The sequence below is a fragment of the Vipera ursinii genome, assembly GCF_947247035.1.
Source record: "Vipera ursinii genome assembly, chromosome: 1".
NCBI lineage: Eukaryota > Metazoa > Chordata > Lepidosauria > Squamata > Viperidae > Vipera > Vipera ursinii.
In genome coordinates, this window is record NC_139512.1 from 60936152 (window position 1) to 61080330 (window position 144179).

Sequence of the window (144179 nt, forward strand, 5' to 3'; positions counted from 1 at the left end):
TTAAAGTATTTTGATCCATTCTGGGTTAGTAAGTCAAGTTTAAATGTTCTTCTTTAATAGTAATCTTTAGTTCCTCTTGGTTCTTTCTAGTGTCCACTGTTCCAATTTACACCCTATCGTGTTTTAAGAATTCAAAACTACTGCATTTTCTCATGGAAAGTATTCTGATTATTAATTCCAAAAACTCATTTCAAATCCATCTAGCTCAGGGGTGTCAAACTCAATTTCATTGAGGGCCGCATCAGCATTGTGGTTGCCCTCGGGGGGCCAGGTGGGTATGGCCAGGGTGGGTGTGGCCTACTGGGTGGGCGTGGCTAGAGTGCGTATGGCCTACTGGGTGGGTGTGGCCAGCTCTACATCGTTCGCATCAAGGGTGCCTATGGGGGCCTGGGCAGGAGTGGGACAGATCTGAGGGTCTTTGTCAGAAGGAGGGTCTCTGGGCCAGGGCCAAGCCAGTGGGGGCCATTCCCTCACTGTTTCCAGGATGGCTTTGCGGGCCACGTGAAACCACTTCGCGGGCCGGATCCGGCCCCCGGGCCTTGTGTTTGACATGTCTGATCTAGAACTTTAGTCCATTTATAATTTCCAAAATAAACATTTTAATCACCCTTTTGCTGTTTATTAAGAAAAGGTATTTTAATGTTCTTAAATTTATGTTTAAAATTTATTTCCCTAAAGATTAAAGGTAACTCACTTGGTGAATTTTATAAAAAAAATATTGATCAAAAGATTCTTAATGGTTGAAAAGCAGTTAAAAAGCAATTTCCAGAAGTGATTGAGAAACAAAGTTCAGCAGAACTTTGTATCTATAAGGGTACATTACGTCTGTGAGCTTGGTGGAACCCCTCAACTCCCAGTTGTTCAAAACCGCAGAAATCTCAGTTCCTGCAGTTTACTCACAAGGAGCAGCTGTCTGGAATGCAAGTGGGTGATCTCATGATCTCTCCTTTATTGGAGAGACTTGGCCAGCCATAAATCACCTTCCTGCTACCCTCTCTGCTGCTTTGGAGACATTTAGTTAGCTAACAATCTTTACCAGAACCACTAATTATATATTTGATGCTTGCCAAAAGTTTGTGGTTGGAGCAGAAACTGTTCGTTGTCCAGTTTCACCACTTTAAAAGAAAATAAAGCAACAAGACGAAAATAAGATTATTAGGTCTGAAGTAAACTAATACCAAAATGGCACTGGAAAATCTGCAGCCCAGTGTGATCCATTCTTCTTTGTAACCCTGTGTGTATGGTAGTGCTTTCACAAAGATGCTATTTGAAGGGCAAACAAGGAGCTAAAATGGAATGAATAGGAGAGTTCAGGTTAAAGGCACAGAAGCTCAAGGACCTTAAAGAGGTAGAACTTCTTATATATATAAAAAGCCAACTTTTCTTTTTCTGGCACAGTAAAAAGTATGGAAATCAAATAAAATAGAGGTATCTGTATATTTAATTCAATGATTATTTGATGACTGTTTGATCACATCTCTAAATAAATCATACGCCCAAACTGAATCACTAAATCACTTTAAATTATCAATCTGATTCAGATGCTTCTGGATTTATTTAGACTATCCAGATGACTTCTTATCAAATAATCATCTTGGAGGTAACTAATCATTGAAATGCTAGAAATCAACACATTCTTTATTCACACAGGGTAACAAAGAAGGTAGTCCCTTTTGGGATTAAATGTTCAAGATTAAGATACTGTTTGTATTTAGGAGGGTATACTATCAAAATGGTTCCAGATTCTGAAAAAACTATTTGTTTCCTTTCTCCTGTCTCCAAACCAACTATTTAAGACAGTGGCCCCAGCTTTGTTAGATAGAAACACTTTCCATCTGGGTTTAAATGAGAAAGTATAATGCTTGTGAGAAGAAATTCAGAGATATATTAAATGTGAAAAAGCTGCCCAAGGTTGCCTTTTCAGTGAGAGAGGTGGCATATAAATTTAATAAATAACATAAAAAAAAATTTTTTTAAATCAGATACAATGCTCATCACTTTTGTCTTTATTCAAATACTGAATCTTGTACACATTGCAGGCAATTTTGGCTTCAATTGAGGGCTGTTTATATATTTAGTTCCATAAGTCTTGGGCATTCCTGATGTCCTCTCCTCTCTCTTTTCATTACCCTCCAAAAGGTTTTCACATTATAATAAATCATAACTTGTGAAGCAGCGCACTGAAATTACTAGAGCTGTACTGTGATTGATTTGAAGTGAATCACTGGGAAAAAGAAATGGGGGGACCCAAGAATTTGAGATGTTTATATTTTTATTTCTAAATCTGTTGTTCATGGCCCCTGGGAATGGAATTCTGCCATTCAATTATAAAGGAACAGAAGAAATATAATATTAACCCACACACAACTAAAGCATCAGAATCGAATGTTTTTCTAAAAAGACCAGTAGGGAATTGTGTTATATTTGAATCAAGCATTACAACATACTAGTATTGCACATCTTTCACGATCCCAGTCTATCTAATAGGCATATGCTAGAATTAGCAAGATGCATGCAGAATTTGTGCAAATCCCGATTCTTTTTTTAATCAACTACAGTGTGTGTATATAGTTATTTACTTCACTTATGTATCACTGGTTCATGGTGGTTTACAACACAGTAGACGTAACTGCAAAAGGGATGCGGTGGCTCAGTGGATTAGGATGCTGAGCTTGTCAATCAGAAGGTCAGCAGTTTGGCAGGTCAAATCCCGAGTGCCGCATAACAGAGTGAGCACCTGTTACTCGTCCCAGCTTCTGCCAACCTAGCAGTTCGAAAGCACGTAAAAATGCAAGTAGAAAAATAGGGACCACTACAGTGGGAAGGTAACAGCATACCGTGCGCCTTTGGCATCTAGTCATGCCGGTCACATGACCACGGAGATGTCCTTGGACAAGTGCTGGCTCTTCGGCTTTGAAACAGAGATGAGTACTGGCCCCTAGAGTCGGAAACAACTAGCACGCATGTGCGGGGGAACCTTTACCTTTACCTTAGATGTAACTGCATAAAACTCTATAACATAAAATTACAATTGAAAGACAAAGACAATACAATAAAAACATACACAAATAAGATCCATAAAACCATATTGGAACCAACATCTAACCAAGCTGAGACTAATATTAAAAGTACCCATGAAATAATTCCATCTTGGCAGTTTTCTTCAGCAATGGTAAAAAAAGGGGGGGACCTTCAGGGAAAGTTTCTGCTTGATGGGGGCTGCCTTGGATTAAAATGAAGAGTCATTAAAATGAAGAGATTATATTTTAGTATGCTGAGCATGATCACTTTACTAAAATTTCCAAATGAATATTTACGGTAACTTTGCTGTTTGTATTTACGTAGAATTTTACAAGAAATCCTCGTATTGGAATTTAGGTTTTCCTTCTTTCATAAAAGGTTTCATGAGACTGTAGAATTCTTTAAATAAATACATGTGATAGGAAATCAATCAGCATACAGCTATGCAGACAGTATCATATAGGTAAAAGAAAAATGATAGTCAGCAAGAGGCTGTTGTCACATGGAGAGACTTGTTCAGAGCAAACTCAATAAAATGAGCAGTCTCCTTATAAGGGGCAGTACAATTTCAAGGCACTGCAGATTTTTCCCCTTCCTTACAAAATTGCTCATAGCAATAACTGCTTCTACAGAAGCCCCCTTGTAGCAGTTCTCTTTGTTTTTTATTTCATGACCTCTTCCATTCTCAATTTTTCCCCCCAACTAACCAGTTGGAATCCAGTTCACTTCCCATTTCCTCTTTTGAGTTTCAACAATCCTGCCCCCACCTGATCCACTGGGAAATCTGCTCACTGATGCAACTGCCAACCTCTCTCTATCTGCATTGGCCACCCTGCCAGCCAAAATCTTGAATTATGGGAGTTGAAGTCCATGCATCCTAAACTTGCTGAGGCTGAGAATACTGACTTAGAGCTATGCCACATATTCACTTTATTTCTTCAGGCTGTCCTTTTCTAAAATAAAACTCTTCTTCTTCTCGTAGCCAAGCCTCCAACTTCAACAATTCCTTTTTTATTATTTATTTAGTAATATTTTTATTAATTTTCCAATTTTACATTTAAGGATTTAAAAAGCAACGTGTGGCTGGGTTAATCAATAGTTCAGTAACATACAAAAATCTTTAGTACAAATCTCAAACTACAACCTCAAATATTTCCTCTCTTTTCCCCTTAATATCTACTATCTCATATTTAAGTTAATACAGTTCCTATAATGTCAACTAAATAAAAACATCATTATTACATTTATGAATATTTTTTTAGTTTATACATATCTTAATTACTTTTACATTCAATCTTTACATTCAATCATTGTCCTGTTATTAGTTTTTCCCAATTTTTAGTTTCCCATCAATATTCAAATTTAACATTTGATATTTATAATTTCCAGGTTTTAGGTAACCAAAGTTTCCTTTATCTCAATTCATAACAGAATCTAATATTCAAAATATACATCTTATTTATTTGGGTATAATCTTGTTCTATTTCCTAAAAGTTATCTATTTCCCCCATCTTACATCATCTAATTAATAATACAGCATCCCCTTTAATAAATCAAAGCCCATTATATATATTGTCTGGGTTAATCAATAAATCAAACTTATTCATAATATTTTGGGGGGGTCTAGTTTTTAAGTATTAAACAAATAGCATCCTTATTTTCAACTAATTTACAAATGTTTTTTTTTAAATTTAATGACCAAAATTTCCCTTATCTCAACTTCTCCTTTTTGACCCTCTAATTAGTAATATGAAATCCCCTCTGATAAATCAAAACCCCAATTTTCTTCAGCCTTATTCTGGCTTTCTTTCTTTGCCAACCAACCTTCCTTGTCAACGCTTTTAAATCATCAAATAGATCTCCCTCTATTATTATATATATTGTATGGAATAAGGGAGACCATTTAGTTGCCATTTTTTTGGAAGGGCTCCTCCATTTGTATTCCTTAAATCGTCTCCAAATCCCCATAATTGTCCTGGTATGTTTATCTTCCACTCAGTCTGTTCTTCTTCTTGCTCCTAAAATTTCTTCTGATTTATATAGAAAGTCTTTTCCATTTTCAGTGTTGTCAGTCCCTTTTCTGGATATTCCATTGACTGTATTTGTTGGTCAATTTGTTGGTCAACAGTCCTCTGTTTTATTATTTGATTGTTCCACTTCTTCTGTTACCTTCTGTGTTGTTAGTTCTTTAGCTGTAGTCAGAATTTGGTTTTTTATATCTAAGATGACATCTTGTTCTTATCTGTAACATTTTGTCACAAGCTGAAAGGATGGTTTCATGTATTGCTTTCAACATGGAAAGAATCTTCCTGGTCTTCATCCATCTTCTCTTAATGGTGTGTTAAGTAGAGGACTTTGAAATCAGACAATGAAAATAATTTTGTAGCTGAGTATGGGACCTCTATTTCACGTGTATGTAGATAGTCTTTATAGTAAAAGTCATTTGTCAAGTAAGGTTTTATAATCCAAGGTATTTCATTATCTTAAATAATAACCAAAATTCCTCAGATAAAAAAGTAGGAAGGAAATTCCCCACATACAGCTCTAAAAATCAATAAAGGTTTACATTTGTAATTCAAGGAGGCCAGCCATGCCACCCAGAAGTTCTCTTTACAACTGAACTTCTCACAGGTGGTGTTTATCAAAGTTTAAAAAGTCTTATCTGTAGTTTGGGCTTCAAGCAAAGTCTCCTTTAGGCAATAACAAGTTGTAACACCAAGCTTTGCCACAAGATGTCACTGATGTCACTTAAGGTTTTTTAAGTCCAAAATTTTTATCGTTTTTTTCCCCAATTTTATTTCTTTTTTATAGATAAAAACAAAAGTCTTTGGTAAAAATAAGAAAACTTTTGGTCTCCAAGTTTCAGAAACATATAAATCCAATTAGATTAAAGTTATTCTTTTAGTGCTTTAACTCCCCTGGGTAGTCAGTCGCTGCTATTCTTAGAGGGTGGGATAGAAATTCCCTTCCCTCTCTCATCACAGGGGGAAAGATAGTTTGGGCAGATTTTACAGGAAGAAAAATACTTAGGATCTTAGAGAGAAGATCGGATCTCACCCAGTTTCATCCATGTTGCTTTAAAAGTGCCTGGTGGTAAGTTTGACTTCAGCTGTCAGCAGCCTAGTGACAAGTCTTTCCTCTACTGGTTTGGAGGGCTGCTGCCCTCCTGTGATCAAGCAGAGGTCTCCTCCTTCCTTGTCGCCCCCACAGGGTGACTTTCAACCCTTTCCAGGGTCCCCCAGCGGAACAAAACCAAACGCGGAAGATGGAGCTCACCTTCTAGCATCTGCGGCAGCCGTGATGGCAAACCAGAAGTCCAAGTTCAACAATTCCTGTTTTTCTCCCCTGTGCTTGTATTTGGACGCATCTGGCTTTGCACTCCCAGCTCAGTAGCTTTTTATATCTTTCCTGGTTCTTCTGAGTGGGTCATTTCTTGACTATTGTATTGACTCCAGTCTGTCTCCCAGCAACTTCTTAGTGCCTCCCCTAATCTCTCTTTAAATTAACATTGCCAGGATTGTATATCTTCTGTTTTTTACTTCTACCAATTGCAGACCTGTGAAACCTGATCCATGCCACCCAAATAAGCTTCTTTATCCTCCTGGCAAGCTCTTGCCACTCTGCACCAGACTTTAAGTCCTTTACATATTTCTACATCATTATCTTCTACAAGCATACCAAGACAGATACATGTCTTGGAATCATTCTCGTAGCAACAGAGGCCAGAGGGCAAATATGAACTCAAATGAGATGAGAATGTCAACCTTTATGAAGAAAGTGGGAAAGGCTAAGACCAATTAGCTGCTTTCTTCTTCCAAATAAATTATGTTTTTGACATGAGATGGGTAGCAAATAAAATTCATAATAATAATAATGAAAAGGTCTTCTGTCACCAATTATCTGATTTAAAATTGAGTCATTTACCACTGTTTTAAGATAGGGGGCAAATAAAGCACTGTTGTTTTTGTGATAGGTCGTTTAATGACTGCTTTTATAAGTCTAGGAGAATATAATTTGGCCAAAATTAAAGGGTGTTTAGGATGGGCGTGATATTTGTATTGCAAGTCCTTAAGATTGAATCAGGGCAAATGTCTCCCCCAGATTCAACCATTCATGCTCTTTGCTTTTTTAAAATAGCGTTATAAACCACTTAAATACTTGCTTTTTTCCAAAAATGTTCATTCATTTTTTAGGGTGACACCTATGAGAATCAGTGATCAAGTTAAAAGAGAAAACTATTTTCAGATCATATCTGTGAAGAGCAGTTGACAACAGTCTAATTTTAAGAAAGCTACATTGTATTTACTACATGCTTTTAGTAACTTTGAAGCCTTTTCCTTTAAGGCAAGAAAAGTTAAAGGACAATTTGTCACAACGCTGAAAGTTACACTGCTTTATTGCAAAATAATCCATATATCTCTTCTATAGATTCCTTAGAGGCTGAATTTATTTACATATTTCCAATGCAAATGTGTCCTCATTTTTTTTAGCTGACTGTCAAGTTCCATAGTTTCAGTACAGAAATGTCTTTTTAGATGGCTTTCAGCCCTTCCACACCTTTCTTTATATAAAAAAAATCTAGTTATTTACCTATGAGGAAAACAGCTGAACTCTGCAAGAATGAAAATATTGTAACCTCAGGTTTTTCTACAGTTGAGATAATAAAAAACATCTTAATGTTTCTTATAGATTGTAACCAGGATAGACTAATATGACTGCCCCATTGTTTTTTTTCCATAAGTATCTATGTCTTTGTGATTTGTCAGAGGGAAGCAAAATGTCTGGAATAGGATTTCTCCAATTTAATATCTTTCAAATTGCTTTATTAGAATTTGCAAAATTCTTCATACTCATGGTCACATGGATTTTGTTGGGGGAAGGGAGAGGAGCAGAAGAACAAATGACCATCCATGCATCATGACAACATCTGTTACTGTACAACTAAAGAAAGTCCTCATTTAACAAACACTCGCTCAACAACCATTCAAGGCTACAGTGGTACTAAAGGAGGAGAGATATGACCTGTCCTTATAATTGTGATTGTTGCAGTATCCCATGGACATGAGATCACCATTTGTGACCTTCACTGTGACATCTGACAACTAATGTCAATGAAGAAGCTGGCAGGAGATTGCAAATGGTGAATATATGACATCATACTTAATGACCATCTGGCAGGCATGTCAAACTGCTGGCCCACAGGCCGGATGCATCATACTGAAACCGCAGCCACCCCATTGCCGGCAATGGGGGAAAAGTCACAATACACAATACACCAAGTTTGACATGCCTGCCATATGGGATTCTCTTTAACTGAGAACCAGAACTGTCACAACTGCTGATGTAAGTTAGCATGATCATGTGAAGCTATGGTTAAGAACATAACTGCTGGGCCCAATTGCCATTATTAAGCAAGGATTACCTGTATATCATTTGCATGATGCATTTGACATTTTGAATTTCTCAAAATAGCTTGATACAAACAATGCAATGTGACCATTGGAATGCTACATTTGAATTCTGGGAATTATAATTTTGACATACCTGGAGTTAGAGAAGGCTGGCATATCAGATTTTCAAAATGAAGGCACATAAGTGGGCAGCAGCAGAAAAACGGTCAGTTCAGAGTTCATCTTCGCTTACATCAGAATGAGGTTAAGTAGCTTCTTTTATGGGTGGAAGAAGTCACTTACTGAGTTTCCAAGCAAAGTTGGGTTTGATGATGCCTGAGCTTGATTGTTTTCCAACTGATATTCATTAGCAGCCTAAGTAACAACATCGATGCAAATGGAAGCTCATGACCTTTCTTAGCCTGGTAATGAAACATCTACTGAAAATAACCAAGCTCAAACACCAAAACCCAACATAGATTCTCTCCTATTGGAACACCAAGTGAAGTGTTTATTTATACCATTTTGCATTACTGTTCATATAAACTCTGTGGACCATATGGATTTGGACAATGTAGGCAACCAACCAAGGTCTTTCCCATTTACTCCCTAACATGTTTTTTTTAAAGGAACAAACCTCCAGCTCCTGATCTTTTCTCAAGTTTATTTGTGATGAAAGACCAAATTTGCCAAATAGCAAGGGCTGAATTATGTTATTTATCCCTTGTAAAGAAGTACCTTTCTGCTTGAGTTAAAATTAGATTAGCTATTTTTATCTTTATCACATTCTCTTGTTTGCCTCTGCATCGCAGCAAACTGAATAGCACCACCAGAATGCAAGGGCTACACATACTATTCAGAGGCCATGATTACTGAAATGGTAGGAAGTAAATTTCATTGAGCAAAGACTTCCATGTGAATAGGTGCAGCAGAAAGGTTAAAATATCTTCTAGTTGGCTTCAGCTCTTGGTAGAAACGTCCTCTGCTGCATATGTTGAGTGACGTCTGCTTAGCTTCAAGTTGAGAACAAGCTGGAAGCATTGTTACCAGATAGGAAACATGGTGTGATAGGCATCCTATCAAAGACATCCACTTTCCTGCATTTTTGCCCTACATGTACCTTTTGGTAACCTTTCCCTTTTTCTTAGCAATGAACCAAATCCCAAAGACTGTTCTGAACCCACTGGAACTGAATAAAATTAGTATTTCATGAGGGATCTATCTGAGGAAAGCCTGAAGAATTCAGTATTTTTCTACTTTTAATAATCAGCAGCACAGGATTATTCCCTGTAGCTATTCCAGAATCAATTAAATGAGAACTTGAGTAGTTTGCCACTGTGAAGTGGGAAGGGAGGGAGAAGAGGGAATGATAGTATCATAGGTGTACTATCACGCAGGTGATTGTGTGAACATTAATAGGTAAGTAATTGGATAGCTGGTTGCTGGCTCACACTTGTGTCTAAAAAAAGTGGTTAAGTCTTGTAATTTATTTACAATCCAATATAATTGAGTAAACCATGGTTAAGGGACCATGAGTAAATACTGTATGTCATGCAAATGCATCTCAGGACAGATAACTAGAATACAATATTTTACCGTCTTCATTCTAATGAAAAGTGCTTGAACATTAAAGCTTACACACTTATGCCTGAACTTGAACCAACCTAAAAAAAGATGGGCGTTTTCTTTAAAAATACTGGTTTCCTTTAGTTCAACATGCCTAGTTTTGTTGGTTGTGTGAACTGCAAATTCCTGGATTTAACTACATAATAGTATGAAGTTACACTAAGCCAAAAAAAAAAAAGAATTTCTCACCGTCTAATCTGGACAGATTAATCTGAAATTTCATCTTTCCACTATTTACTATCAAATAGTTAAAAAAATACTGTCAGTTGGCTTGATGTAACTTGGGGAGAGATACACCAAAAAAGGTCATAGAACACAAGGGGGCTAGATGGTATCACTGATGCTCCAAATATCATCAACATCATCATCCTAGCTATTGTTTATCCACTGCAGGATGAAGGCCTCTTCTGTATGTTTCCAACCAATACGGTCTTGAGCTTTCCTTTGTCAGTTGGGCCCACAATACTTTATTTTTATTTTATTTTAATTCCATTTATATCCCGCCCTTCTCCGAAGACTCAGGGCGGCTTACAAGCTTAGCAGTAGCCTTCATTCTATGTATATGCCTGCTTATTAGGGCTTTCACACACACCCAAGCGGCATTATTACACAGTCAGCTTAATTGCCCCCAACAATCTGGGTCCTCATTTTACCTACCTCGGAAGGATGGAAGGCTGAGTCAACCTTGAGCCTGGTGGGATGCGAACCTGCACTAATTGCAGGCAGCTGGTGTTACTTAAGGAGGCATTAGCCCACTGCTCCACCAAGGCTCTAAACAACTTGCTGTTGTCGTTGCTCCATCTTGTTTTAGGTCTCTTTTGTGGATGCTTTTGATCAAGTGGGATCCATTCTATGACTGTCTTAGTTCACCTGCCACCAGTTCTTCTTGCTATGTGACTGGCCCATTTCCATTTCAATTCTTTTACTCTTTCGATGGCATCATATATTTTCATTTGTTCTCCAATCCATGTGCAGGTCTTTCTTAAAACGCCAAGCATGTATCTTTCCATGGCTCTTTGCGCCACTCGTAGCTTTTTATTGATTGTGAGGTTAGTCCATGTTTTGCTGGCATATGTTAGAACAGGTAGCACACACTGATCAAAAACGTTTCCCTTTATGCATAGGGGGACGTTGTTCTTAGCTTGCCAAATGCCTGCCAACCACATTTAACACACCATTTCAATTTCCTTTTTTGTATCACCTTCCTTTGAGATCCATTGGCCAAGATATATGTAGTGGTCTACTATGTCTAGTTCTTCTCCAGGTATATTTTTTTTCTTTCTTTGGTGAATTTATTAAACATAACCTGGCTCTTTTTCAGGTTTATTTTTAAGCCAAATGGTTGTCCTGCTTTGTGCAGCTCTTGTATGTGTCTTTGTAGCTTTTCTGAGTCTTGTGAAAAGAGAACAATATTATCTGCAAATGTTAAGTGGTTTAAATAGGCTCCATTGATTTTTATTCCATCTTTTGCCTCGTTTAGTTTGCGAAATACTTCTTCAAGGCAGGTTGAGAAAAGGATAGGTTTTTGTTTTCTTGGATAGCTCCAAATATAAACTTGCAAAAACTCATAGAACAGACCGTTTTCCTACAAATCTATGTATTTGATGGGACTGGTTTCAAAAAATCTTGTGTGTGAAGTTATACATGCAAATACAAAAAGATGCTTTTCAATATCAACAATAGAACTAAGATATAAATCTCCAGTCTACCACTGGACGGTAACAGAGGTTAGCTGAAATTGGTTTAAAAGTTTGACAAATAAATACAGTGCATGAGAGGAGACAATGTATAAAAGGAATGGAGATCTGTGATTTTTAAGGATTGTGTTCATGGAACATTCTTAATTTTATTGCTAATTTAACTGATTTTATGAATTTGCAGCCTTTTTAAATTCTAGTGATTTAACAAAAAAGTAATGTTCATTTCGATACCATCGACCATGGTATCTTGCTGCGGCGTCTCAGGGGATTGGGAGTGGGAGGCACGGTTCTTCAGTGGTTCTCCTCCTATCTCCTGGGATGTTCGCAGTCGGTGTTGACGGGGGGGCAGAGGTCGACCGCGAGGCCTCTCGCTTGTGGAGTCCCTCAGGGGTCGGTCCTCTCGCCCCTTCTGTTCAACATCTACATGAAGCCGCTGGGTGAGATCATTCGTGGTTTTGGAGTTGGGTATCATCAGTATGCTGATGATACCCAACTTTTCATTTCGACCCCAAACCACCCCAGTGATGCCCTCGACGTGATGTCCCGGTGCCTGGAGGCGGTCCGGGTCTGGATGGGGAGGAACAGGCTTCGTCTCAACCCCGACAAGACGGAGTGGCTGTGCGTACCGGCATCCCGGGATATTCAGGATATCCCACCCCTCATTATGGGGGGTGAGTCATTACCTCCTGTAGATAGGGCTCGCAACTTGGGAGTCCTCCTAGATTCACAGCTCTCTTTAGAAGACCATATTGTAGCTGTAACTAGGGGGGCGTTCGCCCAGGTTCGCCTGGTGCGCCAGTTGCGGCCCTATCTAGACCGGGATGCCTTGCGCACGGTCACTCATGCGCTCGTGACCTCTCGTCTTGATTACTGCAACGCTCTCTACATGGGGCTACCCTTGAAGACCACTCGGAGGCTCCAGCTGGCACAGAATGCAGCCGCGAGAGTTGTGTCGGGGGTCTCCCGATACTCCCGTGTTACACCTTTGCTCCGCGAGCTGCATTGGTTGCCAGTTGTCTTCCGGGTGAGGTTCAAGGTGTTGGTAATGACCTACAAAGCCCTCCATGGCATGGGTCCAGAATACCTTGGGGAACACCTGCAGCCGGCGTCAACTTCCCTCCGCCCAGTACGCTCCCACAGAGAGGGCCTCCTCAGGGTGCCGCCGGTCAAAGAATGCCGACTGGTGGCCCCCAGGGGGAGAGCGTTCTCTGTGGGTGCACCGGACTTATGGAACCATCTTCCGGTAGAGCTCCGGATGGCGCCCGACCTCCGCTCCTTCCGGCGCGACCTTAAAACCCATCTCTTTAAGGAAGCGGGCCTGGCCTGATGGGATGGGGTGGGTTTGTTATTATGACTTTAATTTTAAATTTGTACTATTTGTACTATGGGCATTGTTTAATCATGTTTTAATAATTTTAACTTTTGTATTTGTCTTTTACATATTGCCCTGTTAACCGCCCTGAGTCTCTTGAGAGAAGGGCGGTATATAAATTAAATAAATAAATAAATAAATAAATAAATAAATTCCTGTCTACGTATTTTATTTACATTAATACTACTATTTTTAAAAAATATGCTATCATCAGGTTTATTTTTTTAAAAAAATAAATCAGACTATATAACATATTTAGGTTGCAAATCCCAGATCTTGTTTATTTATAAAGCAATAAATATTCAAAGAAGCATAATAAATTGCACGGGCATGTGTAAACAAACTGTACATTATAACTGAACCTAGTTCAGCAAGGATTACTGGAAAAAAATACTTCAAGGAGCACATCATCCTGAGTGGGTAATTTGTGGCAATGGGTATGGGAAGATGCTTAGAAACACTTGCGATGGACAATAGATGGACCAGCCTCATCATACTCCTGTTTGCTGATCCACATCTGCTGGAAGGTTGAAAGAGATGCCAAGATGGAGCCTCCAATCCAGACAGAGTACTTCCGCTCAGGGGGGGCAATGATCTAAGTGGAGAAAATAAACAAGATTTCAGAAGGAGCTACATCAATCTGGGTTTCTCAGCAACATAACTTTGTGGAATTTGTTTCCAATAACAATGACTTCTTAACAGTGAGACATCAGTGCACAAATTGTACTAAACTTCTACATCTGAATTCTGACTTGGGTAGAAGAATTATGAAAATCTTGGTGAAGAAAAAGTATGTCTTGCTTACTTGAGCTGCAAAGCAATATAGGGGGTACATTGTTAGTTATTGTTGTTTATTATAAAATGGACGGTTAGGACTTTTTTTTAGGAAGTGGAAAGAGAAAAATCTTCCTTTCCAATTAATACATTCTTTAAACTTGAAAGTTTCTCCATTCTAAGGCCGTGGAGAAGAGCATTGTTCAATAAAACAGTTCTAACCCTTGAGAAGCACTGGCTGTAGATTTTATTGAACCTTTAGTTAGGACTCTTACAAAGTTACATTAATCTCTTCAAGAGCACAATTTCCAGGGACTTGGAAGTTTGGTATATGAAACAAATTCTCACACCTTAATTTTCATTGTGCTGGGAGCCAAAGCAGTGATTTCTTTCTGCATTCGATCAGCAATGCCAGGGTACATGGTAGTACCACCGGAGAGTACATTGTTGGCATACAGATCTTTACGGATGTCAATATCACACTTCATTATGCTGTTATAGGTAGTTTCATGAATGCCAGCAGATTCCATACCTTGGAAAGAAATGAATATTGATAGGCTATTGACCAATGAAGTATACAGGAGTCACAACATTTGAGCATTATTAATAGCAGAAGGCTATACAAAAAAAATGTAAAAATAAAAAAGCATTTATCAAATAATTTTCTATAAAAATAGAAGGCAGAATTAATACATTAGACATGAGCAAGCCACACACATATAGCCATACGGAATTCTTGGACTCAGTGGTTATAGATGCCCCTTTTTTTGCAGTTGCAGAAAAGTGACTGCATATTTTTACCCCTTGAAAGCTGGGTGCACATGTAAGTCCTAAGAAGGCATGGCACTATTAAGAGACAAAAATCTTTCCCAAAGTCCCCTTAAAAACCCAGCTTTGTCTGCATATGTTGCAAGGCATCATCTACTTTGCAGCCCTCACTCTTCCACAAAATGTATTATGCAACCTTTGAATCCAAAAAGGTTGGGAATTAACTCTTTTTCCTAAATCACACTTGATCTAAGTCCAAGTAAATTTGGAAGGAAGGATTTTGTTTTGCTTTTGTTGTGACAAAAAATGTAGATCAGAGATTTTCACATAGTTATTGTTTTTCCCCTCCTCCTGCAGCAATTTATACAAGATAATTTTTGCTACCTGTTTTTCTATTTCATGTATTGCATCATTTGATGCAGCTATCTCTGCTGTATGGACAAAAAAGTCAAGATTGTATTTAGGAAGGCAAAAAAAAAATGAAGCTAAGAACAGAAGCTTAGCAGTGAGCATAAGAAAAACTTACACCAGAAATACAAATTCAAGGGTTACATTCCAATGTATTAGTGGACAGGTGGCATCTTAAAGTGAACTGAAATTAGATCTATAACAAGGCAACAGCTGATGAACAACTGCTCCTAAATCCATAAGGCTTGTATTAGAAAGATTGGATGCATCATCAGTTGCAAAGAATATGAATCTACACTTGCTTTTTTAAAAAAAAAAACTCAGGGCCATTAAGTGATCACAGGATACAAGTCTTAGGCATTGCTCCAATATAGTTTTTTTCCATTTTAGCTGATTTTATATAAATTGACCTTCTAAAATGTACTACAATTAAGCAAGATGGCCACGCTGAAATCAAAATAAACCAAAAATGAAAAAATACACATATCCAAGCCATAATGCCATGTTAATAAACCCATCTTTTTTTAAGGATATTCAGCTTCACTTTGACATTAGCAAGATAATGATCTGACACAGTCAAGACTGCCATTCTAAATTCAACACTGTGGAGGGATAAAAAGATTTAGCCCTTTAAGCACATTTATGCCAGGCTACAATTCTTCTCTTGAATATAGTCGTTAAACTACTAAACCAAACTGTATTTCAAAGGTATTTTGTGCTTTTTAAATATATATTCCTTTATACCCAAAGCAGTATGATCATGCATGAAGTCATTTGTACCACAAAAGGAAAGGAATTTGTGCCTTTGGCAGACCTTCCTGCCTTATGGATTAATTTATGATAATAGTCACATTGTATGTTGAAGTAGAGAGACAACCAGAGATGAAGATGTGCCCAAGAATTAAACATTTTTTTAAATTTTGCTGTTGAAGAGAATTCTCAAATCGTTGAATGAGTAATTTCAGTGTAAGTAATTAAGATCAAAATGAGAGTTGCTATGCTTCTGACAAACTTATTTATTGGCATTGCTGCAATAATTCCACATAGGAGGCAAATGCATTCCAAAAATAGTAACTGAATGCAGGATTTTTAAAAATTGTTTGGCTACATGGAATGGGAGCTCTCCAGCAACAGCTGCTGGTAGCCAGTTTCACTGTTATATTGGTTTATGTTTCTTTGTTTTAAAAATTAGAAATGTCAGTCACATTTGCAAGGTAGTTTTAAAATATTACAGTGATAAAATGATGCCACCTGTGTCCAGGACAGATGTCTCTATTGCAGGTACAGAGATTCCAGGTGAGTCCTGGAATCAGGGAATTGCCCTGAATTAATTGTAGTCAACAACAGTACTCAAACATTCCTCCAACAGTGTGTATAATATAGGTAGATTGGTACACAAGACAAGATTCCTAATCAGCTGTACACTAACTCATGGATTTCTTTTCTTAGAAAGATTATCTTTTACTTTCTCATCCTTTTGTATACAAATGTATAGCCTGAGGCTGCAAAGCCACTTGTGGTTCTTCCCAGTGTGTTGAGTCCAACACCCATAGTTCCTCCAAAAGTTATTTCAAAATATGTCTTAATGTTGCTGTAGGAGAAAGTGGTTTAAATACATGTGGAGTATTTCTATTTATTTATTTTTATTTTAATTCCATTTATATCCCGCCCTTCTCCGAAGACTCAGGGCAGCTTTACAAGCTTAGCAGTGAGTTGTATTTGTTTCAATTTAATTTAATTTCTGATTTATTGCAGTACGGCAGCCAATAATAGTTTAATATGGTCAGCCAGCCAGCCAAGACCAAAGTAACTTCAAGCTAAAACTTCCATGTAAAAGAATTCCTTACCAATAAATGATGGCTGGAAGAGGGTTTCCGGACAGCGGAAACGCTCATTCCCAATTGTGATGACCTGTCCATCAGGCAACTCATAACTTTTCTCTAGCGAAGAAGAGGAGGCTGCTGTAGCCATTTCATTCTCAAAGTCCAGAGCAACATAGCATAATTTCTCCTTAATGTCACGGACAATTTCACGTTCAGCTGTAAAGACAAAACCAAAAATGCTTAGAAAGAAGGAAAAGACAAAGGCAAGCAAAACTGAAGTTAAAAATCCTCTCCCCATAGTTCATTTTGATCATTACTCTTTCAATATGTCCTCAGGGTAATTTTTTCCCCCAAGATGCTTAGAAGTTGGATCAGATACAGGGGTTTCACCATAACTGATGATGAGGGGGAAAAATTATGGACAAATAGAGATTATGCAGAAGCAAATAGAAAGTATAAGAACAGAATTTAAGAGGAGAAAAGTACAGTGTGGTGGCTCCAGTTATAGAAAACATTTAAATAATTCCAAGTATTTATTGATATGACTTAATTTAATGATTAATCTTATGGGGCATTGTTAAGCATCAAATAATGAAATGCGCCAATAAAGAATGTAAAGGGAGTTTTTTTAAAAAAAAATCAAGCAGGATCATATTTGTATGGACACACACAAAAATATATTTGAGTTGTAAGTTATATGTTAGACTATATTTAATTAAAATAGATACAATTAAATCAATGAGATTAGAACCAATAGTGTATGGTAGGATAACATTAAACTTTACGTAGATTTTAAAAACCATAATGTTAGAAGTGCCTTAATAAGAATATGCAAAAGTTATAAAATTAGGCTGTGCCCTAAAATATCTTTAATGGTTTCTTTTATAAAAAAAAAGAAACAGCAGACAGAGACAAATGGTAAATGTAGGAAAACAGAAAAGTTAAAAGAAAACAATGGACTGCAGAAGAATTTATTTTTAATGTTTTCATATGCATTAATAAAAATATTTAATATAGATAGGAGGGTAACTGGAATTGAACAACGTAAGACAGAATTTGAAAATGAATTGTGTAAAAATAAAGAATTTGAGATTACTAAAATGTATAAACTTTTGTTGAGTTTGAAATGGAAGAAGTAGAAGTTAAAGATTGAAATATCAAAAGACTTAAGAATTTTGGTTATAATATAGAGATAAATAAATGGGGGAAATGTGGTTAAAAGGATTAAAATTCAGACTGTGGTATAACTTAAGAGAGAATTTCTACTCGTGTAAAATATCCAATAAAAATATTTTTTTAAAAAATGAGGCTGGAATCAGTCATGTTGAACTAAAACCCCTTTAGTTTCAAGAGTTATGCTTTAAATATGACTGAATCTAGATCCCACACAACTTTTTAATTTGATACGACACTGAAAATTCTACTGCTGAGCCTATGTGTATACTCAACTATATAAATATATATTAACAGTAACTTTCTGAATTCCTTTTTCAGATGCAAAAACATTAGTCAAAGTACATTTGAACTGTAATTACCTGTTGTTACAAAGGAATAGCCACGTTCTGTCAGAATCTTCATGAGGTAGTCAGTCAGGTCCCTGCCAGCCAAATCCAGACGCATAATAGCATGTGGAAGAGCATAACCTTCATAGATAGGGACATTGTGCGTGACTCCATCCCCTGAATCAAGGACAATACCTGTAAAACAGAAATGCCCAAGTTGTTATAATATCAGCATTTTTAAAAAAATGTTCTTGCACATGTCATGCAACCTCTCCAGATGCAGGTTAGGTGAACAGTTTAGAAAAAAATCAATACGCAATGAGAATGTGCAATTAAAGTCTGATGTGACAGATGAGCATGAAACATAACCTTCCTCAGTAATTCTCAGTGTCTTACAAGTTGAAATGCCAAAGGGAATATTTTCTTAACTTCAGCCAGCTGTAGACCTTAATTCTTCCTTGAACCAATTTTGAATTAAAATGGCTTCAATGGATTATAGTCTTCCTTTCATTTTTATGTCATCCCATAGTAGTTTGATGATGTTGCATTTTAATAAACAAATAACTTAGCAGAACACTGTGTTTGTGTCATTCAGCTGAATCTGAACTAGTTATTTCTAATACGGGGATACACTCTTAAATTTGTCTATTATAGATGACAATTCTTCTTAAGTTCCCATGTTTTATGCACACAGGTCCTTGAGATATATTCAGCAGTGGTACTTTTTTCATGGTCTCACCACATCAGTCCTCAGGGAAAGGGCGGTATATAAATGCAATAAAATAAAATAAAATAAATCATCCTTTTTTATCTTAATGTCTAGTATCACAAAAGTGGAAGCAACTGCCTGAATCCCTCCTACTAGGGCAGGGGTAGGCAACCTTGGCTCTTTTATGACTCGTGGACTTCAACTCCCAGAATTCCTGAGCACAGCTGGCTCAGGAATTCTGGGAGTTGAAGTCCACGAGTCATAAAAGAGCCAAGGTTGCCTACCCCTGTACTAGGGCATTCACTTTGATCTCAGCTAAATCTATTAGACTATTTAACTAACATATATGGTAAGAAGATGGGACGATGGCAGTCACAGGAGATCATCAAGGGCACGTGAGTACATTTATTGGCAGCATCTGTTAAATTTGGTTTATCCCTTAAAGCTAAGCAGGATCAGACTGGTTAGTGCATAGCTGGGAGACCACCATAAAGTTCTAACATTATAGACTATGCTGGGAAGTAAAATCATCATCATCATCATCAGAAATGAAGCAATAGCAAATAATGTCCATGCTATTGTTACCAAGAACACAGATTGTCCATATCCATCAAAAGCTAAGCTCAGTTTGAGGAAAACTTTGCCTTTTGACTGAGCTCAACAATGGTTCGACTATAAAATTTTCAAAGAGATTCCTAGCACTAATTGGCCCAACATATTGGCAGTCTCCAATATGTTATAAGGCAGAAGTCCCCAACCTTTTGGGGACCAGGGACCAGTTATGTGGAGAGAGGTTTTTCCATGGACCGGAGAGTGTGTGGTTTTGTGTGCTGCCTATATCCCATGGATGGGGCTTTCCTTGTTTGTGCGGCCCGGTTGCTGGCATTCCGCGGCTCGGTACCGGTCCACAGACCGGGGGTTGGGGAACCCTGTTATAAGGCACCCTTCCTTAACCTGATTTAAAGTTGAGAGCACTTAAGTTCTCAGAATTCTCCAGCCACCATAGCTTTTTGGTGAGAATTCTGAATTCACACATCTACCAGGAACCTAGGCGGGAAGAGCTGCTATGAGATCCAAATAACGTGAGATCATATAGGATCAATAACTACTTCAGATGCTGCTACCTTAATATATGAAGGAGAGTAATTAATATGGGTGTTTGAAATATGGTAAACCAGTGGTTTTTCCATCTTTTCAAGATGAGGAGGGATAAGGGTGTGATATTCTTTATTTTAGATGCTGAGCACAGAAATAGGAAATACTATTTTTCAAAACTGTAGAAAAGTAGCATAGAAGTGGGCTTGTATCTATTATAGCTTTATATGAAAATACCTGCTATGTGCAATAATTGCCCATGTTATACATAGCATAACTGCACTTCTGGTTCAGTGAAGTGGACCACATTGCCATTCCTTTCATGTGTAAATTACAATTTCTACTTAATGCTGTTCTCAATGGTAAGCAAGCAGTGTTCATTAAAGGATTATGTCTCTCCTCTTAAGATAATTTTTAAATATGAATATATTTGAGCTGCCACTGTTGTAGTATTCAGACATCAGTTTCTCAAAAGTGAAGGATGGGGGCATTCTCTCTAAATCAATATGATATTAAGTCACTGTAATCATTATAATGTCCAAGGGAATTTGCAGGAAATGAAGAAATGCTAATTATTCGAGGCAATTAAACTTTCAAGAGTTGTGTCATTTCATTGGTTGGTACTATTTTTAAAAAATTAAATACTACCACCATTCATAATCAGCTGCAAGAATGCTGAAATCTGAGGTTTTACATTTTTGTTTTGAATTTAATTCTGCATTATACAAGTGTCATCTGCAACGCTGACCCCCCACAGGCATTTTTCTAATCCACCCACTAAATGAAGAAATATGGTTTCCTTCATGAAATGAATTGAAATTCTGTCCATTAGGGAAAGCTGCATCATAATGAAATGAACTGGTTTTGCAACTCAGAGACAGTGCTACTTAAGGGCTACAATTGAGCCCAAAATTTATGTTGCTAGGTGAGACATTTAAATGAGTTTTGCCTCATTTTACAATCTTTCTTGCCATAGCTGTTAAGGAAATCCCTTTTTTTAAAGTTAGTAACATGATTGTTACGTAACTCTGGCTTCACCATTGACAATGCTTGTCAGAAGGTCACAAAAGATGATCGCATGACCCTTGGACATCGCAACGGTCATAAATATGAGTCAGTTGCCAAGCATCTGAATTTTGATCACACAACTATGGGGATGCAGTTATAAGTGTGAAAAAAGGTCATAAGTCACTTTTTTCAGTGCCACTGTAACTTCAAATGGTCACTAAACAAATGTTGTAAATTGAGGACTACACCTATATTAGGCAACCTGATGCCTTTCAGTGGCTTTTGAATTCAATTTATCACCTCCACCCAAAATGGCCAATACTAAAATATTTGTAATTGTAGTTTGAAAAAAGAAAGAGAAGGGAGACCAGCATGTCGTCTGTTTCTAATATGTATTTACTGGGTCAGTGCTCAAGGGAAGAATCTGCTGAGGAAAACAATTAATTATTATTATTTTTTACCTGTAGTACGTCCAGAAGCATAGAGGGAGAGAACAGCTTGGATTGCCACATACATGGCAGGCACATTGAAGGTCTCAAACATAATTTGGGTCATCTTCTCACGATTGGCTTTGGGATTCAGAGGAGCTTCTGTGAGCAGGGTGGGATGTTCTTCAGGGGCAACACGCAGTTCATTATAGAAAGTATGGTGCCAGATTTTTTCCATGTCATCCCAATTAGTAATTATTCCATGCTCAATGGGATATTTCAAAGTCAGAATGCCTCTCTTGCTCTGTGCTTCATCACCCACATAAGAGTCTTTCTGGCCCATACCAACCATGACACCCTAAAGGCAGAAGGGACATGAAAAACAATGCCATGGATTCAGAAACCTGATACCACCATCTTTCTCCACCAAACGCCCTCCGTGTGTGTTTACACTTCAGTAATAACTCACCAGTGTAGCTGTTGAATTCTAATAAATCTATGGGTATGAAGTTGGGAAATTGTAAATACACAGCATGAAACCACTGACTTCTGTGTGCAGATCCTTGAATCTAATGTACATATAAATGTTTCATTCTTTTGGTTGGCCATTAAAGGTATGTAACATGAGGGTAAAGTAATACTATGAGGTGTAATTTGGTAGATTTCTTCTTACTCTCTCGAACACAAAAAGCAGATCTCTGCACTTCCAAACCAGTGATGGTCAGCATTCCTTCTTACACTCAAAATCTGATCCCTGCAACACTTACTAGTAATTTATTCAGTCTGCAATCTTCAGAAATATTTCCACACACCCCCCTTAACCCATTGATTTTGGCAAGTGGGTTTTACGGACTCAGCAGTGCAGACTCACTTCTAAATTCTGAATTTGTATTCACCAACTTTGAAGTCAGAGAGATTTTTTTTATTTAGCCCTTTAGCATTGCTCCAATTTGGATTTTCCCTTTATGTGAGCTAGGTGCAGTTATTAGTGTGTGTTCTTACATTATATTTTCAATAAGGAAAAAATGTCCTGGTTTAAATTTGCACATTATTGTAATTTCTGCTACAAAAATGAACGTGTAGCATTGCAAGAGATACTAACGCCTATTTATATGACCAAATAGCCTGAATCTAAACACTCTTCTCCAAGAAAAAAGAAAAATACCAATTACAATATTGTAGTAATAAAAATTAAAAAGAGTTTAAGGAAGTTCACATGTTTATGATTTTGAGAAAAGATGGGAAGAGAAAAAGAAATGCAGCAAAAGTGCTATGAAACAAGGGAGGAGAGATGCAACAGATTGAAAAAGAGAAAGGAGAGAATAGGAGATTGCCCATGTGTGCTCCAAAGAGACTATTTGACAGTGGTTTCCTGTGGACTTGAGCACTGAGAAATGATGGGATTAGTCATCTTGTTTGCAACCATGGCAGAAACTTACTAAGGTCACAAACCTCATTTTCTAATCACTTTTGGAAATTGCTCGTTATGTAGTGCTAAGTTATTAGAGACCTTCAGATTGCCATTTGAAAACCCTTTGTAAATCTGCCTTCAATTCTGAATGAAAGAAAATCTTAAAGAATTTAAAAAATCTGAAATAAACAATATCTTAGAAAGTTTTAAATGGACTAAAGGTCCAGATAAAATTGGAAATTGAAATTTCTACAATAAGATTTTGGAATTAATAATAAAGTATAATCAGCTTTTCATGGAAAATAGATCATTTATTTTTACAAGACATAACTTAGATAAATAATTTATACATATATAATCTTATTGCAAGATTATATATATATATATATATATATATATATATATATAATTATATATATATAATCTTATTGCAAGATGGTGCAATATAAATATCAGACTTCTGAAGAATAGAATCAGAAAATAATAGTCACAATATCAATAATGTCAGTAATGATCTCTGCTTCCATAAATAAACAATGTTCAAAAAATGTTATTGAAGAAATATTGCAACAGGTTTTATCTGACAAAATAGAAATGGTATTTCAAGAGGATTTACAACTGAGAGGCCAAGAGAATGATTTAGAAAAGGATGTTTCACTGGCTCTACAAAATAAATTGGCTGAGGTTTCAAATTTAAAAGGGAAATTTAAAAGGGACAAATGTGGATAATTTTACTCTCCTGGATTTACAGAAGAGCTAAAATCTTCATGAACTCTGTGGAATGGGACAAAGCAGAAATGAATCAAAATCAAATCCTATAACAATATTTGGATGAACTAACAATTAAGACTGTTAAAAATAAAAGGAATGTAAAGTTGCTTTATTTGATCAATATTAAAATATGATATGTTGTTACTTCTGGCTACACTTTATGGACTTTCTATGATACAAAGACCAAAAAGATTATCCTTTATTGGTTTATTTATAGAGCAGAGATGGGATATGGGATAAACAGATACATGTAACTTTAGAGACTGTGAAGAGTTACTAAATTTGTTTATACTTCTTGAAGGCTAAAAGTAACTTCTTTAGATATTTTTCTCTTTATTATGTTATTTTTCTTTCATCTTATTTTTCTTTGCATTTTTATTCCATTTCCTTATTGCTTTTAGTTTGTAGTGGATTTTACTATTGTAATCAATATTCTTAATAAATTAACCGTAATAAAATAATAAAAATTAAGAATAGTAGATAGACAGACAAGATATTAATTGAAAGAAATTGAGGACACAATGAAATCTCTGTTGGGCTGAGAAATCAAAATATTTACAGAAGCCAGGTATGATTTAAAGAATAATAATAATAATAATAATAATAATAATAATAATAATAATAATAATAATAATAGTAATAGTAATAATAATAATAATTTAATTTCTATACCGCCCTTCTCCCGAAGGACTCAGGGCGGTGTACAGGGCAAATACAGTAAAAATACAATGTACAAAAAGCAAAGTGGGAATGGATGCTGGGTTGGGGGAAGGAGGAAGACAAGAAATACTGTGCATTGTATGGTGCTTGGACCATACACTTGAACCACAGTCTTTAAAACATCTATTCCCCCTTTGCTGTTCCTTGGAAGCGCCCAGAGAGCATTACCTGGTGCCTAGGTCGGCCTACAATGGAAGGGAAGACGGCTCGGGGGGCATCATCTCCCGCGAAGCCCGCTTTCACCAAACCTGAGCCATTGTCGCACACCAGCGCGGTGGTCTCTTCGTCGTCACACATCTTGGAAAGGAAAGCGGGAGCTGCAAAATACAAAATAGAGCGAAGTTTCATCATCGCTGGCGGCAAGGTGGAAGGGGGCTCCGCCTACCGGCCAGACTCCCCGAACTTGGGTAAGCCCCCCCCCCACACCAACAAATCTCTCTAGAAACCCTTTCCTCTAAGCCCGGACCAGCAGTAAACGTACAAGTTGCTTCAGCAGAAAGACATTCAGATGTTTTTTTTAAATTTATTTTAATTCCATTTATATCCCACCCTTCTCCGAAGACTCAGGGCAGCTTACAAGCTTTGCAGTAGCCTTCATTCTATGTATATGCCTGCTTATTAGGGCTTTCACACACACCCCAAGCGGCATTATTACAAAGTCAGCTTATTGCCCCCAACAATCTGGGTCCTCATTTTACCTACCTCGGAAGGATGGAAGGCTGAGTCAACCTTGAGCCTGGTGGGATGTGAACCTGCACTAATTGCAGGCAGCTGGTGTTACTTAAGGAGGCATTAGCCCACTGCTCCACCAAGGCTCTTGGTGCCAGGGCGAGCACTTAACAAGGATGAGCTGGGAAGTCCCACCCCACTTTGGCTACGAATCTTCAATTCACCCGTTCGAGCGGCTGCACGTGGATTTTGTTACTGTGCGGATTCCAGGCGCTGCCCCGGACGATTTTCGCTCCGGCTGCTGCAGCTCCCAAGATGCCATTGGCGGCGCGTTCGACCCGTCGCTTCAGCAGCCGCCTTGCTGGATTGTTTAAAACCCACTCGGAAGTCGCCGCCAGTGACTGGGGAGGGTGTGTGTGTGCGTGTGTGTGTGTGTGTAGCAGAAACTCCGGGCTGTGAAAGAAGTTTCCCCGTTGAACGCCCCCACCCGCAGCCCAAGCCCTTCCTTCATACTTTGAAGGCACAGTGGAATCTGGGTTTGTGCCTTCCTACTTTGGTAGAGTCAGAATGCAGGAAATACCTTTTAAGCATCGGGGGGGGTGGGGGGAGCAAAGGGCAAATACAGTTAGGAAAACTTGGCAAACTTAGCGCCGCTCAGCGCAGAAACCGGGAGGGAAAAGCCTGCGCTAGGGCGCAGGTGGCTCTTTTTGCCTCATTAGAGCGCAAAGAAATGGCGGGAAACCGCGGGCGGGACGGACGGACGGTACTTCCTAACCCTACAAAACTTCGGGCGGCGGGATCTTCTAAAACGCAGCCCATGTGGCCGCCATCTCTTCGGATGGAAATCCCCAGCCCACCGAAATGCGCGACAGGATTGTGGAGAGCTGAGGTGTTCGTTCCTCTGGCGGTCGCTTTGGCTACCCGGAGTGCTTCCCGCGGTAGGGCAGCCTCCTTTGCAACCGCTCCGATTTCCGACGCTCTGTCCTTCCCCCACCCACCACCACTACTACTCCCCCATCCCGGTCCTTCCTCACATGCCTCTCGCGCCGATGGGCAGAAGCGGGGCCGGTCAGCTGCGCTGTTGTTACTCACCGGCTCAACACTCTCTGTGCGGAGGTTGTGAAGCGCCAGCTGGGGTCTTGCTCGAGGGAAGCGCCACCCATTTATACCCGGCGGAGTGGCGGTGTCGCTCTCGGGCTTTGGAGGGACCAGCCAGGCACCTTGTCCTTATTTGGTCGGCTTCGCGCCATCGAGTAGCCGTGAGGCCATTAATGGAGTAGGGATGGTAAAAAGTCACAGCCGTCCGAAACACCCGGGGCTCCACAGCCCTTGTAAGGAAAGCGAAGGGGTTGCATTCAGCCGGCAAAAGGGGATGGCCAAATAGGGCACCCTGTTAAGACCGGGGGTTGGGATGTGGAAAGGTGGTGGTGGTGTGTGGGGGGGTTATGTCAAATCTTGCCATCCCACTTCTGGAGAGTAGTTAAAAACAGTGTGTGAGTAAATGAAGGGAAGTCTGGAAGTGACTTTTTCCCACCCATCATGATAGATAGTTTAAAGAATCTCAAAGCTGTAGCATGATCAATGCATTAAGCTCTAGCTGCCACAATGTCTAGTGTCCAAGAAGCAACTGGACCATCCAAATCTAACATATCAAAGCACAGGGATGGACCCATGAAATATATACACTTGCTGATGTCTGTTTTAAAATCCTGTTACTTTCATTGTCCTTCCGTCCTGCCACACCTCAGCAGTTGGTTAAATCTCCATTCCTAACTGTTCTGCGTGAAGAGACTTTATTAAAATTAAATAGACTTGTTTATGTACAATGTGGCTGGGCTGCTGCTGCTGCTGCTAAGCAAAATTCTTAACATTACATCTTGTGCAATTAACCCATTAAGTATTTTCCACAGCTTAAATAATCAGGAAAATGTTGAGGAACGCCCAAGGATTAGTTACATTATACTGTATCACATAGGTACCTCCTTTCCTGGTGGTGAAGAGTGGCTCTCCAGCTGTGGTTCCTTACCAAGGTTACTATCTGTGGAAGGAAAAGATTGGAGGCAAATGGTATTTCTGTGGTACTCAATTTATTTGCCTGCGTGCACTAGAATATGAGATGATCCACTACCAGATGGATCTGTAGCTGGCTGGCAAACTGTACTCAATGAGTAGTCCTCAATGGCACTACATCCATATGGAGAGAAGTAAGCAGTGGGGTACCACTCTTCAATATCTTCATAAATGACTTAGATGAGGGAATTGAAGGGTAACTCATCAAATTTGCAGATGACACCAAACTGACAGGAGTAGCCAACACCCCAAAAAACAAACTCAGGATCCAAAAAGATCTTGACAAACTTGAGCAATGGGCCCTATCCAACAAAATGAGTTTCAGTGCGGAGAAAAGGAAAGTTTTACATTTAGGCAGGAAAAATCAAAGGTACAGATTGGGCGAGACAGTAATTGTGAGAGGGACCTGGGAGTCCTAGTGGATGATTACTTGACTATGAACCAGCAGAGTGCAGCAGCAACCAAAAAAGCTAATACAATCCTGGGTTGTATAAACAGGGATGGAATCAAGGTCATGGGAAGTACTAGCACCACTTCATAAAACCTTAGTAAGACCACACCTGGAATACTGCAGCCAATTTTGGTCACCATATCACAAAAAAATACGTTGAGAGTGGGAAAAATTCAGAGAAGAGCAACTAAGATGATCAAAGGTCTGGAGACTAAAACATACGAAGAACGGCTGCGGGACTTGGGTTTGGCTAGTTTAAAGAAATCAGGGAGATATAACAGCAGTATTCCAGTATCTGAGGAGCTGCCACAAGGAAGAGGGGGTCACATTATTCACCAGAGCACCAGAGGGAAGGATGAGGAACAATGGCTGGAAACTGAACAAAGAGGGAAGCAACCTGGATTTAAGGAGAAACTTCCTGACAAGTGAGGACAATTAACCAGTGGAACAGCTTGCCTCCAGAAATTGTGGGCACTCCATCACTGGAGGTTTTTAAGAAGAGGCTAGAGACAGTCACCTGTCTGAGGTGGTATAGGTTCTCCTGCTTGAGCAGGGACTGGACCTCCAAGGTCCCTTCCAGCTCTATTCTATTCTATTAGCTGTTTCCCCAATGGATTTCTCAGAAATTCACAGCACCATAAAAATGTATTGCAGAAAAAGGAAGTCATTCCTCTCCCCTTTCCTCATTTTTAATTCAGCTGCATGATCTCTGAGATGCAGGAAAATTAAAATTCACTTTGGACTAGTAGCCAATTATCAAACTGTTTCTTGGGTGACTGAAAATACAGTTTACAGTCAGGGTCTAGGAAGCAAAAAAAAATAAAAAGAGGAATAGTGCAGAGTTCTTGTGACCAATCTCCCACTAAATCTACGCAAAGGTCTACTTGTAATAGCATACAGTGTGCATCCTTAATCAGCAGAAATTCTCATCTAACATTTTACTGCTGTGAACATGATGGGTGTGTTTAGATTTAAATGACTTTCAAGAATTTGAAAGGCACAGGTGAGGTGTTTCCATTCCCATCTGCTCTGGTTTTGCATATGGGTGCTACTTTTCACTTCAGGATGATAGACATTCCTGGCATTGTGACAATGACCCACCCAATGAAAATATTTTTCTGACATCATGCACTGCCTATTTTAGCCAAACCTAGATGCATATTTAAGAACTGGTGTAGAAGCATGGTTTGGCAGCTTCCCCAATCCTCCAGATGTATTGAACTACACCTTTCATCATCACAGCCATTCGTTGGCTTTCTAGCAGGGCTTGCTGGGTAACAAGTACATCTTCAGAATATTACCAGGTTAGAATTATTGTCCAGAGGTTGTGTCCAACTTATTTTACTATGTTCATTATATGTTACAATATGTATTGTTACAAGAAAATATTTGTAACTCAGGATTGAACTGAGGAGTCCTTGGTCCTCTCTGAGCGTGATCACAGCCAAGTTCAGAGAGCACCAAGGACTCCACACTTTGCTAAGTTCACTGGAAATGATATTCTGAGTAGAATTGTATGTAAGAAATGTTCTGGAAGCTTTACAAATGTACTATAAATAAGCAAAAAGCACCATTTAGATGTTTTCTTCATGGACAATAATAAACAAAATAGGACCGGCTTTTCCCAATCAACTTGCCCCTGACCTCTATGGATATTTTCAAAGCCTGAAAGGGTTATGCAGGTAAATGGTCCTTTCAGACTTTTACATGTTTGCTTAAATTTTGGCTCACAATAATGAGAAGTGTAGTTTGGAAGGGATAGCCCAGGGGCACAGTCCCATTCTCTCCATGTCTTTATTGTATAAATTGGAGACAGTTTGAAAGGTGCAATAATCTAGAGATGAGCACTTGCAGCCCATCATCTAATTTCATGTCATTGTTAGTCCATTTTCAGAAATGCTTTCTAACTAATTGATTCGAACCACTGGCAAAATCAATGTGGCCTGGCTTATTCTGCAGGGAGGAGCCAACAAAGGGGAGTTCAAAAAAGATAAAAAGGAATTCCAAAGACTGCCAATTGGTTTTAGTTGTCTTCCCACCAAATTCTTACTTAAGCCCAACCCTCTATGTCACCGTATCTCCTACATTTAAGTCTACAAGAACCACCTGTGATTTTACAAACAAGCTTCTTCACCCTTGCAGTAAGTAACACAGTCACTGAGAATCAGGCAGCATGTACATTTAATAAGTTATCGTGGTGGGTCACAGTCTGGCCGACTGAATCTGGCATTTTTATCCACCTATTTCTTCCCGAGGACATGGAATAGATTGAGGTTGTTGTTTGAAGGTATTTTCTCAGGATGTAAGCTGTTCCAAGTTGCTTTTTGCAATTGACTGATAGTGAATTTGTCAATGCTGACAGTGTTCAACTGGTGTTCCAAATGTTTTGGAATTGCTCCCAAGGCACCTACTACTGTTGGTACTATCTTTGCTTTCTTATTCCACAGTCATTCTACTTCTATTTGCAGTTCTTTTTATTTTGTGATTTTTCTCCACTTCTTTCTCTTCTATTCTGCTATCTCCAGGTACTCTAACATCCACTGTCCAGACTTTTTCTTTTGTCTTTCTTATTGACATTTGATAAATCTGGAGTATTATGTGGCTGCAGCTTGTCAGTGTGAATTTTTAAGCCCCCAGAGCACTATAGCTTCATTTTTTGTTACTTTGTTTTGTGGTCCCACCTGTACTTGTTTGCAGTCAAATGATATTTTTTGCAGATACTCCAATGAACTATTGTTGTTCCTTTGTTACTTGTAGCCAGTCCAGCCTTCTTGCAAAGACTGACTATATTCTCCACTGTTCCTTCAGCTTCTTTGCAGGGGTGGTATTTGCACTCTGTTGCTGTCTTCTCAATTCTTGCTTTCTGTGCATTTGATTTTAAGGATTTTCTTATTCTTAGCGATTGCCAGGTCTTGTTCTTATCTGCTTTACCTGATAGGCTCGCTCTCTCTCTCTCTCTCTCTCTCTCTCTCTCTCTCTCTCTCTCTCTCTCTCTCTCTCTCTCTCTGTGTGTGTGTGTGTGTGTGTGTGTACGCGCGCGTTGACCATGTAAAACTTTGCCTGCTATGTCTATTTTGTTTCTTGCCTTTCCTGTAAGCCAGATTGGTCTCTAGGCAGTCAGCAAGCCTTTGTGTTGTATTGACTTCAGTTTATCTTCTTCACTGTCCTTCATTCTTCTTTACAAATGTCATACTTGCAACATTTTACTGCCAGACATCTATACTCCTTAGTAAGTAGAATCTATCAATGTCACTGTATGGATGAAGGGCACAATTCATTGTAATTATTTTTTTCTGGTCTTCTTATCCAGGGTTTCTAGTTCAACTTCAGTCCAGTACACTATTCCAGTTGTAACTAATGACTGGAATTGCCCATGTGTTAATTGCCTTGATGGCATTACTGTAGATTGTGAGACATTCTTGGACAAAAGATGACCATTTGGTAAACTGTAATAAAGAATGAAGGCTACTGCTAAGCTTGTAAGCTGCCCTGAGTCTTCGGAGAAGGGCGGGATATAAATGGAATTAAAATAAATAAAATAAATAAAATAAGTAGCTCTTAGGTCATGGTATACAGTTCGTGCTGGGTAGAAATTATTAAATTATTAAAGCTGAAGTTGAAATCCAATGTATCCAACAGATGAATCCAAATTGCATTCCTAGAGTCAGTGTTTGCAAACCATTTGCAACAGATTCACCAACATGAAAATCATTTAAATAGAGAGGGAAAAATCTCTATGATTAATGTAAATATATAGATTTGTGGTCATAAATTCCTAATGCCTTTTCCCTAGTCAACCCCATCAGAGTAGTTAAATACACTGATTACTGATGCCAGGGAAAGCAGCACGTGTTTCAAAAGAATGCCTGGAATGGGGAAAAACTACGTTGCATTAGATTAACTTTTTTTTAAAGTTTCATCTTTTTGTATTTTTAGCACTCATTCAATTAGTAGTATAAACCAATTCTAGCAAACTAAAATGAAAATAATTCTAATAATTATTCTATTAAAGATGGGAAAATGCAGCATTTTGTATAGGAAAAAATGATGGATTTTCCTACATTTGTCAAAGCAGTTTAGGAATTATTTTTCAGTTAAAAATAGGCAAGACAAAAGAGGCAGAGACTGAGTGGGTTTAACACTATGGAAAAAATCAGATTGTCAATGCATATTCTGAAGGAATTTCATTGGTGTCCTTTAGAAGCACAGCTTTATAAATAATCATACATGGCCTTATGTATACATAATATTTAGAATACAAATGTTATATTGGAAAAAGGAAAACTTTGTTAATTGTATCTAATTAAAAAGTATATATCAAAACACCTTTGTGGTTGGTTTTTTTTGCTGTACTAGCATTTCAATGCCGTCATTTCTCTATCATCCTCCTTATCTGATAAAGCATAATTCATTGTTTCCATTTCCTGTTGATCTCTATCAATTAGAATGATCCAGTCTCAGAGATGATATATTAGTGCATCCTTTCTATATGCATATATTTTAAACTAAAAGTTGAGAGTTTTAATTTGAATCCTTAATGTTTGAAAGGTTATTTTAATATCTGGGTAAAATATGCAGCCTGCCAATTGTGCACCTTATCTTCACAAAACGATTCCTCTGTTTCTCTATTAGGGTAACATGTACCAGGAGTGAAACTCATGTGCAGGATACACAATAGTAGTTCCCAAACTATCTAAAAAAATACTTTCCAAACATCAAAATACTGGACATTTAACACGAACAAACTGCTGAATTATATGGAAAACATATCACAGTGTGGGAGAAGAGTTCTGTAATGCATTTTCCTATATTTCTACATTCAAATTTCTAAAGATTCAGTGAAATAATTGTACATTGATCATAGCTTTCATACTGATATGTACATGCCTACATTGCTACAAGCTGTCAGAATATAATTGCAAAAATAATTGAAACAATATTACAATTAGAAAAAAAGTGGAGAACAAAAGCTCTATATCAAACCCTTTATAAACTCTGTCAAAAATGTGACTCCACTACTTGTTCCAACAATCAGCACTATGTTAAAGATTTCAGAGTATTTCATTTTTGGACTGTAGCAAAGTTGTTCTTATCTCTTGCTTTACTGTGGTTTAAAACACTGCTCTACTTTCCCAGACAGGTGACAATTCCCAGGAGTTACCATGTAATCTGCTTTTCTTGAAATGAGAGGATATTGCAAATGCTTACTGAGTGTATTTAATGATTTCTTCCTGTACAACAGGCAGACTGCCCACACATGGCATTCTAAGCTGTCTGGTAGGAGTAAGACAGCCATGTAATAGTGTTGCCTTGCTGTTCCAGTGGGAAGAGCACATCCCAGCTGCTCTGGCATTCCTGACTTGCTCAAAGTTTCTGCAGTAAGGAATCTGAAAGATTGTTACAACTTCAAATAACCACTCCCATCTATGACAGGAGTCCGGAGTAGAAGCAGGCAGGTACAAGAAGTGATCAGCAGATAAACATCAGAACTAAACTGATTTCTCACATGTTTGTGGCAAATTATTGTTGGAACTGGCTGTCTCTTAATTTAGATAACACCCTGGCACTGGTACAGCCATTTAAATCTAATGAATAAAGAATAGTAATGGGGACAACTTTATTTTGATTCAGTGGTGGATGTGGTGACGTGCAGTAATCGCCAGGGATTGATAATTTCTAGTACTAGAACAACCACACAACTCTAAACCTCCTTTTTGAAGTGCTCTGGGCCACAACGACTATAATACCCAAGAATCAATATGTTTTTCTGTTATTTTGAGGCATGAAAATGTGATGCATAGGTAAGTTGTAAGAAATGTAATATAGTTTTCATTTTTAAAAACAGTCCCCTTTTAAAAAAAAAACAGCAACACTGGGAATGGGTAGAAATCCGAGCCCCATCCACAAATGTGATACAGTCCTACACAGTCTGTCTTATTTGTAAGTCCATTGTTGCCCTTCCAATGTTAAGTGCATATGTCAGACTCAAAATGACATAAGTAGAGCATTGTGTTAACAAATCAACCTCTATTTTAAAAAGAAAAGAGGAAATAGCTTGCCTGGACATCAACTTGTGTGGGACAATTTCAATTAACCTGGTTTTAAGAACTCTTAACCAATCTCTGTAATTTCTCCCAATTGTGGCATAGGGAGGGAAGTTCTGTTTCTTCCATAACTATTTTTTCCACATTTAGGTGTTTTGTGGACAAGCTTCTTCACCCTAATCAGGAGCTACTGTGGCTGAATGTGTAGCAGACCAGCATTAACTAGCAACCTACACAGAAAAAGTAATGTATTAAGATATAATACCAAGAATTAAACATTTTAGTATTCCTGGCACCACATTCATTTGAACTGAAAGAAATGGTATATTGGGCATATATTTGTGAAAAGAGAAAGAATGAAAGTTGTGTGGTTTAATCTAACTGAGACAGATAATGTAATGTGCTGTTTAAAAGGCAGCAAAAATTCAAACCCTTGGAAGTTATTGATATAAATATAAATGTTTATGTAACACAGGTGGTTTTATTAATGTGTATACATTGAAAATGCTACATACAAAATCTTTTGTTGAAAGTTATGTAATATGTTGTTAAGGCAACATTCCGGAGTTAGTGATGCTGAAGCTTTTTATTTGCAAGTCTTTGGCTGTTAATACATTTTGATTGATTGATTTACTTGTAAATATCCTGATCAATGGTGACTAATCTTGACAGTTCAGTCTACTAGGGAATGTTTTGTTAATAAGCAGATGAATGATTAAGAATCAGAAGTTTTGGGATTGGAAAATTAATAAATATTTGAGGCTAAATTCCATGGCTAATATATACAGTTCTTCTGAGTTCTAAAGTGACAGATATCCATAAAGACAGCTATTTTATTAGTGAAGCCAAAGAGCCTCAGGAGTTACTAAAAGCAGATCTTCTGTTCCATGGCACACACAGGAAGGTTGTTAACATGCATATTCAAGCCAATTGATATGTCATATTTGTATTCTAGAATATAACACAAAATGTTGTTTTTAAGGAATGCTTGTGGGTTTTTGCAGTTCTACGTGAATATAAAAGGACAAAACTAATGTGCTGTCCACCATTTTGCCAGAATGGTAGAGTAGTGAAGATATCAGTCTAGAAACTGGGAGACTGTGAATCCTGGTAGCGTCTTAGGCACAAAGTCAGCTGGATGACCTTGAGCCAGTCACTTTTTCTCAGCCTGGGAAGGAGAGAATGGCAAACCACTTCTGAAAAACCTTGCCAAGAAAACATCAGGGACCTGTCCAGGCAGTCTTTGAAAGTTAGACATGACCAAACAGGGCGGGGGGGGGGGGGAAATCCACAATTACAGAGTTCCGCCTTCAAATACATGCAAGTGGTCATTGAGGTTCTACTGTATGTTTATTTTTACAAAGAAATATGTATACAAACATGGATTAAACCAGATATGATGCTAAATGGAGTATTAGTAGCCAAAGCTAAGAAGATAATATAAAATATAATAAACCTCATATATTTTAACAGCAAAGATAAGTTTCTTATTTCCAATTTCAATAGTTTACTAATGCATGTGCAAGAGATAACTCTTTTCCTTCATTCTACACAAAATTTCCAAGTTCTCTCTTATTAACCTTTCTTATTAATCTTTCAGTGCCATTCTTTAGGTTTCCTCTGCAGTAAAGAACGTGCTAATCAACAATATGAAAACACAAGAGCTATATTGAATTCCAAATGGCATATCAAAAGCAATATTCAAATGGGTAAGGCTATTTTTTTAAGTAAATAAATATATGCACCAATAAAATTGACATTTTGCCAGTTACTTAGCAACTGCCAAATAATTGATTCCAGGTCATGCAGAAGGAATACACAAAGCTTAAGAGACCAGATAGAATCATCTCATATATTATCAGTATGGTCTATTACAAGATATATTGTTCCAAACAATCTATAAAAAAGCACAACACACCTTTCAGCCTGGGATATAGATCATGCCAAATTCAGTTCTGCAACATTACTTGGCAAAACCATGTATTACCAATAGCACTTTAAAAAAAAATCCAATGTGAATGTATTTGTTTTCCTGTTTTTTAAATAAGAAAATATTGCAAGCAGCCACTGGCAGCAGCTATGCCTTTTTCTATTTGTTACAAAACAAACTGTCCAACATATATTTAGAAAAACTATGCAATCTCACTCTGAACCTTACCAATCCAGCTTCAACATACCTCTACAGAAGCCTACACATTTCAAATTTCTGAAGCATAGTAGCCGGTTATGGCTGCAAAATCCCATATGGATTTTTTTCCTAAGTGATCTTGGAATCCATTGCAAAATTTACTCTGAGCCCTTTACTCTGGATGAAAGGGCAATAAAGTTTGTGTGTACATGATAGGAATAAAAGCCCTTCCTTTATCTAGAGGAAGTGAAATATGTCAGGTATTTACCAGCACAGTATAGTTATAGCAATGCTCTGATTTTTTCCTTTGGAGCCAGGTACTCAGATCCCTTCCACAGTTTTTTCAAAAACCCCACTAATCCTTCAGGAGCACAATTTGAATAAAATCCACTCTTACCTCTTTCTTCACCAGTCTCTCTGGTCACTTTCCCTACATCAGCCAATTAGTGACTATGTTTTCTGAGGTGCTAAAGAAATTATGGAGAAGCTCAGAGGTTTTGAAGATTAGCTGTCCATCACCAGACTATTCCCATTCTAGTTTTCCAGGATGTGAATGTGCCTCTTCGTTTCATTTTGACCAATTTAGAAACTGTGGGAAAAGAGGTAGTATTCATTCCTGATCCTACCCCGAGCCTTTCCTATCATTGACCTTTCCAGTAATACCAACTAAGAGATTAATGTAAACCCACCAATAAGGCACCGTGCTAGAATGTGGGAGACTGTGAAATCTAGTCCTACATGAAAGCCAGCTGGGTGACCTTGGGCCAGTCTCTCTCAGCCCAACTCACCTCACAGAGTTGTTGGAAGATGTGATGAGTTATTTGTAAAATAATTTGAGTTATCTGAAAAAATAATAAAGGCGGGATACACACAAACAAATACTACTCACAAGGACAAAAGACAGGAAGAAGATTCATGGCTCTATATTATTTAACATTTTACACAGTAAAAAGAAAAACTTGTGATTTTCAGGGGAAGGAGTAAATTAAAAGGAAGGGAGAACAAAAATAAATACAAGTGAAAAATAATTGATTTTAAATACAATCAAATACTGGTATACAATATTATCAGGCCTCTACAAGATTACTTGGATTTGCTTGATGTCATTTGGCATTGCCTTGCAGCCTCAATCTCACATTTGCAAAATCACTGTACCTATAATGCACGTCTATACAAAGCTCTTTCAGAAATTCCCGGAGCTCACTGAACATCAGAAGAGGAACTGCTGGAGGAAATCTCAGAAGGCAGAGGCCATGAAGCAAGATGCCCCCCCCTGCTTGATTCTTAACTTATGTGTACACTGGAAACCAAACTGGTTAAAGTCAGGTAAAATAGCATGAAAACTCTTTTAGACTGAAATAAAGTCCTTTTTAATATAAACGTTGAAATGAAGATGTAGAAATCAATGATAGTGATAAAAACATGAAAAAGCAGGGACACTTGTAAATGGAAGGGATGGGAGTAACTCTTGAGATTTCTTCTTCAGACCATGGGCCTGCCAGTTCTGACGTTTTTAGCACACTCTCTTCCCACATGTACCGCTTGCAGCATAGATTCACTGATATCATCCAGTCCTATCAGTGAAATCATGGGTGACACAAATCCATAAAGGGCTGCCATAGCCACACTCAAGGGCCAAGCAAAAGCCACTAATATCATTAACCAGACCAAACTCCACAGCAAGCAGCAGCAGTTCAGTGGCCCAGTGGTGACACTGTAAAGAAACAAAAACATTTTGGTCAGAAGCATTTTTAAGCACATTTCTCTAGCAGTTTCAAGTGAAGGAGAAGGAGGAGGAGAAAAGAAGATTTATTTATATTATCTTAGGAAATTATGATTTTGTCCCTCTAGGACTGTGGTGGCAAACTATGGCACATGTGCCACAGGTGGCACGCAGAGCCCTCTCTGTGGGCACGTGCACCGTCACCCCAGTCCTAGGCCTTCAGCTAGGTTTTATAAACCCTTTTTGCTTTAGCCTCTGCTGCCGTGTGCAAAAAAAAAGGTTCAATCAATCAATTTCAACTTCTCGTGGGGAAAAAAAGATCTCGCAAAGTTGGAATTGATTGATTGAACTTTTTAGTCCCATCCAGTCTGCCGTTACCACCACAGCCGCACCCACCCAATGGGCCACTTCCGGCACCTGATCATACATAAGTGGGTTTGGGGTTGTAGTTTGGGCACTCAGTCTGGAAACGGTTCACCATCACTGCTCTAGGATGGTGCTGGTCTTGGGAGAAAGGCAGGGGTGTCTGCAGAGTTTATGAGATTTTAGAGCTGCAGACTAGTTTTTCTCCATGTTTGTACTAAATGAACAGCCACATCTCTTACCTTTTAGGAAACATAATGAATAAAAGAAAGATTTTTTTTACAGAAAAGAAGAACCTATACCTTGCCTTTTTTTCAGGCTTAGGCAGAAGTTCCGCAGTAACTTGTTTTTTTTCAGCTTTATCTCCTACATCTTCATAGTCTTCCCCTCCTCCTTCTTCTTCATCAGCTTCAGACATGGTTTTCCAAACAGACTCCTCTTAAATACACTATTAGTGATCGTAGAATACAAACAATGTTAGTATTAAACATGTTTGAAAACTAAGCAATATGTTTTGGCTTTTAAAAACATCAAATTACTAACATTTGGTATACTTTAACTCCTCCCAACCTGATGTTTTCTATGTATTCAGATATTACAAGGGAAAGCAAGAGGAGATAAAAATATAGTAGTATAAAGAGCTTGTAAACGTCTTGGAAAAATGAGACACTTAGCAGGAAAATAAAAGCAAAACTGCAGGGGTTACTTCTTCAATAATACCTTCTCAGTTGGACCTTGTTGAGGCTGCTGCTATAAAAAAAATTATGATGAAAATGTCTATTCTTCAAAATTTTGGCCTTTCATCACTGCATGCTGAATTCCCAGTGAAATAGATTACTATTTGAATTTTCAAACTACATCGAAATAGGTAGATCACTGATATATTAATACACATTTTTAACATAAGGGATATCATTAACAAAATTGCACATATGCATTCACAAATTATAAATATTAAACAATTTATAATTTATTTATTAAATTTATATGTTACCCATCTCATCGTTATATGATTCTGGGTGGCTTACAGTAAATAAATGATGATAAGTGATGTCTTATTTATCAAGCTGTTAAGTCATGCTAAAAGACATTACATGTGTAAGTGAAAAAAATGGATGATGCTTCTTCAATGCCTCAAGAGATATATTTTACTTTGATGTGTACAGACTTTTCTGAGATGTGCATTATAGTACATTTCAGGCTATAAGTTCAAAGAGTAGAGAAGCAGTCCAAAAGCAGAACTAAATACCTCATGGGATTTAGTGGAGGGTGGTTGCGACCCTTATTCAACATAAAAATACAATGGATATGCAAAGAATTCTGCCTCACTATTCACTTACAATTTTCTCCAGTATACTTTCCCTCTCTAAAATGCTCCATAAGGAAAAGACTTACCTTGTCGATTTATATTCCTATAATTAACTGTTAAAATAACTAATTTAATTTTCAGGTGTTCACTGTGATCTGAAGACATCAGCAGAGAAGAGTTTAAAAAAAATCCATGCATCTCCTCATAAAAATGGCTTGATGCTTAAAGACTATTGAGAGCTTTGTTGTTTCTAAGTAACCAGTATGATGTCATACATGAGGAAATCTGAAAGACTATATAGAATGCCACTCTACATCTTTGTTCAGACTTATTAGGGCAGCTCTCAAGAATGGGTAACTATATTTTACAGTTATTTAAATACCTTTTATTTATCTTGTTAAAAGATAAATTATTGATTTGTTGTATGACGCAGTGGCTCAGTGGGTTAGAACGCTGTTGATCAGAAGGTCGGCAGTTTGGCAGGTCGAATCCTGAGTGCTGCGTAAGAGTGAGTGCCTGTTACTCGTCCCAGCTTCTGCCAACCTAGCAGTTCGAAAGCACGTAAAAATGCTAGTAGAAAAATAGGGACCACTACGGTGGGAAGGTAACAGCGTTCCGTGCGCCTTTGGCGTCTAGTCATGCCGGCCACATGACCATGGAGACGTCCTTGGACAAGCGCTGGCTCTTTGGCTTTGAAATGGAGATGAGCACCGGCCCCTAGAGTCGGAAACGACTAGCACACATGTGCGGGGGAACCTTTACCTTTACTATGATAATTATAAAAAAAATCTCCCTTTTTATGACCATGTAATCATTTAATTTGGGGTGGAGTCGGGATGACTAGCTGCAGCTGGCCAGATGCCTATCTTGAAACTATGTGGAGTTTGCAGCAGATATTTTTTTCTTTGCATCCTGTTAAACATCTGCCACTACCTAGCATTGAGCTCTCAATCTTCCGAGTGGGAGGTGAACATCTTCACCACTAGGCCACCATGCCTAGTGATAACAACACTTATAATTTGATTATAATTAGATATTTTTTTATATTTTTATTACATTTATATCCCGCCCTTCTCCGAAGACTCAGGGCGGCTTACAAGCTTAGCAGTAGCCTTCATTCTATGTATATGCCTGCTTGTTAGGGCTTTCACACACACCCCAAGCGGCATTATTACAAAGTCAGCTTATTGCCCCCAACAATCTGGGTCTTCATTTTACCTACCTTGGAAGGATGGAAGGCCGAGTCAACCTTGAGCCTGGTGGGATGCGAACCTGCACTAATTGCAGGCAGCTGGTGTTACCCATGAAAACAGTTCAGAACAGCTTGAAGAAGAGAAAGTGTATAAAATTCACATAACTTTTGAATGATGTACGGGCTTCGTGTATGGAGTGAATATAGTCACTAGAAAGACTGTCACTGCCCTATTCTATGATTCAAGAACTGCCTTGTAAATTATTTTCTTCTCTTGAGAAGAGCTACTGTGACAATGTTACTGGGACCTTGCACACACTGCAATTTAGAAAAGCCAAAATCTTTTTCTCCCCTATATTGTCAAAATATTTTACAGAGAATTATTAAGGTTGGAAGGAACCATGTGGGTTATCTGGTGAATCCCATGCTCAGTGCTGCTATCTAAATTAGTGTCTCAGAGAGATGGCTGTCTAGTGTCCACTTAAAGACCTTTAGTGCAGGGGAGCCCACCGTGTCTCTTGAGAAATGGCTTCATTGTCAAACTGGTCATATCATTAGAAGGCTTTTTCCTAACATTAAGTCAGAATCTGGTTTTTCCCCCACAGAAATCCATTATTCTGTGTCCTACTATTCTTAACTTTTTTCTGGGTGACATCCTTTCAGGTATCTGAAGAGTGTTATCATTCCTCAATCATATCTGTCAAGGCTAAATCATCCTAGCTTCTTCAATCACTCTTCACCGGGCTTAGTTTTCTAGCACATTGATTACCTTAATTGTCCTTCTCGAAACCTAATATTTCTGGATATTTGTGAAAATGTGGTGCCCAGAAGTACACACAGTATTGAAAGTGAAGCTCTGCCCTCTACCAAATAGACAATTATTTGTTATGGTTTAGAAATTACATATATTTTATATTTATATTTATTAAATTTTTATACCACCCTTCTCCCGAAGGACTCAGGGCGGTGTACATGGCAATAAATATTAAAAAACAAAGTACAAAAGTTAAAAAACAATTAAATAATTATGCCCGATATATACAATAATTAAAACCATGTTAAAAACCCAACCCCAAACCCATCAAACCAGGCCGGATTGCTCAAATAAGTAGGTTTTTAGATCCCGCTGGAAGGAGCGAAGGTCGGGGGCCATCCGGAGCTCAACCAGCAAGCGGTTCCACAGGTCTGGTGTGCCCACAGAGAACGCCCTCCCCCTGGGGGCCACCAGTCGACATTCTCTGATCAGAGGCACCCTGAGGAGGCCCTCTCTGTGGGAGCGCACTGGACGGAGGGAAGTTGATGCTGGCCGCAGGTGCTGCAGTAGGTAATCCGGACCCATGCCATGTAGGGCTTTGTAGGTCATTACCAGCACCTTGAATCTCACCCGGAGGGCAACCGGCAGCCAATGCAGCTCACGGAGCAAAGGTGTAACATGGGAGTATCGGGAGACTCCCAACACAACTCGCGTGACTGCATTCTGCACCAGTTGGAGCCTCCGAGTGGTCTTCAAGGGCAGCCCCATGTAGAGACCATTACAGTAGTCCAAATGAGAGGTCACGAGCGCTTGAGTGACTGTACGCAAGGCATCCCGGTCCAGATAGGGCCGCAACTGGCGCACCAGGCGAACCTGGGCAAAGGCAACTGTTCTATGCAACTTAAAAATTGCATTTACCTGCTTTGTAGCTATATCATGCTACAAATTCAGGTCCGGCTTGCAGTCACCTATTATTCCAACATCTTTCTTGAAAAATGTTACTAAGCCAGATATTTCCTACCTTATATTCAAGCATTTACACTTCCTAAGTGAAGAATTTTGCCTGTTTCTTAATTTTGTTATTTTTAATTTTAATTCTATTACCTCAGGCCATTCTCTAATCTATCAATGTAATTTTGAATTTCACTTCTCTCTTATAGTGCTGGGGACCTCAACCCCTGGTTCATGGCCATTACTGGTTTGCGATCCATTGGGAACCAGGCTGTGCAAGCAGCGGGCAAAAGTGTGAAGCTTTATTTGCACACATGCGAAACCATCCCCTCCCCACCTCCACTGGCAATCCTGGTCTGTGGAGCTGGAAAGGTTGGGGGCCTCTATTATAGAACATTAACCATCTCTAATCCCTCACGCTTTTCAGAGTGAGATGGTCTAGATATAAATTTATTTAACAAATACATACATATATAAATATGGAAAAGAAATAGGACTCAGGATTATTCCTTGTGGGAAGCCACTTGATCCCTCTTTCCATATGTATGGAGTGCCACTGATAAGCATCCTTTGGTGAAATCAAAGCGGGTAGGAATAAATTATCTATTTCTGAGTTCTGTATCTACAGCATTTCCACAATCTATTGGGGAAGCTGCCTAAGTAAACAAAAAGTTTAATTAGACTTGTCAGGATTTATTCTTGTCAAATCCATGTTGCCTGGTAATTATCATATAATTTTCATGATGTTTACAGACAAATCCTTTATGATTTGCTTTAGAACAGTGGTGGCAAACCTATGGCACGCATGCCAGAGGCGGCACTCAGAGCCCTCTTTGTGGGCACACATGCCATGCCCCGGAGATGGCAGCCATCCCTCTTCAACCAGCTGTCCAATCCCTCCAGGCCTCGCATGCTGTCCTTTTCCCAGTCGTGCCCTTTGTGGGCACGACCCACTGCATCACCTCCTCAGCTGTTGGCCAGCTGTCCAGCTCAGAGGTGGCTTGTCTGAACTGCTGGGCTACGGAGCACCAGAGTGCTCCAGTCGAGGAGCCAGCAGGCTGTGGCTGATGACAGACACCGTTGGCCCCCATATGCTCGCTGGCCTCTGTGTGCAGGGGCCGATGGTGTCAGGCAGCAGCCGCCCCTGCCTCACCTTGCCCCGTGACAATGGCACCCCCACTCTGCCTCGCCTCGCCTCACCTCGCAGGACGAGCCTCCTGCCCACCACCCCTCCTGCCAGAGATCTCCTGGATCTCCCCCAAACCTGCCCGGCCCCCATAGGCGTCCCTCCCCATGAGCAACATCAAGGTGACCACGCCCACCTTGGCCACACCCACCCAGTCTGCCATGACCACCACAGCCACACCCACCCAGAGGGTCATGCCCACATGGCACAAAGCAATAAATAAGTGGGGTTTAATTAATTTTTAATTTAATTTTAATCCCATTTATATCCCGCCCTTCTCCAAAGACTCAGGGCGGCTTACAATTTAAGCACAAACCAATGTGCTTAGCAATAGCCTTCATTCTATGTATATGCCTGCTTATTGCCCCCCCCCCAAGCGGCATTATTACAAAGTCAGCTTATTGCCCCCAACAATTTGGGTTGCAGTTTGGGCACTCGGTCTCTAAAAGGTTCACCATCACTGCTTTAGAATCTTTCCAAGTATTTAATGTCAGATCAACTGGTACATTGATGGATGTTTCTTCTTCTCTTTGAAGTTAGGGATAGTTACTTGCCTTCTGTTTTCTGGTACTTCTGAATTTCTCAAACATTTTTTTAAAGAAAATTTAACATTCTTAACACACACAATTAATAAACAATATTTAAACAAAGGCTAAAAATTAATATAAACCTAAGATAGAAAAGAACTAAGAAAGAAACAATTCTAACAAAGAAATAAAATAAGAAAAAGAATCTTATATATTACAAAGATCAACCACTACTGCTTTACTAATAACAGTAGTACTATAATAAAATTAATGTAAAATGCTATTGTAAATATCACTGTCATAAGTAGTGATAGAATTTATTGCCTTTTCCCAAAATAGTTACATTGTACATTTCTGGCAATAATTCTTTAACATCTGGAATACTATCACCTTTCCAATTTCTCAATATGATTATTTATGATATTTTAATCATTGTCAAAGTTGTTTTTTTTCTCTCCTCTCCTTTTCCAACAAATATATAAAAACATTAAGTAACAACACTGTGAAGACCATAATATTAAGTAATCAGCTTAAGATTGAACCCTTTTTTGTATAACAAATACTTAGACACAATTTGCCCATTTTTTTAATGCTATATCTAATTGTAGGAAAGCTAAATAATATTATGCTGATTAATATTGACATCTTAAATTGTAATAAAATTGATATAATATTTATTTCTTTTTTTATCATCAATTGTTTGGTTTACCTTAACTTTAGAGTGTTAATCTTCAATACTGTATATATTGAAGTAAAATAAGTTTTACAACATAATAAACAACATTACTGTAAAAATCTGATTCTTTTAATCATCTCCCCATGAGTTCAATACAAACATAATTTCTTATAAACATTCCAAAGATTCCAAAGCTTTGGTATGTAGTTCAATATCTTATTATTTTTGACATTTAAAATTTTCCCCATAAATCTTGTTGTTGTGAGCTTCCCACAATTGTTAGGAGTCAAACAGCATACAGTTTTAGTTATGAATAAATATTAATACACTAGCCTCAAAATATATCAAATTATTATTATTATTATTATTATTATTATTATTATTATTATTATTATTATTATTAATTTAATTTGTATACCGCCCTTCTCCCAAAGGACTCAGGGTGGTGAACAGGGCAATACATAAAAACAAGATACAAAAATTAAAAATTATTAAAAAGTAATTAAACAGTGTCCGTAATAAATTAATACAGATTAAAAGTTAAAATCCATTTATAAAATCCAACCCCGTCCCATCAGGCCAGGCCAGCTTGTTCAAAGAGATGGGTTTTAAGATCGCGCCGGAAGGAGCGGAGATCGGGCGCCATCCGGAGCTCGACCGGAAGATGGTTCCAAAGATCCGGTGCACCCACAGAGAACGCCCTCCCCCTGGGGGCCACCAGTCGGCATTCTTTGACCGGTGGCACCCTGAGGAGGCCCTCTCTGTGGGAGCGTACTGGGCGGAGGGAAGTTGACGCCGGCCGCATCATTTGAGTCAGAAAAACCTCATTTCTTTTATATCCTCAACTTAGAAAATCTGATGCCCATTTTTTAAAACAGATTCTTTGGGGAGTCCAATACATTATAAATACAGTTTTTTGATGGATCAAATTTAATTTCAGATTTGTTGGTTTCAGTGTAACATTTTTAAGGACATGAATCTCCATTATTGGAGATTCCAATTCTGGTGACTTTGACAAAACCATATGTTGGTATCTTTAGATGCAATTCATTCCTTTTTTCTTCAGAACACAAAGAGCAGGCATTCAGATGCTATTTATTATAAATAGAAGCAGATATGGTTTACATAACTTTTAAAAATGTTAATTTTCATCTGTGACGTTGAAGCAACATTTTTACCTGTTTTTGTGCTTATATCATAAAATTGTTCAGTTATATGTTTGTACTTTCCATCATGGGAAAATCTTTTAACATCATCTCAGATGTATTATTGTTTGAGACTTGTGTTTTGTTTATTGCCAACACATTTTTATAATCTCTGAGTATCTGTTAATTTGCTTGTATCCTCTTTTTTATTTAGACTTACCAGCAGTAGAGATATTTGAAAAGGGGTGGCTGCATTGATTCTTACTTTATGATCACTTTAAATTTTTAAGTGGTCTTTTTTATTAGCACTTAAACCATTTTGTAATGAAAATTCACGTTAAATAAATAAATAAAATGTCAATCCATAATAAAAATTATCTGGCAACATATAACAAATCTCACAAGAATTTACATTCTTTTCATTTTAAATTTCCTTAAAAATTTTGCTTCATAATTGTTAATTACTAAAGAGGTATATAAGGGACGCGGTGGCTCAGTGGGTTAGGACGCTGAGCTTGTCGATCAGAAGGTCGGCAGTTTAGCAGGTCGAATCCCGAGTGCCGCGTAACAGAGTGAGTGCCTGTTACTCATCCCAGCTTCTGCCAACCTAGCAGTTCGAAAGCACATAAAAATGCAAGTAGAAAAATAGGGACCACTATGGTGGGAAGGTAACAGCATTCCGTGCGCCTTTGGCGTCTAGTCATGCTGGCCACATGACCACGGAGATGCCCTCGGACAAGCGCTGGCTCTTTGGCTTTGAAACGGAGATGAGCACCGGCCCCTAGAGTTGGAAACGACGAGCACGCATGTGCGGGGGAACCTTTACTTTTACCTTTTAAAGAGGTATATACAGTGCTTTTTTAGTCATAGAACACACTGGAACAGAGTTCTGGCACCTTTTTTCAATGGATTTTCCAAGTTTTAAAAATAACTTTTGAAAATTTGATTTTGGTCCACATGGATTTGAATCGCCCTATTGCGCATAGCAGGTTGGCGGCAAAATGATATATCATTAAAATGATATATGTGGGCTGCTTGTGTGTTGAGTCTGATGCAGGCGTACTTCGTCTGCGCTGGTTGTGATGGCGCTGCTTGGCTTGTGGCACTGCTCAGCTTGTGATTGGTCGCGCGCTGAGTGCTTACTGTGGGCAGCAACTGTTATGTTTCATTACACAATCGACGTGTGTGGGTGTGTGTACAGTGACTGACTATGTGCAAAAGGTAAATAATTTATTTTAAAAAATTGTTGGAGAATTGAAAAACCTTTTTTTAATTTTTAGCGTAAAATTTACTATGAACATTTGCCTTAAATACAATAAATTAAATTTATGTTAAGAACTGAATATATAATTTTTTAAATAAAAAATTAACAAGATGTGAGTTCTGGCACCTTTTTTCTTACAAAAAAAGCACTGGGTATATATGTATTTTTTTCCAGCTGTACCATAATTTCAAATAGTTTCAAACTTACCTAAATATTGAGAGAAAATGAATGCAATTAAATTTCAGTGAAAGTTGGAATTAAGAAATTATGGATCAACATTGCAAATCAGTTAACAAAAGAAGTGAATATTTTGCTTACAAATAGTCAAACGGCGCTCAGAAGAGAAATTACAATCTCTAGAAAGCTTGGAGTTTCTCCTGTAACGGCCTCATCTCGTTTGTGAAAAGTGATAGGAATAGAAAGGAGATATTTTTTTACCTGAAGCTCTTTCCCCTACTGGCCATCCAGTAACCCTATGCTGATTCTGGTAAAACCATTGCCATCCAGTTAAAAATAATGACAATATTTGAAAACAGCTACATTGATCCTGAAATGTGCATTAAGAATCAGTGCCAGATACCTAGCCAGTGCTAGCACTATTTTTAAGTTTGAAAGAGCTTCTAAAACTCGAACACTTATAAGGCATAAAGGAAGGAAAGAAAAAGCAACTCATTGTGAGTTGTCTTATAACTGAATATATATCAACCAAGAGAGAGTTATTTATTTATTTATTCATTCATTCATTTCCCCCGTTTATTTTTACAAACAATTTAAGGTGGCAAACATATTTAAACAGTCCTTCCTCTTCCTGTTTTCCCCACAATAATAACCCTGTGAGGTGAGTTGGGCTGGAAAAAAGTGACTCTGCTTAAGTCAACGGGCTGACTTTCACACCTAAGGTAGGACTAGAACTCAAAGTCTCCTAATCTCTAACCTGGTGCCTTAACCACAACACCAAGTTCCCTAGTATGCTTCTGAAATAGAGAATGTCTCTCTTATAATATGGCAAGTTTGTATTTTAAAGGGAGTTGTTTTCTTGTTGTTGTTTGTCTAGTGTCATGGGAAATGATCATGTGAAGGTTTAGGGTGGCTATCGTGAAAACATCCTGAGGTATAGTTTGTTAACAGCCAAAGAATCAAGCAATATTCCTCCACTGCTAATACCTAGAAACACTCAGCCAAACAGATCTGTATAATAATAGTTTATTGCTAAACATTTCAAGAGGCCACAGATAATGTTACAATATGGTATTATATAACACAGACACACACACTCAAAAGAATCAACATGGATGCATAATTCTGATCAGTTTCTGGAATATGTAGTCTAATGAGGAAACTGGGATAATTTCTATTCTCAACCTGGACCATTAGCAATAACACTTTCCCATTGTTTCAAATTGTACCAAGGATTACTTACATACATATTAGGGGACAGAGAACTTAGATCTCTACTAAAATATCAGATAAATGACAGCAAAAATACTTTACCAATATATAAAGTAGGTTAAGATCATCATAATATTTATAACTGTGTTTCAGAAAAGTAACAGCAAAATTCAGGAATTTCTTATATTAGGGGAAAAATACATAACAAAAATGTAAAAAAAAGTGGAAACTTTCAGTAGAGTTATGTTTTATTTATCATAAGTAATAACATATCTATGAATAATTAAAAATAGCTCCTATATATATGATATATTTATATCAAATTTAAATATAAAGAACATTAGCGATAATATAGATTAATACATTGACTGCATTTGGCAATGAAGCTAATAAACAATTAGACTTTTGAACGTTTGATAATTTACAAGGCAGAGTAAGAGGCCAAAAGCCAACTTTCCCCCTAACAGGAAGGCAGGTTTCATCACTGTTTCTAAGGAAAGATATTAGTACATACATTTTCAGAGCTGTAAACATGGTGTTCTATTCAAACCCAGATCTAGCAAAAATTTGAACTTATTTGGATCTCCCCAGATTTCATACAGCTTACAAATGAAATGACGCTATATTTACTTCTTTACAATACTGTAAAATATCAATAATGTATTACTTAAAGCCTAAATATCATTTTACTATAAACAGGAATGTACACAAATACTTTCAAAATCCATTAAAGATCATAAAATTAATGTTTATTTACTGATTTATGATAGCGTTTATTGTTAAAAGAGGGACTTTCCTGTTCGCACATTCATAGCACATTCTCTTCCCACATTTACCCCCTTCAATAAAAGCTCACTAAAGTCATCTAGACCTATCAAAGTGGTCAAAGGAGCGAAGAATCCATACAGTCCTCCCAAAAATATGCTAATTGGCCATCCAATAAAAAAGAGTACAATCAGCCAAAAGATCCCCCACGCGACACAGGTTGCATTCATCTTGAACCTAGCAAAAGAATTAGATAAATTAATTGATAAGCTCTGATAAAGATTTGGCTTTATTTATGATATCTATTAACATTAAAGTATTTACAAATTGGCATTTCCAATTGTTTGCTGATCTGCTAGGAGGTAGAACAGTTTCCATAACTTAGAACATAGAATAAAAGACTTGGAAGAAACCTTGGAGGTCTTCTAGTCCAGCTTCCTGCTCAAGCAGAAGAAACCTATACCACTTCAGACAAGTGGCTGTCCAGTCTCTTCTTGAAAGCATCCAGCAATGGGGCACCTACAACTTCTGAAAGCAAGGCATTCCACTGGTTAATTGTTCTCACCATTAGGAAATTTCTCCTTAGTTCTAGGTTGTTTCTCTCCTTGATTAGTTTCCATCCTTTGCTTCTTGTCCTGCCTTCTGGTGCTTTAGAAAATAGGTTGACCCCCTAATATTTGTGGTAACCACTGCTATCATGTCTCCCCTGGTCCTTCTTTTCACTAGACCAGACATACCCAATTCCTGCAACAGTCCTTCATAGGTTTTTCAAGTGTCTCAACATATTTTTTTATACTGTAGTGACCAAAATTGGATGCAATGTTCCAAGTGTGATCTTACTAAGGCTTTGTAAAGCAGTACTAATACTTCACATTATCTTGATTCTATCTCTCTGTTAATACAGCCTAGGGTTGCATTGGCTTTTTTGGCTGCTGCAGCACACTGTTGGCTCATATTTAAGTGATTGTCCACTAGGACTCCAAGATCCCTCTCACAATTATTGGTATTAAGCCAAGTTTCACCCAGTCTGTATCTGTACAAATGGTTGTGACACTTTTTCTTGTTTTTTTAATTGTTTTAATTGTTTAATTGTTTGGGGATATCTATTGTAAATTTTTTTTGTAAAACTCTTTAATAAAAAAAAATTCCAATGGATTTCAGTTCTGCTCCCAGTACTCTGAAAATTGGCTGAGAGCTAACTTTATTCTTAAATTCTGCATGGTTGGGGCAAGGTGAAATCACTTGTCAATGAGTGAATAAGTGCCAAAGTAATGCTGGTTTTGGTCTAATATTTTATTGGTCCAGAGTCTGGGGCAGGGTTCCACTTTCTTTTGCTTTGTCTAGTTTATTTCACTTCTGATGCTAATGAGTTTGCTAACATGGTCTTCAAAACTCCAAGTTGAATCAAATCAGGGCTGATTCATATATTGTGGATTTGAGAAGGCAGGATATAAAATGAAGAAATACATGGATAAATAAATTCTACCAATTCTAGATATAACGTGAAATGGGGTTGCTGTTTGTTTGGCTGAGAACTGCAATTTCATAGACAACAGTCAAAAATTAGAATTTTTGGGAAATGAGTTCTCACTTTTGGAAAGAGAGGTAAAAAATAGCACACCTTTTAATAAGTTGCATGTTAAATAAATGTTATGGACAGAGTGATTAATCTATAATTTATATAAGACTGCTAGATGCATTACTGAAAGGAGTATAACTGGGGCTTGAAAGGTTTTTGTTTATTCTATCTGTGTAACAAATTTTTGTATAAATTGTATATATGGAGTTTGGAATGGCCAAATGAAGGTAGTGAGATAGTGAAAAGAACTGAGAGCAAAGCAAACAGAAAAGCTTGATAGAATAGAGACAATGATAAAGGGAGAAAAAGCAGAATGTGGAAGATAAAAGTAGAAGAGTGAAATTGTAGCAGCTGGAAAGGAAAGCCAAAAGTGAAGATGACCTACCTTGAGTGTGGATCTAGTTTAAATTTGGTAGAGATAGCACAATAACAGAGAAGTCGATCCTTGTGGGTCTGTGATACTGGGCCCACAGTGGTTGTGGATTCAGTCAGAAGATCCGGATTGTGGAGAATTTATTGCTGCAATGCAGGGCCTATGAAAGAAGAGTGGAGAGTGCGTCAGTAACGGTCTCAAGTTCATTTGTGGTAGCAGCGGGAAGACAGCCACAACACGCTGAGGGACAAAGGAGAATTAACTTGAAAAGACTGCCAGAGGTCAGTTGGAGGCCAAGCATTTATTTATTTATTTATTTTTATTTATTATATTTTTATACCGCCCTTCTCCCGAAGGACTCAGGGCGGTGTACAGGGCAATAAATATAAAAACGAAATACAAAGGTTAAAAAACAATTAAATATTATGCCCGAATATAAAACAGTAATTAAAAGACTTATTAAAACCCCAACCCTAACCCATCAAACCAGGTCAGATTGCTCGAATAAATAGGTTTTTAGATCGCACCGGAAGGAGCGAAGGTCGGGGGCCACCCGGAGCTCAACCGGCAAGCGGTTCCACAGGTCTGGCACGCCCACAGAGAACGCCCTCCCCCTAGGGGCCACCAATCGACATTCTTTGATCGGAGGCACCCTGAGGAGGCCCTCTCTGTGGGAGCGCACTGGATGGAGGGAAGTTGACACCAGCCGCAGGTGTTGCCGTAGGTAATCCGGACCCATGCCATGTAGGGCTTTGTAAGTCATTACCAACACCTTGAATCTCACCCGGAGGGCAACCGGCAGCCAATGCAGCTCGCGGAGCAAAGGTGTAACATGGGAGTATCGGGAGACTCTTTAGCTGAACTTATGGAACCCTACCTTGAAAGCTACAAGTCTATTGCTGCAGGAGGTAAAGCTGGAATCTGTGGTCTGAGCCTCTCTGGATATCTGATCTGGGGATCTGGAAAATTTGGTGACAAAGTTTCAGCACTGGATGGGGTGAATTGGGGAATGATGTTAGAAAGGCTATGGAGTCATTCATTACATGTGGCCTGCCAGTTGAAATGGCTTGCTGATAGGCCTAGTAGTGGAGTGTGAATTGGGTGCAATTAGATGATTGTGTTGTGGAAAGTGGTATTAATAGCTAAGCAGGGAAGTCAGTGAGTGATTGTAGGCTACTTGTAGTGGAGAACAGTTGAAGACCATTATTTGGAGAGTGAAGGTAGAATAATTTTGATTATGGGTAGGGTAGTATGGTGAAAAGCACTAGGTTTAGGTTTTTAGGTTTTTAGGTTTATTAAATTTATATGCCACCCTTCTCCCTGAGGACTCAGGGCAGCTCACAACAATAAAAAGTTAAAAGATATAAATACAAAAATTAAAAGAGGATTAAACAATATAAGAAATAACAACTTAAACCAATAAAAACCAAATTTAAAAACCATGATCAGTTCAGGCCCGCTTGTTGGAATAACCAGGTCTTTAGGTCATGGCGGAAGGACCGAAGGTCAGGGGTCGTCCGCAGCTCTGGGGGCAGTTCGTTCCAGAGGGTTGGTGCGCCCACAGAGAAGGCTCTCCCCCTGGGGGTTGCCAGCCGGCATTGCCTGGCTGACGGCACCCTGAGGAGGCCGACTCTGTGGGAGCGAACTGGGCGATGGGAGGTTTACATTGGCAGCAGGTGGTCTCGCAAGTACCCCAGGCCTAAGCCATGTAGGGCTTTAAAGGTGATTATCAGCACCTTGAAATGCACCCAGAGGGCAACCGGAAACCAATGCAGCTCGCGCAGGAGTGGTGTAACATAGGAGTATCGAGATACTCTCATAAGCACCCACGCGGCCACATTTTGCACCAGTTGAAGCCTCCGGGCGCACTTCAAGGGCAGCCCCATGTAGAGCATTGCAGTAATCCAGGCAAGAGGTGACAAGGGCATGGGTGACCGTGCATAGGTCATCTTGGTCCCAAAAGGGGCGCAACTGGCATACCAGGCGAACCTGCACGGCAGTTAGATGATCTTCCAAATTAAGCCATGAATCCAGGAGGACACCCAAGTTGCGGGCCCTTTCTGAGGGGGGCAATAGCTCCCCCCCATAAGAAGAGATGGAACCTTTTGGATAGTACGAGATGCCGATATCCACAGCCACTCAGTCTTGGAGGGGTTCAGCCTGAGCCTGTTCCTTCCCATCCAGACCCGCACTGCCTCCAGGCACCGGGACATCACGTCAAGGGCATCACTGGGTTGACTCAGCCATTCCAAGGGAAGGAAAATCAGCAATTTGGTGCAATCACTGTTTTTGGCTTGGTGGTCCCAGTCCTGCTGGCCTGATATTAGTGACCTTGGTTTAGCTCACTGCTAGTAAACACCAATTCTGTCTCTAATAAGACCACAATCATCCATGATTTGATTGTAGATGAGTAATCTTCATTTCCTGGTGGTTAGATCCAGAGAGTTCATGGCTTCAGTAGGTAGCAACTATGGGTTTATCCCAAGTAATATTTGACTTACATGTGGACAGTCTTTTTTTTATTGAAAAGTTTTAACATACAATTTTCCTTTAAAACCCCCCTCCCCCTCCCTTCTCCCCCCCTACCTCTCCCCCCTCCCCCCCTCCCCCCCCGACTTCCCAGAGCTAAATACAAGGTATATATATAAAAAGCAATCATAAACAATCATATACTAACAACTATAAACTCTAAAATCCATCACTCTCTAGCTTATATAGGATAAAACAAGCCTTAGTAATATTAAATATATATAAAGAAACTAAAAGAAAAAAAGAAAAAAAAGAAAGAAGACTTATTCAAATGCTAAAACTTCTTAACCCTATACTTGTTCTGGATAAACTCAATCCATTTTCTCCATTCCATAATATAGCGTTCTTGCGAGTGATCTTTCAAATAGGCCGAAATCTTCGCCATCTCAGCCAGGTCGGAAACCTTTAAAAGTCCACTCTTCTATGGTCGGCAGTTCCTCTTTCTTCCAATACTGACCTATCAAAAGTCTTGCTGCCGTAATTAAATGCAACATCAGCTTGGTGTCCACAACTGTAGCATCTGTAATTATTCCCAACAAAAAAAGTTGCGGACAAAACTTTATCCTCTGTTTAAAGATCTTCTGCATGTTCCACCAGACTTTTATCCAAAAAGCCTTAACCTTTTTACATGTCCACCATATGTGAAAATATGTTGCATCTTCATCACCGCACCTCCAACATTTAGGCTGATAATTTGGATACATACTTGCAAGCTTTTTAGGATCTAAATGCCATCTGTAAAACATTTTGTAAAAATTCTCTCTTAGATTTTGAGCTTGTGTAAATTTTACGTTCCTCACCCAAATCTTTTCCCACGTATCCATTGTGATAACTTCCTGGATGTTTTGGGCCCATTTTATCATACAATCCTTAACAAGCTCTGTTTCTGAGTCAATCTCTATCAATGCAAGATATATCCGTTTGATATGTGCTGGACCCTGATTTCTAATTTGCTTTATCAAATTTTCATCAGTCATTGTAAAACCATTTTTCTGGTCTTCTTTCCACCTGGCCCGTAACTGAGTATATTGAAACCAGTTTTGAACAACCTTCTCTTCTCGCAAGAGGCTATATGATTTCAAACACCAGACATTTCTTTCCAAACTTAGGATCTCCTTGTACGTAGTCACATCATGTTTGAAACCAGCATGTATATTTTCTATTGCATGTTTTCGAATTGCCCACAGTGGTATCTTACAATCTAACTTATGTCTATACTTCTTCCAAACTCTCAGCAATGCCTGTCTTAAAATATGCACTCTAAACACATTGTCTACCTTCTTATCATACAACAAATATGCATGCCAGCCAAACAACAAATCATGGCCCTCAAGATTTAATAATCTCTCTTGTGTCAAATTAATCCAATCACTTATTCCTACTAATGCAGCAGCTTCATAATATAGTTTAAAATTAGGCATTTTAAGGCCACCTCTCTCACGAGTATCCTGCATAATCTTAAGTTTAACTCGTGGCTTTTTCCCTGCCCACACAAATTTATTGATACCTCGCTGCCATTCCTCCAAATTAGAGTCTTTCTTAAGAATAGGTATCATTTGAAATAAAAATAAAAATTTAGGCAGGACATTCATTTTCACTGCTGCAATCCGTCCCAACAAAGACAATTGCAATTTTTCCCAACTCTCCAGTTCTTTTTGAATTTTCCCCCATAGTTTTTCATAATTATTTTTATATAACTTTGTATTAGAGGGCGACAAAAGCACCCCCAAATATTTAACCCTTTTAACAATCTCAAATCCAGTTAATCCTTCTAAGAGAGCCTTTTGCGAAACTGTCATACATGTGGACAGTCTTGACTTTGACCTGGCTTAACCTCAGAGCAACTATGCTGTGACCTGAATATGGTCAGAATTACAGCTAGTCTATTCCCTTGGTTAGTTAATTTCCAGGTGCAGCCGAGCTTAACTGCTGCCTGGGACTTCCAAAGGTCTGTGGGACCAATTAGAAAAGTCCACTCCTACTACATGATTGATTGAGTGTTTCTGGAAGTGCTTGAAAAGTTTCTTAACAATTTGGCAGTTTACAATTATGTAATTAATACCTCTTTTCATGGGAGTTGATATCAACAATTTTGAAGGAGGCAATAATGCTTTTCCTTTTTAAGAGGTTCTCACCACATCTGGCAATATCTGACCCTATTCCATCTTAAGTTTTCTCTTTTGGGGGAAAATTATTGATTATGTGATACGTATTTAATTAACCAGTACTATAGCGGAAGCAATTTATCTGTATTCTTTTTAGTGAAGTTTGTAGCCGGGCTTGTAATGGAGACAGCATTGCTCATTCTTATAGATGACCCGTGTCCAGATTTTGATAGGGAAAATGCACCCCTCTTAGTCTTATAAAACCTCTGATCAATCAATCATGCTTTCCTTCTGAACTGCATGTTGGGGGTGGAGTTTGGAAGTATTGTTTAGTAGTGATTCTGCTCCTGCCTTAAAAGGCAGTTTCAGTCAGTGATAGGGCAAAAGGAATTAGCCTAGCAGACACTCTCATGTGACATTCATCTACATTCATCTATATAAAGCCCTCCAATGCATTAATCCAGGATACAGAGCACAATGCCATCAATATGTTAATGATGCTTAATTCCATATTGGCATCCTAGGACCAAGAAGAGATATTTCTGGAGGGATCTCAATGGGACAATACATACTAAAGTTGAAGCTAAGTAAGATGGAGTTGCCGATTGTACGTCAGGTTTGTTTACAGGCTCTGGTATTGTTTCTTGATGAGATGGCACTTAAAAACAAGTCTATTGGTCCTGAGTCTCACCTGAAGTCATGGATATTGCTATACAGTATAGACAGATGGACACCATGGCTAGAAGAGCATTTGCTAAATTTGGGCTGATGTGCCAGTTGTGTCCCTTCCTGGGGTAAGAGGACTAGTTACAATGACTCATGCAGACTTCCACCAGTCACTCAGTTTTTGACTACTTTCGAAGACCTTCTAGATTCTAGAAGCTGCAGTTGATTAGCACTCTTTACTGTGATCATATTGGCCCTGTTTTGTTGGCTCTTCATTAGTCATTATTAGTTTTTTGGTACCATTCAAAATGCTATTTATTTGATTTATAAAAGTCACATATGGCTTGACACCAAAGTATCTATAGGATTTCCTTCTCCAGTCAGAGTTGGCCCATTTGAGGGTATTCTTCTCTCTTAAACACATGGTAATACCATAAGTCCACAAGGTGGGGGAACTGAGGCCAGAAAGCACTGTCATCACAGTGCTGATTCTCAGGAATAGCCTCCTTATAAATATTAAATTGCATTCTTAGTTTCTGGCCTTCCAGAAGCTTTTATAAATTTTATTCTTCTAGAATATCTTCTGAACTGACTGTCTGCCACTCATAATTCTCATGCAGTTGTAATTGCTGTATTATTTTTAAAAAATGTTTGTTGTATATGTGTGTGTGCTTGTTTGTGTATATGTATGTATGTTACAGTACTATGGACATTTTATTACTTGCATTACAAGTGCAAGTCCTCACTTAACAACAGTTGCTTAGTGACCATTCAGAATTATGATGGACCCCCCCTCCCCAGGTACTTATGACCTGGTTCCAGATTTCTGATGACTGCAAACCGCTCATTTAAGCAAAAACTGTTATGGTCCTTAAAAAAATAGAAACAAATAAAACTAGATATTTAACCTCACTGCCATTTATAAAAGTTATGTGAAAGATAGCACTTTAAAAAATTCAGCAATTTCTTCAATATTAATCAGGCTGTGAAAACCAGAAGACATGAACAGTTTTACAAACATTGCTAAAAGACTAATATATTTAATCAAAGGAAGTATGAACTTTAGAGGAGTATAAAATGAACCCTTGTACCAACTAACCTCTTTCCTCTAGAAATTTTCTTCATATTTACAATAAGTATAGAATCATATTTTACTGTCTCAAACAAGCAACCATGACAGCTCATTAGGATTACTCAAATGCATACTTTAAAAATAACATGTTATTAAAATATTAAAACACCCTATTTCCATAATTTTTGTCACTTACATAATTCATCGTTTGCTAGAAAAAGAACTATGGAATGAGGCTGTTTTGGAAAAATACATGTATTTGTTTTAGTTTTCAGTTTTTCATTATTTTTAGAATAAAATGGATATTTCCAGATGTTACAGCTTCTGATGAGTTATGGGATCTGAGGCTATATGCTACAAATTGGCCTCAAAACTATATGGTAGAATTAACTTAATAGGCCCTAATAATGAAAGAAAATATCCTCTATCATCAATTATTCCAATAAAACAGAGCAGTACCATGCTTACTTTGTGGTGGATAAGCCTTCTTCATGAAGATCTTATTTCTTCCAAGCATTCACTACAGTATAAAGAATAAATTAATGTCAACCCACAAGCTAAATATCACAAGTATCTTACAATCATGACTTTGTTTTCCTCAAGCAAGTCAGCTGATAATGAAAATGAATAAGAGAAACCACATGTTGCATGAGATCATGTGCTGAAGCAACAGAAAGAACAAAGCCACTTCTGTTTTTTTTTTAATTTTGTTTTTAAAGAAGCATATTTTGTGTATAAGGGACAATATGGGCGAGAATGTACTTAAATAAAAAATGATTCCCAGTAAAAACCTTTCCTAGTGGTTGACAAGTCTCACTCGATTAATTACTTCTCCCAACCCAGTGGGAAAATAAATGGGCATGGGAAATCCTCTATTTTCCTAGCATTCACTATAATAATCCTTGTCTAGAAAAGTCAGCATGGTATAGTGAGAAAGGTGTCAGACCAAAAGCAAGGGAATCCAGATTCCAGTCTGCCCTTAGCCACCAAGGCACTCTTTTTAAATCCAACTTACCTTGCAGAGCAGGCCAATAACAGAAGGAGGAAATAGCATATAAGGAAAGGCAGCAGAATATTAGTCTGATTGATAAAGGACCACCCAAGTTTCAATTCCAAATGGGAATTCCAATGCATACAGTAGTAAGACTCAAATCAGACATAAATTTGGGTTGAACCCAATCCTGGACAACACTCATTCTTACTAGTAGAGTTCAAGCCTTTTAGTAGGATAGAAGTGAACATAGAAGAAATGAGAACAGCCATCCAAACTTATTACACAGAAATGACCTCCTTTATACACATGAAATGTTATAGAAGAACAATTACTAGGGGCTACAATTTTCATCCTCTTGGGCAGCCCCTATCAAACACAGCCTTAGGAAATTCCCTCTTCTTTCTCAAATGATTTCTGGATATACAGCACAATGGTACTTCTGTTCCCCAAATAATAAAATTGCTTCTTGAAGAACAGTATCTACATCTCCCCGCAGTTAATATAGTATTCAATATTTTATCTACAGACATATATAGAATTTTGCAAAGGGCCCCCCTCCTGGATTCCTGTCTGAGTTATTTAATTTTCCTAAATCCTATTTCCTTAGATCGGCCTTCAGTAATCTTGTTGTTGTTTCTCTAATCCTAATATAAGCACATACACATTCTTGGAGGTGTACTATAGGAAAGTGGAAATCTTTGGGATCCGAATTCAGCAAAGAATAGATGCAACTTCATGTGAACCCAGGACAAAGTGAATAGCTTTATTCAGCTATTTTTATTCTTGCCCACCTCCAAGGCAAAACCAGGATAATGATTTGCCTGTTTGCCTCTTCTGGATTAATCTTTTAATAATATGTGACTGCACTTAAACCAAAAAGGTTGCCAGAGGTGCAGGGCCTACCCTCAATAATGCCTTTAAAAGCGTGAGGAAAGAAAGTTATTAATAACAGAAGCGACTACAGATAACTAGGACCAAGGAATTTTATGGGACTTAACATGGTGAGCAAATGGTGAGGAATTCAGAGTTCGCACAAGGCAGCAGTAATTGCAGAAAATATTGGACCTTGCCAGGTTGGTTGGGCCTACTTTCATCACAGAGGCTAGATTTGAGGGCCTGCCTCTCCACAAATCTTACTAATCTTATTACCTCAGACAACCCGCCTTCCTTCCTTCCTTCCGATGAAAGTAGGAATAGGATGTAAACTCAGATTTTAGGGTTTATTTTTTAATTTTCTCTTTCTGTCCAAGTCTTGACTGTATCACATTTCTAGATTCTGCTGCATTCACTTTTGTAAATTGTTTATATTTTTGTTTTTGATCACATCGAGATTTAAGGTGTGTGTGAGAGTGTGTGTATGTATGTGAGAGAGATTTGTAATCCCTGGAGTATAATACAAGGCTTTGATATGAGGGAGCTGGACATAAAGACCTCACTGAAATACATGAGGCCTATATCTGAATAATCAGATCCAGAATTTAGGGTGGCTGAATTTATAGAACAGGGACTTATTTTGCTAGCTGTTAGTATATTATTGTATTTGTTTGCTTCACTGTTTGTTTTGTTTGTTTTCTATTAAATGTTGCTAGTCATTGACCAAATTATTATTGATCAATAAAGGGGGGAAGAGGGGGAAAAAGTTTTTTTTGGAAGGAGTGCTCTGCCTTAGAATTTCTAGTTTTGCTATGCAGTACAAGAAAACATTGCTTTCACAATGCAAATTTCTCTCTCTCTCTCTCTCTCTCTATCACACACACAAGACACACACACACACACACACAGAGAGAGAGAGAGAGAGAGAGAGAGAGAGAGAGAGAGAGAGAGAGAGAGAGAGAGAGAGAGAGATTCTTCGGAAAACAAGAAATAGTTTAATTTATACCTTGTCTTTCTTTCTTTCTTTCTTTCTTTCTTTCTTTCTTTCTTTCTTTCTTTCTTTCTTTCTTTCTTTCTTTCTTTCTTTCTTTCTTTCTTTCTTTCTTTCTTTCTTTCTTTCTTTCTTTCTTTCTTTCTTTCTTTCTTTCTTTCTTTCTTTCTTTCTTGAATGCTGGGCAGCGTAAAGAGGGCGGACTCCTTCCTCTTTTTTACTCTGTAAAACAATCCTGAGTGGTAGGTTGGGTTGAGAACCAGTGGGTGGCCCAAATTCATCAGTCAGTCTTGTGGCTGGATGGGGGTGGGGAAATGCATTTCGGCACTCCCCATCCCTGGTTTAACATCTTAACTGTTACACCACCCTACTTCTCTTATTGGCCCCTTCTTTCTTATATGGAGGAAGCTTGCTATGAAATACTCTGCTTTCCCTCCAAATTCGGAGAAAGATCTGAAATGGAATCATGAAATCCAGGCTAGAAGATGCATGTAGCCTCAGCCCAAGTAAAATAATAGCCTTCCTGGTTAGTTCTCATCTCAAAAGCTTGCCCTGCAAACCCACGAGATGTTGAAAATATCACTACAAAATGGCTAAATGGGGGGTGGGGCTGAATAAAATAGTAGTGCTCTGACTGTTGGGGAATGACCCAATGTCTATTTAATTCTGAAGAGAAGCTCCTTATTTACCCTGAGTAATAACTATGCAGTAATTCAATGCATCTTTGTTATTTCCCAAAAGAATTCAGTGTACTTTTATGTTGACATGTGGTTTCAAGCATCAAATAAGCAAAAAGGGGAAGGCAATTGGGACTGGCATTTCTTTTTCTTATTTTTTAATACTTCCCCTTGAGTTGCTAAACCAATGAAAACATCTCTTTGCGGCTGTCTGGCAGTTTCTTAAGCTTAACATTTTAATCACTGCACTCTAGTTGATCTCAATATCAATGCCAGTGAAACCATCAGGTTTTTTTAAAAAAAATAATCCATAGAAATGGAGAATTTAAAAAAATGAACTCACTAGACTAGCTTTGCATACTTCGGGTCTTGTTAATAATTCTGTAATGTGCTTATCTAAAAATTATAAGCCTCTATAATAAGACTAGTCGAGTAGCTGATTCAGAAAGAAGCAGCTGTCATCAGCGGTCACTGCCTCCTTTTCTTGCTTAATTTAAGCATACAGGATGCCAGTGGGTGAATGTTGTAAGAGTAGGGGATAATTTAGGACACAAAAATTACTAATGAATTATACTTTGACCTTGCAGTTGTGAAAACTGATGAAGGCATAGTATACGCCAGAGGTACAATTCTATATTTCATGTTAGGATAACTGTTGATTAAATAAATGAAAGCAGCACCAAAATCTTAGTGTTATCTATTTAGACTCCCTTGATATACCAGTAAAACCCACATGAAGGACTGATAACATTCAATGGCAAAGTTATGCAAGAAATTAGAAACTCTGATTGCGACTTAATACCTTTTCAAAGAACAGTATTAACAAAATTAACAGTTAACAGGTTGCACATTTATCTTCTATCTAATGTGTCTTCAGACCTTAACTTTAGTTAAATTAGATTCCATCTCTGTGTGTATATGTATGTGTGTGCTCATATATAATTAATAAAGGGCCTATGATATTGTATCATGAAGGGCATTCCAAGAATAGCCTTTATGAATGATACATTTACAAATTGTACATAATACACTGATTTTCTGTTTACAGTGGGCTAAAACAGAAAAGAACATCAAAGCATGTAAGAAGAACTGTGAGTATATGTTAAAGAAGAGATTCTAACTTTCACTCCCATGTAGCCTTTTTGTCCGTCCAAGAGTTGATCTTGAGTGCTGTCCCAATATCAGGATGGGAAGTATTTAATATGGCTGAAATAAATTTTTTGAAATAAAAGTAGAATTGTAGTCACTATTTGTCTATAACAGAGAATAATAAAGTTCTCATTCAAGGCAGAAATGATTAGACACAGGTTACCATGCCTGGGTCATGTTATATAAAGACCTAGCTCTACGGGAAAGGTATAAGGGAAGAGACTAGGATGACTGGCCCTTAGGCAAGTGGAATCTATCACAGTGGCAATGGGTGCAACATTGGAAGATCTGAAGGACATAGTATCCTGGAAAATATCTAGTTACTAAGAAATGACAACTACTTAATGTACATAATCAATAAAAATGTTCTCTGGATATAAATATCATATAAGAGGAGCAACTTTAAATCCTGATATGTGTTTATAGAAAAATGGGCAAGAAAATATTCATGTTTATTTTGTCCTGATATAAAGTAATCAGGAACCTAATTACATGTCACCATTATTGTGAACTAGCAAAAGGCTCATCATTATGCTTGTTTGAAAGCCAGTTGAGTGCAGTGCATTTCCATGAGAAGGGCGGGATCTCTACTGGTTGTTAATGCTTGTAAGCCACCCATTGTCATCTCTACATGAAATGGGAAGCACACAAGTCTAATAAATAAATAAATCTCTAAACTTAAATGCAGTATTTTTCCTGAGAATGAAACGGGAACCATTCCCTTACACTCAATGGTGGTTTTAAGGCCACCACTGAGCTAAGCTTAGTTTTGCTTCCTATCCGTTGGCTTTGCATTGAGCGATTAGCTAACTAACCACATTTGATTTTAACAGCTTATGCAATCTTAGCCCAACCTATTAGGACTAGGTTGCACAAACTCAGAAAATTGGTGAATTTCGTCGTCATGGATTAGCATGTTGGGCAAGTAACCAAGGACACACTTAATTTTAAGGTTTATTTTTTTGTTTATAATAGTGCAACAAACACCTAGGAACCTTTAACAATGTTGGCACTGAGTTATGTTGTATTTAACAATTGTTTATAGACTTGCCATCACATACCAATATGGAATTCAAACTCAAGAGTGTTTATTACTGTTAACTCTTTAAGAAGCACCCTGTGAATCAAGGGACTTTTTTTTGCCATTGGAACAGTACTTGAAAGTAGCAGCCTGCTCCATCATCCATGCTTTTCCCTTTACTGTAATTAAACATTCCATGTTCACAGACTATCAATCTAAAAATAGATCTTTTGACAATAGAGGGATGTCAGATTTAAGCAGCAGAATGCTGAAGCGCCTCACGATGCATAACAGGACTACTCTTATTTTATAGCCTAGGAATTTAGAGCTGATATGGGTAGGCCTTTTGGCCTTATCTTTGGTAAAGAGGGCAGTGGGGAATCATTTATTATTAGAGAGCTTTTCACCTGGAGACTGCACAGTGTGCATATCATGTAGACAGAAATCTAATTGTTTTTCAATTGGACATTCCTTACATCAATTAAGAGAAAAAACAAATGTGAGACATACCGAAACATGGAATGTCACACAGCATCCATTCTTTAAACTAAGTTAATACATTTCTCTTTCTCATTTCCTATCAGTATGTTTTATATTCCTAACAACTCATGCCAATCTATTAGTTTGTCAAATTCTAATATAAATCCTGTTGTCCTCAGCCCTGACTTCAAATCAACTTAGGTAAGTTCCTCTGTATATCCAATTGTTAAATATGTGTAGTGACAGAGCCAGTACAATTAGAAAATTTATTTAAAAATCTGTAAGCTTTCATCCTAGTTTATTGTACTTACTGACAATCTTATTAAAACCAATTAGTTAAAATGTCTCAAATTTCTTATTAATATATATAACAACTAGCAGCTGTTTCTGCCAGTATTTGGATTTATTTTATTAAAAGGCACGAATTAATTAAGACAGTGGAATATTTTTAGAAAATAGGTTAGAAAGCTGATGTTCTGTAGCTGAGCTGGCCACATTTTGCCAGAAGGTTTTTCTGCCATTCATCAAATTATGAATGTTAGTTTAAGTTATTGTATCATCAGGTCTCATGGCTCTGTATAATAAAACCTCTCTGAGAGACAAATTAAAATCTGTGACTTATTTTATTTACAATAACACTTAATGAACCAAATTGTTTCACTTAAGATAAGATAATCTTTATTGTCATTTTTATTGTGGGCATAATGCTAACACAATTATATGATTTAGACTAAGTAATGTTATTGTGTAAGTTAATCAGAGGCAATTGACTCTCATTAATAGGTGAGATCTTTATTCTCTATTAATGCAGCAAAATCCTCTTTTCCATCTTTGTCTAGGCATGAATTTCATACACAATGTTTTGAATAGAATAGAATAGAATAGAATAGAATAGAATAGAATAGAATAGAATAGAATAGAATAGAATAGAAGCTGGAAGGGACCTTGGAGGTCTTCTAGTTCAGCTCCCGGCTCAGGCAGGAAACCCTATACCATTTCAGACAAATGTTGTCCAATCTCTTCTTAAAAACTTCCAGTGTTGGAACATTCACAACTTCTGGAAGCAAGTTGTTCCACTGATTAATTGTTCTATCTGTTGGGAAATTTCTTCTTAGTTCTAGGTTGCTTGTCTCCTTGATTAGTTTCCATCCATTGCTTCTTGTCCTGCCTTCGGGTGCTTTGGAGAACAGCCTGACTCCCTCTTCTTTGTGGCAACCCCTGAGATATTGGAACACTGCTATCATGTCACCCCTCGTTCTTCTGTTCATTAGACTAGACATTCCCAATTCCAGCAACCATTTCTTATGTTTTAGCCTCCAGTCCCCTGATCATCTTTGTTGCTCTTCTCTGCAGTCTTTCTAGAGCATGGGTCTTCAAACTTGGCCCTTTTATGACTCATGGACTTCAACTCCCAGAATTTCTCAGCCAGGCATGCTGGCTGAGGAATTCTGGGAGTTGAAGTCCATGAGTCATAAAAGGGCCGAGTTTGAAGACCTCTGTTCTAGAGTCTCAACATCTTTTTTACATCGTGACCAAAACTGGATGCAGTATTCCAAGTGTGGCCTTACCAAGGTGTTATAAAGTGGTATTAACACTTGAGTCTATCCCTCTGTTAATGCAGCTTAGAATTGTGTTGGCTTTTTCGGCAGCTGCAGTCCATTGTTTCACTGCGTGTTTTTTTGCGGCCACTCGTGGCTGGTTGCCATGTGGTGCTTTGTGCCGGTGCCACCACTCGTGGTAGGCCATGTGGTGCATTGCACTGGTGCTGCTGCTCATGTGCACCCTGACACATGCTACAACACACCATGCGTCCTCCTGCCATGAGCTGCGGCACCAGTGTGACAAGCCCTGTGGTGTCATGAGTGGCGGCACCAGGCTGATGTGCCACATGGTGTCCAGCCACGATTGGCCACAGAACTCAGGCAGCAGTGCAACAGATTTTGGGGCGTGGGAGGTTGCGGCGGTCCTAAGGTAAGTGGGTAAGACGTCCTCTGAAAATAAGACCTGGTGCCTCTTTTGGAGGCCCCAAAAAATATAAGACTGGGACTTATTTTCAGGGAAGCGCAGTAGATACAGTTCCAATGAACTTCAGTGCAGTTGGTCAGCCAGTTACGAATTCATCTAGTGGTGATGCTGTCTAACCCACATTTTCCTATGTTATCAAGTAGTAGGTTGTGATTTATTTTATCAAACGCCTTACTGAAGTCCAAGTAAATTATTAGTAAAGCTCAGAAACCTGGAAGTAAGTAATATAACTTCATAAATTATTATTCTCATTTTTATGCAATGTACAGACATGGCCCTGTTGGCAACTTTATCACCAAATGTAAATCTTTAACTTTGGAACATATTTATCCTAGAGTATTGTAGTCATAGAATTAAGTGCCAAAACACCTATTCTAGTAGTATATCACCCACCCACTTAACAGTGCATATGATGATTCAGTGCCAATTTGTGAATTATATGACATCAGAATTAGGCAATATTTACTTTTATATCATCATTATTTCTCTACTGGACAGGAATAACATTCCATTAAGAATGTACTACCTCAGTCAATAGGTAATGGGAAAAGAGAATGTTTTTCCTGATTTAAAAACCCACATGCATTATCTTGTTCCCAAAATCCTCACCTCCTAGTAGAAAATTATAAACAGGGAAAAGAACAAGCCAGTTTAAAATGCATTTAAACTTCTATTATTACGGTTAACAGAAACACTTGTTTTTATAGTGGCACAACCTAATTATATTCTCCAAGTAAGGTGATCCTGAACTTTGTTTAGGTTATCATAACAGATTATCCCCTGGTAGTGGGCCGTGGACAGACTGGCCCACCCCCTCACTTGTGCTAGCACCATGGCCTCAACTGTGAAAACGGGATGCCAAAGCCATGCCTCGGCCACAAAAACGGGCCACTGCTGCCACACTTTGGGGCATGAAAATGGGCCACCGCCGCCTCAGTTGCAAAAACAGGATGTTGCCGCCACGCCTCAGCTGCAAAAACGGGACGCCGACACTATGCCTTGGGGCACAAAAACAGGAAGCTGATGCCTTGCCTCGGGTACAAAAACAGGCCTTACTGTGGAAATAAGCTGGTATACTACCAAAATAAAAATAAAAAGCAAGTATCTTATGATCTATTCCTGTCTTCTTTCCCAACCAAGTATTTTTTCCAGTACTGCAATTTCTCAGCCAGCATGAGTCTGAGAGAAAAATTTAGCATATACCACTTTAGAGAAACTTGATCTCTAGCTTTGGGCCTGTGTGTGAAAACATGAGCTTATGGTGATTTTTAGTAATATTTCTACTATCAATTGACTGTGACAAATGAAGGAGAATATTTGTAGCTCAGGGTTGAAATGAGGGGTCCTTGGTGCTCTTTGAGGTGGCTTGTTTTCTTGCAGACATTTCATTACCCTAACTAGGTAACATCATCAGTCCTGAGGAAAAATAAAAATCTCCTGGAAGTTTTTTCAATACCAAAAAAAAAGACTCAGAGCAATAATTTAAAAATGTTTTACTAAATACATTGCATACACATAAAATGTGATGCCATTTGTGGACGCTCCTTGATTACAACCACATAAATGGTTCATTTCATATTTATAGTAAAAAAAAAAGAAATCTTAAGTATCATTAATATTTACAGCAGCTGACCCACTAAGACAATGGATACATATGGCATCTATGGTCATTTTTTCCTAGCTCCTTTTTTCCGACCTGAGAAGGCAATGTTCATTTATCAGCATCAAGTTCTGTTTCACTGTCTTCACTGTCACTATCTCTTCCAGGATGTTCAGGCATTTTCCGATGCTCCTCCTCTTCCCCTCTTGTCTTTGGTTTCTCATTCAAAATGTTGTCTTTTACAGTATCTCCTGACGTAGCTTTGATTTCAGTTTCTATTTCCATTTCAGAGTCCTTACTCTGGATAACTTCAGTTTCTTGAGGTTTGGACGTTTCACTTTCTTCAATAAGTTCTGGAGGAGGTAATAAATCCTACAATGAAAAAAAAGAAAAAAAGAAAATGTGTTTTGTTTAAGAACAATTTCAACATAATACAGATCAAACTTAGATGTACACCAGTAAGAAAAATCTATTCTGACAAATAACTCTATAACTTGTCTATTTTATTGGAGTGGACATCTATAACAAATAAGTGAATTTTAATTTACATGATATCCTCAACACAGAATTCTTTTATTTCCAGGTTTATAAGTGAGAGACATTGCACAGTTTTCTGTAGGTTTATGTTGATTCCACAGAATTTTTGAATGCTCTTAAGATTAAAGAGAATTCAAACAAGCATTTGAATATGCTGAAATTTTGTGAATTATTACATGTTACTTAATGAAACCAGTTTTTATTAGTGTTGTGTTTTGAAGAAGAGGATTGCTGTTTGTGGGACAAAAATCATAATAAGTAGGTTCTTATAGAAAGGAATAAACTCCATTAAAACTTTAATATATCTGTTGACTCAAGATGAAAACAGGCTAATCTTTAATTAAATAATACTACAAGCCTTTCTCCAGTCTTATCTTTCTGATATAAAGGCACAGGAACAGAGGGTATGACCATCTCCTATAATATTCTTTTTCATAGTTCCATGTGGAGTTCTTGTTTACATTAGAATTTAAATATGGAATTAAGCTAACTTTCTATATATTCAACTATGCTTCTAACAGCTGTATATAAATTTGATGCTGTAATGAAGAATAGCACTCAAACTTAAAAATTACTAAATGTCTGTATCTGGGTTCCATGCTATGTGGTCAAAAATGATATTTTTGGTAGAATAATTATAGACATTCAGAAAATCTAAGCCTCTTAAATTAGGGATTCCTTTGTATTTGACTAAATATATATTTTTATCTGCCGGATACAAACTCAGACTCCTTCTGTGATGCAGCTGGTACAATTTCTATTCATATACGATTAGTGTCATTCAGATCTTTTTGTAAGAAAACTAACATGAAGTTAAAAATAAAATTTTAATAGTGCAATTGAAAATGCACTTCCAGCATCTCCAGGTCTGCGGGAATAAGCTATGTACAAACATATTTAGCTAGATGCAAATAGTATCAAGAGCAAGAATACAATGAGCTTTCCTTTACATTAATTAGTCACAGGAGTTCCCAGTCATATCAACAAATGTACCCTAGTGGATGCCAAACAATTTTCTACAAATAATAATTACTTCATAAAAAATTGTTATTCTTTTTTCTTGTTATTTGCTTATTTTTAATTAGCTGTGGTTTCAAAATGAAGTGGATATATTACCAACTTTTATTTACAGCTATCTTGAACGAACAATATATACGTGTAATACTTCTCATGCAACAGCTATTTTCAGAGGTTAATTGAACTGTGGTTTAGCAACATGTAAATGAATTTTATTTAGATACCTGGCTTCTTCTCTCAACTTGTAATAAGATGAATTTAGGATGCTTTTAATTAACTGGACTGTCATGCTTAAATCCATTAAATTGATTAATCTTATTTTGAACTGCTATTTCTTCTCCTGTACTGATTTTACTGTCTGCCAATATCACTAGATTCTGTTGTTATGGGAGACTAATAAAATTTCTTTGTCAACTTTCTGTATGTTAAATATAATTTAATTTATAATCTCTAGCGAAGTTCAGCTACAAGTTTTGTCTGACTCACAAGAGTACAGCGTATATCATTTTCTGTTTCTCCTGTCTTCCAAATTGATAGAATTAGTTCATACTGTTTATAAAGCATAAAAGGCTTTTTTAAAAATAAAATCAACCAAGTCAACTGATTTTCAACTCTGCTCATTTGTTATCGGAAAGCATTAACTATGTTTTCCCTCAAAGCACTTAAATTAAACATGTTTTTCTCAACTTTTATTCCTTTACCTGTCGATGTTGGTGTGTACTTCGGATCATATGCATATACATGTTGTACACAAAATTAGCCATCTGAGGCATATTTTTTATAATATGAACTTGATGAGATGGATGTTCTCCATTCTGAGGAAGGAAAAAAAATGATAGAAAATTTTAGAACTAAAACAACAACCACTTCTTAAGTAAGATAAAAGAACTACCGTATTTTCTGGCGTATAAGACGACTTTTTAACCCATGAAAATCTTCTCAAAAGTCAGGGGTCGTCTTATACGCCGGGTGCTGAAACTTTAGGGACAGGGCTGGCTGGAAAACCTGGAGCGGATCTCCCATTTGGTCTGCGCAGGGAAAGCGGGGCCAATTGGAGAAGAAGCTGCAGTCAGTGATTTTTTACAGGCTGGGGTCTGGGCGTCTTTCCTTCTAAAGTTGAAGAGCAGCTGCAGTCTATCCCAACTTGAAAGGCAGGTGGGGAATGCAGCAGCCAGAGCAGCTGCTTAGCTCTAAGGACACATTTGACTCAGGAACTGGGCGGGCTGGCTGGAAAACCTGGAGCGGATCTCCCATTTGGTCTGCGCAGGGAAAGCTTTAGAGTGAATTAGGAAAAGTTTAACCCACTTGCACTGTTTTATGTTTACATGTTTGATGATAAACAGCCTTATGTTTATAAGTGACAGTTTCCCTACCAAATACCTGCATGTCATAAGCATTTGAATTAAAATTACCATATTAAAATCAAATCTGATGTTTTTTAATTTTTATTTGGTGTGCGTTGGAAGAGGGATAGTCTTATACGGCGAGTATAACCCAAACCCTATAATTTAACAGGAAATGTAGGGGGTCGTCTTATATGCCCAGTCGTCTTATATGCCGGAAAATACAGTAATACAGTATTAATGATAGATATATTTTTAAACATTAAACATAATTAAAGATAGTTCGTTGTACCTGACGAGCAGTAGGAAAATACTCTGCAGGGACTATATACAGTTGAAGAGGACGAGCTGTAAGCTGGCTAAAGGCTGGAGTCAGCTCAAAGCAGTTCTGGAAAAGTGACACTCTTGCAAATATATAGAGACCAAGCCTGGCTCTTGACATAGCAACCACCAAACGCCGGACATCCCTTCAGGAAAGAAAAATTAAACAGCTCCACTATTTAACACCAACAATATTTAGTTTTTCACTTGAACATTATTATGACCACACACAACAACGCCCCCCCACCGAAAACTAAAGCAGGAAACCTATTCCTTTTCAATGTGAAATTCAATACAAATTAATCCCCATTTTTCCTTTAAAACTGAAGATAACAGTTCTGATACATATATTTCTGTTAAAAACTTTAATCAGCAATAAAGATGTTTTTTAAAAAATCAATTTCATAATTAGTCTCTAAAATTGGGCGCTGGAGTTAATGTTGCACTTATGGAATACATTAAATGTAAGTATGGACAAGACAGAAAACAGGTTAAATGTCATATTCCAATGGCTTACTGATAAGATAAAATGGAATTCAATTGAGTTTCTACTCATAAATAGTCCATAAATACATCTGCTCATACATACGCCATTTATGGTAGGATTGCACTGAAGATACATTGTTGCTTACCTCAAGTGTCCAACTGCTTTTGTTCGCACAAGTGAAAGGATGATATAATCATTTTGCTGACCTTGAAACCTGTCCACAGTTGTCACCTAGCCAAAAAAAGTTTATTAATTGCGCGCACACACACACACACTTAAAATAAACCAGCCTATGAAGTTAATGGTATCAAAAGAAAACTACTGTAGGAGGACTGGCAAAACCTGGGGATGGAGTTAAAAGAACGATCAGTCTAGAATCCCTACGCAGCCACAAATGAACTTAGTCCAATCATCCTTGAATTCTGTTGACCCTTATCTAACCCCACGCAGGTGCTGTTAGTTGAGAAAATTCCTGTGCATAGGCATGATTAGCAATACATCTGTTTAACTGCACCTTCACATGTGGACCTGATTTTTTTCCTGCCTGACAATTATTGCTTTATTAAGATGACTAGCTAACAGCAGTAAACATACAATTTTTATTAGAAGTATTGATCTAAGCACTCCCTTCCTCTGTAACATATGACGCCATATGGAGGTGAGTGCAACCCCCTTGGATTGTATGGACCACTTTTTTTGCTCCAGTCCAGTCCAGTTTCTGTCAAATTTGCTGTCTTGTATTCTTTATTTTTCTTATTGTATTTTTAAAAATGATTTTACTTGTGAGCCACCCAGTCATTTGGAGTCAGGTGGCATATAAATCAAATCTTTTTTTTTTAAGGAGAGTCAGGGTCAGTTTCCATCTATCCTTTATTTTGTAGTGGCCACATTTGCCTTCATGTTTTTCACTAACTGGGAACTCACATTCTCCTTAGGGATTTATTTACTGTTTTTCAACAAATTGGTAAAATGCAAGTCTGTGCTTTTTGTAACACAAAACTGAATAAAAATTTTCTATACGCATCTAATATTTATAATAAATATTTATTATTCCCTGCAATTGACCAATTCCCTGCAATTACTTTAAAAGTAATTGAACTAATTTAGATAGGAAAACAAATGAATGACTTCTATTTTACAAAGTATGCAATATTCACAAGCAATATTCAATATGATGAATGCATTTAACAATGGTTACTTGCTCTACACTTTGCTTGAGATACACACCTGATTGTTATTTGGAATATTACCTTATTTGGCCTTCCAATCAATGGATTATTCCCGCAGCGCTGATTGATGATATCCCGGATCAGATGTTTCTGCCCATTGTAAGTTGTCAAGATGCTTATCTTTTCTGCAGGGTATCCTAGTAGGCACATGTACATGAACAGTGCAACAACATATTCTGCCTCACCAAGATTCTGGAATTTTTAAAAAACAAGTACAAATCTGTTTCATGTATCAAATCACAGAATATTCATATAATTACGGTCAGGGAAAATCACTCCAAGCCTCACTGAAAAGAAGCAACATGCACCAGGCCTATGTTAATCTTCCATGATCTGTCAAGGAAAGGCAAAGAAGTCTACTTTTTGCCGAGGCAGAGCCACACTGATTTGATCTATCAGTTGGGAAGAGGGGGTATTTCTATGCATGCACAGAAGACTATAAACATAGAAGAAACCACTCTGCTCCAAAAGAAGCAAACTGTTATTCATGGAATCACTTTAATAAACTTTTAATAAACACGGCTTGGAGGGGGAAAGCCAGATTCCAGTCTTATTTTGTTCTCCTAATTGAAACATAATTGTATACTCTCCGTCCAGGAAGAAGGTTAAGTTTAAATTCCTATGTCTTGCTTGTGACCATTCAAAGTGACAAAGGCACTGAAAAAAGTGACTGATGACCATTGTTCACACTTAAGACTTTTGCAGCATTTCCACAGTCATGTGATCAAAATTCAGACACTTGGCAACTGATACATACAGTATTTATGATGGTTGCTGTGCCCCAGGATCACGTGCTCTCACCTTTTGTGAATTTCTGACAAGCAAAGTCAATGGGGAAGTCAGATTCACTTAACAACCACGTATCTAATTTAACAACTGCAGTGATTCGCTTAACAACTGTGGTAAAAAAAAAGGTTGTACTGTAAAATGGGAAAAAAACTCACTTAACAACTGTCTTGCTTAGCAATAGAAATTTTGTGCTCAATTGTGGTTGTAAGTTGAAGATTACCTGTACACATTTCAGTAGTAGACTGAAATCTCCCAAAAGACTAGTTTAAGCATTCTGTGAGGGAGATGGGCAGTTTCTAAATATCATTTGGATCTCTTTACAAATATAAAGTGGCAGTAATTATTATAATTCAGACATCAACTTGTAAGACTTTGTGCCATCTTCAAAAGGAGAAAAAACTTTAGGGTATTTTAAACCCTGAGATATTGAAGCTTCTAGGAAAAATATCCTTTGTTATTTATTGAATTTATATATTTATATCCTATCTTTATTCCAGCCATGTAATTGCATCTGTTGGAACCATGACAGTAACACTGACTAAATACATCATCTCAAATAACATTTTCCGAATGCTGAAGTTGTATTATGTGAGCATGAAGAGGAGATACTGAATTGCTATTTTTGCAACTTAATACCATAAAATTTGTTAAACATATTTTTATCCCACCATAATAAAGTACATGGATATATTATAAGCTTTTCTGTTTTCATAATTATCTGAAAAATGTTGTTGATATAAAAGATAATGATATGCATTTCTTACCTGATAGAAATAAGGATTCGGTTCAGATTCTCCCATGCCATGGAAATCCTCTACATTTATAAGCTGGAAGTCATACAAAAATCCAGCATTTGCTGTTCTGAATTCAGGTAAGAGTTGTACATGTGGCAAGTTGCCCAACATCTTATATCGCCAATTATAGAGATTACATAAGCTTTATGAAAAACATAAAGAAAACAGTAATTAATTCAATTCTTATAAAATTATTTTACTATTCTGTGTCTGTAATTATCTGAAAGATGTATAATATGAAAATTGGAACGGTAGCTATCTCTTTGGACTGCTTCAAGTAGCAAGTTGACAAAGCATGTTTCAGGATCTCATTCTAAATAGATGTATTTATATATTTTATCTATTAAGAAAAATCATTTTCAAAGCCTTTTAGCACAATCCACAGAATAATTCCATTATTCAGCATTACATTGATGGAATGTAATCTCAATATAAAAGGCCTTGTTGGCCTTCTTAAATTAGTTCAATAAACTCAATATTACAAACATTCTTAATTTACTAAATTCCTTAATATACAAAATATGGAAAACAAATTAATATACAAAATATGTGTTTGAACAAATTAATTCCAACCATTTGCATATGAAGGGATAATTAGTTATTCTTGCATACACTCAGTTCCAAATGGTTCTGAGTATTTTACATGAAGCAACAAAAAACCAAGATCATAATAATCTCAACATTCTGTAATGCAGTGGTCCCCAACTTTTCTGGCTTTGTGGACTGTCAGTGGCGGCAGCGAGGGCGAAGGGGATGGTTGCGCTTGTGTGCCGCTTGCACAAATACAGCTTCACATGCTTGCGTGCCGCTTGGGTGGCCTAGTTCCCAACAGGCTGCGCCCCGGGGACTGGGAACCCCTGCTCTAATGGAGTTAGTTTAATCATCTACCACCCCCACATGTGTTCCTGAAGATCCATGAAATGATTAACAATGTAGCAGTGTGAAAAGGGAGTAGCTACATGGAAAATACCAAGAACACTGCAAAGGATAAAGTATATTTTAGAATGGAAGGACTAATTTCACTAAAATTAAAAACCAATTGCAATGTATCCTTATTATTAACATTTTTTTCATCACACAAAGCCTTTTCGTTTAAATTTTTCTCATGCCTTACCTTGCTCTTGCTCTCCCTTGGGCATCCAAGTCAATAGTTGGCACTCCCACACGAACAAACCGTGTAAAAAGAGACTGTTCCATGTTTGAATATTTTTGAAAAGCCATGTTTTTAATGACTGGTGGCAACTGATGATGATCCCCAATCATTATCCACCGCTTTAATCGGCTGAACCCATCTTGTGGGTTCTGTTAAATGCAAATAAGATTCTAGCATTAGCATTATTATAGATGATTGATCAAAAACTATGATTGTACTGTAAATGATTGAACTGATTTAGTATATTAGCTTCTACACACCAATTACATTAAACAATTACAAAATCAAGAAAAAATGAGTTGCATTTGTAGATATGCTTCTTGATGCAGACTCTGCCAGCCACTTCTGCTGTTGGAGTCAAAGTGAAGAAGCTGCTATATTTTCCACACAATTTTATCTTAAGGAATCTTTCTTATCTGTTACCCAGGAGCTGAACTGGATTAAGGGCCTAGCCTAACACTGGCTTATCCATGCTCACCCATCACATATATATCCCAAAAACACTAGTCTTGTTTCTAGCCCACACTGGTTGCTTTCCATCTGTAGATTCCCCTATGACAGGGGTCGGCAACCTAAAAAAGGAAAAGAGCCACTGGGAACCGGTTCCATCACAAATTAAAAAAAGTGGGAGCCGCGTGCGTGTGTCCATGCACGTGCATGCGCAAAAAATGTTTTGCGCATGCGCAAAATGGTTTTTTGCGCATGCGCAGACGCACACGGTTGCCATTTTTTAAAAAGTGAGATGGAACTGGTTCCCGGTTGCCCGACGGCGACGGCCCGTCTGCAAAGCTGCCGCTTTCGGCAGCTTTGCAGACAGGCCGCGGCAGCTTCCTCAAAGAGCGGCGCCCCTGCCCATTCCGAGAGGTGCGCGCGCACCTCTCCGAACGACCGGAGGTGCGCGCGCACCTCCCCAAACCTTTGGAGAGGTGCGCGCGTACCTCCGTGCGAAGGGGCAGGGGCGCCGCTCTTTGAGGAAGCTGCTGCGGCCCGTTTGCAAAGCTGCGGCAGCTTCGCAGACGGGCCACGGCAGCTTCCTCAAAGAGCGGCGCCCCTGCCCATTCCGAGAGGTGCGCGTGCACCTCTCCAAACGGGTGGTGCCACTCTCCATTTGGAGAGGTGCGCACGCACCATTGCCCGTTGGAAGAGGTGCGTGCGCACCGGGCGGCTGGGAGCCACATGCGGCTCCGGAGCCGCGGGTTGCCGACCCGTGCCCTATGAAATAAGTGAGACTTGGGCTCCAATGATAAACATAATTTGAAACCCCAGACCTCCATTCTTTCTCATTAAATTGTAACTGGAAAATATCAACTTGCAATTAACTTTTTTCTATGTGAGGGAATATTTTCATTATTTTTCATCTAATTCCCAGTAGGATTAATGTGTAGTTGTCCTGAATTTACAGAATTGTAATCTCTCATGAATGGGTGACATGTGCCTAACTGAACACAAAAATATCTTTCACTGTTGTAGCCTTTGGATTAAGGAACTAGTCCTCACATGTCCCTTCGGATGACTCAAGTGTGTGATTACTGGTCTAGACTATAAGAATATTATCTCCTTTCTTCTGAAAATGACTCAAATAGAAGAAAGATTCTTGTCAAGAGAACTTTAAGCTATTAATCATCATATTTCTAATATAATATTTAAATGACTTAATAATAACAGAATTGGAAGGGACCTTGTAGGCCATCTAGTCCAACTCCCCACCCATGCAGGAGATCCTACACCATTTCTGACAGATAGGAGTCCAGTCTCTTCTTGAAAGCCTCCAACGAAGAAGCTCCCACAACTTCTGAAGGCAAGCTGTTCTATTGGTTGTTCTCACTGTCAGAAAATTTATCCTTATTTCTAGGTTAAATGTCTCCTTGATCAGTTTCCATCCATTATTCCTTGTCTGGCCTTCAGGTGCTCTGTAAAATAGGTTGACTCCCTTGTCTCTATGACAGCCCCTCAAATAAGACTGCTTCCTATTCATAAATATCATCCCACTGGAATAATAGTTTCTTATTAATTTGTAAAGATAATAAATTGATGTAAAGCTTGAGTGCTCACCTGCAAAAGGAGTGGAATAAAAGTTTCAATTTCCAATATCTGAGCAGCCTCTTCCATTAAGATATTGTCATACTGAGAAATGACAAATGAAATATATTAAGCCAAACCCAGAAGCTGAAGGAGCAGAAATATCACAAAGACAACTGAATTAAGATGGTGACTTGCTTACCAAAAGGCAGATAGGTTCCAAAATGTAGTAAACAAAATAATGTAATCATAATTTATTTGCCCTATAGTAATTAGTAATTGTAATTTATTTTCAATTTTCTGGATAATCTCATAACTTTGTTTGCCATAAAAGATGTGAAAAGTTCAGAGAGAATTTAGTTACTCACATAACTCTTACCCATCCGCTGTCCAGAACTATTATTTCAACAAAGTACCCACATTCTTTTATATTCCTTTGTGGTTGTTATAACAATAAATGCACTTGAATTAGTACACTTGCAACATGCATAGATCTAGTCAGGATATCATTTAGTTACTTTGTGAGTAGAAAAGGGATAGAAAAAATTGCCCATAGCTAACTAAAACGTTATAGTATTTTGTTTTATGTGTGCTTATGCATGGATTGCCTATGTTTTTTTTAAAGAAGTCCCAATTGGCTGTGTTCACATAATGTATTAAACCATAAACCATGGGTAACAAACTACATGGTTGGATATAAACATAGTACTAAGCTTTATGTGGCTTGTTTGGTTGTAGCTCAGAGTAATGTTTGAATTCAGTCTATGTTGAAGCATTTTGATAAAAGTAATCAGTAAAAGTGGCAAGTATAGCAACTAAAATAAGAATACGTCTCTTTATTTTCTTTCTATAACACCTTGACTATTGTTAATTTTCATTAGTGTAATGTAACTCTTTTAATGTCAATCTTTTACAAAAGCAATTTGAAGCAAGCAGGAATGTGAATATAGTATATATCTGCAAAGTCTTAAAAGCAACACTTCTGCAGCTGTTTTGTGATTCCAGAATTTTTTTTTTAGCAACTTGCAGACAGATGTGGTATTCATGTTTCCACACATGCTGAAGCATCTTTCAGAAATAAAACCTAAAACACTGTATAGTCCTAATCTTTAAAAAATCTCTAGAAAATTACACTGGTACAATCATCATTTGAACAGCCAACAAAAATAGGGATTATCTTTAATGTAACTGACATTATGATATTACCTTAAATCCCAGCTCAACCAAGTCATGGCGTTTCAATGCAGCATGAGTACAAGTCATTGCAATAATCTTTGCTTCCTTCACAAGTAAATATTTTGATCTATCCAGTCCACTACGGAGCAGTTCAAATGCTCTAAATTCCTACAGAAAGAAAAGATTATACCCAAAATTCTATGAAAAAAAGATCAGAACAGTAAAGTCTTCTATAAGCTGTTAAGTTGTCATCAAACAGAACAAATATAATCCAGAGCACTAGGGCTCTACCAGCATATCCACGCTCTACATGAATGTCTTTGGAGGCTATCCAGAAGCTACAATGGAGGCACAATGCAGTGGCATGGGAACTTACAAGTACAACACAGTATGCCCATGTAACACCACTGCACAGGATTCCTAGACTTCTAGGTGAAATTAAAGGTAATGGTTACCACTTATAAAGCCCTTCACAGAATAAGGGAACTGTTTATCTCCACTGTTTCTGCCCATCCCATGAGATCCAACAGATTGGATGAAAAAAAAAATCCCACCTACTGGGTCCCAGGAAATAATACTCTTTACTTCAGATGATTTGAACATGATGTGAGCATGGAAGACATTAACGTTACTCTTTTACTGTGATCACATTGCTTCCTCATCAAATAATGGTTCACAGATGCTATAGATCTCCACAAGGCTCGAAGATCAATTAGAATGGTCTGCTCCAGGTTGTCTCAAAACTCATATTATTAGCCCAAGTTTCATCATGCAGGCAGACTGCATGATGAAACTTGGCTGTATGGATTTCAAAACCAATGTATCAAAGATCAAGTAGTTATGTTTGACAGGGGAAATGGATGGCTAACTTATAAATGGCAAAAACATATAGCATGAATTTGCCTATCTTGACAGAAGATTTACTAACATTAGGAAAATGAAGAATTTTTAAGATATGAAAATGCTAGCTAAAACAATAGTAGATAATATATATTGTGTTGGAAGGAATGTTGGTCAAAAGACTACATTTTGTGAATACACACACACACACACAAAACCAAGCCTCCACTCAAACCCAAATAATACTAAACAATATATATCCAATCCAAACTTTAAAATTACACAAATTCCAGACTACATTTTATATCCAGCAGCACCTTTCTCTATATATTGCAACACAATCTCAAATTCCTCCCTCTCTAAAGGAGATAGGAGTGAGAAAGCATCTTCCCCTTTACAGTGGGAAGAGCCTTCCCCATTCCTTCCTGGGTTACTATAATGCCATCCCCAGGACACAATCCTAACTAATTGTCTTCGCATATTCATTTGAAACCCAGTTGCTCTTCTTTTTTTCCTACCTTATATTCAGATTTGGGAAGATGAATCATATATAGAATATTTTGGAACAGCAAAAAAGATGTACAGTATACTCTTCATTGAGAAAAAAATTCTTACAGAAATGTCAATGAAGATTTTCAGTCATCCGGGTTGAGTGGTCTGGAAGTTGAGTCATGGCAACTGGACTTCTTTTCTTGTTGGTTTGAAACATTTTTCTCCTTAACCAAGTAGCTTCTTCAAGTTTGAGCAAATTGATTAGGGGGAACCATGTCTTCCAGAGAGGTTTCATTTCTTACCTAATCTGGATAGGCTTCTTAGATGAGCAGGCAGAGTTGCTGTGATGTAAATGTTCCAACTCTTAAATCCTTTAACCTAGGAAGTTAAGTATGGCCTTAACCTTTGAATAAGCAGCGAAACATTTCGAACCAACAAGAAACGAATTCTACTTGCCACGATTCAACTTCCAGACAAGGGTAAAAAATGGTATGCTCCCTAAAAATTAGTATTAATGTATATCCACTAACAAAACAAGAATCTTTACCTCACTCAAAGCACTTTAAATTTGGAATATGGTGGGGATGTTGGTTTTTATCTTTAACAAGTGTTGAAAATTTAGTATTCAGAGTAGCTTACTATGTCTATTACCTTTATCAAAGGGGGGATCATTCACTGCTGAGTGAGATCTAATTTGAAGGACCTTATATAAATCCATTATAACACTGTGATATAGTTATTTTTTCTAACTAAAACTTTATTTTTTTTATTTTAATCCCATTTATATCCCGCCCTTCTCCGAAGACTCAGGGCGGCTTACAATTTAAGCACAAACCAATGTGCTTAGCAATAGCCTTCATTCTATGTATATGCCTGCTTATTAGGGCTTTCGCCCGCCCCCCAGCAGCATTATTACAAAGTCAGCTTATTGCCCCCAACAATCTGGGTCCTCATTTTACCTACCTCGGAAGGATGGAATGTCAGAGCATTATTTGATTTTGTTAATCTTACCTCAAGTTGAGTAAATATTTTCTTGATATGTCTAAAACATCCTTCAGCAATTTCCATATCTTCAGTGTAAGATCTGCCTTTAAAAATTGGCTGAGGGGCATTTGCAAAATATTGATGAAAAGGAAAAAAGCTGCAGATATCAGCAACTTCCGGAGGCTTGCTGCCTTTAGCTTTCACTTTGCTCATATACTCTTCCCAGCGAGACATTACCTAATTTTTTTAAAAAAAGATACATTAACAAACCCAGAGTCAAAACAGGCTTGTACAGAATTATGGAAATTCACTATGGCTTTTGCACTTTGCTCCCATTACAAAATCATCCTTTCCCACCAAACCCTCTTGACTGCTGTGCTGCAATATACATGAAGGAAAGAGGTAGTATGGTGTAGTGTCTAAGGCAGGGACGTCAAACTGCCGGCCCACGGGCTGGACGCATCACGAGGAAACTGTGCCCACCCCATTGCCATCAATGAGGAAGAAGTTCCAATACATCGCATGACATCACGTGACGCCACGAGTTTCACATGTCTGGTCTAAGGGGTCAGGCTAGAGACAGGGAGGATGCGAGTTCTAGTCCCACTTTAGACAAAAAGCCCACCGGGTAACCTTGAGCCAGTCACTCTCTCTCAGTCGTAGGAAGTAGAAAAGGGCAAACCACTTCTGAAAAACCTTGGAAAGAAAGTGCTTGTCCAAGAAGTTCCCAGTAGTAAAAAGAAACTGATCTGAAGGGACTAAAAAACCCTCTCCATGAAGGAACACTATTGAAAAAGGAGTCTGAAAATGTGGAAACATTATCCTCTCACATGTGGGGTGTTGTTGTTTTTTTGAACTCCATTAAACTTTTAATAGGAATTTGGGTAAATACTAAAAGGACTTTATTTCCTTTCAGAATGCGTATCGTAATGATCAAGCTGGCTTAATATATTCAAAACACTCCTTTTCCACCTGGCTGACCTGGACTGACAGGGATTTTAATTATGTTTTTAATTTTTTAACTCTAATTTTTAATTTATTTTAATTTAAATTTATTGTACAGAGGCCTTTAATTTTAATTTTATCTTAACTTCTGTATTTATTGTATGTTATTGTTGTTAGCCGCCCTGAGTCCTTCGGGAGATAGGGCGACATATAAGTCATCATCATCATCATCATCATCATCATCAAATATATACCGTATATACTTGAGTATAAGCCGACTCGAGTATAAGCCGAGACCCCAAATTTCACCCCCAAAAACTGGAAAAAGTTGTTGACTCGAGTATAAGCCGATCCGCCGTTCTGCAAGCCTCTGCCGCCAGCAGAGGCTCGATCCGCCATTTTGCAAGCCTGAATACACAGTCGCCGGGTCTCCGTTCCTCTGTGCCCTGCCTGCCTGCTTCTTTCAAAGAAGCAGGCAGGCAGGGGGCGGAGGAACGGAGACCCGGCGACGTTTGGGGATATTTGGAGAGGCGCCCAAACCTCCCCAAACGTCGCCGGGTCTCCGTTCCTCCGCCCCCTGCCTGCCTGCTTCTTTCCGCTGTGGAAAGAAGCAGGCAGGCAGGGCACAGAGGAACGGAGACCCGGCGACGTTTGGGGATATTTGGAGAGGCGCCCAAACCTCCCCAAACGTCGCCGGGTCTCCGTTCCTCCGCCCCCTGCCTGCCTGCTTCTTTCCGCTGTGGAAAGAAGCAGGCAGGCAGGGCGCAGAGGAACGGAGACCCGGCGACGTTTGGGGATATTTGGAGAGGCGCCCAAACCTCCCCAAACGTCGCCGGGTCTCCGTTCCTCCGCCCCCTGCCTGCCTGCTTCTTTCCGCTGTGGAAAGAAGCAGGCAGGCAGGGCGCAGAGGAACGGAGACCCGGCGACGTTTGGGGATATTTGGAGAGGCGCCCAAACCTCCCCAAACGTCGCCGGGTCTCCGTTCCTCCGCCCCCTGCCTGCCTGCTTCTTTCCGCTGTGGAAAGAAGCAGGCAGGCAGGGCGCAGAGGAACGGAGACCCGGCGACATTTGGGGATATTTGGAGAGGCGCCCAAACCTCCCCAAACGTCGCCGGGTCTCCGTTCCTCCGAGCCCTGCCTGCCTGCTTCTTTCCGCTGTGGAAAGAAGCAGGCAGGCAGGGCGCAGAGGAACGGAGACCCGGCTTCGTTTGGGGAGGTTTGGGGAGGTGCGCGCGCACCTCCCCAAACCTCCCCAAACTTCGGCAGGTCTCCGGACGGCGGTGGCTTGGGAGAGGTGAGCGCGATCCCGGAAGCTCCAAAGCCTCGGCCGCGCACAAGTCCTTGGTAAGTTTTTTTGTTGACTGGAGTATAAGCCGAAGTGGAATTTTTCAGCCCAAAAAGTGGGCTGAAAAATTCGGCTTATACTCAAGTATATACGGTAATCAGGACAGATCATCAGCCAATTAAGACTCCTTCACTAATGCCACACGAAGACAAAATCACTGGCCTTTTTAATTGTGCTTCCTAATGTACATAGGTTAAACAATAGTAACAAAACCAGGTAAGAGCGTAATTACAGATTTAATTGCCAGTTACGTTTTAAAACGAAGCACAACTAGCATCTCAGTCCAAAGCTTTTGGCCAATACCTATGTTTGTATTTGTCATACATTTAGGGACATTTGAAACATGAGCATCTTATATTCCAATGTGCCTCAGATTATTCAAAATCATGCCATTACAAGACTTAACGTATTGTTCAGTGAGGCAATGAATGGACTAAAGGACATATCCTACAGCCCATTCATTGCCTCATTGAACAATATGTTAGTCTTGTAAGAGCGTGATTGTAATGGTAAGGTTGAGCAGCCTTCAGAGTCTGGATACTATAGTGACAGCACTGTCAATCTCTATCACTTCAGACTGTAAGTCTGTTCTATCGGGTTCTTACTTGATATAAAAAGAAATGACCAGCTGTTTCACAAGTATAGGAAACATCGCCTGGGACACCCAAACTCTCTTGTAATCGCCCAACTTCTCGCAGAAGTTCCAGTCTCCGAGACAGAACATAATTTACTCTTCCATACCTGCAGATCAGATTTAACACAATGAAGATATATAACTGAACTGAAAAACTTTTCCCCCCCACACATTTTATTTAATTTCAAGTCATGCAGCCTTCAATATATATTCTCATTATTATATCACATGTAGAGATGCCTCACTATTGTATAATAAACATTCATAGCTCATAGGCTGAAATATCCAGAAATAGTGTAAAATGTTCTTTACAGGTCCAGAAATAAAATTTGCCTAGGACAGAAAATTGCACCATAAATATAAACAAGTCTTCTCGATCAATCTTGCTTTAGTGCAATGAATAAAAAAAAATAGAAAGCACACAACTTTGGGGGGGGGGTTAGATTGTGCAGCTTCATTTTTTTTTAATTTGCTATCGACTCACCTGCTAAAATCTTTCTCAGTTTCCAATTCTTCCTCTCCATGACCAAGACGCAAAAGGTGACGCTCATCAACATCTAGGGCCATGATTTTCTCAAACAGTTGGTTCAAAGCCTAGAGGTTAACAAGAGGAATCAAAAGAGTAGACTTTTGAAAATCAGATGCTACTAAAGGGAAGTCTGACATATTAGAATAATTATTTCTCTTTTGGGAAGAATTAAACTGAAAACAAACATGAAAAGAATATTTACATTAGGTACCAATCACTATATGCGAGGCCTGATTTGTGCTTTGAAACAAACCCACACTTTAGAACAGACATTTCTTTACCTTGGTTCCTTTATGCAGGTATATTTGTACATATGTATTTTTATCTTGCTTTTATTATTTCTATAAATAACTCAAGGCAGCGAACATCCCTAATACTCCTTCCTCTTCCTATTTTCCCCATAACTAAAAGAGAATGACTGGCCCAAAGTTATCCAGCCAGCTTAGGATGAACTAATAATCTTAGCATATCATATCTTAGTAATCGCATCACTGTATTATCTTAGTAATAGCTTAGTATTCATCTCATGATGTCCTAAAATATATGCTGGGTATGGATAATTGTTCTCTCTCTCTCTCTCTCTCTCTCTCTCTCTCTCTCTCTCCCTCCCTCCCTCCCTCCCTCTCTCTCTCTCTTTTACTCTGTCTCTGTGTATGTGTGTTAGTTTCAATAGAACAATCTTCCATGAATTTGTCTAATGCCTACATTAAAACCTAATCTGATTAAATCTAATTAAATCAGCAACTAATTTAAATTAATTATACTTGAATGAAAAGCATAAAAACGCTCTTCATCTGGTTTGCCAGAAGTCTCTTGCTTTGCATACAAATCCTAATTCAATCAGAGGCAAACTCAGATACCAAGAGCCTCTCTGCAAACAATCCATAATAATGGACAATACCACTGTAAAGGTTTTCTCAGAGGTCTTTAAATACATTTTAGTTTTACCCAAGACTTACATAGCTACCGCTTTATTCAGTGAAGGATTGACGTAAATGACAGTAAGGTCTGGGCAGGATTATATGGAAGAAATGTTCCTTCAGAAACTTGATCTCAAACCATTTTCACTTCTAAAGATTAATTCCTGTGCTCTGAATGGATTTTTTTTTTCTATTTATGGTCTATACAGCATCTGCATCACTGATCCCCAGAAATGTCACCACTATAAATATGTCTCCTCCTGACCTCGTGATGAATCTCAACTTAGTTCAATTAGTGTCAATACCTGCACAGATACATCCAAATGGATAGTTTCCCAGATCAAATTAGTAAATCAGTGAAAAATCTTATTTCCTTTCTAACTGGGCCACTTGTAATGTAATTGGCAAATGATGCATTTCTTTTTGAAATTAAAATAAAAGCAATTCAAAAGCAATAAAGGAACACATGGTATATTTACCTGATTGGAATGTGTAACAATCAGAGTCCTCTGCTCAGGAAAGTTGTGATAGAGGTTAGATATTATCTGCACCGCCACATCAGTCTTACCTGTACCAGGTGGTCCTACTACCTGCAAAGGGGTGGGGGGGAATACATAATATATTTGGCATTTTACTCACTTGAGGAAGAGCTGTTCAGAAAGTTAAAAATTCAGAACAATCAGAAAAATAAAAGCCTTTTAAAAATGATCATAAGAAAGAACATTATTTAGGAAGGAATAGAGTGTACATTTCGATTGGGAAATGAAAGCATGAGGAACAAAATACCAAGAAGCTCTAGATCTTGAACATGGTTCTGAGCCAGAGTTTATTGGTTCTTTTATGATTTTCAGCTGGAAAATCAGCTGAAACTCCAATTAAAGAAAGTCAATTTTAGTAAGCCTGCATAATTAATTAATAATTGTTGTTAAAAAACATCCAAAATTCAATTGACTTCCTTTTTAAATTTCTAGTGAAAAATATGAAATCCTTTGCTAATGATCATACTGCATATTGGGAACCATTTAGTTTTACATGTTTGGTGGAAAAATGTAGAATTCTTCACTAGTTAATAATAAGGTATATTATTTGTTATTACCATTGTCAAACCAGGTTGCATTCCTGCACGGATCGCTTCAATCTGGGTATGAGTAAATTGTATGGTATTGCTGCAGATTGAATAAAAATTAAATCAGTTAATTCAGGGCATGGCATATTAGTTCCAATTTAATTTATCTGATGCTTTTAGTTTATTTCTATCATGGTTATCCATCCTTTTAAATCATAAAAACTTGGTTACCGTATTTGCTTTCTAAAGGAATCTATACATAGCCGGAGAAAAGAATTCTTGTTTCAAAAATTGATATATTACTCCAAGTCATTATACTACCTTTCCAAATGAAACTACAGGTCCTCCTTTGTAATTAGAGTACTGCAAGCTAACTGACTTAAAGCAATAATTTAATCTATTTCAGAAGAAATATTTTAGTACAAACCTTAAACAGGTTATTTAGTGCTAAATAAAACTACCAATAAAACTACTCACTAAAGTAATACTATTACAAATATTAAAGGTGTGCAAAGCATTAAAGACATGCTCACAATGTGTACAGTACTGTATTACCAAGAACAAAAGATCTTTTTTTCCCATTCATTAAAGCAGCTGCATCTTTTGCAAGACTCGTGCAGCTGATTCCAACTGCTCATGTATGCAGAGAAAGCATTTTGACTGCCAGCAAAACAAAGTGACTATGCATTGGCAAATTTACTCCAATTAAATAATGACATCTCAAATCTTATCATCGGGTTAACTCCAGATCACGTAAACATGAAACATTAAAATTGTTTCAGCAGAAAATTACTCTAACAAACATGCCCTTAATATCTGGACTTCTTTGAGTCAACCATGTCACATATGTACTTCCACAAAAAGCTACTGCAATATTACCGCTTAGGTTGATTGTATGGGTAAGGACCTCTGTTAGGGATGACATGTGGTTCAACCACTAGTGTTTTAGAGCTTTCGGTATTTTCTTCAACACACTCTTTCCGTTTCTTTCCTGCCTCACATCTGATTGGAAATGTTATCCTATGGCAAACAAAATCACAGTCCTTCAGATTTAAATGCTGCTTGATTGTTAAAAGACCATTTTAGACAGGGAATAGCCCTCCTGAATGATCAGATTTGTAGGAAAAATTCAAAAGACAATATGAGACAGAAAAACTGAGTTCTGGAATGACTGAAGATCAAGAGTACAATTTTTAAAATAAATGGTTCTAAGAAAAGAGAATCAAGAAATATACAAGACAAGAATTGTGGGAATCAGTGACAACACAAAATAAACAATTTTTTAGGGGAGACAAAAACAGGAAAAGCAATTAAAAGCTGAGACTTCATACTAATAAAGTAGAAATTAAGGGAAATTTAAAAATTGCTTTATAATCATAACAGAAGAAAACCTGCATTATTGGGCTCTTGAGTTACAATGGCACAAAAGCTATAGTTTGTAATATCCAGAGGCAAATTTTCCTTATGCAGTTGTAGGCCACTATGAGAACAGACTTCTGGATGACATGAACCAGGGATCTGATCCAACAGGCCACAACTTATGTTCTAATGAACTTGTTCTGACATTACAGAAATACATTTTTCAAGAATATAATACATGCACATTTCATCAATGAATAAAATTAACAGTGCCATCCTTTTAATTTATTTATTTATTTATTTATTTATTTATTAGTTTTTATAAACCGCCCTTCTCCCGAGGGACTCGGGGCGGTGTACAGAGGAAGGGAAGGTATACAGACCGAACAATAAAATAATAAGAAACACTAATGAACACAAACTGGGACCCCAATTAACGCTATCATGCCAGGCCAGCCTGCTGGAACAAAAAAGTTTTTAAGTCGCGACGGAAGGTACGGAGGTCAGGGGCCATCCGGATTTCGGTAGGTAAGGTGTTCCAGAGGGCTGGCGCACCCACTGAGAATGCCCTCCCCCTGGGGGCCACCAGCCGAGATTCCTTGAGCGGTGGCACCCTGAGGAGGCCCTCTCTGTGGGAGCGCACAGGACGGTGGGGTGCTGACATCGGCAGAAGGTGCTCCCGTAGGTAGTCCGGACCCATGCCATGTAGGGCTTTGAATGTCATTGTTAGCACCTTGAACTTCACACGGAAGGCAACCGGAAGCCAGTGCAGCGCACGGAGGAGAGGTGTGATATGGGAGTATCGGGAGGCTCCCAAGAGTGTCCGTGCCGCCGCACTTTGCACCAGTTGAAGCTTCCGAGTGGATCTCAAGGGCAGCCCCATGTAGAGAGCGTTACAATAGTCTAGGCGAGATGTCACAAGGGCATGGGTGACTGTACGTAAGGAATCCAGGTCTAGATAAGGCCGTAGTTGGCGAACTAGTCGAACCCGGGAGAAGGCCCCCTTGGTCACAGCTCCAATGTGGTCTTCCAGGGAGAGCTGCGAGTCTAGGAGGACACCCAGGTTGCGGGCCCTATCAGCCGGGGGAAGTAACTTGTCCCCAATGTTAAGCAGTGGGACGTTCTGACTCTCCTGGCTTGCCGGTACGTACAGCCATTCAGTCTTGTCCGGGTTCAGTTGAAGCCTGTTTCTCCCCATCCATTCCCGGACCGCTTTCAGGCAGCGGGACATCACGTCTAGGGCATCACTGATATTGTTAGGAGTTGAGATAAAAAGCTGGGTGTCATCAGCATACTGATGGTACCCTACTCCAAAACTGCGAATGATCTCACCCAGCGGTTTCATGTAGATGTTGAACAGGAGAGGCAAGAGGACCGACCCCTGAGGGACTCCGCAAGCGAGAGGCCTCGGGGTCGACCTCTGTCCCCCTGTCAGCACCGACTGCGAGCGACCCTGGAGAAAGGAGGAGAACCAACGTAGAACCGTGCCTCCCACTCCCAGTCCCCTGAGGCGTCGCAGCAAGATACCATGGTCGATGGTATCGAAAGCCGCCGAGAGGTCTAATAAGACTAGGACAGAGGAATGGCCCCTGTCCCGGGCTCTCCAGAGATCATTCATCAGAGCGACCAATGCCGTCTCCGTGCTGTAGCCCGGCCTGAAACCCGATTGGTACGGGTCTAGATAAACCGCTTCATCCAGGATCTGAGGAAGTTGGTGCGCCACCACGCTCTCAACAACCTTCGCAAGGAAGCGAAGATTGGAGACTGGACGAAAGTTATTCAAAGAGGATGGGTCCAAGGTGGGCTTCTTGAGGAGAGGTCTCACCACCGCCTCCTTCAAGGCGGTGGGGAAGTGACCCTCACTCAGAGAAGCAGAGATGACCGCTAGGAACCAGCCTCGTGTCGCCTCTCGAGCTGTATAGGCCAGCCAGGAAGGGCACGGGTCCAGTAAGCATGTGGAGGAGCTCAACCTTCTCATAATCCTGTCCACTTCCTTAGGAGTTACAGGATCAAATTCTTCCCAGATGACGTCGGCAAGACTGACCATGTCTTGTTCTTCCATCTCAGCCCAGTTGGAGTCCAGACCAGTTCGAATCCGAGCGATTTTATCCAGCAGATATTGACCAAATTCCTCGGCTCGACCCTGCAAGGGTTCCTCCCTCACCTCTTGGTTTAATAGGGAGCAAGTCACCCTGAACAAGGCAGCCGGGCGATTATCTGCGGACGCGATGAGGGTGGAAAAGTAGTTGGATTTTGCCACCCTTATCGCAGCGAGATAAGACCTGGTGAGGATTCTTAGTCGCAATCGGTCGGATTCGGATCGACTGGACCTCCAACGGCTCTCTAGGCCCCGTCTCCGACGCTTCATCTCCCGGAGCTCCTCGGTGAACCATGGGGCTCGCTGGGATCTGCGCCGGGTCAGAGGCCGCAAGGGTACAACTCGGTCCAGAGCCTCCGTGGCTGCCTTTTCCCAGGCTTCCACTAAGGCTTCTGCCGAGCTGTGAGCAGGGGGTGCATGCGAGTCCCTAAGCGCTGCCTGGAACTTATCAGGGTCCATTAGGCGCCTAGGGCGGTACCATCTGACTGGCACCGTGCACCCACGGTGGGGGGTGGCAAGGGGGAAGTCTAGCCGCAGGAGGTGGTGATCGGTCCATGACAGGGGCGTAATAGTTGTGGCACCCCCACCGACATCATCACGCCACCGTCCAGATAAGAACACCAAGTCTGGGTTGTGGCCTCTCTCATGAGTCGGCCCAGAAATTATTTGCAGCAGGTCCATGGCCGTCATGGAAGCCATGAACTCCCGAGCCAGTTCGGACGATCCTCCCAGGGACGGTAGATTAAAGTCGCCACGGAAACCTGGCTGGGCCCAGAGGGGGGTGTTCCTCTGGTAGACCTCTGCCCGCCAGGTTTCCAGGTACTGCACCAGCCCCGGGCTCATGGGAGGGGCGGGGGAGTGGCAGTTATCATCAGGGAATCTCTTAGCCCGCGAGAGACCACCGTCCCTCAGATGGTCGGGTGTGAGTCTCTCCTACTGAGATTCGGCCCAGGGGCGCAGTTGGGTCTGCTGCTGGCGTACCTACCACCTAATCGTGCAGCGGCGGCCCTACCCGAGCTACTCGATGAAAGACATGCTTATTAAAAAAGACTTTCACATTTGTACAAAGAAGAAGGTCTCACCTGAATGGAGGAATTTGCAATGCTTGGTCTTCCACTGTTACTTTAATGTCGTATCCAGGAAAGCTAGCTTTTAAGTGATCAATGGAAAGGAAGGTATCATTAAAATCCAAGCAGGCAATCTGATTTGGCATTTTTGAATAGTGAGCGCTGCCAGGATCACCATAACCAAGGATAATGTCATGCAGCCAATCAGGAACAACACAATCTGTGTTCATCAGATTTCTTATGGTCTCCAGAACAGCCTGCAATCATTTATAAAATGCATGATAATATTTATTATTCATAACTCATATTTAACTGCACAAACCTATTCCGGTTTTAGCTTGGCTGAATGAAATACATTTTCTGCTGACATCAGCTCATAAATGTTGATCATTTCACTACTGAATACATATAAAACTGAGACTTTTTTTTTAAATTCCCATTTATATCCCGCCCTTCTCTAAAGACTCAGGGCGGCTTACAATCTAAGAAGCACAAATCAATATGCTTAGTAATAGCCTTCATTCTATGTATATGCCTGCTTATTAGGGCTTTTGCCCCCCCCAGCGGCATTTTTACAAAGTCAGCTTATTGCCCCCAACAATCTGGGTCCTCATTTTACCTACCTCAGAAGGATGGAAGTTTGAGTCAACCTTGAGCCTGGTGGGACTCGAACCTGCACTAATTGCAGGCAGCTGGTGTTACTTAAGGAAGCATTAGCCCACTGCTCCACCTAGGCTTTTATGGATTATATTTTACTTCTATTTTCATATGTGCTGTTAATACTTTTAAATTTACATGTATTTCTGCTCAAAGAACTATATAGAAAAAGGTTGAGAAAGCAGAAGGAATGAAATAAAATGAATAGTTTTAAGTTCATCATTTGTAGGAACACCAGGACATACTGTAATCTAACGCCTGGATGCAGTGAAGGACTGGATGAGGGTGAATAAAGTACTGGATAATTAATATTGAATCCTGGCAGGATAAAGACTCTGTGCTTTCACAGATGTCATACTTCTTTATGCTAGCAGTCAACATAAGACTTTTACCAATTTTCCCTTGCAAGCTCAGCAAAGAAATCATGCTTCTGCTATTCATTTGATAAATTATTCAATATTTCTCATTAGTGAGAGCAATTTATCTTATTTTCTCTCATGTGAGTTAGAACTTATACAGCAACTAAAAGATGATAATTCTCTAGGATGCAGCTATCCTATAAGAAGATTGGACCTAATCAATTGGTTTAATTTTAAACCTGAAAAAATGAAATTAAAGACACTGTCAAGCCTTTTTGGCATTATTGTGATGTCTGACTGTAACTAAATTGCAAACAGTCTTTCAGAACTTCAAAGGAAAATCTACAATAAAAGTCTGAATAATTGTGGGGTTTTTTTGCCTTTGAGGCACTTGAAAGCCATTTCACTTAGAAAAAGCAAATGTCATTTTAACATGTTTATTGCAAAACAAGCAATAGAAACAGATGGTTCTGGTGGATATGTTTGATTATTTGTCTTGGAATTTTTCCATCACTAAACAATGCTTACTTAGCATTCATTATTCTTTTATAGCATTAGCAATGAGACTTAACTGGAAGTAAACGTTTAGATCTATCTTATGTTTTTACCATGGCTGGCAGCACAGATTAGATAGAGACAACTGTAGCGTAAGGAAGTAAACTAAGACTCCTTTTTAAAACTTGTATTTAAACAAATATTCTGGAGGGTAAAACACAAACTACTTGGGAAAAGAAAACACATCACAACTTACTTTAAAATTGTTTTCTTTGGGTTTTCTTCTCATTATTATATTAAATGTTTCATATACATCTTCTGTTCTATTTTGGATGGTACTGGCCATGTCTTGTTGGTATTGATTAGGATCCAAGAACACTCTAAATGTTCTTGAGTCACCTTTAAGTCTTGGTTTGGGTTCCGGCCCTGCTTACAATGAAAGACAAATCAAGTTTAAAATGGATTAAATACAAATTAAAAAAAGAAAAACCATTAAAAAATCTTTTAGAGATTGGTTCAGGCTGTAACCGGTCCTTTCCAACTTATTCCACTTTTTACTGTTTCTTTCCTTCTTGCCTGCTCCTATATTGCATAAAATTGTTTATTTTTCTTTATCACAACCAGTGATCAACCTTCTGAAAGGAATACCACTTTAACATACTATTTTGAAACCACAATGGTATCCAAAGAGTGCACCCCATTTTAATGTTGCATCACAGTCTTATTGGCATAACACCTGGCAAAAGTGTATTTGCTGAAATGTATCAAATGCATTGTTCTGACCTGAGAGATGTTATGATGTTGTTTCAATCACTCCAGAAGGATTCTAAATCTAAACTGCTGTTTGGTGTAAACATTATTGCACATCCCACATCTTTACATTAGGTATACTAAATTATCATTGTTTGTTTTGGTCCAGATAATGAATCTGAAACGTTAGCTTCAGAGTCTCAACATCACTAATGTTGAGAATATACAATGGACAATATATCCTCAAATAATAAACTGACATTTCATTCACAGCCTTATCCTTCCTACACTCCTTAATAGTAGGAAAGTGTATTTCAAGAGCGTAAGTTATTTTTTCCCCTTTGCAAGTATAAAAATAACCAACAAAGAAAAGAGCCGGGGCTGACAAAATCAATCATCTCAGCTCTGTCCCTTCAGAATGAATACTTCTTTAACATTTTTGGAAGTTCTCATTAAGGGTTGCGAGTGCTGCTATTGAAAAATGGACACATATTAAATGGCATCATTCTGATTCCCGTTTACATCCACTCTTATGGTCAGGGATGAAATTTTACAATTAACAATTTCAACTACAATTTTATTGTCATACCTTCTTCAATGACACGTCCCTTATCATCTAGCATACCCTGGATTTCACACCCCCTGACATAAACAAGACCAGTTTGTTCCACAAATGGCTGCCTTCTATCAAACTTAGTACCATAAGGCTGTGTGGGTCGGACAGTAATTAGAAAGCAGACATCATGTTTGCGCAAACCTATATGTAATGAGAAAAAAAAACCAAATTCATGTTTTATACTTCTAAATATAAATTTAAATATAAATGTGGTTTAAGAGAAAGTAATTTAAGCCTACGGAAACAAAGTCAAAAAGTTTTGAAATAATATTGATGAACCTATTCAATAAAACGTTACTTTTGTCATTGGACTTCCAGCAATGTGTTTTTATAGGCTGATCTATAGAATTGTTCCCAACCAAAAGGTCTCAGTCAGAAATGTGCAGCTTTACAAAGGAATTCATAAATTATATTTACTGTTCTCAGCCAATCAATTGGGAGAGTTTCCTTTCTCCTCCTCTCTCCATTAATCTTCTGCTACAGATGTTCATAGCTTGACATTAGTTTTCCTCATCAAAGTATGTAATGATCTGCCTCACAACACTCAATGAGTTTTTATTCAAGGATTCTAGGGCAGGCTGTTATGTGCTGAAATCAGTGTAAATATTTAAATAACAATAGATGCTGGTTTTAACTTTGCTGTAATTTTATTATGCCTGGTATTGTAATGCTCTTTTCATTTTCATTGCTCTTTTGAATTCTTAAGGAAAAACCAGAGAAAGGTAATTAAATATATACCTGCTATAGGCATGAAAAATATTATACTACAATCACACTAAATGTGTTTTCTGATAGCAAGAGATCTATCTAGAGCATAGGTCGGCGACCCGCGGCTCCGGAGCTGCATGCGGCTCTTTAAGCTGTCTCCTGCGGCTCCCGGTCACCCGGTGCGCGCGCACCTCTCCGAACGGGTGGAGGTGTGCGCGCACCACTCAGAACGGGAGGTGGTGTGCGCGCACCACTCCGAATCCGAGGAGGTGCGCGCGCATCACTCCAAAGGTTTGGAGAGCTGCGCACACCTCTCGGAACGGGCAGCGGCGGTACCCGTTTGGAGACCTGCCACGGCCCGTTTACAGAGCTACCTCCTTCAGTAGATCTGTAAACGGGCCGCGGCAGCTTTCTAAACCGGCACCAGCAGGTCTCCAAACGGGTGTTCGGGCGGAGGTGCGCGCGCACCTCTCCAAAGGTTTGGAGAGCTGCTCGCGCAGGTCTCCAAACGGGTACCGCTGCTGCCCGTTCCGAGAGGTGCACGCGCACCTCCACCCGAAAACCCGTTTGGAGACCTGCTGGTGTTCGGGCAGAGGTGCGGTTTGGAGACCTGCTGGTGCCCGTTTAGAAAGCTGCCGTGGCAGTTTGGGGGGCAGTTTGGAGGTCCTGGGGGTGGCTCCAGCGGCGCCCGGGCTGCAGGCGGCACCGCAACCCAGCGCCCGTCACCAGGGAGACCCGTCGCCGCTGGCGTGCAGGTGCGTCCACATAAAAAAAGTGGAATCGCACGCGTGTATCCACGCACGCACACGCGCAAAAAACAAAACATTTTGCGCGTGCACAAAACTTTTTGTTTTATGCGCATGCGCGTGCGTGGATGCACGCGTGCGGCTCCCACTTTTTTTATGTGTGATGGAACCGGTTCCCAGTGGCTCTTTTGCTTTTTCAGGTTGCCGACCCCTGATCTAGAGGCACAAAAAGCTGGATTAAAATTTCATAAGCAATTTTTGGGATTTTACATTTGGGATTTTAATAGTAATCCTATAAAATATATGTATCTATATCTACAATAGTTTCAATATGGATCTTGTTAACAAGATGCTTCCTTGTGATCTATCTATATCGATCGATTGATCGATCGTCACAAGGAAGCACAGTTTGCAAGTTCTTCTAATACAGAGAAGCACAGTTATCTCAATGTTCCTTTCCATTTCTTTATGGAAAATTCTGTCATTTTCACATTCCCAAGTTAGCTCAGCAAGATTAGAACTTTTATTAATGCCCATTAAATGCCCAGTTGATTTTGGATATCTTGATGGCCATTTAGCATATGATTTTAAATGATACGTTCACATTATTTTCCAATTTAATTAATTTGCCTTTTGGTAAATGTAAGAAAGTACAATGGATCATGACATAGTTAATACTGTCTATCCATCATATTCAACTATGATAGCTGAGATGAAAATCCCAAATTATATACAGGTTATCAGTCCTGTCTGTCATTCTTGAATGTTCTAGTTCTGCCTTCTTTACATCCTAAGGGCTTCCTTGCTATCCTGTCAAAGCAGGATTCCGGATTGTGAGAAAATATATTAAGCTGATCTTCCCATTCAATACAGTAAAGTAGGAACAAATGTAGTAAGTGGAGATAGGTATAAGCCTTTCTGCGACTTAGGGAAGTAACATCGATATAGCACCACTCTTTCAATAATTCAAACGTTAGCCTTGTGAAGATGAATATTAATCCTTGATTCTAGATAAGAATTATAAATCTAGAAATTAGGTATGCTTTACAAAAAAATTAATTATTTTGTAATGTTTATATGATTTGCCATCTAATATGTGCTAATAGAAAGAGTTAAAAATAATTATCTATTCGTGACTTTGAAGATTACAATTTTCTATTCAAACTGAAGAACTTAATATACAGAGCAAACCTAACATTTGACAATTTGTACCATTTACATGATTTACTGAATATACTATAAGATTTTTTTTTTTACAAAGTTAACATTCACTGGTAAATGAATTAATGGCCTCTTTAGGATTTGCTACAGACACACTCAAACTTACCTTCCCATTCATCTTTGATGTTGTCTCTAATGTTCAAGTTAACTGTAACATCTGCACGGACTCTCATAGGCCAATTTTCTCCTATGTTTGGCTTTGCCACCTCTATGATGGTGAAAGAGACAATGGGCTGTGCCATTCGAGCCCATCCGCCAAAGACGATGCCACCATATTCTGATTGCCTAATAACCAAGGCCAGAAATAAGAAGCTTTAACCTTTAGACACACACGCACACAAACCCCTTAGTACAAACTTTCTATTGAAATTCCTTGGAAACATCTTGGAAACAAAGAATAAGAAATAACCCATGGCCTTCAAAGCAACTTTTCATCTTCACAACACCATAATTAATCTACCCTTTCCCATAATCTGGTCCTGGAAAATTAGCTTTCTGAGTGAACATGAGAATAAAAGTTAGAATGAAATCCATCCAACATTCTTCTAATTTAGTTAATTTCTCATAGCTCAAAAAAGAAAAAAAAAACGATGACAAAACAAAAAGCATCACATGGAAAATCCTTTTTAGTGCAGGTAACCCTCAACTTACGACCACAATTGAGTCCCACATTTCTGTCGCTAAGTGAGACATTTGTTAAGTAATCTTGTCCCATTTTGCCAACTTTCTTGCCACAGTTGTTAAGTGAATCACTACAGTTGTTAAGTTAGTAACACTGTTAAGTGAATCTGGCTTCCCTATTGATTTTGCTTATCAGAAGGTCGCAGAAGTTGATCACATGATCCTGGGACATTGCAACGGTCATAAACATGAATCAATGGCCAAGTGTCCAAATTTTGATCACGTGACCATGGGGAAGCTTCAACGATCATAAGTGTGAAAGATGGTCATAAGTTACTTTTTTCAATGATGCTTTAAGTTCGAACAGTCACTAAACATACTGTTGTAAGTCAAGGACTACCTGTACATATCTTTAATGCAACCACTGTGTATATTACCATGGTTTCATCCTACTGACACTATCTTCAATATCTTGTCTGATTTCATAAGTAGACTCCAGACGAAAGAGATTGAAATTTCGCAGGAGGTAATCATGAAGAGTCAGAAACTGTAAATTCAATTTTGGGAGGGCAAGACAGCCTGGAAGAAAAAATGGATGGGAGAAGAATTTATCTCTAGTTTCTTATGGGAATTAAAATTTTTGTATTAAATACTGCAGCTGCAACTCTGTACTATTTACCAGCAAGCAAGTCTCACTGAATTCAAAGGAACAACTTCTTTTAAATAAAAATACAGAGAATTACAAATCCAAGGCAAAGATCTAAGCTTATTTTGCCACATATAAAAGCATTATGTATTGTTCATAAAAAGGGCTGTGGTCAAATGAACACTCTTGCTGAAAGAAGTGGAGCAGATTGCATGCGCTGAATTCCTCTTTCAGTGCAATCCACGTTTGAGTTAGGAGAATAAAGGTATCATCATTATACAAAGATATATATTTGTACTCCTGAATGGACCCAGCTGAGTTGCACTCAGTTAGTCTAAACCCATATTCAAATATTCATTGCAGACACATTTTAATATTTACACGTACCCCTAATGTCAGTTTTAAACTGAAAGGTTAAAGATGTATGCATTTGTACCCCAAAGATGCCGTGCCCATTTATTGGACGAGGAATATACTGTCTACAAAGGGAAATGTACTCTCATTCATGTTTTAGGGTCCCTAAATCTACTTCACAGAGGATATACTGAAGAGGAGCACTGTATAATTGTCCTCCAGCACATGGATAAAAACCTGGAGGATGTAGCCAAGCTCTTCAGATTCTTAACTTCTTTAATTATTCTTTTACGAGCTGTACAATATATTCCATTTCCAGTATTCAAATTACTGAAATGGGACGATTCCATTCGGTAATGGTCCAACCTGGAATAGGCTTATCTGAGGTAGAACTATTTCTAGCATACTTAAAAGAACCTGGTCTGAGGAAAAGTCCATTTCACCCTTGGACCCCTCAGATTGACAATCCCGTGCGACAGAAGATTTTGCATCTAGTATCTGCCTTTAGGGAAATAGGTATTCAATGATTATGTGAAATGTCTCATCTCATTGCCATGTTTAGTAAATGCATTGCCCTTGGAAATTAAATTCCTGTTTTCACTGTAACATCATAAAGGAAGCTCGTAACTGCAAAAATAAAAGATTCCTTCCTATTTTTAGACAGCCGTGCTTTCCTTCCAAAGAGGCCTTTAGCACAAATCCTAGGTCTTCATAGGCTAATAAAACTCTGAATTGTTCAGTATTCTTTGGGTCACAGGAAAACACAGGAAAATAAATTTTTATCCAACTTCTTTGTTAATTGTCCTTATGTATTTTTTTTCTAGATCATCAGCCCAATGGGAAAAAGGAGGCAATATCTTTCTATCTCAACAAATCAGGGAAGACAGCTATCCAAAGGAAATAGGATGGACACATTCCACAGAGAGATTCACTTAATTTTTTAAACTCATTTTCATAAAGTACCTTCTTGTATTCAGAAATCTAATTCTATTTCAGCAAGTTTTACCTTCCCCAGAATAGTATTCAGTTGGAACAATATTTTCATCCCAAATAATCTTTTCAGTGGGATACAGAGGCATCTGATTAAGCTGTTGAATTTGAGAAATTCTACGTTCATGTCGAGAGACCTAAAAACAAAAACATCTTTATGAGTGCCAATTGCTTGCAAAGAAAATGTTCAGATGCTGGAATTAACCTGAAGGAACTATACCAATTTGGTCTCTTTCTAGCCTATCACAAATTTATCCAAATGTTAAGTTCTGTAGAAACAGTTCTTCTGAAGATGTTCCCACTGTCAGAAGATTCTGGCATGTTGGCTATGTTACTCTCAAGCAAGGAATATTTTTTACCCTTCTTTAAAAGAAAGAAATCTATAATGATCTATTTGTTTTGTCAGGCTTTTAGTTTAGTTAATTTGTTCTTTTTGGAAATATGAGTGTTTGTGTCTGTGTTTCTCCTTCGTAAGCCGTCTTGAATATCTGAGTAGACAGGTAAAAGATAAATTGTATCAATAACTACGCACAATTTGATAACTACATCAAATAAAGACACATAGGTATACAATAAATAAACTTCACTGGAGATAACTATCTCCAAATTTACTAGTAATAGTTTTGATTACATTTTATAAAGAAAAGGTAAAGAACTGGGTTCTTTTAAAAATGTATCTGTCAACAGTTCACTGAAAGAAGCTAAATAATAACAGCATTGAATAGGTCTGGGCTGGTTTCAGAATACATGGCAGATGTCCACTGACACATTAGCAACATTGTAAAGAGATTTGGCTGACACCAAATACAAGAAATTGTTTGGAGTGACAAATGTCACACAATATTTAGCATGACTTCCATGCAATACAAAATGTGAACTCAACTATAGCATGCTAGCAACCTGTCTCCATACCAGCTTTTGTATCTTGAAAAATGTAAAGAAGAGTATTATAGAACCACTATTTATTCAAACATTTTGTTTCCAAAAAGTTAACCAGTAAGTCTTCTTCCACTGTATGTTGTCTTTGAAAATGAACACAGCCAATAATTAAAAGCTCTCCAAATTGACAGCTACAGTATATCTTGTCAACATGATTTCCATATTTGAATTGTGCTGGGTGAATTATTTCTTTCACTTGAAACGTACACCGATTAAAATATAATTCTATTGCTTTTTACATTTTTCAAATAATCCAGACAATTCTTTGTGCTACTGAGATTTTAACTTTTTATATTCTTTTCTAATGTGTGTTTAAATACAGTTGGAAGATGGGATGTAAGCTGAAATAATACTAAAAAGGATAAACATAATATTTTTGTGGATGCCACAACTTTTGGGGCTTTTCCTTCCTACCATAATTTATTTACACTGTCCGCCCATTGCCAAATCAGATTCTGAATGACCATCTGAATTAAACCAAAAAGCTATAGGTAGGGTATCTACTATTCCTTGCCAGCCTGTCATGAAGAGGCATGCTCTTCAAAACCAAAACAAACAAACCTTAAAGAATTCATTTAAGCAAGAATAACTTAAATTTACCAATAGTTCAAGCAGAAAACCTTTTTCATAATTTGTATTTTCTCCTTCACGTAGGGCTGGTAGTAAGCAAAGATACGATGCCACCTGGTGGAGCATATCTGGACTAAATAACAAAGAAATGTATTAAGAATCTTTCAGCTGTTATGAAAAAAATAGGCTGCTTATTTTAATATTTTTATTTACTTCTATCATAAAAAAGAAACCAAGAATGATCTACTTGGTCAAAGAGTTCAAAATAGTAAAGTTATATACTTCCTATGCATAAAGTACTTTATCAAGATTTAGTACTACATTTATGAGCAAAATCATGTACAGCTAGGGAAATTAAGATTTACCTATTGCAAAATTAGTTTACCATTATGCTCAAACAGAAGGTGGTATGCTTAAACAATTGCTGGTTAATCAAAACAGAAATAATGAATCTAGTGTACACAGCTAGTTTTGAATCCAAGTTACTGTTACCATCTTAAATTCAATTATAAAGACAAGCCACAGATCTTATAGAATGTGAAATTAAATGTTAAATGAAGCCAAATTAAGACATAGGAAGGTCTACTTGAGCATATTCCAGCCTACACGTATTATGTGAAATGCTAGTTATTACATGCATACCAGACCATTATCCTGCAGATTCTTTTTAAAATCAGCATATAAATTACACTACTTTTAGGGCACATAAAATGCTAAGCATTAGAGCTGTGAATTGCAAATAAGACAAATATGTATACAGGATATTGGTTTGGGAAACTATTGACACACTCTCCACTCTCTTTTTAAACAGTAACAGAATTGCTACCCTAAATTTAGAAACTAGTTTAGTTATACAGAACACGGGTATGAATCACAGAGTATTTTCATTTAAGCAACCATTTCAGCCAAAAATCTATAATAAAATACACTTTGGCTTAAAGAGATGGGCAATCATCGCTTAAATAATCCTGATCATCATGAAAATCAAGAATTTGCCATTAAGTATCTGCAATCCCCACCACCACCAAAAAACCCCCCCAAAGTTAATGATGATGTACCTTAGAGGCCCAAAAAACTTTACCAGAGAATCACGTGTGTCTACAGCAGATACATTTGAGAGGGCAAAATTGTAAAGTTCCGGAAAATGTGCAAAGGCAGCTCTCTGAAAAACAACCAAGAGTCAGGATTAGAATCAAAAATTCTTATCCTCTGCATAATTTGCAATTCACCAGACAAACTGCAAATTTCTGAAACTTAGCTGAGCATCAACAGCAGTTAAAACAATGCTTTAAGCCTGCTTATTGCTAATCTTACCACTTTCATCTTCATTTATGGCACATATTTATTGGATTTACTCATCATGCTAACTGACTATGGCTCTAGGTCAGGGGTCAGCAACCTGAAACAGTGAAAGAGCCACTCGGAACCGGTTCCCTCACAAAAGGAAAAACTGGGAGCTGCAAAAAATGTGTGCGCATGCGCGTACATGCACGCATGTGCAGAACAGGGTTTGACTGAAGAGTGGAGCGAAGGAAAGATATGCACCTACCCTGCATATTTGAATTGATTGGTTGAACTTTTTTAGTCCAACTTTTTTTTTTTTTGGACTGCACATGGCAGAGAACTGGGAGCCACAGGAGACGTCTGAAAGAGCCACATGCGGCTCCGGAGCCGCGGGTTGCAGACCCGTGCTTTAGGTGATATACAGCATCCAAATTAACAAACCATTGTAACACAAAATAATACAGATTAGCATTCTCTTCTAATCTGTGAAACAGCATGTACATTTTGATACTGTATATTATTTTTTCAACCACTGAAAATTTCGGTCTATGGCAGTCTGTTCTCTTTGGGTAGCTTCAGTCTAGCAGAGGAGAGGTTAGTTCAGTGGTTCCTCACTTACAGGGTAGCACAAAGGTCACTCCCCACTGCCCATTTTTTAAATAACTATATGAAACCACTGAGGTAAGCCCTTAGACAATTTTGGATACAGTATGCTGATGATACATTGCTATTCCAAGCTGTGGAGCAGATGCTTTTGATATTCTACTCAGGTACCTGGAGGATGTTGGGCTTTGGATGGGAGAGAACAGGCTCAAATTAAACCCAAAGTTGCTATTCATACATCAAGGTTCTCCTTTGGTGCCAGTGTTAGTCCTAACAGCAACTATCTCTGCAGCAGCAGGTTTCTAATTTGGGAGTGCTTCTGGACTTGTAGTTGCTACTTGAACAGCAGATGAAGGCTGTGTGTAGAGTGACATTTAGCCAGCTTTGGCTGGTGTACAAATTGTGTCATTACCTGGTGGAGGAAGACTTAAGTGATAGCAAATCACAGTCTCATTACCATCTGCGTAACTATCTGCAATGTGCTTTACATGGGGCTGTCTGGATATTACAAACAGTGGAGAGTGTGATGACCTGTGTCTTCAATGCTTTCTCAACGCTTACACCTATACTGAGGGCCCTGAAACTTTCTGCTGGGGAGATTTAGAGAAGGAAACTTCTAAACAGCGGGCTCCATTCCAGCGGTGCTTCAGAAGTCTCCTTCACCAAATTGCACCATATGGACACCAACACTTCCAAAACTCAAAGAGAATGGAGCCCATAGAGAGAATGGTGCAAGGTGGCCTCGATAAAAAGGCTGTGCCTTGCATAAGCAGAGCATGCCTGTCAGTAGCTGGAGAACAGTGAAGGTAAGTGGGGCACATTCTGGTGGGGCAGGGAGCAGGTCAAGGCCTCCCAAACCCGGCAGTCTGAAGCCTCCCTGTGCCACAGCAGCTTTACACACTAGTGGGGAAAATGGAAGGCTGAGATAGGGGGAGGAATATGTGGGTGCGGATAACTGAAGCACCCCTGTACTCATAAGTGCAGGTGGACTGTCAAGCACCCAAATTGGGACACTGCAATGGCTATGAACTATGGTGCTGGAGAAGACTCCTGCAAGTCCCTTGGACTGCAAGGCAATCAAACTGGTCAGTCCTAGAGGAGATCAACCCTGACTGCTCTTTAGAAGGCCAGATCCTGAAGTTGAAACTCAAATACTTTGGCCACCTAATGAGAAGGAAGGACTCACTGGAGAAAAGCCTAATGCTGGGAAAGGTTGAGGGCAAGAGAAGAAAGGGACGACAGAGAATGAGGTGGCTGGATGGAGTCACTGAAGCAGTAGGCATGAGCTTAAAGGGACTCTGGAAGATGGTAGATGACCGGAAGGCCTGTCCATGGGGTCGCAATGGGTTGGACATGACTTCACAACTAAAAACAACAACAATGGCTCTAAATTTGGGCATAGGTTGTAAGTCCTTTTGTTCAATATCATCGTAATGCTGAATAGTCACTGAATGAATGGTCCTAAGTCAAAGACTACCTGTATGAGTATGCCTGTATCTACATATCATTCAGATTATACAGAAGCAACTAAATACATTTCTTACGAAATATAATGCTATACTTTATTATTATTATACAAATTGTATTTCCAAACATATATCCATGCTTTCAATTTCATAGCAATAGCAATAGTATTCAGACTTATATACTTTACATACATAAGTATCCATATACTTATATGCTTTACAACACTAAGTGGTTTACAGAGTCAGCCTATTGTCCCCAACAATCTGGGTCCTCATTTTACTGACCTCAGAAGGATGGAAGGATGGGATCAAACTCCTGGCCAGTGGCAATACTGCATTCTAACCAATGCACCACCATGGCTCCTTTATCATATCCTTTTATCTTAGCATAAATATTTAAGAATCAGTGATATATAAAATAAATCTTTTCCAAAACAAAGTTTGGCAAAAAAAACCTTTAATTAAAAAAGCCCTGAAAGAAATCTTAGAGAAGTCTGAAGGTCTAATTACCTGGAGGGAAGTAATCCTATCATAGTGAATTGTAGTCATTTCATTTTCAGTCAAAGCATTTCCAGTCTGATCATTAATTTCAAATCCAGTGTAGAATTTGAGCATGTCTAAAAGCTGAATAAAGTAATATGTGAGGCCAAATAAAACATAGTAATTTCACAAAAGTTATATTCTAGTACCCATGCAGTTTATAAACTGTTCAGATATTCAGTAATTCAGGGTATGCTTGGCAATGTTTAAGCAATGATTTATGAATAATGTGACTATGAAAAATATTTAGAAAAACTTTTATATTAGATTTTAAATTTTTAAGGCATGGAAGTAGTTTTAAAATGGATGTATAAGTTGAAAATTGATAATCATCAGAAAAATCCAAACACAATTAGACTTAAGCTAATAGTTACAATGCAAAGAAACCTTATTCTCTTCTGTATAATCATCACAAGAACAATCAGAGGCAGAAAATATTGGCAGTGACTGCTACACTCTCAAATTCCTGCCAATAGCAAGTGATGCTCACTTGCCCATTCTCACTTTTCGGTTGCAATACTGCAATCTTTCATGAAATTTGAAGAAATTCAGTAAACAAAAGCAGGTCTCACCTGGCAGAACAGATGCCCCTCTTTGTCCCTTTTTGCTAGGCTGGATAAATAACAATGTACAACTAGGTGGGAATCGTCTAGTACAGTATTGAACCATCGCCGTGTTGGAAGCAGAGCCTTTAAAAAAAGGTACGTAGTATCACACACTAAAATATTATGCAAGTCAGTGTTTGATCACATTTATTACTCAAATACTAGTTAGAATTCAGAGTTCATTAAAAAGTATGACTAGTTCTTAAAACTCTACTCTGGTGTGTAAAAAAAGTGTTGCTCAATCATTTATAGTGGGCTAATTTATATTGATAAAATTCAACTACTCAGACTTTTTGAAAGTGTAACAAAATTGAATTAATATTTTCTGATAAAGGTTGTGGCTAAAATGGCTACCTCTTAAACTGAGCTAAACACTGTTCTCTTGGCTCAAAGTCACACTAGGCCTTAGCGTGAAGTATACGTTTACTAATGTCCAAAAAAACTATCTAAAAGAGAATAAATCCAGAGATGAGGGGGATAAAATATAACAGAATTAGGAGGCTAGTTTCTAACTTTCTTTGATGGGTGTTGCTATAATTATTATTCCCCTTCATGGATTACTGCCTCGTCGTGGCGAAGGGGCTTGCATAATTCAATGAAGCTATGAGCTATGCCGTGCAGGGCCACCCAAGACGGACAGGTCATAGCAGAGAGTTCTGACAAAACCTGATCCACTGCAGAAGGAAATGGCAACCCACTCCAGTATTTTTGCCATGAAAACCCCATGGACAGTACCAAAAGGCAAAAAGATTTGGCGCTGGAAGATGAGCATGGGTCCGGAGTACCTTAGGGAGCACCTGCTGCCGGCATCAACTTCCCTCCGCCCTGTGCGCTCCCACAGAGAGGGCCTCCTCAGGGTGCCACCGATCAGAGAATGTCGATTGGTGGCCCCCAGGGGGAGGTCCTTCTCTGTGGGCGCCCCGGAGCTATGGAATCTGTTGCCGGTTGAGCTCCGGATGGCGCCCGACCTTCGCTCCTTCCGTTGCAATCTGAAGACACTCTTATTTGAACAAGCCGGCCTGGCCTGATGGGGGATGGGTTGGGTTTTTATTGTCATTCTTAATATATGTATTTACTGTTTTTAGTTGGGCATATGTTTAATTTTTTTTAACTTTTGTATTTTTTATATATCTGCCCTGTTCACCGCCCTGAGTCCTTCGGGAGAAGGGCGGTATATAAATAAAATTATTATTATTATTATTATTATTATTATTATTATTGTTGTTGTTGTTGTTGTTGTTATTATTATTATTATTATTATTATTATTATTATTATTATACAGTCAGTAAAAACAAGACCAGGAGCTGACTGTGGCTCAGACCATGAGCTTCTCGTTGCAAAATTTAGGCTTAAACTGAAGAAAGTAGGGAAAAGCACTAGGCCACTCAGGAATGAACTAAATCATATCCCTGATGAATATACAGTAGAGGTGACAAATAGATTTAAGGAATTAGATCTGATAGACAAGAGTGCCTGAAGAACTATGAACGGAGGTTCACAACATTGTGCAAGAGGTTGCAACTAAAACCATCCCAAAGAAAAAGAAATGCAAGAAAGGAAAATGGTTGTCTGAGGAAGCTTTGCAAATAGCTGAGGAAAGAAGGGAAGCGAAAGGCAAGGGAGAAAAAGAAAGATACACCCAATTGAATGCAGAATTCCAGAGAATAGCTAGAAGAGATAAGAATGCCTTCTTAAATGAACAGTGCAAAGAAATAGAAGAAAACAATAGAATAGGGAGGACCAGAGATCTCTTCAAGAAAATTGGAGAGATGAAGGGAACGTTTAATGCAAAAATGGGCATGATAAAGGACCAAAATGGCAGGGACCTAACAGAGGCAGAAGAGATTAAGAAGAGGTGGCAAAATTACACAGAAGAACTATACAAGAATGAGCTTAACGTCCCTGATAATCACAATGAGGTGGTCACTGACCTCGAGCCAGACATCCTAGAATGTGAAGTGAAATGGGCCTTAGGAAATCTGAGCAACAACAAAGCTAGTGAAGGTGACACTATTCCAGCCGAGCTATTAAAAATCTTAAAAGACGATGCAGTAAAAGTGCTACACTCAATTTGCCAATAAATTTGGAAAACTCAACAGTGGCCACAGGATTGGAAAAGATCAGTTTACATTCCAATTCCGAAGACAGGCAGTGCCAAAGAATGTTCAAACTATCGCACCATTGCACTCATTTCACATGCTAGTAAAGTTATGCTTAAAATACTACAAGCTAGACTCCAGCAGTATGTGGATTGAGAACTATCAGAAGTACAGTCAGTATTTCGAAGAGGCAGAGGAACTAGAGATCAAATTGCCAACATACGCTGGATCATGGAGAAAGCTAGGGAGTTCCAGAAAAACATCTACTTCTGCTTCACTGACTATGCTAAAGCCTTTGATTGTGTGGATCACAACAAACTGTGGCAAGTTCTTAAAGAGATGGGAGTACCAGACCATCTCATTTGTCTCTTGAGAAACCTATATGCCGGTCAAGAAGCAACAGTGAGAACTGGACACGGAACCACTGATTGGTTCAAAATTGGGAAAGGAGTCCGGCAAGGCTGTATACTGTCACCCTGCCTATTTAACTTATATGCAGAGGACATCATGAGAAAGGCTGGGCTAGATGAATCAAAAGTTGGAATGAAGATTGCTGGGAGAAATATCAACAACCTAAGATATGCAAATGATGCCACTCTAATGACAGAAAGTGAAGAGGAACTAAAGAGCCTCTTGTTGCGGGTGAAGGAGGAGAGTGCAAAAGTTGGTTGAAACTTAACATTAAGAAAACCAAGATCATGGCATCTGGCCCTCTCAATTCCTGGCAAATAGATGGGGAAGAAATGGAGGTAGTGACAGATTTTATTTTCCTGGGCTCCAAGATCACTGCAGATGGGGACTGCAGCCAAGAAATTAAAAGATGCTTGCTCCTTGGGAGGAAAGCCATGGCAAATCTAGACAGCACACTAAAAAGCAGAGACATCACCCTGTCAACAAAAGTGCGTATAGTCAAGGCTATGGTCTTCCCAGTTGCAATGTATGGCTGTGAAAGTTGGACTATAAGAAAGGCTGAGCGCCAAAGAATTGAGGCCTTTGAACTATGGTGCTGGAGAAGACTCCTGCGAGTCCCTTGGACTACAAGGTGATCAAACCGGTCAGTCCTATAGATCAACCCTGACTGCTCTTTAGAAGGCCAGATCCTGAAGCTAAAACTCAAATACTTTGGCCACCTAATGAGAAGGAAGGACTCACTGGAGAAGAGCCTAATGCTGGGAAAGGTTGAGGGCAAGAGAAGAATGGGACGACAGAGAATGAGGTGGCTGGATGGAGTCACTGAAGCAGTAGGCGTGAGCTTAAATGGACTCCAGAAGATGGTAGAGGACAGGAAGGCCTGGAGGAACGTTGTCCATGGGGCTGTGATGGGTCAGACATGACCACAACTAACAACAACAACAACAACAACAACTATTATTATTATTATTATTATTATTATTATTATTATTATTATTATTAGTAGTAGTAGTAGTAGTAGTAGTAGTAGCAGCAGCAGCAGCAGCAGCAGTATTACTACTACTACATGCTGAAAGCATTTAGATTTTTTTTTAAAAAAGAAGATATTAAAATGTGGAATATTTCCTGGTACTGAATTTCTGTTACTGTTAAATTTCAGCATTTAAAACAACAGTAAAGAAATCCAAGAAAATGCAGCAAATATTAACATTGTCAATCATAATTTAAGACCAATATTAAACTCTTTTTCGTGAAATACATGTAATAAAATTATGTGCCATATATTGAGGGGTGGGGGTGGATTTGGGTGTGTTTGTTATATTATCCCTTTAATCCCTAACCTATCTTTAAAAGTAGCATGGTTTGATTTCCAAATTTTAAAAAGGACAAAATGCTAAAGCATATTTATGATACTGTAACTTACAAAAAAAATATGAAACTGCCTATACTGCATAATAAGTTTATTTTTTTTCTCCTTCTCACAATATTAGAATGAACAATGCACGTAAACAGCTTGAAAGAATATTCAAAAAGCTATTGCCATTGAATAAGCCCTTACTGCAGCCTAGAGATGATATTGTAAAAGAACTAGCATTTGCCTTATAATTGGTTTACCTCTAAATCTATTGTGAATTCAATAAACCTTTCACAATAGCGGACTTTATCCATACAGAGGGCATCTAGAAGAAAACACAAGACAATTATACATTATCTCAAGGACCTTGGTGGGATAGTGGTTAGAATGCAGGATTGCAGGCAAACTGCCTACAGTTGCATCCTGACAGAACTCAAACCTTCCATCCTTCTGAGGTCTGTAAAATGAGGATCCCAGATTGTTGGGGGCAATATGCTGACATTGTAAAACGCCCAGAGAATGCTGAAAAGCACTATGGGGCGGTATACAAGTCTCAATGCTATTGCTTTTGCTATCTCCTTACTTTATACAGATAGCAGTCTTACATGTAAAAATCCAGAGACTTTCAGTTATGTTGGCTGAAAATTATGAAAGCTGTTGTCCCAAGACTGAGGGTGGAGCTAAAATTTCATCCAGAGAACTCTGACATTGCAGCAATGTCAAGTAGAAAAGTCGAAGGTAGAGTACACCGAATTTAAAAAAACCTCTCAATAATCTTGCTCCCTTCCCTCTATTTGAGAGCACCTACAAGAATTAGGGAAAGAAGAGCTGAGGACAAACAAATAAATATTTAAAGCCCCTTAGCATTTTTTTTTCTATTTCGGATTCTTTCTTCACTGCTGAAGATCAGATGGGCAAGAACTGATCTTAGAAAAATTTTTCTTTAAATCTTACTCCTTAGCCCATTAAGCTACACATTAAAGAAGGGAAGGGAGTACTTGCCCATATGAACTACTTACCTGAAATGGATATTGACTTTAATACAGAGATAAATTTCTGGATTAGTTGTGAAAGGAATCTCCTTTCCTGATATGTCCTGCAATATAAAGACAAAAGAAAAGCCAGTGGAGCTCTGCATCAGCAGCCATCTGAAATAGGCATCATCAATATCTTTGCCTAAAAGTTGTTAATGGCAAGTTGAATAATAAAGGAGAACATCTGTAGCTCAGACTGAACTGTGGGGTCCTTGGTACTCTCTGAGCTTGGTTGTTTTCTTCCAGATCTTTCATTACCCAAAGTAGCTAATATCATCAATGCTAGAAGCAGTGCACTGATGATGTTACCTAGTTTGGCTAGTGAAGTGTCTGCAAGAAAACAACCAAGCTCAGAGAGCACCAAGGACCCCCAAGTCAAATAATGACCTTCCTCCCCTCCAGCCGCAGCATGATCCCCAGAAAAGCATTCTAAAATATTTGTATTTTTCTAAACTAAACAGACTAAATGCAGCAAGGGATTCTTTTTTTTTATTAGTAAACTCCAGTACATTATAAACTGTCCATAATGTAGAAGATATTGTAATGCGCAGAGATGGACAGACTAACTATGAGACTAAAAGACAAAGAAGAAACAGAATATTATGAAAGCTGGAATTTATTTTATAAATGGTTGGAAAAAAGAACCAAAGAGTGAAATTAATGAATTATAAACTCAGTTCACACGTTGTTTGGAAAATTAACATATGTATGTAAAGAATAAAAATAAAATATATAAAAAGAATAAACTGTCCATAATGTAATATGTTCAACATTACACTAACACCCCCAAGTTATATAGGACATATATAGGGTCAACTACATCGCATCTTTCAATATAAAAAGAGGCTATCAAATTTCAGGCTCATTGTCAAGGAAAAGGTTTTCTCAAATTTTGCTTTTCATTTTGAAGGGAATGGCAAGAGAGAAAAACCCCAGTGTTCATTTTTCTCACTTTTTCAAAAGAAGTTCCAAATGGTTACATATTTCTATGTACTTCCTGAACAACTACTTGGTAAAAAGTATTTTGCTAAATGGATACACTGCAGATTATTGGGGGTTTTGTATAAGATGGGCGGGGGAGGGGTAGATGGGAGGGAGGGGGCAGACAGACAGACGTATTTCAGACTGGCTTTGCTGCAAGAGGCTAGCTAGGCCATGGAACATACTGAATGCTTTCGCCTTCTAATCCTATCTAGATGTGGTATTATAAATTCTCCAACTCCTGACTTCTCACAACATGGCTTAAAAATGATCTTCCAGCTCAGCTCAAGAACTGCTATTAAACAACAGTGGTAGGCTTATTGTTAAACTTACTGCAATCGTGAATTTTCATCCATTTTCTCATCATTTTTCTTGATCAAATTCCAGAATTTTTTAAGTTTTGGTGTCTTTTTCAATTCAAGTTGTAGACGTGTCTAGAATTTTATTTAAGAGATTTATTTAATTTTTCAGAAAATCAGTACTGCAGCATTTACATTTACCTATTATGCTCCTATTTTCATTTAAAAATAAGTATGGTAAAGGGCCTTGTTTGCCCACCAAAATATAAGATAAACCAACATTATGGCTTACACAAAGTGTGAAAACAAACCTATTATATCTCACTTAACAAATCACGGTTACACATGGTTTCATTGACACAGCCAATGAAATTTAGTTCTGTTTGCCTTTCTCAGCAGACATGAGTGGGGAGATGGTATAAGCTCCAAAGGAGCACTGAGAATCATATAGCATACAATAAACATGGTTCTTTGAATATAAAAGCTTGATTAATAATGCAAATAAAAATATGTATGGTGGTTAAGGTATAAGCCCTGATACCAGGAGTCTGAGTTCTAGTCCTGCCTTGGCACAAAGCCAACTGGGTGATCTTGGGCAACTCACTTTCTCTACAAGTAGGCAATGGTAAACAACTTCTGAAAAACCTTGTCAAGAAAACCGCAGAAACTTGTTCAGGCAGTCTCCAAGAATTGGAAACAACTGAATAAAAGAAAGAAAAAAACAACCCCTAAAAACAGAAATTTTACCTGTCTGTATATTCACTGTAATTGTAGATACGAACATTTCTATCTATAACACAAGGTTCTGAGATCTTTGAAACCTTTATCTTAAGACAACTTACAGGCTGCAGCCCCATCCACATTGGGAGAGAGATGAGTTGCTGGATTTGTCCTCTGATCAAGTCCACCTCCTGTCATAAGAAATTATAAAATAATTTGGGATCTTATACAAATTTAGATACCTCATATATGGTGGCATAGGCAGCATTTCTAAAGTATGGTTATTCATTCTTTCTTGCTGCACGAGAATAGCTTTTAGTGGAAGAGTAAGAAAACACAATTTCATGAAGTGAAATCTCTCAAAAATGTACTATGATTAAGAGTTAATATTCTAATCAGCTACTTAAACATTTCAGACTACTTTCTACTATTCTTGACTTGCTTCCAAGCTCTAGATTTTTATGTTATTTCCCGAACCTCTGTTTCACCAGTCTAGTAGCATCTTTACTTTAGTGCCTCAAAATATTTTTTTAAACTTCCTTGTAGAGCAAAAATTTGGAGGGGGAGGAGTTTGCTTTGCGTTGCTTTTAATTTAAAAAGGCAACAAAACAGGCTAGCGATGCTAAGAAAGAATGATGCTACAGTGAATTGGTATTACAGTACGCCAGGGGTAGGCAACCTCGGCTCTTTTATGATTCATGGACTTCAACTCCCAGAATTCCTGAGCCAGCTTGGCTGGCTCAGGAATTCTGGGAATTGAAGTCCATGAGTCATAAAAGAGCCGAGGTAGGCATTTTTTCACTATATACTAAAAGTATCATTAGTTGTAACAATCTTTGGAAAATAAACTTACCAAACTGTTGAAACAATGATCAAGGAACAGCAAGAGTATTGTCTGCTCTTGAAGAGTGATTTCACTGTTATGCTCTGCCAAGGAAGCCACCAGCACACGTTTGAAAAAGAATGGAAAATGCTCCGGCTTCTTCTTGAATGTCTAACCAAAAAACAGAAGTAGAAGCAGATTGTCAGGAAGTTCAGATGTAACAACATTTGGGGGGAAATAAAGACTTTGAGACAAATACAAGTTCTGTTCCCATTTTCATATTCCAGTACTATATAAATACGAAGAATCTTATTCTTAACTCCTATCATTTTACTGAAAGATTAGAACATGCCTCTCATATGCTGAAGTATAAGTAAAGACAGCTGGGAACCTGTTACAAGGAGAGCTCCCAATGTCACATAAATGGATAATCTTAATTTGTGCTGCCTAGGTGGAAATCTAAGGAGGATGCTCAAGGAATTGGGCCAATAACATGGACCAATTTCTTAACCTCTGAACTTAACACTGAATCTGCAGATGAAGAGATGAGGGACACAATCAATTCACTAAAACATTCACCTTTCTGAATTGGTCCCTCCCTCAACTAATACCTGCCAACAAGCATCCTCTCAGGCTGCAAGAAGTAAAAAGGAAAAGTAGAGGGGTTTCCATCAAAAGGCCAGCTTCCCCATGGTTTTCTTTTCCCTCCACTGCCATCTTTCAACACCTATTCCATCAGACTACAAGGGAAAGAAAGCTGGGAAGCAACTTGCTGAGGAATTAAAAAAAATGGCTCTATTTCCTCCTACACTATCTGGACCGAGATGCCCTACGCACAGTCACTCATGCGCTCGTGACCTCCCGTTTAGACTACTGCAATGCTCTCTACATGGGGCTGCCCTTGAGGACCACTCGGAGGCTTCAACTGGTGCAGAATACGGCCGCACGAGTTGTGATGGGTGCTTCCCGATACTCCCATGTAACACCTCTACTCTGCGAGCTGCATTGGCTTCCGGTTGCCCTTCGGGTGAGATTCAAGGTGCTGGTGATGACCTATAAAGCCCTGAATGGCTTGGGTCCGGGTTATCTGAGGGAACACCTGCTGCCGGCATCAAGCTCCCTTCGTCCCGTGCGCTCCCACAGGGAGGGCCTTCTAAGGATACCGCCGGTTAAGGAATGCCGGCGGGTTATTCCTAGGGGAAGAGCGTTCTCTGTGGGTGCGCCTGCCCTCTGGAATGATTTACCCGTGGAACTTAGGACCGCCCCCGATCTGCGTTCATTTCGCTGGGACCTGAAAATCTGGTTTTTCGATCTATCAGGCCTGGACTGAAGGGGTTTTAGCTTTTTTAAATATTGTTTTAATTGGGCTTAATTAATTTAATATATTTTAATTCTATATTATCTTTTATATTGTATTTTATGCTGCCCTGTAAATCGCCCTGAGTCCTTCGGGAATAGGGCGGTATAGAAATTTAAATAAATAAATAAATAAATAAATAAATAAATAAATAAATGAATGAATGAATGAATGAATGAATGAATGAATAAATAAATACACTGTTTTATTTTAGTAGTTATCTGCTTTCTGACTTATGTCCTATGCAAATTGTTCAAAGGAGGGCTTCACTTAGGGTCAAGCCACATGAAGTACCGTTCCTCAAAGCTCATGCTGGCTGTGCCCTCCAAAAGTGAGGCCAATCTGAGGACTTTCCCAGATCCTCTGCACATGCTCAGAAAAAATTCCCTGAGTGAACATGGAAGCATGTAACAGTTCAATGACATAAAGTTGAACAAGGGTGAAGTTGCTTTTAATTTCCCATGCAGTAACCTTATACAAATGAAAAATTGTATTACTATATTTTGAAAGATAAACTTTCCACAAGATTCTAGCAATGCAGAGGAAGTGCATCCAGCTGCCAAAACGATTCTTTTCACATTGACTCTGCTTCCACTGCAAACTTTTTAACTATCCATAGGTATTGTGCAATGTAAAATATAGTGGCAGGTGGCTTCAGATAAGGAATGATCACCATACTGTTTACTCTAACGTTTGATAACTCTTTAAGTGGTTAATGAGAAACATGAAAATTAAGAATCAAAGTTTCTGCTTGCTATAACAGAAGTTTATTACCTCCCAAGCTGGAACATTTTCTCTGAACTTTTCATTCACCATACAACAGATGGACATCAAATAAGCTTTGCTAGACAATTCAGGAGCATAATTCACCCATAAGTAATTTTCCAGGTACTGACTGAAATGAAGGAAAAACAAAAAAGAAAATAGTGACCATTTGTATGTCACCAATCAGATCAGCAATGTAATTGTTTATGAAAACTTTCCTGTAAACTTCGTAAGTAGCTTTCAGCGTAATCTTCCAACACAACATATCGCACATCAAACTTTGTGATAATTAGAACAGTTCAAGAATACCAGGCAAAAGCATTGGGTCGCCTTGAAATTTCCACTTATTAAATGAATAGAGACATTTTACATACAGTGGTACAGACATGATATGCATTTGAACATTACTTCAAGTTGACTATATAGCAGTAAGAAAACAAACACACCTCCAATTTACTAGAGCTAAACAAATGTCTGCTGTCTCAATAACAGACACAAAGGTTGTATGAAAGTCATCTTATGCAAATGTAACATAAACAAAAAGAAAAAAAGCACATATATAAACAAAAGTCCTTGACTCCATAATGCAGCTCAAAAAAGGTACCATATTCAGAAGCCACAGACACTTCAACTTAAGTGGTCTCTATCTATCTGTTATAATTTTATATAACAACTATACAAAACAACAGGTAAATGCAAAGTAATAGATATGGTATTTTTAAACAATTAATGTTGATACCAGAACATTATGACCGTTGTAACATCCCCAGGGTCACGTGATTTACATTTGGATGCTTGACAACTGACTCACATTTATGACGGTTGTAGTGTCCCTAGGTCATGTGATCACCTTTTGTGATTGTCTGACAAGCAAATTCAACAGGGAAACCAGATTCACTTAACAACTGTATTACTAATTTAACAACTACAGTGATACACTTAACAAATGTGGCCAGAAAAGTCGTAAAATGGGGCAAAATTCACTTAATAAAATCTCTCACTTAGCAACATACATTTTGGGCTCAATTGTGGTTATAGGTTGAGGACTACTTGCATTACAGCTATGCCATGCTTCAGATACAGTTCTTCCAGAGCTGCTGTGTCAAACAAGGAAAAGATCTGGCTACTTTAAAAATTATCTGGGAGGTGCTCACGGTGGTGCAGTGGTTAGAATGGAGCACTGCAGTCTAACTACGGTAACTGCTCACTCCAGGAGTTTGATTCTGAGTGGCTCAAGGTTGACTCAGCCTTCCATCCTTCCAAGGTTAGTAAAATGAGGATCCAGATTGTTGGGGACAATATGCTGACTTTATAAACCACTTCGATGGGACTGTAAAGCATTGTGAAGCAGTATATAAGTCTAAGGGCTATTCTATTGCTATTGCTTTGTTGTAGATTCTGAAGCATAATTTTGGAATCAAATGCATAAACTCATACAACCCTCCTATTCCCTTAATTCCCTTTACTCTTCACTGTGCTAAAGAGTAAATAGTTCAAGAAAATTTTCATCCAGGAATTCATAATGAACTATTATGCTATACCAGACTACCTGTCATCAGATTTGAAGCTAGTATCAGCTCATTCTATGATCAGTTCATACTTTAAATTTATTTTCTGTAAAAAATATACTTACCTAAATTCTAGAAGCATTATCTTTCTGATAGCAAATCTGAAATCAATAAAAAAATTAAATTTTGTCACATCAAAATCAGTAAAGAGGAATATCTCAGACTAAACCAGGCATGTATCACTCAAGGGTCTCCAAATACTGCTAAATTGCAACTTTTATATCCCTCATTATGAGCTCTGCTGCCTAGAGCTGTGGTATGACCTACATTTGGTGGGAAGGAAATTTATTTTTGAATGTAAATAACTGGCCATCTCACTTGCATATGATTTTGGGCAACGTACACAATTCCTGCTCAGAAGATTGGTACCTTTATCCTTAACCTGAAGAACCCCTTGCAACACAGTTGTTTTGCTATCTTGAACATGATAATGATATCTAAGGATATATAAGATTTTTTAAACAAATATGCTTCATAAAGGCCTGATTTGGATTATTACTTTCATTTATTCCAGTGAATAAAACTGTCCATGCAATACAATTTATAGAAGAAAAAAGCTCACATCAATTAATTTTATTATGCTTTAAATGTAATGTAAAAAGTATAAAATGTATCTATAAAATAAGCAATTTGGCAATTATACATAAGATGCAGTATATGGTACATACTTTGACCTAACAATTTCTTTTTCATACACATCTTCAATAACCTAAAAAAACAAGAAAAAAATTAAGATGTATAATAAAATGATTGTCTTATGTATTTTCTTTTTCCCAGTAATGTGCATCTGCAAGGAATTAAATAAGCAATAAATAGTCCAGCACTGTTATTACACTTAATTTTTCTATTACTACAGAAATTTTACAAATGTCTTGCTAAAAATAAGGATGTATCAGGATATAAAAAAGTAATTAAAAACTCTTGCTAGCTAATTTTAAGAGTAAAATCAATATTGTTTTAAAGTTAAGATACAAACTACAAAAAAAAGTTTGATATTGTTATTGCTCTTTATCCAATTAAACATTTTTTAATTTGTGGTATCTATTGTTAAGATCAAATTACTAAATATTATATTTAAACAATTACCCTTGTTTCAAATGGCAGCTTTTTCTTGACATGTGGTGCCCAATATTTATTTGCCAGCTGCAAAATAAAAGGTCATGTAATTCAATTATACTATTCATATACATTACTAACACTGTATTTACAATATTAAATGTATACTATTATGTGAGGTTAAAAGTGTATTAGCAAAATGAAGGCATTAGATAATTTAATCTAGTAAGTCATTCTTAGGTTAGTTTGCATTTAGCCTTTTGGGGCATAAAGAGGTAGTTCTCAACTTACAACAATTCATTTAGTGACCACTCAAAGTTACAACAGCACTGAAAAAAAGTGACTTATGACAGTTTTTCACACCTATGACCATTGCAGAATCTCCATGGTAACATGATCAAAATTCAGATGCCTGGCAACTGATTTATCACCGTTGCAGTGTCCTGGGGTCACGTGAGCAGCTTTTGAGACCTTCTGACAAACAAAATCAATAGGGAATCCAGATTCACTTAACCACATTACTAACTTAACAAATGCAATGATTCACTTAACAACAGTGGCAAGAAAAATTGTAAAATGAGGCAAATCAACAAATGTTTTATTTAGCAACATACATTTTGGGCTCAACTGTGGTCATAACTCGAGGACTACCTGTAATTTTCATTTCATAAGTAATCTGGCATTACAACCGGAGAGAAGATTCCTGGGAGTTATGAAAGCTCTTCTCAGATATCCAAAGGGCTGTCAGATATAAGGTAGAGTTGTTCAGATTTGCTCCAAAGGATGTAAGAAACAATGGGTTTAAATTAGAACCAGAAATAATTTTCTAACAACTAAAGCTTTAAAAAGTCAATCAGATTGCCTCAAGAGGTGGTAGACTCTCTTTTCTCCAAGATGTTTTTTAAAAGCCAGATGTCAGGAATGCAATAGCAAGGAATTTCAGCAAGGGCCAGGGAGTTGGGCTATATAATCCATGAATAAACATTTATCATTAGAAGCAAAAATAGCTGAGTGTAAGAGCAAGTGTTTGTTCCTTTATTATTCAAGAATGCCAATTCTAATTATTTATGTAAAATTGTAACCATTTCCTGTAACAACATATTATATACTTCTTCTCTGTGCTTTGCATAAAGTTGCTTACCCAGAAATGGAATAACAGAATAAAAGAGTGGGAAGGGACCTTGGAGGTCTTCTGGTGCAACCCCCTGCTCAGGCAGGAAGCCCTAGACCATTTCATACAAATGATTGTCCAATCTCTTCTTAAAATCTTCCTGTGGTAGAGCGTTCACAAGTTCCAGAGGCAAGTTGTTCCACTAATAAGATATTGGAACACTGCTACCATGTGACCCCCAGTCCTTATTTTCATTAAATTAGCCATACCCAATTGTAGCAGCCATTCTTTATATGTTTTAGCCTCCAGTATTATGATAGCATACCTATGTTTAAATCACTATCGACCCATGAAATTTATGCCAATTTCTATCTGAATTCATGCATTATGCTAAGCTATAACACAGTTTTTCTGTTTATGATGTAGTGCTATTTTCTTTCATAAAGCATGGCTTAGTCTACAATTCAGCAAACATACAGTACTGCAATAAACAATAACTGCCTAAAGTATGTTGAAAAAACTACAATTTGCTGGATTTGTTAAACTATTATGATGATAAATTAGGAAGAGAAGAGAAAACCGTATAAGCAATTCTCTGAAAGAAATATGAATGCAATAATTCGTTTTTGAATTTTATTCAACCAATGACAATTCAACATGAGCTGAATTGATAGCTTTGTTTTCATACAACTTGGTATAGAACTGGATGTTTCAGTATCCATCTTACTATCCACTAACATCCATTCATCTTAAAACATGTAATATAATTTCAGGCTAATTTGTTGTGTTAAACCAGATAAAGTTTTTATTACAGAAAACACACATACAAATGTCATCGTATCTTTTCAAGATAAGCAACATGCGCATTGTGCAGAAGTGAGCCCTTAGATTACTCTTCTCTTATATATATATATATATATATATATATATATATATATATATATATATGTGTGTGTGTGTGTGTGTGTGTGTGTGTGTGTGTGTGTGTGGATGTGTATGTGTATGTGATGTGTATATGTATATGTATATATATGTATATATGTATATGTATATGTATAAAGGTAAAGGTAAAGGTTCCCCCGCACATGCGTGCTAGTCGTTTCCAACTCTAGGGGCTGGTGCTCATCTCCGTTTCAAAGCCGAAGAGCCAGCGCTTGTCCGAGGACGTCTCCGTGGTCATGTGGCCGGCATGACTAGCACGGAACGCTGTTACCTTCCCACTGTAGTGGTCCCTATTTTTCTACTTGCATTTTTACGTGCTTTCGAACTGCTAGGTGGGCAGAAGCTGGGACGAGTAACAGGCGCTCACTCTGTTACGCGGCACTCGGGATTTGATCCACCAAACTGCCGACCTTCTGATCGACAAGCTCAGTGTCCTAACCCACTGAGCCACCGCGTCCCTTATGTATATGTATATGTATGTATAATTAATAAAGTAGTATTGGGGGTTGGCTCTAAGCTCTTTAGAAAAAATAGATACAGTTGAAAAACACGAAGATGCTTTTCCACAAAATTATACCTGGCTATCTAAAGATGGCCCTGTGAGAGATCAGAAGCGAGATTTTTTGAACAGCCATCTCCGATTTTATGCCTTGGATGCGTCCAAATACATCTTCCTAGGCCAGGGGTAGGCAACCTCGGCTCTTTTATGACTCATGGACTTCAACTCCCAGAATTCCTGAGTCAGCTCAGGAATTCTGGGAGTTGAAGTCCATGAGTCATAAAAAAAGCCGAGGTTGCCTACCCCTGCCCTAGGCTGCAGGTGGCAGCTCTGGTGGGGCAACTAACCTGGCTGGGACCGGCATTAAGGAAAGGCAGTGCATGGGACCTTCCTAGACTATTAGACCAGAACCTGCGGCCACTAGCTTAACTTTCTTCCAGGTATGAGGAAAGCCAAGAGGAATAGGTTGCCAAGAAGCTCTGACCAAAACAAAACTCCCGTCTCTCCTTCCAACTCCCGCCTCGTCCGGGGAGTTGCAGCCTCCTCTCCGGCAGCGGCCTTTACCTGCGTCACGAACTCCGCGTTAATCTGAGATACGGTGGGAGCCACGATCTTCTTAGGCGGAGGGAGAGACTCCGGTTGCTGAAGAACAGATCCTACCGGCGCAGCCATCTTGCTCCCGCATGAAGAAAAAAAAAATCCCCGCTCAAGTTAGTCAACCCCTTCCGGGTTCACGATAGGGAGGGGTTTTTCCCCTCCTCTCTCTCTTTCTTTTTCTCTCGCTTAGGCCCACCCACCCCTCTCCCTTCAGCAAATGGAATTGCCCCGTCAGTACCCCCCCCCGAGTATCAGAATTACTTCCGCTCTTTTACTCCTGCTTGCTCGCCGAACCCTTTACGTAAGACGGTTTCCAACCAATAGGAGATAGGAGGGGAGGGGAGGGGGGAGGGAAAGAGCGAATGGTAGCTTTCGTCTATTGCTCTCGAGATTTTTACTACGGCAACGCGACTCCGTTCGAGTAAAAGTAGGGGAGGGATAGGAGGGATTGTAAGGGTTTCCTTTACTGCGTGGGGTCTTCAAACTCGGCCCTTTTATGACTCATGGACTTCAACTCCCAGAATTCCACAGCCAGGCATGCTGGCTGAGGAATTCTGGGAGTTGAAGTCCATGAGTCATAAAAGGGCCGAGTTTGAAGACCCCTGCTTTACTGCATCCCAGTTAGGTGGCATCCCCTAGGCCAGGGGTAGGCAACCTCGGCTCTTTTATGACTCATGGACTTCAACTCCCAGAATTCCTGAGCCAGCTTGGCTGGCTCAGGAATTCTGGGAGTTGAAGTCCATGAGTCATAAAAGAGCCGAGGTTGCCTGCCCCTGCCCTAGGCCAGTGTTTCTCAGCTTCAGCTGCTTTAAAATGCGTGGACCTCAACTCTCAGAATTTCCCAACCAAAAAAACCAGTGTGCTGCAGCTGCCAAAAAAGCCAATACGATCAATAGAGGAATAGAGGGTGTGAAGTGTTAGCATCACTTTATACTGCTTTGGCAAGACCACACTTGGAATACTGAATCCATTTTTGGTCACCACGACGCACACGCACAAAAAAAAAGATATTGAGACTTTAGAAAGAAAAGCAATGATTAGGAGCTTGGATGCTAAAACACGAAAAAATGCTTGCAGGAATTGGGTATGTCTAGTTTAGCAAAGAGAAAGACTAGGCCAGGGGGTGACATGATAGCAGTGTTCCAAGGGCTGCTACAAAGAAGGTATGGGGGTTCCTATTCTCCGAAGCACCTGAAAGCAGGACAAGAAGTTAGGGATGGAAATTTATGAAAAAGAGAACCAACCTGAAATTAAGGAAAAATTGACAGTGGAATTTGTGGGTATTCCAATACTGGAGGCTTTTAAGAAGATATTGGTCATTTTTCTGGAATGATATAGTCTCCTGCTTGAGCAAGGGACTAGATCCACAGGGGTGTCAATCTGCACGCGTCATGTGGAAGCCATGCCCACCCCATGTGCCGGCAATGGCAAAACAGTCCCAATACATCATGCTGGCTGGGGAATTCTGGGAGATGAAGTCCACACATCTTAAAGTAATTGAAATTGAGATACACTGACTAATAGACCCTGGTTGATCTCACAAAACAAAATGAATGGGGTAGATGGGAAGCCATCAGAAAATCTCAGGGTTACACATTAGAATTTTTTTGGGGGGGAAGTGAAGAAGACAATGACAAACTGCTTTCATAATGCTGAAGGACAGCTAATGAATATGTTCATATACCAAGAGTTAATCTTGCATTTATTTTATACAATTAACCACTCGATGGTTTGATATTCCCGTGCTTTAAAAGCAAGGTTTGAAAATCCAGGTTAATTTGGATAGCAAATCAATACCCCCCAGATAGGTTAGACGACAGACTCAGGCAAACTGGCGGTATAGTGAAAAGATAGTCCAAACAGTCAAAAAGCATCTATTGAGAAAGACTTGTATATTTTTAAAAAGTGCAGCTTCGGGCAATATTTATCTTAGATTGAAAGGTTATGTAGATATTAATTTGATAGTGTTGTAATATGAAGAAACTTGACTCCTCAGAGTTTGAGACGAAGAATTAGTGTTTCAAAATTGTGCATTTAGACTGCTACAGAAGACAATTTTAAGCTTCCTAATTAATATAATCAAACCTAGAATCCAAATAAGTAAATAATACAAGACTAATTGCAAAGCAAGACTGTCTAGAACGGATAATAAGAACTGAAGAAGCTACTTGGATGAGAAGTGAAACATCTTCAGGGACGGGCGATCCCCAGGGGGAGGGCGTTCTCTGTGGGTGCGCCTCCCCTATGGAATCAACTGCCAACGGAACTCCGGACTGCCCCCGACGTTCATTCATTTCGCCAGGACCTAAAAACCTGGCTCTTTGAGTTATCTGGTCTGGACTGAGGGGTTTAATGTTTTTAAATTGTGATTTTAATTTTTTGCAGCTAGACTTAATTTAATTTTATTTTAATTTTATATTGTATTGTTTTTAAATTTTGCCTTGTAAACCGCCCTGAGTCCTTTGGGAGTAGGGCGGTATATAAAATAAATAAATAAATAAATAAATAAATAAACAAACAAACAAACCAAAGAAAGTCCAGTTGCCTTTTGAAAAGGCATATTTGGGACAACCATGACCTGGGTGACTGAGAATCTCCATAGACAATCCAGAAAGCATTGTTATATAGTATAGGATTCTCCAACATGGTACTTTACCTTCCAGATGTGTCTAAGTGGCAGCAGTAGGGGGATCTTGGCTGCTGTAAAAAAAATTAAAGATCACAGTACTTGGCATTTATTGTCATATTAGGAAATCCTTTGGCAGTAAATTAAAGTGAGAAGTCAGAGAAAATCTGAAAGATGGCATTAGCTTGCCACTTCTCTGTTGCTGCAAAGATAACTACAGGTACATAGCTGTGCAGTCACAAGGAATCCAGTCATATAAAGAGATGTTGCTATATTATTTTCTAGAGTAGATTATTGTAATTAGAACTAGAATTGTCAGTCAGCACAATTTTAGAGGTCAATAAATTCAATAGAATGCAGTGGCTCTAAATATCTGAATAAACAATATTCTTATGAGTATTTTGAACAAAACGATCTGTATTGAAAATACTGGATTTACTAAAGCTACTCTTTTCTGTATGATGAACCTTCAACTGTTTATTGTGAAATGAGAAACAGATGATGGCTGCTACCCTCTGCTGGACATAGGATGTAAAAGCAAGTATTTAATTTGTTAAAATTTCTTCTGAATGTTTTGCATATTCAGTGTTTTTCATCCACATTACAGTATTCTAAATGCAACACTGAAGTTGTCAGTGATTGTGTAGTGTAATAAAGACATTATGCCATTTTGTTCCCATTTTCTCAAACCACATACATGCACAATCTTCCTCCAGGATTTATCTAGGTGCTGGTTTTTGTTACAGAGATATATGGATAATAAGTGGAAGGCATCTTTTAATTTAGTTAAAGTATATTTCTGCCATGCTTGGCTATTTCTTCACTTCACCAAAATAACTAACTTTGCTTAAAGTTGAGATAATGCAAAGAATAGTCTGGGAAGAATCCAGAGAAAGTAATATTTTGGGAAATATTAAAAAGGCAGAATATATTTCCCCAAAGGATCTTAAAGGCAGAAACCAACCAATGCCCCCACCCCCATGTCTTTCTGCCCCAAACAGAAACGAGGTCTGCAGAAATGCAGATGTGATAATCTTGTCAGAAAGATTGGAGCCAGGAAGCTTGGATTAGAAAGACAAAGATCCCTAGAATCAACAATCCCTCACAAAAAATATCCAACAGTCATAATAGGATTAACTCACCACCATCAGAATACTAGAAAGGCACACTCAGACTCAAGTCAAAGTTCATGCCACAGGAACAACTCTAAACAAAAGCTCCAGAAGGTATAAAATCCTACCACTCCCTACTACATGTGGTCAATTTTCCCAGAGCCATCTTTCTGTCTGGCTCTGCTCTTCAATAAACTCCAACCTTCTTTCTAAAGCAGCCTCCATTTTGTTTATTCCCAGCTTGGACTGGACCCTGATGAAGATTTTTCTTTCAACAATAGTTTGTATAATCTGAGGAGGACTAGTATATAATAAATCGTGATAAAACAAACATGGTTTAGCACAATTTATTTATTTATTTATTTATTATTTATTTATTATTTATTTATTGATTGATTGATTGATTGGATTTGTATGCCGCCCTATCTCCCAAAGGACTCAGGGTGGCTAACAACAATAAAAACACAAAATACAAACATTAAAAGGTATTAAATCAAATTATCCCATAAATTGTCCGATTAAAAACACAATAAAACAGAATTAAGAAAACCTCCCTTCCATCTGTCCAGGTCGGCCTGTTGAAAAAGCCATGTTTTAAGGTCACAACGAAAGGAACAGAGATCCGGGGCCATCTGGAGCTCCAAGGGGAGTTGATTCCAAAGGGCAGGTCCCCCCACAGAGAAGGCCCTCCCCCTGGGGGTTGCCAGTCGACATTGGCCAACGGCACCCTGAAGAGGCCCTCCCTGTGTGAGCACACAGGGTGATGGGCAGTCGTTCCTGGCAGCAGATGGTCCTGCAAATATCCTGGACCTAAGTCATGTAGGGCTTTATAGGTAAGAACCAGCTCCTTAAATCTCACCCGGAGGGCAACTGGTAACCAATGCAGCTCACGCAGGAGAGGTGTAATATGGGAGTATCGGGACGCTCCCATCACAACCCGCGCAGCCGCATTCTGCATCAGTTGAACCCTTCGGGTGGTCTTCAAGGGTAGTCCCATGTAGAGCATTGCAGTAGTCTATACGGGAGGTAATGAGCGCATGAGTGACCGTACATAGGGCATCTCGGTCCAGATAGGGGCGCAACTGGCGCACCAGGCGAACCTGGGCAAATGCCCCCCTGGCCACGGCTCCTATATGATCTTCTAAACTGAGTCGTGCATCCAGGAGGATGCCTAAGTTGCGCGCCATTTCAACTGGGGGTAACACCTCTCGCCCCATAACCAAAGATGGAATATCCTGGATTACCTGAGATGCCAGTACGTATAGCCAGTCAGTCTTGGCCTGGTTGAGTTGGAGCCTGTTCTTCCCCATCCAGACTCGTACCGCTTCCAGGCAACGGGACATCACCTCCAGGGCATCACTGGGTTGGTTCAGGGTAGAGATAAAAAGCTGGGTATCATCAGCATATTGATGGTACCTTACTCCGAAACCACGGATGATCTCACCCAGTGGCTTCAAGGCGGCAGGGAAGCACCCCTCACTCAAAGAAGCATTGATAACCGCTTGGAGCCAGCCTCGTGTAACCTCCCGAGTCACATACACCAGCCAGGAGGGACACGGGTCCAACAAACACGTGGCGGCACTCAGTCTTCCCATGATTCTATCCACTTCATCCGGAGTCACAGGGTCGAACTCCTCCCAAATGGTATCAACAAAACCTGTCGCTTCCCCCCCATCAGATACTGCCCATTCGGAGTCCACCCACCATGCTCAGCAAGCCTTATTCTCAAATATGTATTACTTGCATCCCATTATACTTAAAACAGTAATAAGGAGCTAATTCAATATTTATATATCTCCCTTTATAAACCATTAATAAGTATTCCTTGACTTATAATTAAAATTATGATTATATATATTTTATCAAGGAGACATTTGGATATCTGAGAATTATTTTTATATTAGAATTAATTCTTCAGAAGCCATATTAGTCTGTGGAAATAAACCTTTACCTGACCCTAATGGTTTCTTGGTAGATTTGGATTGTTTATTACATTAAAAATCAGCCAATATTTTGGCACAAAGATTAATTAATGTTCTGGGATCATAACTGAGAGAGAGGTAAGTACAGGTTTGCCTCTATTGTGAGAATCTTAGAGGCTAAGGGATAAGATAAAAAGGCAATTGTAAGGGCCTGGAAATTTCTACCTTAGGTATACTCTTTTTTCGTAAAAGATTTCATTTAAAAAAATAGCAAAAGATGTATCTTTTGTGACCTCTTGCTCCTTTCTTGAAAGCATTTTCGAGCATGTAATAGTTGATGTTCTACTCTAGTCAATTTGCTTTTGATTTCTTGGACTTTCAGGAAACTAAAATTAGACATTTAGCAATGGGATCTTTCAATGAGGCAAGAAGACTTGCTAACTGAAGCTGGGATTTTATACTCTGAGATTTCAACTTTTCAAACTGCAAGAAAAATTCATTCAAAGTGGCATTTATGGATATACACTTCATCTCATTTCATCTTAAGTTTTAGTAATATAAAAACTTTGTTTCCTACTTCTTCAGGAATTGATGTCTTTCATAAGACATAAGGGTGAAGATGGTTCTGAAGAGACAGATTTTATATTTTCATGAATGCCAGATAAATAATTGTTTATTCCACTCTACTCCCTTAGAAGCAATCAGAAACCATTTCAGCATCTGATAGAGCATAATTTGAATGTCTGTCTGCAGTCAACTCCTACATTCCATTTAAGATTATACAAGGATCAGACTTGATGCCATTCTCCTCCTACCATCCTTTGTTATCTGAATTTGAGTTGGTCTAACAGGTAGTACTCTAAAAAGCATTTCACATTTTTCCCTAAAATACTTATGTTTGCTATTTTGTTTTAATCGATATTTTTTTAACTTAATTTATTTATTGGAGATCTAAGTTGAGATTACTTTCAGAAACCTTGCTGTCAGTTCAGATATCCTTACAGAAAGACACAGAAGCAGAATGTATGATTCTAAACCATGGTTTGTTTAATTGTAGTTTGTTGAATAAAGTATTATTGACTGGGCTCATATAATAAATTAAAACAAATTATGTTCTGTTAATCAAAATGCCTGGATTAACTTCATATGCTAAGCCAAGACAAAAATGTTGTTTTATGCTATGTGGATCTAGCCTAGCTCTCAGTAGAAAAAGTGAAATGGCATTTTCCTTTTTGATACCATTGGCCATCTGAAATAAGAAGTATTAGATAAATAATACTTTATCTGGCAGCAGATGATTAAAAAGTGAAAAGCAATTTCCATTAATCTATGCAAACTAGATTAATAAGAACTCAACTATATCCAGAGACTGCAAAAGCTCTTGTAACAAATATAAATACCATAAGTAGGTGTAAATACATAAGTATAAAACAGATAAAAAGCAATTCCAGTTATGCCTTCCCTTATTCTTGGGAGGTCACAAATGTGCTGCTAGCATTACAGCTTGGATGTTGGAAATTCATAATAACAAAGATGGCAGAAAAAACTACTGGTGTAATTTACAAGCTTAGGCATATGATAATCATATTGAAAAAAATTCAGAAATCCCATCCCACCCGAGGACTATCCTCAGCACATGTTTTCAAGGCATAAAATTTACTGCCTGTGCAAATTCACTATTCTTTAACTTGACAATGCTGGAAATCAAGTCAAAACCCCTTGTTTTTAGAGATTCTGAATAATGGCTTGTTCAAGGTAGCTGAACATATATCACAGGGTACATTGCCACCCCAAATTTATTTGTGGAGGAATTTAAATTAGCAAGGGAAGAGCAGCTAAAATATTTATGGGCATTTTTAAATACAGGGAACATTTCTTTACTTATTTTGGTGGGCAAAGGCATTGGGATTAAAAGAGCAAACAAAAATAGGACAATTCAAAGACCTGTCAAAACAATGAAAGAATAGGTTCTTTTGCAACTTCTGACTGAAAAAAAGTCATTCAAGGACAGCTACATAAACCTTTGGTAAAAGTTGATGGGATAAATATGTGACACATCTGGGGATTTTAAATAGTTCAGTCACCACTGTAATAGTAGGGATCAATCTAATTCAAACCATCCCTTTTGAGAAGATTGGGTACAAGGAGTCAATCAGATGAGAAAATTTATTTTAGTAACAGCATATGAGGAGGGGAAATGTCTATTTGGGGCCATATGCTTGTGTTTGTATGGCTTGTTTGTATGGCTAACTGAATCATGATTTATAAAAGTGACACATATTTTGAGTTTGCATGATAAACTGAATCAAAAACCCATGAAGGCTGGGTTTGTATAATACAGGTAATCCCCGAGTTACAAGTATTCACTTAATGGTCATTTGAAGTTATGCGATGTGCGCCCCCTAGTGTTTATGAGCAAGTCCCAAAATTACAAATATTGCAGCACCATGGCAGTCATTCGCCCTTACGAGTGATTTCTATGCCGCTGCAACGTTCACCCTATTCCCACCCACCCCTCCTCACAACTGCTTCCCCTTTCTTTCCTGCTTGGCCGGACTCACTTACCTTGCAAAAATCCTCTCTGCCATGGTTTCTTTCCCTTTGAGGGTGAGGTGAGTTGACTTGGAAATATTTTTCACACTGAGAATAAAATTTTCTGGAGTCCGTGATCTCGCACGAGTATTTGAAGTTGCACCAAATCACGGACCTCGGAAACTTTTATTCTCTATGTGAAAGATGCCTGTCTCCTGCTCCTGTCCCCAACTCCTTTCTGCCTGAAGGCAGGCTTGAAGCCTTCAACTGAGAGACAAGGCCAGGCCTCTCGCACCTGTGTTCATTCTGCTGGAGTTCGCTACGCTGGGGGAGAAAGTGGCCTTGTTGCCCCCAGAGCCTCGGAGGCCTCCAGACGGCCTGGAACAGAGGCCGGGGGGAGGGGGCTTCTGCATGCCTCCAGAGGTTGGATCCAGCCCTTAGAGGACTGCTCCGAACTGCTGCCACCTGGAACAGAGCTTCCAAGGGCTGGATCCAAGCCTCGGAGGGGACTTCCAAGCCGTTTGCACCAGTAACAGAGGTCGGAGGGGGGGGGGCTCCTGCAGTGTTCTGAGGGATGGGTCCAAACTCCAGTGCCATGCAAAACCCCCTCTTGACCTCTTTTCCTGGAGCAAATGGCTTGGAAGACCCTCCAAGGCTTGGATCCAGCCCTCGGAAGGTCCGTTCTGGGCGGCAGCAGCTTGGAGCAGTCCTCTAATTCAAGACCAAGACCAAGGTAAATAAATGTTCAGCATGTTAACCAGAGGGACTAAAAGTCAAGATGGTGCCTATGACCTCATGATTGAAGGCATACCCCTTTGTCACATTGGTGGCTATCATTTTGACTTTTTTGATCCCTTCATGTTGATTCCCCTGGGGTATTCCTTGGTTTGGGGCGGGGAATACAATTTGATATTTTTGTCCTTTAAGGAATTATTAGGCCCGTGTTAGGATTTACATCCCAGTTTTCATGTGTTTCTAGTCTTGAATTGACAGGAAATGATTTTATGATTCATGATTTTCAGAAATAGTAATATACAATTACAGCAATAGTAATTAGAGGAGGACAAAAGGAACAGAAAGAGAGCTTTTGGTTGTATTAAATTTTGGTCTTGAGACCGCTCAGCTCAGTCTGGTGCTAGAGAAACATCCTTTGCATCTGCTGTGATGCAACCGTGGCTATTGTAAGTAGGTTAAGTCTATCATTGATTCCTGGAAATTTTATTCAAGTTGAAGTGGGCCTCTGGATACTCATAGAGCTGTAACCCTAGGATACAAAATGATCCAGGTTGTTCAGCAGTCTTAATTTTTTTGTATAGCTATAGACAGAGTTAAGTACATACAAGGATTAGTGAAGCAGTGGCTGTTTCCCTTATCCTTGCTTGAGTCACACAGAATGCTTCAACCTTCGTTGCTCCTGATGCTCTTGGACATGTGACATCTCTCACAGACAGTTCAAACAATAGCACAGAACCAACAATTTAGTTGCCATTCATGCCTTTTTGGTTCTTGAAAGCAAAAGCTAAGCTCATATCTAGTAAACTTTTATAGAATCCCCAAAGAGCTCCTGCTTTGAAATTAGTTGCAGGCACTATCAATTATATCTGCTTAAATGGACACATTTAATTACTATGGAAGAGAAATTGATTTTTAAATTACCACTGATTGTGCTGTGGGTATCTCTGTGGGAAGACAGGTACATCCAGGCTTTTAAATGTAACGAGTATATTAATTAATCTCCCACTATCAGTAAATGAACAAAGTCTCACTTTCCTCTTTGAGTCATTGTTTTCACTTTAAAACAAATAAGGATATTATGATGATCCCAAAATTGAGTTGGAAAGGATCCATTGATAATCTTTTTTCTCCAAGTCCCAGAATTAAAGCATGCCTGAATGAGTTTTGCTTGTTGAAGAACCCTGTTCTTGTATTTTGCTTGACAAAGCGCAGGTGTTAAGTCATTCAGCACCTACGCACAATTTCAGCAAAAGTGTCTGACTAAATAATAAATAATAAATATTCACCTAGGCAGAAAGTAAGACAAAAGCTGTGCATATCAAAAAATAGCTAGTCTGCTAGGCCAGGCGGGGTTGAAGGCTCTCCCTGCTAAGACACTCATAAGCTAAATCTTTTTTTCTGCATTAATGTAACTGCTTATGAAAATACCAGGAGCCTGCAAATTTATGATGGCAATTGCAAGAGCAAAGTGAATTAGGTTATGCATTTCCAAAGAAGAATTGCTTTCTTTGAATTAAGGAATAGTAATATCTGGTATAAGTGACAGTTTGGCGTAATGGTTAAGGCATTTGGCTAGAAACATGGGAGACCTTGAGTTATTGTGCTATTTAGACACAAAGTCAGCTGAGTGACCTTGGCCAAGTCACTCACTCTCAACCCTAGGAAAAAGGCAATTTCAGAAAAAATGGGGGGGGGGGGGAAGAGACTTTTCTATGTGGTCACCAGGAGTCAAGGATATTTTGAAACCACATGTAAAATATCTAATATTAGTCTCTCTCTTGAGGAAACCAGTATAGGTCAATTGCAGAAAGAATATTACAGTCTCAAGCAGCAGACTAATCAATGGAATACATGTAAACTATAATAAAAGTTAAATTATTCCAATACTCATTTTTCTTCCCTCTGGATGGGAATGCCAATCCCAGAATCCCCCCAAATCCATGGTAGTTGAGAATTCTAGGAAATTCTGCCCAAACTCAGGCTGGGGAAATGTGTTTGTCGTGCAGTCGTTTCCATTGTTACATCCTAATAAGATGAATTTGTCAATGAAAAATATGCAGGCATTTTTATGACTTACATCCAAGAACCAGTTTATGTTTTTAGTCTGAAACAATGTTAGGCAAGCCATAATGGTCAAATCAATCTTAAGGTAGCTGCCATAATAAAATGACAAACAATTAGCCATTATAGCATAACATAAAAGCCATTGAGGGCATTGGTTTTCATCTGCCAGACCCAAATCTATATGAACTTCTCTGTAAACATGCATTTCCTTATTAATAAATAAACAAATTTAATTAATACAAGCATTTGATGACATAATGCTACAATTTGATTTGCTTCAGCATTTTACCCCTTTCCACATTCCTGACATAACCTACAAGAAAATTACATTTCAGTGGCACCTTTCAGCACTATTACCAGTACTTTTGCCAATAATTGAATTTTTAAAATTGAATTTTTCATTTTTAAGAATATGTTCTGCAAATGCTATATTATAATAATATAATAATAACAACAACAACGTTGGAAGGGACCTTGGAGGTCATCTAGTCCAACCCCCTGTCTCTCTCTCTCTCTCTCTCTCTCTCTCTCTCTCTCTCTCTCTCTATATATATATATATATATATATATATATATATATATATATATATATATATATATATATATATATATATATATATATAGGACTCTGACTGGGCCACTCCAGAAGGCCTATTCTGTTCTGTTGAAGCCACTGTTTTGTTGAATTACTTGTATGCTTTGGGTCATTGTCCTGTTGCATCACCCATCCTCTGCGGAGCTTCAGTTGGCAGACAGATGGTCGTACATTTTCCTGCAAAATGTCCTGATAAACTCTGGAATTCATTTTCCCATCAATGACAACAATCCGTCCAGGCCCTGAAGCAGCAAAGCAGCCCCAAACCATTATGCTCCCTCCGCCATGTTTTACAGTGGGGATGTGGTTTTGATGTTGGTGTGTTGTGCCTTTTTTTTCTCCAGACATAGTGTTGTGTGTTTTTCCCAAACAACTCAATTTTGGTTTCATCTGTCCACAGTATATTTTGCCAGTAGTGCTGTGGAACATCCAGGTGCTCTTTTGCAAACTTCAAACGTGCTGCAATATTTTTTTTTGGACAGCAATGGCTTCCTCCATGGTGTCCTCCCATGTACTCCATTCTTGTTTAATGTTTTCCTTATTGTAGATGTGTCAACAAAAATGTTAGCATGTGCCAGAGATTTCTGTAGGTCTTTAGCTGACACTCTAGGATTCTTCTTTACCTCATTAAGCATTATGCGCTGTGCTCTTGCAGTCATTTTTACAGGACGACCAGGCCTAGGGAGAGTAGCAACAGTGCTAAACTTTCTCCATTTGTAGACAGTCTGTCTTACTGTGGACACATGAACATCAAGGCTTTTGGAGATACTTTTGTAACCCTTTCCAGCTTCATGCAAGTCAACAATTCTTGATCGTAGGTCTTCTGAGAGCTCTTTTCTGCGAGGCATGGTTCACATCAGACAGTGGTTCTTGAGACCAGTAACCCCAAAACAGGTGTGTGTTTTTAAAGGGCAGGACAGCTGTCAGGAACACATCCAATATCATCACACTGATTGGAGTCAAGGTTGGCTCACTCCTGGCTCCAATTAGCTCTTGGAGAAGTCATTAGGCTAGGGCAGGGGTAGGCAACCTTGGCTCTTTTATGATTCATGGACTTCAACTCCCAAAATTCCTGAGCCAGCTATGCTGGCTCAGGAATTTTGGGAGTTGAAGTCCATGAGTCATAAAAGAGCTGAGGTTGCCTACCCCTGGGCTAGGGGTTCACATACTTTTTCCACCCTGCACTGTGAATGTTTACATGTTATGTTCAATTAAAACATGACAACAGCTAATGTTTGTGTAGTATTATTTTAAGCAGACTGTGTTTTTCTATTGTTGTGACTTAAATGACGTTTAGAGCGCATTTTATGGCCAATTCATGCAAAACTCCACGTAATCCCAAAGGGTTCACATACTTTTCCTTGCAACTGTATCGATGTTGTGGATCATTGCTCTCTGGTTTTATAACAGCTTTCTCTGTTTTGATTTTTTAAAAATGACAGTTAAACCATCTGGCAGGAGTGTCTCTAGAGAGGGATATGACCATGAAAACTCAGCCACTATCCTGGCTTTTTCTGATCCTGCCTCCTGCAGACCTCCATGAATTAGCTTTTGTAGGAAATGATACAAAGCTCGGTGTATATGATATTATAATAAAGGTTCTAATTATGTTATAAATGCATTCATACTGTTGCTAGTTTAAATTATGTGATTTGCCCATTTGGATAAGTGGTGCAGATCTTTAAGGAAAAACTGGTTTTAATGAACAATATGGCAGAGTTAATTACAGTAGCCTTTGTTCAATTCCATCTGCACTTGCCTGCCCTGGAAGTGGGTTTTATTCACTGTTGTCCCTTCACTTCCCTTCACACTAGACAACTGTTGCAAATGCCAGTCAAGACTGCCCATTTTCTTGGCAACTTTATAGAACTTATTAACCATTTTTGGGAGTTTGTTGTTTACCTCCCAGCCTAGCCAATAGACCTGGCATTCTCAGGTGGTTTCCCCTTTCATGACCTAGCCATGGCTCATCCTGCTTAGTTTCCAACAGCAGTTAAACAGTCATTTAAGAGTTTCCACCTCTTTTGCTCTAATATATCTGCAAATTAATTTGGTGAGAATAATTTTTAAAGAAAAATCCACCAAACATGTAAATGGCTCTACCCCATTATTAAAAAGAAATCATTAAAACAATTAATTATTTAAAATAGTCCAAGGGGGGAAATGAAAATGCTGTATAACAAGTTCATAAAATAAACACCCATATATCTTATAGTTTAGTTTAGATTTTTAAAAAGATATTTTTTATCCTGCCTTCTCCTATTTTTCCACAGCAACATCCCTGTGAAGTGGGTTGGACTGGCCTAAATTTAGTCCACCTTCAGTCCAGCTTTCATAACTATAACAACTATATTTCTATGAGAAAAAAATAATGGAAAAATAAGGCAATAGTCAGCATGTGTGAGAATCAGACAAATGATCTCCAGAAGTATAATCATCCCTCTCTCTCTCTCTCTCTCTCTCTCTCTCTCTCTCTCTCTCTCTCTCTCTCTCTCTCTCTCTCTCTCTCTCTCTCTCTCTCTCTCTGTGTGTGTGTGTGTGTGTGTGTGTGTAAAATAGAAAATGAAGAAACTTTATTCTAAAATTAAACACACTTTATTCCAGTGGCAAATATTCCATTGCAAATATGCCAATCAATTTCCAGGCATGACCTGTCTACATACTTACTAGATTGCCCTACTCAGTGTATTAACAGTTTTAAAATAGGAAAAGCAATCCTTTTATTTGTAAATGCAATCCATAAGTAACAATTCCACTGGGAATTTTCCCAGGTTTTATTTTATGCCCATGAGAAAAGTCTACGGCAAGGAACTTGTCTTTTATAATGTGATATTATAATTCTGGTCAGTATCTATCATTTTCAAGGCCAAGTAATCATTTTAATTGCATTCTGCCAGGCAATGGCTCCCTTGATGATATTAACCAGCAGAGAGAGACTACAGGCAGAAAGGAAGTTTTAGTAAAACACTTTTAATAGGTGGCTTCCGCAAAACAGACATTTTTGATAGATGGTACATGTTGAAGACATTTCATTCAGTAGTCTTCAACATCCAGAGTTAGTCACACAATCCATATCACTATTTTAAGTGCCTTTTTTAAAATGTTAAACAGCTATAAAGACTGGCCTGGCCTGTTCCTAGAGCTACTAGGAACAGAGAGATGTTTTTAGATGGCATAACAACTCCAAACTGGCCATGCAACTTGGGGGTAGGTATGTTGAAATCACCTATCTTTTACAGCTTCTCACAACCTACTTGGTTCTAGTTCATTTCATAAAGCACCCTGGTCCTTGAAAAGTATCTGCCATAAGACAGCATTCCAAAGAGTACCGTAGTTCTAGCAAAAGGCCAGGAGAATCTATAGATGGTCTCTAGATTCTGTAGTTAGTTCTCATGACAATGCTAATGACTTTATATGGAGGAGCAACACTGGCTTGGAGTATGACCTGTACTCCTATAAATCCTATGTACTACCTGCCTCTGTTTTCTTCTGCAATGCAATGGTATGTTCCGTGATAGCAACAGTAACAAACGAGATCTGATCTAATGGGATGGCATCATGGCTTATTAAAGAAGGGAGGCACTTGCCTGCAACATTTTCTTCCTACCATTTCCTCCTTTCTTATTTTCCCTCTTCCTTGTTTATAATATTTCACGAGAAAGGTATTGTCTGTGTAGCTTACATAATTCTCATAAAGTATGTTTTTCACAGAAACATATAAGGTTGTTTGTGGAGGGGAAGAGAATAATGTGAAGCAGTTAAAACGATTAACAGGATATTTCTTTAGCATTAGGCCAAAGGTGTTTTTTCACAAGGCATCTGGACTTTCTTAGTTTTTCTTTGAGGACATTTCACTTCTCATCCAAGAAACTTCTTAAGCTCTGAAGAAGCTTCTTGGACGAGAAGCAAAATGTCTTCAAAGAAAAACAAGAAAGTCTGGTTGCCTTCTAAAAAAGCACCTTTGGGATAACTATGACCTGGATGACTGAGGATCTCTATAGGCCTTTAGCATTATGGTAAATAGACTGAATGTAAAGTCTGATTTTGATTAATATAGAATTCATCTGAAGCTTCCCTTCTTCTTCTGTATGGAGTGAATGAAACAGAAGGTGTTCCTCATAAGTTTGCTCTCAAAAATTCTGTCCTTGACATTGATTAGTTCTTAGTCCAGGAAGGGGTATCTTTAGCTTTAACAGTCAAATAACAATACCTCTAGAATTAGAGCACTTTGAAAGAATAATACTTGTTGTCACTCCCATGTGCTATATCATTGTTTTCTAGCATGTGTGTACAAGTGAAATTTCATTAGGTAGCAATTATACACTTAGTTAATTTTTGCCTGGGGCAAAATCTGATAATATATTTAGGGAGCTGCATCTACAGTAAGGCAATTCTTGCACCCCTTGGCAACTTCATGCCAAAATCCATTATCAAGAGTTTCCTAAAGGAGATTTCAAGGCTTCACATGGGGGAGAGGAATGAAAAGAGATCACATTGCAGTCATAGACTTTCATTCATGCCCAGTTGGGTTCTACTTCAAATAGTGATATTTCAAAATAAGCTGGCTTCTGGAAAAACAAATTCTTGGCTTTCTTCTTCACTTCATTGCCTCCAAAAGCTGTGGAAGCTGCTCCAACAATGGGGTTTTTAAAGAAGTGATTGGACAACCATTTCTCTGAAATGGTACAGGATTTCCTGCTTGAACAGGGGGTTGGACTAGAAGACCTCCAAGGTCCTTCCGATTCTGTCATTCTGTTATTTCTCATAACTGACAGAGCAATGAAGTTTTATTGCATGGTCCCTGTGAGTTGCAGGTGAATAAACATTCTGGCCTCAAATACACAAAGCAAAGTAATTTCTGTTAGCATTGTCAATTCTTAACGTGATGAGGTCAGAATGGCCTCATATTTTTGAGTCAAATTATCGCAATGCGAGCTCCTTTTCATTACCTACCTCCTTCCACCCAGTGGATGCTTATGATTTCTCTGCATTACTGGGTTCTGTTCTGCCCACGAAAGAAGGAAAGCTAAGCTTCCTATTATAGAATCACTAAAGCATACACCGAGCTCTCTGGAGCAAAAGAAGAAAGCCACTTGCTCATGCCAGGTTTTGTCATTCTGATCTCGCAAACACTCCTAAAATGCATAAAAGTATCCTTGTCTCCTTAGGAAACAAGAGGAGTTCAGTCTTCAAGGAGAGGAAGATGACTTAAGGACAATTCTATTTGTCAGGCTGAGGTAGCTCTACATCTATCTTACACAGCAGCATCTTGACAGACACAGGTTTGTTTACACCTACTAGCACCAAAAATGCAAAAAGGATGGTTAATCACAAATGACATGAATGCTTCAGCAACTAGCACTGTTGGAAAATGTCCAAAGCAATAACATTCCAAGGGACAAGTAGAAAGTATGTCACAATCACCTCTGACAGAGGAGAGGGAAAATGCTCTGTTGTCTATCCTTGAATTTTGTAAAAGGGGTAAGCAGCCTAGGATTCTCCAGATACTACTGAACCATAATTCCCAATAGCCTCACCAGCCTGACCAATGATGAGGTTATGTCGACAATAGTAATTCAATATCAGGAGAGGCATATGTTGCCCAATCCTGCTATAAAAATTAAGGCCAAGAAGTTCTACCAATTTTTTTCAGGTCTAGCTGACTTTTGAAGTATGCCATTCACCAATTTATCCTCAATGCTACATTATTTAGGGATTCTTTTAATTGTTAAAATTAACAAGTAACATTAAAGAAATTAACATGTCTTTAAAAACATTAGTTATTAGTTTTAATTGTATATAAATTTAAGAACAATTAGACTATTGGACTATATTAATATTGTTCAAAACTATATACTTTAAAAAAATCTAACATAAAAAGAGCTCAATAATAAGAGAGAGAGATGGGAAGGGAAGGGAAGGGAAGGGAAGGGAAGGGAAGGGAAGGGAAGGGAAGGGAATCACTTTATGCTAAATTACTGTATCTGGGGTAAGTAAGCAAAACCAAAGAAAAACATCAGTCCCATAAAGCAGGGCTTTTCAACGCAAGCACCTGGCTGATGGTAGGCGTAGGATGGGTTGAACAGCACTGTAAAAAAAAATGTAAAAAAAATGTAAAAGTGGATGAGGTGAAGTGGCAGCAGCAGTTCAAAGGCTTCAATTCTTTGGCGCTCAGCCTTTCTTATGGTCCAACTTTCACAGCCATACATTGCAACTGGGAAGGCCATAGCCTTGACTATACGCACTTTTGTTGGCAGGGTGATGTGTCTGCTTTTTAGTATGCTGTCTAGATTTGCCATGGCTTTCCTCCCCAGGAGCAAGCGTCTTTTAATTTCTTGGCTGCAGTCCCCGTCTGCAGTGATCTTGGAGCCCAGGAAAATAAAATCTGTCACTACCTTCATTTCTTCCCCATCTATTTGCCAGGAATTGAGAGGGCCCGATGCCATGATCTTGGTTTTCTTAATGTTAAGTTTCAGCCCAACTTTTGCACTCTCCTTCTTCACTCGCAACAAGAGGCTCTTTAGTTCCTCTTCGCTTTCTGCCATTAGAGTGGTATCATCTGCATATCTTAGGTTGTTAATATTTCTTCCAGCAATCTTAATTCCAACTTTTGATTCATCTAGCCCTGCCTTTCTCATGATGTGCTCTGCATATAAGTTAAATAGGCAAGGCGACAGTATACAGCCTTGCCGGAGTCATTTCCCAATTTTGAGCCAATCAGTGGTTCCGTATCCAGTTCTCACTGTTACTTCTTGGCCCGCATATAGGTTTCTCAAGAGACAAATAAGATGGTCTGGTACTCCCATCTCTAAGAACTTGCCACAGTTTGTTGTGATCCACACAATCAAATGCTTTAGCATAGTCAATGAAGCAGAAGTAGATGTTTTTCTGGAACTCTCTAGCTTTCTCCATGATCCAGTGTATGTTGGCAATTTGATCTCTAGTTCCTCTGCCTCTTCGAAATCCTGCCTGTACTTCTGGTAGTTCTCGATCCACATACTGCTGGAGTCTAGCTTGTAGGATTTTAAACATAACTTTACTAGCATGTGAAATGAGTGCAATGGTGCGATAGTTTGAACATTCTTTGGCACTGCCTTTCTTTGGAATTGGAATGTAAACTGATCTGATTCAATCCTGTGGCCAGTGTTAATATTATGATTCAATTTTTAAACAATACAATATATTAAACATAAATTTTACAACATCATATTATCTATATTTCCTTTGTAAAATTAATGCAAATTTAAATACTGAGAATTAACACGTTTTGTTTAGACACCTTTTAGAGTCTGGGACACAAATATTTTCCCATGAGTACACAATCGGGGTACACAGTTGAAGCTTAATTTTTCCAAAATTCTTTACAGACTGTTAATAGTTCACATTCCTGGAACATAGTTGACCCCAATATTAACATCATTAATCTGTAACTGCCTTCTAAGAGCTTGGTTTCTCACAGTGATAATATCTTGACTAATAATAATTTGTGATCTGGGGTAAATTGTACATTATTCTTTTGGTAAAATTTAAAATTTTTAAAAGTCTCATTAATTAATAATTAGTTAAGAGTAATAATCCTATTATGAGCCCATGTTTTCCCCCAACCTCCAAATATATTATCTGCCATTTCTAAATAAAAAGTGTTGTAAACTGCTCATTTGTCCTGAAAGGAAAAACCCAATTTATTTATTTTTTCTGACCAGTAGCTGGAAAAGTAACTAAATTTATTTATTTATTTATTTATTAATGGGACTTATATCCCGCCCTATCTCCCGAGGGACTCAGGGCGGCTAACAACAAAAAAAATTAAAGGTCTCTGTATAGTAAATTAAAATTAAAAATTGAAATAAATTAAAGATTAGAGTTAAAATTGTAAACATAATTAAAATCCCTGTCAGTCCAGGTCAGCCAGGTGGAAAAGGAGTGTTTTGAGGCCGCGGTGAAAGGACTGGAGATCTTGGGCCATCCGAAGCTCAGGGGGGAGCTGGTTCCACAGGGCTGGTGCTCCCACAGAGAAGGCCCTCCCCCTGGGGGTCGCCAGCCGACATTGTCTAGCCGACGGTACCCTGAGGAGGCCTTCTCTGGGTTATGGGAATTCGTTCCCGGCAGCAGATGGTCCTGCAAGTATCCCGGGCCTAAGCCATGTAGGACTTTAAAGGTAAGTACCAGCACCTTAAATCTCACCCGGAGGGCAACCGGTAGCCAATGCAGCTCACGCAGGAGGGGTGTAATATGGGAGTATCGGGGTGCTCCCATCACTACCCGTGCAGCTGCACTCTGCACCAGTTGAAGCTTCCGGGTGGTCTTCAAGGGCAGCCCCATGTAGAGAGCATTGCAGTAGTCTATACAGGAGGTAACGAGTGCGTGGGTGACTGTACGTAGGGCATCTCGGTCCAGAAAGGGGCGCAACTGGTGTACCAGGCGAATCTGGGCAAATGCCCCCCTAGCCATGACTCCAATATGATCTTCAAAACTGAGTCGTGAATCCAGGAGGACGCCCAGGTTGCGTGCTTTATCAACGGGAGGTAACATCTCTCCTCCTATACTCAAAGATGGAACCTCTTGGACTAAACGAGATGTTGGTACGTAAAGCCACTCAGTCTTGGCCGGGTTGAGCCGGAGCCTGTTCTTTCCCATCCAAATCTGTACCGCTTCCAGGCAACGGGACATCACATCGAGGGCATCACTGGGTTGGTTTGGGGTGGAGATGAAAACCTGGGTATCATCAGCATATTGATGATACTTCACCCCGAAGCCACGGATGATCTCTCCCAGCGGCTTCATATAGATGTTGAACAGGAGGGGCGAGAGCACTGATCCCTGAGGCACCCCACAACTAAGGGGCCTAGGGGTTGACCTCTGCCCCCCTGCCAACACCGTCTGCGAACGGCCCGAGAGGTAGGAGGAGAACCATCGTAGAACAGTGCCTCTCACTCCCAACCCCTCAAGACGACGCAGCAAGATACCGTGGTCGATGGTATCAAAAGCCACTGAGAGATCTAATAGGACCAGGACAGAGGAGTAAATTCCTACTGGGATTAGAACCAAGAACTGATTAACACTGTCTGGGTGCTAATTAATAATTTTAAAACTAAGCCCATAATAGTAAGTAGCAAAATAATAATTATTGTTTCATTTCCAATCTGCATTTGTTAGTAAGGTTAACATATATGCCTAACAGTAACTTAACAGTCTGCTGAAATATTTTAAGGGAATAAACGTAGATATTATGGTCTTTCTCTTTGTCTTGATGCAAGACTCACTTTCAGAATATTAACACTTCCCTACTAAGATATTAAGAGGCTGATAAAAAGCTATTTTCATCCACCTCTTAGAATTTGTTTTCATTTGGATGATATATATTTAAATGATCATAACCACTAAATTAGATATTTTCCTAGGGATAATTATCCGCAGGTATTTGTATATTACGTATTCTGTACAATATGCAAAACTTTTGTTTTCCTTACAAACCTTTCTTTCAGAACCTTCTTGCCAATTGGTATAATACTTAACTATTCCATGAATATGAAATTATGGGTATCTTCCTCCATGATACCCAAAACAATTGATCTTTTTGAAGAGCAATGAATAAACATGGCTGCATGAGCTTCCTGGCAAACTGTGGCTATGTTTGTATATTTATGTTAATGCGTGGTTAACTGAATCACAGTTTACTGAAGTAATACTTTTCTAGATTTGCATAATACACTTTGAGCTATACACTCAGTATCTATGCCTGACTAATATCTGGTTGGCTAGTTTGTGGCTCAGGGTATTTTGCTTCATTAGTAGTCATTCCATAGTACAGAAACTTGCTGCCATTTTGAATGATCAAAGCTTCTCTAAAATCAATTAACAAATTGATTTCTTATGATTCCATTGTTCATGACTTCAGCTTTGGAAAGTAAAGAATACATGCACGGCTTAGTCAACACAAAAAGGCCTTTTATTGGCTCAGCTCTAGGTGCACATAGCTACTCAGGAAAATCAATGCAAGGTATTTATAGTGAGCTATTTCCAAAACTCTTGTGTTTTCATTCTGTTTTCATTTAGTTGTGTGTGTTTTCCTACCAACATTTCTCAGGCAAAACATTTGTTTCTTGTAAAAAAAAAAGTCTTCAAGCTTGTTTGCTGTGGAAAAACATCTTTTCAAATAGCAGGTCATAAATCTCATTCAAATACTGGCAAAGGTGTGTTTTAAGTTTAATAAAAGATGGAGTCATGTTTTGCTTGAAGTTTCCTTACCACTCAGCTATTGGCTGTTTTCACTTTGAGGAGTTGTATTTAAGAGATGTAAATCTAAGTGATTTTAAAAGGGATCACTGCAAAGTTCCTTGGCTTTTATTGAAGGAGTGTGCATTGTTTGGATCAGATACTCCAAGATAAAAGCTGGGAGTTTTTCAATTGGTGGATAGGAGTTATTTTATATCCCTTCTTGGTGTATTTCAACTAGGGGACACTCTCCCAGGTGATAACAAGCATCATCTTTGAATACACATCCCACAAATTTGATGGATGGGAACTTTTTCTTGAGTATATTGTTCACAAACTATGGAATTTTACTTTTCCATTTTTTTAAAAAAAATATATCTGTGAATATGAATGGAAAGAGTATATAGGGATTGCACCTGGATTGGAAAGTTGAGGGGCTACAAAGATGACATTACAATTTAAGGATGACATGCAGTTGAGAGAAGATACCAGAAGTTCTAGGTAATTATGGCCATCAAACCCCCTGGTCTCCGCCCCGCCCCATCCTAAATATCAAATGTCCTAGATCATATCAAGGAGACCTAGTAATTTTGCTGCTGAATTCTCAGATCACTTCATAATGAAATCATAACTCTCCATAATTTGACTCTAGAGTGAGAGCTGACCTGTCTTACATTTTTGAGAATAGTTGGTGAGCAAGGAGTAGATTTGATTTAGCTTTGCCTATCCAGTTTTATAGTGTAGCACTGATTCAGACAGGAAGCCTGGGATGACATTATGTCACTTTATTCATTAGAAAATCCCTCTGAATAGCAATGGGATATAGGGCAGGGCTTTACAACCGGTGGTACACGTACCACCTGTGGTACTTTGCCGTGTGGGAGCTGGTACACAACTGTTAGCCCAGTGTAGCAGGGGAGGGGAATGAACCGAAGTGAGCCAAGCCTGAGGGAGAGGCAACAGCAGCTGCATGACTGTCTGGGCTTGGCAGAAGCCCCAGGAGCCAGCATGGCTCCAGCTGATTGGCTCCAGCTGATTGGCGCTTCCAGAAGCAGCTCGGAGCTGGAGGTGAACTGAAGAAAAAGGGGGAAGAGAGGAGAGGCTATAAAAGAACGTGGTTTGGGTGGAGGAAGGAGAAAAAAACAACAGGAAAGGTTTAATCCCTTTAAACAAATGTAATTAGTTTTACTCCCTTTAATTGAGTCTGTCTATGGCTTTTAGAAAGTTTTCTTTGAAGGTAAACAGGCTTAATTTAAAGCTAAAGCTTTTCACAATTGCTAGAGCATTTCAGTCTAGATTGCAACATTGTGACACATCTGAGGCAGCTTAAAGAGAAAAAAAAACCAATCTTTGTTGCTTTGCGCTTGATTCCTGTGTCTTTAAGGGTACAGGGAAGGGATTGGGGGGTGAATTCTTACTACACTGTGGAAGAGCTCAGAAGGTAGAGAGGAAGAAGGGCCAGCCTGCTAGCTCAGGAGTCTACAAACTTAGCAACTTTAAGACCTGTGGACTTCAACTCCCAGAATTCTTCAACCAGCCATGAGGGCTGAGGAATTCTGGGAGTTGAAGTCCATAAGTCTTAAAAGTGCCAAGTTTGAAGACCCCTGAACTAGCTGGTAGTGGTGCATATTAATAAACATGGATTAATTCATCATACATTTGTCAGTGCAAAGGGAAAGGGATTCAGCAAAGGAACAGCTGAAATTAAAACTGGTACTTTTCCCCTTTTTTCTATAGTTTGTAATATTTTCTTAGATTATAGAATAAAATACAAAAATACAAAAGCAAATAGTAGGACACAGTGGGGAGGAAAAAGGGGGGAAAAGTGAGGGGGAGAAGGGAAAAAGAACAGACTTCCTCTGTTGCAGTAGAAGGAAGCATTAACATTGAACCTCAACTTTTTACTTTTTCCATAATATTATAAACTAGCCATTTCTATAACAACAAATGAATCTAATCAGTAAAACCCAAAATGCCCCCCCCTTTTGTCATTAAGTTTTTGGCACTTTGCTAAGCACTGGTGGTACTCAAATATGGTCATGTCCTAAAAGTGGTACAATCTGTGAAAAGGTTGAAAAGCCTATACTATAGAGGATTGTTGTTCATGTACTATCATGCTGCTGGTTAAAAGTATCTCTGGCTGTACTGATTTCATGGGAAGGTCTGACTTGGAATTTCAGTG

General features: G+C 38.6%; 2 protein-coding genes and 1 long non-coding RNA gene across 6 annotated transcripts; all 3 read right to left on the reverse strand.

Moving 5' to 3' along the window:
- Nucleotides 1–13560: 13560 nt before the first annotated feature.
- ACTC1 (actin alpha cardiac muscle 1) lies at nt 13561–24823 on the reverse strand (the record flags this gene model as incomplete). Of its 3 annotated transcripts, none has more annotated exons than XM_083348042.1 (6): nt 13561–13704; nt 14234–14415; nt 16907–17098; nt 18418–18579; nt 21658–21853; nt 24695–24823. In XM_083348042.1, 6 exons carry the CDS (start codon nt 24821–24823, stop codon nt 13561–13563), a joined length of 1005 nt encoding a protein of 334 aa, XP_083204168.1. The 3 variants fall into 3 exon arrangements, with proteins under 3 accessions (XP_083204168.1, XP_083204167.1, XP_083204169.1); XM_083348041.1 differs by having other exon boundaries at nt 21658–21982; XM_083348043.1 differs by lacking the exons at nt 16907–17098; nt 24695–24823 and having other exon boundaries at nt 21658–21982.
- A 23362-nt stretch (nt 24824–48185) lies between these two features.
- Nucleotides 48186–62159, reverse strand: LOC310649301. 2 transcript variants are annotated; one of them, XR_014494208.1, is made up of 5 exons: nt 62113–62159; nt 60330–60536; nt 57925–57976; nt 51097–51244; nt 48186–49369 (listed from the first exon to the last, which is right to left on the reverse strand). It is a non-coding gene; the product is annotated as an uncharacterized lncRNA (long non-coding RNA). The 2 variants fall into 2 exon arrangements; XR_014494209.1 differs by lacking the exon at nt 62113–62159 and having other exon boundaries at nt 60330–60899.
- Nucleotides 62160–67142: 4983 nt separating this feature from the next.
- Nucleotides 67143–120308, reverse strand: AQR (aquarius intron-binding spliceosomal factor). Its single transcript, XM_083373882.1, has 35 exons — nt 120164–120308; nt 117078–117134; nt 116660–116700; nt 116057–116092; nt 114433–114553; nt 112332–112472; nt 111601–111669; nt 110793–110893; nt 109464–109540; nt 108705–108769; nt 104547–104663; nt 103945–104058; nt 101140–101243; nt 100112–100214; nt 98589–98709; nt 97020–97161; nt 96068–96246; nt 93260–93427; nt 92177–92346; nt 90425–90666; nt 86765–86905; nt 85916–85985; nt 85299–85409; nt 83855–83964; nt 83342–83477; nt 80475–80684; nt 78162–78299; nt 76989–77060; nt 74898–75085; nt 73754–73925; nt 72222–72392; nt 71117–71202; nt 70456–70630; nt 69522–69635; nt 67143–67638 (listed from the first exon to the last, which is right to left on the reverse strand). The coding sequence occupies exons 1-35, from the start codon at nt 120269–120271 to the stop codon at nt 67378–67380; spliced, it is 4431 nt and encodes a 1476-aa protein (XP_083230008.1). The 5' UTR covers nt 120272–120308; the 3' UTR covers nt 67143–67377.
- Nucleotides 120309–144179: the final 23871 nt, after the last annotated feature.

Bases quoted from the DNA above. Each gene is read 5' to 3' on its own strand.
- AQR (XM_083373882.1), bottom strand. From the start codon at position 120,271: ATGGCTGCGCCGGTAGGATCTGTTCTTCAGCAACCGGAGTCTCTCCCT. The intron at 110,894-111,600 runs GTAAGTTGTCTT...ATAAAATTCTAG, and splicing joins TGTGGATGGGGCTGCAGCCT to ACACGTCTACAACTTGAATT. The intron at 83,965-85,298 runs GTAAATATACCA...GTTAACCTCTAG, and splicing joins TTGTTACACATTCCAATCAG to GCTTTGAACCAACTGTTTGA.